Below are 144179 nucleotides of genomic sequence, written 5' to 3' on the forward strand. Positions count from 1 at the left end.
GTAAGGTTAAGAAAAAGATCTATATTGAAAAGGCTACTTGGACCCACCAGAGAGGAGCAGTGGTATCATAAGGCCAGTGTCCCAGTCTCGTTAGGGGGGATGAGACAGCATAGCCTGATCGAAAGTGGGGATATGGGAGTTAGACAGTGACATCATAGGCTGTGAGCTGCTTCTCTGGAGACTGCTGTCTGCTTGCAATGGGCTCGTGCTGTTGCTGAGTTGTGCCTTGTATGACTGAACATTATAAATAGTGAGAAGGGTGTCAGCTCCATTCAAGGGAGTTGTGCATGAAGAGTCGGGGTGCTCCAGTGAGAGGAGGAATGTTTTTCAGCAATGGCTTGGGTGTGTGGGAGAGGAAGTAGTCCCCACCTTTCTGTGAGTTACATATACTTGATTACAAGTAAAAGTGTTCTACTGAAAGTTTGATTCATTAGTAAAAAGTATAGGCAGCCCATTCTTCTTAATAAGACAAAGGACTCACTATGCTGAAATGCCATTTACCACTTGAAATCAATTCAACTCAATTTTATTTTATTAAGTATTGCATTAGTTCATTTCTGTCAGGACCACTTTAGTCAAAACTGGATTTTTCTTTTCCATCTGTGGTAATTTCTGTCTGCTGCTGGACCACCTGGGGAGCTGGGGGTGGGGCTTGGGATCAATGACAACCGACATCACATTGATTCAGTTAGAAATGGTATGAAATGAAGGAGCTGGGGTGGAGGTGGGTTTCCAAAGTGGCTTACAGAAGCATGATTATAATTAAAATGCTTATCTAATTAACTTGCTATTGAAGACTATTATATATTTATTAAACATTTACTCAAACACTCACACTGGATGGATGCATCCTTGGTGGGGGGAGACTCGGGGGTTCAGTATCATGTCAAAAGATCCTTTGACATGCAGACTGAAGTAGGCAGGGAATCGATCCGCAACCTTGTATCGCTCATGTTTAAAGGGCTCATATCACGCTTTTCCATATTTTCTGTCACTGTGTTGTTACAGTTGTTCACACTCATATTAAACAAAGATGACATAATATGTGCCAAAAACTGTTCAGAGCTTCAGACGCTCTAAACACCCAGCTGATTTCTCAGACACTCGGCACTGTCTTCTAGCACAGAAGCCCCTCCCACAAATGGGATATCTAGCTTGCTAGACGAAACCTAAAACCCCAGATAGCAGGTATCACAATGGTGGTTTCTCTGGCGACTCAGAGTTTCTGCTTAAAGATCTTTGCACGCTCACATAATGGCACCGCCTACTCCAGACAGAGAGCAAAAAAATGGGTAATAAAGATTAAACATAAAATGTAACAGTAAAACGAGATGCTGTTACTGCAAATAAACTACAAATGTAACAGATGAATTTTCTGATCTGTGCATTGTTAGCTGCAATTGGAGCAGTGCAAAAGAGACTTAACAGCATTTGAAGCAAGCATAAAAACATTTACACACTTTATGAATCACCAGATTAATGCATGCAAATTTCAGTACCAGTGCAGCTCACATAATATGAACTGCTGTAAGTTTACAGCTGGGCTTCACTCGGTTGTTTTAGTAAGGCGCTGCTTCAGAAGTTCCACAAAAAAAGTACGAAAAGCATAAATGGTATTTCTTCAAGAGAGAATCTTTATCACGCTCATGAGACGCTGTAAACAGAAAGAATCAGTGAAATGATGATGCTTCTGGAGTTTAAACCAAACCATGAGTTACTGCAGAACACTTTACACTCAACATAACTCGCTAACCCATTAATCTCACTTTGTAGTTCACCCTTCCTGCGTTCAGACCTTCTGTTTGCCGGTGGTAGCCTGTCCAGAAGAAATGTGGATCCATCAAAATGACTTATTTTAGACCATGGCTTCACCAAGGCTCGGTAAAAGATAAATAAGGGTCATATGTAAATCTGAATTCTGCAAAACTGCTCTAGTAGAGTCCAAGAATAAAAATATAGAGATGGAAATGAGCTAACAGCACGCTGTGATACAGTTATGCACTGGTTTATCGACTGAAGATTGCATCTGCCAATATTTGTCTTGTTGACCGCGCACTCATGCATCCGCACCTCCAGCCAATTTAGAATCACCAGTTAACCTCGCAAGCACGTCTTTGGGCCGCTTGCGAGGTTAATTGGTGCTAATGCCTCAAAGAAAGATCCAAGCCGACCAGGAGCGTTATTGCTAACCGCTACACCACTGTGTTGGCCTTATCAGCAATACATTTTCATACATTTGCACGACTTAATTTGTCCTCATATAAAGAACATGTGATGGAGGCGGTGGCGTCCAGTAAAGTGGATTTCATTTAAATATGAAAAGAATTCATGAAAAATTGACACTGTCAATAAGAAATAAAAAAAGCGTGTTCAATAATTTATTAATTCACGACGTGAGGAGAACGATTCATGGTGGCGTGAATGATGCAGCGCTGCTCAGGTTGTCTGACCAAACTAGCTCTCAGGGCTCTCTCCTTTTATTACAACCTTCATCGCAAAGTTAAAAAACTTTATTGCAGATTTGTCTGACGACACCGAGGGAATCAATAACGACAACAACAAAACAAAGAAAAAAATACACCGGCATCGGTTGTTGTTTCATATATTCTTAGTTAAACGCGGCGCCAGCATCGCAATTTCACAATTAGTGGTCCCCCTCTCTGATTGGATCTACGCCTTCATGTGTCTGTGTGTGCACATTAGCGACATTATGTCAATATGCGCCTTTGCGTGTGAGCCGACGGGCGTGTTTACATTGTGGCGCGCTGGTGTGTGCACGTTTTTGTGTGTGTGTGTGTGTCACGGGGTACGAGACGAGGCGAGTGGTGCGGTCGTGTGATAGTGTTTGTCACCCCGAGCGAGCAGCCACGTCAAACTCTGTCAGGGTAGTTTTCCCCGGCCGTGGATGTAACACATCCCTCTGATTACTCTCTCTGTCTTTCTGTTGCCGTGTGTGTGAGTGTGCGTCTCATTCAGATAGTGTGCGTTTTCTTCATGACCAGCTTTTTCTTTTGCCCCCCCCCACGTTTCAAATGCTTATCGGACAAACTGACAGTGAGAGCAAAGAGAGAGAATGGAGGGGTGATGGGTTTTTTATTTTTGATATTCATCTTTGAGAAAAATACCTAGGAGGGAGAGAGAGCGTGTAGAGGAGTGGGTGTTGGGAAGGAGGAGGGAGGGTGAGGAGAGAGTAGGAGGGTGCAGAGAGGGACGGAGAGAGAGCTAGCTGATTAGATTGGAGAAAGCCAAGGAGGTACGGGTATACTATTGAGCAAGGGGAGAGGCAGAGGGGAGGGTGACTAAGTGAATGCAGTTTGCCGTCGCGTGTCGCCGTATCACAGCGAAGTCCACTGGCAGGCAGACGGATCGGACCCGAATCAACAAATGGAGACAGAAAAACTGGATGTATACTGCATGTGAGGAGAAACCAAGGGAGGATATAGAGTCTGCCTTCATATCCTTTTATCTTTGCATCTAATACTACTGTGAGGAACCCACAGGGAGGGAAAGAAAAACAGCGGACAACTCATTTTTCCTCTAACACGTCTGTGAAGCAGAGGAGCTGTGAATAGAGTGAGCTGTGGGACTCGCTGGGATTTCTGAATATAAGCTCAGTAAGTATTTGTATAGGCTGTGTAAAGGCACTGTATGAGTGTGTGTATATGTGTGTGTGTGGACTGATGCCTCAGCTTTGTGCGCTGCCTCTGATGTTTTTTCCTCATAAGAAAAAGGCGAATATAAGGAGCGCTGGGAGGGAATTTAAATCCAGTTGTGCCGCTGCAGTGTTTCCCTTTATTGTCACATGTTGTTGGCGTCACTGAACTGCTTTTCTTTTCTAATTTAAACAACTACCCCAGACTTGACTCTGTGTGCTGTTTGTGCCTTTTCCTCCTCAGTTGCCGGTGTGTGAGTGTGTGTGTGTGAGAGAGAGCTGATAATAGCAGCTCCATTGGTATTCAGCGGAGGGAGCTCCAGGATCTCGCTGCGCCTTTCCCCAGGATGGGATCACAGAGCAGGGATTGTGCTTGCCTGTGGAGAGCCCGCTGAAATGGGTGAGTGTCCATCCCCCTCCTCTTTTCATTCTCTTTCACCTCTTAGTTGATTGTTTCCTAAATATATATAAATATGTATATATGTGTATGGCTTTAGTCTGCAGTTATATACAGAGCATTTTCATTCCTGATGGGCCCCCCTTCATTTCCTTGTGTCTCACCCACTCACCCTGTCCAGCCCCACCTGTTTCCCTCCATCACTCCTTCCATCCTCCTTTTCTTTTACCTCCCCCCAAACGCCTCAGGGCATAAGCCATCCTATCCAGTTTTAATGGATATAGACAAAATCTGAATGGCTCAATCCATTTTGCTGCCTGTCTCCCCCCTCTCTTTGCCTCCTTTTCCATCTTCCCCTCTTTGGCTGTGTCACCCATCCTCCCCCCCCCTTCTTACTTCCATCCCTCTCTCGGTCTCTTCGGGCTCCTCACTACATTCTGTTTGATTTTAGACACACTGAGGACGCTCTGAGACTCTTTCCTGACAAAGGAAATGAATAAAGATGCTGTGGATGTGTTTATGTGTGTGTGGAAGGGCTGCTATTTCTGTGTCCGTGTCAATCTTTTTTTTTTTTCCCACTCAGAGGGAGCAGAGGTTTGTGCTCAGCCTCAGTGTGAAGGACTGGAGGAACAGAAGGTTATGAAGTAGATCGGTGTATATAATAGCTTCTGGCATGACAGCTGTGACACATATGTACATGCACAGACACACAATGTCACTCTTTTTACACGCACCTCCGTCTTTGCACTCCTCGCTGACATACCTTCTGCACACCAATTCGCACCCACCTACGTCTTTTCACACCTGCGACACCTTAGCATGCTTAAGGTGCCAACAAAGGCTGGACCTACACACACATACACACACAATAGAAGACACTGAGCACTAACCTCACTGTGCTTAGTCTCATCTTAAATGGTCCTTGGAGAATATCGGTGTCACGGGAGGGTCGTATATATTCAACAGAAGTATTGATTGGAGCTGATAAGCTGAATGGCCTCGAATGTTTCACTGTAAATCGGCCATCACCCACCTCACTGGAGTCACTAAACTTATTTAACGATTTTACTCTGTTAAAGGAGATGATATTACTGCAGGGCTCTGAAATGACCTTTTTTCCTTTTTCCTCTGTACTTTTCTGACTTAAGAAGAGATCCATCACTCGACTCAGAGCGGCAAGCTTTTTTTGATTAGGATTCAGAAAGGACTTTATCATATTCAACAGGTGCAAACTGTTGCATAGTAACAGAGTCGAGACTACCTGTTGGGTAAGATTTGACATTGCGCCTCTATTTTTAGAATTGGGTCATCTGTTTGACAAAAGTTAGTGTGATTTATTAGGAAATGAAAAATAGAAACTCAGCAGGCATCCAAGTCTGTCTAAGCTCGGGCCATCTGTCATCTGCATGCATACCTGTCTACCTGGAGCGGGGTTAATTTAGAGGGATTTATGAATGCGTTTTGCCACAACATGAACTGATACATAGATAATATGTGTCGCTATTTGGAAACTGTACCAAAGTATGACTCACAAAAGGTTCATTGTTTTGTTTGCATTACATTAAATGCAAGAGAGCACAATGAAATGCAAATAGCGTGACCTGTCAGAAGGTCTAAAGAGACAGTACCGAATACGACGCAGCTCTCTGCATGACATTTCAATCCAAATCTCAGTATGTTATAGACGAGAACAAAATATTTTTACATTTATCTTTAACTGAAGAGGTTCTCCTCATTTCTTTTGCACCAAAACACAACTGAAAAGTGTTAATGTTGTTTCAACTGCAGAGGAATAAACTGTTTTATGCGTCTTTAACACTGTAACGTCAAGAGTTTCACACTCGATACGTCAGTTTTTGTGATGTTTCAAGACTTTTTTCCCCCCTGGGAAAAAAAACCTTAAATAAATTGAATGATACATTTTTAAGCTCAAACTGCAAAAAATGACAGATTTAGCAAATATGATACATATTAAAACTCATATGCAAATTAATATATATTTATTTCGTCAGAAGGTTCAATAACTACTCTATTTTCAAAAAAATTGAATTTTCTGGCAATTATTTAATGGTTCAGGTTTTAAAAGGTTAAATAAAAATGAGCACAAAGTTATTTTTAAAATATCTAAGATATTTGTCTCTACTCTGTCTTGTTCATTTGAATGCGTCTTATTTTAATATTTGAATCAATTTTGTGTAAATATCACCTCAAGGTATTGTTTTCATCCATTGTGTCAAACAGATAATCCATCTTATCATTACATCTCACATGATTTTGTGTTATAATTTAGTGCAATAATAGAAGAAAAGTTAAAAAAACAACACTTTTTATTAAAATGTGACATCTAGTCTGGACCAACTAGTTATGTCTTGTGGCTTTGTTGCACCTGATGCAGCCTGTGGAGCCTGTGGTGAACAGACACTTTGGATTCTGAAGAGAAAGAGTAAAAATGATTGCATGAAAGAAGTTAGAGGTGAAGATTTGAAATTGGATAGAGGGAATAAAAGTGAGATGGGGATGACGAGAGCGTTTGAAGATGAGCTTGTTGGAGAGAGTGAAAGCCTCAAATCATAGAGTGGAGAGGAGAGGAGGTCGGCACAAACAAGCAGCAAAGTCGTGGAAGAGTGACAAGGACGGAATAGACAGCAGGACGACAGGCAGGGTGGAGAGTGGCGAGGAGGAGAATGACATACGCGATAAGGAAGAGTGACACAAATGTCACCATGCTAACCTTTCATGCACTCTCCCTCTCTCCTCTCTTCTGCTTTTTCCTCCTTTCTTTCTCTCCTTCTAGATCTGAAGCCTTGCAGAGATGGGCACCAAATGGACAGCATGGAAGCCAACATCCACCCTCCAGCGACCAGCTTTCCACAGCTAACTGCCTCCACCATCTCCTGCCATCAGCTCGAACCATCCGAGCGAGGGCTGAGTCTGCAGAGTTGAGCCTGGACCAGCCGTCTACCGAAAGCAGAGATAAGCAGAGGGCGACAGGCCTCGGAGGAGTCAACGCGCAACAAGCCAGTCGGCGTGTTGAGCGCACAATTGAGCTTCTTGGACTTCATCTAAAATGAAATAGGCTGCAGTGATGCTTGAGCAATGGTACAGAGCTTTTGGATATGTCCGGATTTATCAACCGGATATATTTTTGAGATTACGACACTTTGGTGCACACCTCAGAGCTCAGCCACTTTTTCCAGATTGGCTTGTGGGCAAAAGCGAGTAATTGAAAATCCCCCCTCGAGAGGCGCTCTGTTTTGATTTGTTGCGGGGGAGGAGGGCCTATCATTATTGTTTTTTTTTCTTCTTCTTTTTTTTTTTTTGAGGAACAATTTCCAAAACACCCGGCTTTTATCCCACAAATTTCCCCCAGTTTCTCTCACATTGTGGAGAAGTACATTATGAAGCAGTACCATTCTTCTTCATCCTCCCTCAGTGACGGAGAGAGAGGAGGGACAGACTGTCCAGAATAGATAACGAGCAAGGAGACTGGCACCGAGGAGAGGAGAAGGAGAACAAAAAAAAAGGAAGAAGGAGAAGAAGCAGAAAACGGGGAAACAGGTGGAAAAAGAAAGAGAAGGAAGCCGACAGAGGGGGGAGAAAAAAAGGCAGGGACAGCGAGAAAATAAAGGACAGAATTAACTAGGATTGCACAGAATCTTTTTGGAGACTCTTTGTAATTCGTGCTGAGGCTAGTTAGCGCAATGGATAGGGGAGGGGTTCAGGATTTACACTGGGGAGGGGGGGGGGACTTGAGCAGGAGACTAGAATGATGTCCCGCCTGCACCTGCCTGGTCTGTATCTCAGTGTTTGGGAGGAAGACAGGCTGAAAGATGGCCTGGTAAACAGACAGCTGTATTGAATGACAGACAAGCTCTGAGTCTGGTGAGATAGACAGACAGACAGGAAGACGGGTACACAGCCCAAGTGTCAGGCAGAGAGCCAGGCAGACATCCAGTGCCGGCACAGTAGACGGCGCGCAAATCATTGTCATTCTGTGCAGAGCGTGAGAGGAAGGCAGAGAGCAGGAAAGAAAGCAGAAGAGCATCCTGGTGGTTGTAGCTTCTGGAGAATCTCAGTCAGTGCTGTGGCAAGCTCATGCACTAAAAAAACCCCAAACAAGCAGTGAGGGAGGGAGGGAGGGGGGGCTGTTACTAGAAGGGAAATACAGGTTGGGGAGAGGGAGAGCGAGAGGGACGGAGGTAAAGAAACAGAGGGAGAGAGCAGGTGTCGGAAATCCTCCCCTTCATCTGGTTGTCATTTATTCCTTTATGCTCTCTCGTCGTCTGCCGAGGTGATTGGTTTTCTGTTACCGCCGTTCCTCTGCTTACGGGCCCACTGCAATCCCGAGGAAAACGAGAGGTGGGCAGACAGAGGAAACCAGAATAAGACAGCAAAAAAAAAGGAAAAGGTGGAGCCTTTTCTGATTGACTCATTTTCACCCGTTCCTTTTGTTATTTGTCGAGGTGGGCTCTTGTTATTTTTGTGTTTGCTTTTTTTAAAAGTCAGAGATAGAAAGAAGAAAAACACACCTGCCCAATCGATCCCCCGTACATCCTCTTTGTACACAAGAACCAAACTTCTTTTTCCACCAATTGTTGATTTCTTGCCTTGCCTATCGGGATTATTTTCTCTTCTCAGTGTAAACACGGGATTGCTCCAGATTCCTCCTGAATGTCCTCACACCCACTGACACAGTGTGAACTCCTTTGACTCCCCCCACGCCCCCCCCCACCCTTCACCCCCTTGGCTGAAGCGCTAAAACTCTGTGGTCTCAGATCTCAGTGCCTGTGTTGACTCACTACTACAGTGATAATATGGCACGGCGCTTCTGATACCGTCTGATTCATTCTGTAAGTAGGACCCTCTCTTTCTACGCGTGTACGTCTCCACATGTGTGGCGCATGTCATTAGCATGTTTTTTAGCATATGCATGCAGAAGCGCAGAAGTGGCGTGTCTCTCTGCAGTGTTGGTTTTATGGTGTCTTCACAGCGGATTTGCTTTCCTGTGCTTCCTCTGCCCCAGGCGGTTTGTGTGTGTGTGTATGTGTGTGTTTGTGTGTGTCTGCCAAAGAAAGAGATTTTGATCTTACAGCCAAGCTTACAACAGCATCAGAGTGGTGTCAGAATGAGGCGAACAGGGTGTCTTTCCCTGTGCGTGTGTGTATGTGTGTGTGTATATTCCTACATTTTAGTCCTGAGGTTAATTTGAACTAATTAATGGTGAGTTTTTTTGGGGTTTTTTTGCTTCTTGGAGCACTTTTTGGTTCTATGTCAGTGTACTTATATTCATTAGGGTGAGATGGAAAAGGGATGGGGGGCTAAAACCGAAGAGGGTGAACCAGCTAATGAGAATGACTCTGATTCCCTGACTAGTTTTTTGTTGCCTCCATTTCACGTCTAATGCCCTGAGCGTTGCACTCCGGCTGCATATCATTTCAGCCTCCTTTTATCTCCCTATGTGTTGCTTGGATGAAACCCCATACCGAAACCCAGACTCTGCAATGTCCTGCATATTACTAAGCCCATCTATCTCCACGGACACATCCACATCTTTATACACTCCCACAGTCACCAGGCCTCGCACCGGGAGACGCTCAATCAAGATAGTCCCTTCAAACAGACCAATGAACTGTGAATAACGCCATTACACAAACTCCCAGCTCAGAGCGTTACAGAGACAGAAAGATTGGGAGGGTGAAAAAAACAGAGAGAGACAGAGAGGGAGACAGAGAATAAAAAAGCTTTCTGGAAATAGAAGAGCAAGAGCAGAAGGAAAATGAGGAGGGAGACAGAGAGTGTGAGACAAAAAGCAACAGAGAGGAGGACACGGGGAAGGGAGGGTGAGAAACAGGGAGGGATGAGGGAGCGTGTGGGTCTGGAGGGGCCGCAGAGCAGGAAAAGACCTCTGCTCCATGGGAGCGCTCTGATGGGCTTAGCAAGGCCCTCGCTTTGTTCACAGTGTTGGTCAGCCTCTCAGAATTAAGATTACTAAATAATACGATTACTGCAGCTGCACACTGATAACACGCCGCTGCCGATCCCCTTTGTCACTGTCAGAAAACCCAGAGAAGAGGGGAGGAGTGGCATGTGATGGCATCAAAGGCATGAAAGTACTGACTACATTAGAGAGTCACAAGAGCTCCGGCTTCTCAATATGGCTCGCCGCTGAGGCAAATTGGGAAGAGTTGGTGTGACTTTTATGCGGCATGTGGTCGTACAGAGGGGAAAAAACTAACCTCAGTCCAGGTGTTTTCTCTTTAAATATATGGATGCTGCCATTACATCTTTTCCTTATCTCTCCTCTGTTTGTTAATGATGCTCTTTTGGATTCAAATGTATTAAAAAAACAAAACAAAACACGAACGGGGAAACCTCTTTGTTTACAACCTCCTGGCAAATGTGTACATAGAAGCCAAGAATCTCACGGTGAGACATGTGCCCCTTATCTTGGTGTTTTACGCCGCATCCTCTGCGTGGGCTATTTGTTTTATGTTTCTGTGCTTGACAGCTTTGACACAGATCCCTGCCAAGTTGACCTTGCACTTTGAAGTGTAATAAACGCTGAATTCCGGGGCATCGATACATGTTCTTCTAGTAGCTGATAAATGGCCTGCTACCCCATGGGAAAGGGGGGAGGGAGGGAAACAAGCAGGCAGCAGAAACCTCTGTCCACTCCTGCTCAGCGGAAGTAAAGTACAACTGTCTGAAACCCACAGCTCCCAGAGTGGTGAGCTAATATCAGGGCTGGGCTGGACGCGACCCCCCTCCTATGAGATATGAAGTATTTCCACTGTCCTCTCAGCGGGGGCAACCATTTGCCTGCAGAGCTGAAGATTAGCTCGGAGCAGGAAAAAGAAAAGACACATTTAGCATGTGATAGTGTATCACAGGAGTAACAAATAACAAACCAGAGCTGAAGGCACAAAACGAGATCAATGAAATATGACACACAGCACAAACACGCGGCTCAAAAACGTCCCTAAACCAACTTGGCAAGCGCTCAGTTCAGTTTCTGTTCTTGCGTGGCACGTTTGTCATCTAGCTGAGGTTTCATGTGCGTGTCTTGTGTTTTTGCTTCACTGACATTAGATGAACTCTGACCCCAGGCCCTCCGCAGCTCTGCTCCATGGTCACAAAGTAACTGGGTGACTCACACTGTAGAACCAGTCAAAGAGCATCCGTGCTGGATTATGTGCACTCTGCTCGTCGAGTCCAGACTTGCAGAAACTGAAAAGCAATATGGAGATGATGTGCCAAATTATTAGCTACGTGTTTGTGACATTTAATCTTTTTAAGTGCTTCTCACAGCAGCAGCGTTCGGTGTTGCTGCGGCGCTCCCCAATCATTTCACTCGGCTTGGTCTAAATTGTGGCAGAAGTGTGCATGGTTCACAAGACAGCCTTTTACAGCAAATTTCCCGTTGCCCTGCTTTGTACCAGTCGGGCCCTTTCAGATCACTGATCCAATCATCCCTCTGGGTTACATTTTTCTAATTGCTGGCGCACTTTTTTATTTTGTGATTCCACTTTCGATAGCGTTTGAGAATATCTTGGCTGTTCAGGCCAAAACATATTTTCACATTGTTCGCATCATCATTCATTTTTCAGTTCTTCAGTGGAAACAGCTGTTCTCTCTTTAGCTTAGCTGGATTGTAGCAGGGAATGAGATTCATTTCTTGTGGTGGAGCAAGAACAGATCATTATCAGACTGTTATCATTGCTGAATCAATATTTTGGGACTGTTGCTGTCTCTTGGATGGCCGTTCACTCCTAAAGGGCCTCACGCAGCTGCCGCTCTAAGGTGAACTGGGTTAATTTGGGATATGAGATCTCTTCAAATACTGAGGAGCCCTCCAGTTTCTTCTGCAGTGCAGTGTTTACCTAGCAGTTTGTCCAGGCCTGCTTGCTTCAGGCTAGCTGGCCTCGAGGGATGAATTGAGGAAGTGAATGAATGTGTATGTGCGAAGAGGGTGACAAGAAATGGACATCGGGACACGCATGCCTTTTCCATAATGTGCTCCCGGCTGGGCTGTTTGGCTGGCCATAAAGTGAATGCTGCTAATGGCCTTTCAGTTAATGGAGTCATTAAGATGGGATTGCGAGAAGATAAAAGCAATGTGTGTAATGTGCTTGAACTGGGATAGAAGTGTGATCATTTGTATATGTGTGCTGCTACTGTAAGCGTTTTGTGCATTTCTGGTTATTTGGTGCTTTAGTACCTGCGTGCACAATGACAGTAAGATGGCACTTACTCTCTCCTGCATTAGCATTAGTAGAAAAGGTCAGTATTCTATCAGCGTAATTGTAATACGGTCTGAGGGGCTCAGGTGATCAGTCTTGACCCGACCTGTCCTAATCAGCAGGCTGGTGGAGGCTCAGTGAGTCACAACTGTGATGTTTTACTGGCGATTGCTGCTGCCTTGCGTGAGCGTCTGAGTGACAAAAGGGGGATAAATCTAATTTAAAGTCGTTCAAGGAGAATGTGCAACGATGGAGAAAGGCATTTTGGGTAGAGTTGCGTGCAGTTTTCATGGTGGCGCGGCTGCTCATTATGTCAGTTTCTTGATTTTAACCAGAGGGAAAGCTTGTGTCACCGTGCCCGTCATTTTTTTAGGTTTCAGCTGTAGATGTTCCAGCTTGCCTCGTGCACTGTTTGCATTCAATTAAATGAAGGCTGGGAATGTTTCACCATAAGGTCACCGTAAGTGTCGGTATAAATGAATTAAAGTGAAGCTGAAAACTTTATCTAATAGAGCATGCATGAGTAGCTTCACTCGATAAATTTCAGAAAGACATCCTGTTTTTGTTTTTTGTTTTTTTTTAAGCTAAAATTCAGGTGTATGTTTCACTGCACAGCTTATAAATATCCAACACTAACAAGTTGTTGCCAGCCTCGGGGGAATTACCCATATTTATCTGTCTGATGGTGTCAGTCTATCTATCAGGAGATCAGAAAATAAATTTCAGGGTGAAGGAGCTCACCTTTTAATCTAATCAGCTGGTAAGCAGGCAAAGCCCGCAGCTGGAAAATGGAGTCTCAGCAGAGAATATCATCCTGCAATCACCGATCAAACCTGTCTGAATACCCCTAAGGAGGCCTGAGGGGGTCATGCTTCAGAATGCATAAAGCTGATTTAATTTTATTTAGGGATCGGCTTATAAGGGCATACTTTAGCAATTATCATTCGGATGACAGACAAAAGTACAAACAGGTGGACTGATACGTGTATCTGTTTTTGTTTGTCAGTGTGACTACAGAAGAGCAGTGTCTTTTAATCCAGTATGAGCTGAACCCTCTAAAAGCATTCTTGAATTCTTCCGTTCATCTGCTCTGACACATTTCCACATAACTGCTTTTGAGTGTAAGATTGTTGAAAAGTCATTCAGGTAATAGCGGTGTCATCCTCGGTCTGGTAAGTCTGTCTTACATTTTAATGTTTCACTGCTGCTGCTGCTGTTGAGAAGACGCTCGCCTGACGCTGCATTAATGGCACTGATCATCAACGTCATATCTACACGTGTAGTATAGCTCGCTTAGATCTTATAATATTGAAACTTGCTTGAACAGAAAAGATAACATTGGTGTTTTTGAAGAGAGAATATGTAGTATTTTCAAGTTTGATACATTTACTACACTCCATGGGTACACCTCAACTATGCTGGGTAGGACCGCCCTTTAGTGGCATCAATTTAACGAGATGCTGCAAACTTTCCTCAGAGATTTTGGCCTGTATGAACTTGATAGCATCACACAGTTGCTGCTGATTTGCTGGCTGCACATCCATGATGTGAGTCTCTCGTTCCAGCGTTTCCTAAAAGTGCTCTGTAGGATTGAGATGTGGTGACTGTGGAGGCCATTTGAGCACAGTGAACTCATTGTCATGTTCAAGAAACCAGTTTGAGATGATTTGAGCTTTGTGACATGGTGTGTTATCCTGCTGGAAGCAGCAGGAGGTGGGTACACTGCGGTCATAAATGATCAGCAGCAGTATTCAGATAGGCTGTGTCGTGTAAACGATGCTCAGCTGGTACTCGGAGCTCAAAATTTGCCAAGAAAAATAATCCCCCATGTCATTACACCACCATCCCCAGCCTGAGCTGTTGATATAAGACGGGATGAATCCACGCTTTCATGTCGTTTACACCCAATTCTGACCCCACCAGCTAAATGTTGCAGCAGAAATTGAGACTCATTAGAGCATGCAGTGTTTTTCTTATCTTCTGTTGCCCAAAGTTGGTGAACTCGTGTGAATTCTAGCCTCAGCTTCCTGCTCATAGCTGACAGAAAAAGCAGCACCTGGAGTGCTCTTCTGCTGCTGCAGCCCTTCTTCTGCAAGACTCAATGTGTTGTCCATTCAGAGATGCTGTTCTGCATACCTTGGTTTTAACGAGTGGTTATTTGACTCCTTAGCCAGAGAACTGGATATTTTCTCTATTTTCTCTCTTGTTCTCTCTCTGTCATCAACTACCACGTCACATTCTTAGTTATTAAAATCACTTTTTCCCCCCCATTCTAATGCTTTGTTTGAACTTCAGCAGGTCGTCTTGATCATGTCTACATGCCTAAATGCATTGTTGTGCTGTCCTGTGATTGGCTGATTTGTATTATTTTTGTATTAACAATCAGCCAAACAGATGTACCTGTGGCCCATGAGTGTATATCTGTCCTTTTTATAAACATTATCACAACTGTCAGTCATATCTTGGGCGTTTCCCCATTCAGATAGACTCATACTATAATCATATGGGACATTTGCAGATACTCTACTTTTATCTCCTCTGCTAGACCACCTTAACTTTCCCAAGCCCCCTGATTTCCCCACCATTTACATGTTGTGAAACACACATTAGAAAGACAAGAAGTCGACTCTTCTTCTCATTCCTGAAATGTAGGGAAAGGCCAAATTTCATCACTACTTCTATATTTGCTTTGTGTCGTTTTTTCCCCTCAACACTGGTATTTTGGGATTGTGAGTCAAGAGCCTGTAATCAGCTCCACCAATCAGGAGTATTAACATGCCAGTCAGTTCCAGCTGCCTCTGTCCAAATGGTGATGCAGCAGTTGATTGTGGGCTATTGCCTGAATTTAAACTGCTGCAGATTTAATTGTCCCGGCGAAACGTAAATACTCCAAATGGGCTCATATCATGTAATCATAACGGAATTTAAAAACATACAGCATATGTGGCCATTTAAGTCGTGGTTTTTTTATGGACTTTAGTTTTCTGCAAACGTGCGGTGGGTCTGGAAAATTTTGGCACTCACTTTTCTGCTGAGTCAAATAATTGGCTGTGATGACAACCCGGAGCTGTTGGCCCCTGCTGCAACCAAATACAGCAAAGTGTCATTAAACAGTACAATATTATCTGCATCATCGCCTTTTTGAGGCATAACTTTCAGATGAGCTTGGATGTAAAGTGGTAGCCTGTGAATAGTGTAATTTCATACACCCAGGGAAGGAAGTGTTGACTATAATTAAGCTCATATGGAGGTGTGCGTGACGAGCAGTGAAGATGCTTTGCTATAGAAAAGAAACTCTTTAAACAATTTGACACCTTCCTCGAAGCAGCAGTTTTCTACTTCGCTTAAGCTAAACAATCGCGGCACATTATCCGAGAGGCTCGGTAAAAAAGCGAAAAACAAATTGTGTCTCTCTGGTTCAGTGGTACTTGATGTAATCTGCTGTGGTGTTTGACCAGTTCTCTTCCAAATGATCATTCGCGCAGGAATCAGAGATTGAAGCTCCAGTAATTTGTCATTTTCTCACTGCTGGAGTGACTTTTAACCCAAGCCAGGAAAAGTTATAGTCAGCGTATAGTATTTCTCATTATACATGAACATTTGCCCGCTCGAGTGCGAGTACAGCTTGTGTATACATACCGTGTTTGTACTGTACGTGCGGCGTGAATGTTGTGTAGGTGTTTTCTCCGTCTGTGTCGAGATGAGAGCCGCGTTGTGCTACCCATGCGTGTTTACGATGTTCTTGATGTTGGATTGAAAACACGATGAAAGCCGGGGGACGGGAGGGGCGCGTGTGTTTTATGCATTCTGCCAGTGTCATGGTTCGCGTTGCTGTGTGGTGGATGCCAGAATCAATGTATTTCACGCAAGCAGAGATGTGGTCATGCTGAGAAGCACAAAGAGCTTCAGACTGCTCATGAGACAGTCTTTGATCCAAAGTAAAACAGGCTGAGAGAGCACATACTGTACCCTGCTGATCCGCACAGGCGATACCAGCATATTAGCACCTGCAGTCAGCCTCAGTTCTGCTGCTGGCGGGTCCGTCGTGGAAAGTCAGCAAGAAAGCTTAGAATACAAAATGTTGTGTGTTTTACTTTAAACATTTCCAGGTTCAAACTGCTGAACAGTAGGTATTAATGAGAAAATTAGGGATTAGGAATAGACTGTAGGAATTAAATGCCAGATGCTCACTGACTTTTTTATTTAGTGATATCTTATTTTCCAGTTACTGATTGTTGAGACTCAGGAGCAACAGAAACAAGCTTGAAACACACACGAGAAAGCAGCTGAATATGTGAAACCCTGGCGTACATCATGAAAGCCACAATCGCAGATGATCACTCAGATTACATTGAAGGAGTTTAAAGTTCTGGTTCAATCATTACACTTCACCTTAGTCTATGCACAAGTGTTTTATGCGAGTAAGTTTTAATATTGTTTATTTAATCTGTTGTTTGTTTCTGTGTGTCTGTGTTGCTGCCCTCTTGGCTACGTCTCCCTTGTAAAAGAGAGATTTGATCTCAGTGGTACTAACCTGATTAGATAAAGGTTAAATAGAAAATAAAAAAATGAAAACAATCATATTAAGCAGTGATATATTTTTCAGTTGGTCTGTAAATCTGGTATTCACTCTTTTTTCACTCATGTTTTTGGCCTTCACAAACTCCTGAGGGAGCTGTGTGGCTCTTTAGCTGCCAAATGATCCGTTATGCTCACTAGCTAGTCACTAACAATGTGCCATCAGTTTCTTGGTGCTGAGCAGGTAGCATCCAGGTTTGTGCTGTAAACAGCTGCCCGCTGTGTCTGGAAGTAATGCTGATGAAAACGGTGATGGTAAACGAAAGTGATGAAGCTGAAGCAATGAACTGAAAGATGCTTAAATGCTCCTTAGGGCTGAAGTGACCAGCAGAGTCACGGGATAATTGTCTGAATCTGCATGTGGAGCTGTCTTTCTAAAACTCACTGCTTATTAAGTACACTTTGCTCGTACCGAGTGGACCTAAATCCTAATAATTGGACCTAATTCTTTACGCTACTCAATTGAGAGCTGGTGACTGTGGAGGCCGTTTTAGTACAGTGAACTAATTATCAGGTTCATAAAAAACATGAATTCTGTTTGCTATTTGACTAATCGACAATGATAGATTCGTAAAATATTTCTGTTTCCCTGTTTTTCCACATTTCGCCGTGGCGACAGTGGGTTAATGCTCACATTGTTAGCAGGAATGTGCAGAGTAATGTTCTGTAAAGAAGAAGAGCTTCGAGGTAAATTTAAATGAGTCTTTCTGTTCTGAAATGGCTAATCACCCCCCCTTAAAAGCTCCAACATAATGATCAATGGTGTCATTTAATTATCAGTAATTGCAGCATGTTTAAGTTATAGTTACAGTACTCATGCTTGCCTAAAGTCATAAAATGTTTAAAACATTATTACACTGCCATAACAACCTGGTAATTCATGAAAACATTTAATAGGCACTGTAATCAATTAACTTTAGTCAAGTAGTGCATATGAACTGACAACTAAAGCTAAGTAGTTTACAGTATTATATATTCAGTTCAGTTCAGTTTTATTTACATAGTTGGTGACAGTGGGAAGGAAAAACTCTTTTTAACAGGAAGAAACATCTTTTAAAAGCAGCTCAGGGAGGGGCATCCATCTGCTGTGACCGGTTGAGGATGAGGGGAGGAGGTCAAAAGACACACATACAGAATAAAATAACTCATGTGTATATACTGTATATATTTGTTTATAGCGCTACATCTGTGTACTAGGTAGCTAACGCAATTATTTTATGCCTGCTGAGGGATCCTGATACTGTCGGATCTTTGCCCTCTGAAAAATATGGAGAAGACACGCATCCTTCATTTGTACTGCCTGTAGAACTGCGTAAGCTCACCTCCTGATATCACCATTTTCCAATTTTGCCACCTAGACTCGATGGGACATAATCAGTTTGCTAGCAGTTGGCCAGTGGCACTTGCCAGTGATATTCTGTCTCTGATAATAATAGCGGTGTCTCATAAGGGGGATAACCTGCCTTATTGCTCATTGGATTTACATACAGCAGGTAATCGTTGTGACTGCAGGCTATGTGTGACTGATGGTGTGTGTCAGGACTGTACATGCAGCCTTTGTTTTCATTTGGCAATCAGGCCTGTCGGGCAATGCTGCTGCAGAGATCAATGTAGCATTTGGATGATTGTAATATGTGTGTGTGTGTGTGTGTGTGTGTGTGTGTGTGTGTGTGTGTGTATAAAATTCATCTAAATGCATACCTGTGGGCCATCATCTTTGCTGCCTCTGTGTATCCGTCTCACTTAGTGTATTGCCTTGAAAACAGAGGAAACAGGGGCTCTTTTTAAGGAGGACCACGCCATTACAATAGCAACCTGATTTACTCTTCCTCAGTGGCTTTGATATCAAAACACTGGTGTACAATAATCTATGCTAAAAGGAAACCCCAAATTCAAAAATATGTTAATATAGGGAAGTGTGTGTGTATAACCATGCGCTCCGAGGCTCATTCAGTGATGGGATTGTTGGAGAGGAGGGAAGGAGTTGTGGGGGAGAGGCGATAGGAAGTGATAGCTCAGCAAAAAGGTGTAAAGCCCTCTGGTGGCTAACTAATCTGCCAGGCTTAGGTCTGCTGCTTTTCTCCATGCCCTCATGGAGTTAAAGCAGAAGCTCTATTGGGGTTCACCTTTCAAGCCATTTGGGACAAAGCCAAGAAGGAAACCCAAACACATCGATTAGCCGTCACAAAGGGGGTTTGAGTGGGGCGTGGGTGGGAGGGTTGGGGGTCTCTTCACTCTCTGCCTGTCCTCTCCTCTGCCTCCTTTGACCTCCTCCTCCAGCTCGGGCCACTGCTTTCTCACGGGTACGGCGGAGAGAAGATTGAGGATGGACAGGGGAGGCGGTTACAGTAAGAATGAAATGGAATGAAAAGGAGGGAGGTGTGTCGAGCGAGAACAATCGACAAAAAGAAAGATGGGAATCAAACAAACAGGCGAGCCAAGAACAGCCATGTTTTGTTTTGCTCTGATCGCGAGCCAAAATCTGGGAGTATGCTCGTGGTGCAAGTGCTTGCGCGCGTGGGCGCTTTCGGTGTGAGCGTGCGCGCACGGCTCGGAGACAGGTGCGGCGGGCCGGGCCAACGGAGAGCTACTGTAAGTCAGGAAGAGAGAGCGAAGAGGAAGAGAGCAGCTCTTTTGAAAGTGCCAACCGGACAGTCTTTTGAAGTGGCCCATATTGGCATAGCATGAATAATCATGAGCGATGTTTGCTGTCGAGCAAAAGCGAGGCTGAAGGTGTGAAGCTCATTAGAGACCAAGAGGCCATGTTGATAAAAAGAACTGTTGCCATGATCACTTACTGCATCGAAAAGCCCCGCAAGTTCATGCGGTAGTATTTATCACTTTAACCCTCGTGTTCTTCTAACCGTGCATGCACTGCCGAGAAAAACTGCAGACACTAATTAAAAAGAAGATGTAGATAATCTGCTGTATTATCTGTTCTTTGCTCAGGATTTCAAGATTACCCACCAATTATATTGTCAACTACCCGATGATACTGTTTTGCCTGCGCATTTATAACAAAATTATAATAATTTTGAGGGTTTTTTTGCTGTAACGCCTTTTTGCAGGGATAACTTTCACTTTTTTTCAGTAGCTGGAAACAAACTGATGATAGCGTCTATTACTCCTGATAACGTTAGCGCAAATTACATAACTCTCCCAGCACTTCCATTCCAAATCATTACTCATCTATAGGCACTTGGAATATTAACCCGGTGCTTCCCCAAGGCTGAAAATATGAACCAGCACCTTATAAGCCCGTGCAGCTCAGTGCAGCGGTGGTGTGATTAGAAACCCTGCCTGGTGAACTGCTAATACACTCACCAGAGTTTGATAGCCTGCAGTATGGCAGGCTGCTGGTTATGAATAACCCTGTGCATAACCGGCCCTCCCCCATATCACTGAGGGTGAAATGCACTGCCTTTTCCATCACTGTTTCAGGCTGTGCTCTTTAAGCTGCTTTTTTTCTTCTTCTTCTAGCCTGCTGAATACATGTCAAAGCATAGAGTTCATCTGAAAGCATTAGAGGAATCAGTAACAGCCCTTAAGTCTTTCTGAGGCGGATCGGGGTGGAGATTAAGCAACATTGGTTAAAGGGAGACGGGAGGGGAAATGTGTTTTGGTCTTATAAGCATCTGACAGCTCCTCCATAATAGTGAACTAATCCGTTTTATGCAGCGTGTGTTTGTCTGTCTTCCTTTACACAAACTGGCAACATCCTAACACACATAAAGATTTACAGCAAGCCTGCATGCGCATATAAACAATACAGAAACACAGATCCATTGGCATTCAGGCCTAAACCGATGAATGACATTTGAACTGTGATCATTTCCTGATTTGGCGTCTGTCAGAACTGCTCGAGCCTCTGCAGCTAATGACGGGGAAGCCTTATTCCAAGGCTGAGGTGCTATAGTAAGTCATATGGCCGTTCCTGTCACAACACTGTGAGCTAGTTAGACCCCAAATTAACTCACTGTAACTGCTAATGACAGGTGTCCCTTCACGTTTGGTTTATAGTATGAAAATACTTTTGAGATGCCTGCTATCGCAAGCGTCAGACAAAATATTCCGTTGGACGAGGCGCTTCGTCTATTGCTTGGGCGCTCGTTCAAGTCATTAAAAATTAATTCATATCTGACATTTGATATCCATTGTGGAATCACTTCAGTGACATTGATGTGACAGACTCGATTTAGCCAGTTAGGTGACGCGAGTGGAAGAAGTCATTTTTCTCCTTTCCCGTCATTATCTTCCTCGTTGCATCCTGTGATTGCACAGACCAATTAAAACGAATTAACCTCCCATCCAGTTCAGCCTTCTGCCGCCAAATTGTTGTGTCATTTATAAAGCATTACAGCTGCCCCGGCTCACTCTTTGTTTTTTTGTTCCACTCTCTCAGGGGCTGTCGAAGGTAATAATTGTGTTTCTTGCTGTGTGATAATGCGGCGCTCTGTGTTCCTTTCGGGTGTGTATTGAAATCTCGATCCTGTCCCTCTGTAGTGGCTATCTCCCTCTGTATCTGAAGAACTGATGCTATCTCCCTCCCCCTGTGAATTTCCTCCTCTCCAGCTGAATTATCTAGCCTCTCCCCCATTGCTCTCCTCCTCAGCTTTCAATATTTCCTCTCTCGCTTTCCTGCCCCCCCCCTCCAACTCCTTTATCTCTCCTTCACCACTACATTTCCACCATGTTGCTCCTTCTGTTTTTACTCTCCTCCCTTTCTCTTTTTTGGTCACTACTCTCCTTTGCCCCTTATCTGTCTTCCTCAATCACTCTCCTCTGTCTCTCTTCAGGCTAACTTGGTATCCTAAAGACACTTTGCATGTCTCTGGCCAGGAAGCATCGGTGTGTAACCTGCTAAATTGGAATGTTATGGTGAAGCAACACACACGCATGAGAAACTCTTGAGTTAATGGACAATTTACCTCACCTCATTGTTATAGCCTTTACATTCATTAAGCCCCCTCTGCTCTCTTTTTATCTTTCTCCCACTCACTCTTGTATTCCTTCATTCGCTCCTGTCTTTCTCTGCTCCCCTTGTCTTCATCCTGAGAGCCTGGTTACATCCTTCTGCGCGTTTCTCATGGGTCTAGTGTTCACCTTTTACTCACTGCAGCCGTCCTCCATCCTCCAGCTTTGATTGTCCAGTCTGGTTCCTTCAGCTTTTGGGAGTAAATGGCAATAAATAAATAAATAAATAAATAAATGGTAACAGCCAGCCATAAATCAAGCCAATTGAAAAACATCACCATTAGAGCCTCTTTCCCTCCCTCGTCTGCTGTTTTCTGTGCCCTTCACCTTTGTTCCAGGAGGAAACCAGGGAGGGAAAGTCGGTTATTACCAAGCACTGAGGGTGGGGGGTGGGTGCTTCCAGAGAAACTGAGGTGTAATGACAAACAGAAACGGCACGTGTTACAGCATATGTGTGCATATTTATCGATTACACGTATTGAGATCTATTCTTCAAGTTGCTATTGGTGCGTGCATCGCGTGTTCTCTGTCCTGACCTGAAGCTTAGAGGAGAAGGCTCATGCAGAAGAAAGAATATCCTTGTGTCAGCACATCCTCAATCCTTTGTGTGTGTATGGCCACACATGAATTACAGGCTTGTGGAGCAGAGAGAAAAACACGTCACAGTGACACAGTACAAAATGCCCCCAAATAGAAACCGAGATAGACAGAAGTAGGGTGCATGATGATAAAAACACATTCACAACCAGTGAGTGGAGCAGTGCATTAAATGTGCCGTGATGCACAGATGTAGGTGTCGCAGACAGACGAACTATATCCTAGTTGACAGAAAATGGGCACATCCATGCAGACACACATTTAGTTATAGCGGCTAACTGCAGGCAGTGCTGCATTGTTCAGGTTTTATTGCTCCCATAAAAGCCGGCATCAGACGGAGGCTTGTCTGGTTTTGGTTACTGTGGCGGTGCTTGTCAGAGTGCACGGCTGAGACCGTTAATGAAGGTCTCAGCGAATAAGAAATACAGTCAGTAAAATAAAATGTGCAGCAACTTACATGAGGATGAAATACATTTTTTCCCTGATTTTTGATGGTGGTGTCTAGCATATAGATCCACTCACTGGCCACTTTACTGGGTACATGTTGATAGTACTGGGTTGAACCACCTTGTGCCTTCATCATACAGCTGCTGCAGATGTGATGGATGCACACCCACGACGCACATCTCCCAATCCCAACAAATCCCAAAGTTGCTCTGTTGGACTGAGAAAAGGTGACTGTGGAAGCTATTTGAGTACTATGAATCAGAGGAGTACATTATGGTCATAAAGAGACGGACCTGGTCAATAGCAGTACTCTGGTAGGGTGAAGCTTTTAGATGATGCTCATTTGGCCCCAAAATGTGCAACAGAAATATCCTCCACATCATAAAACCACCACCAGCAGCAGCAGCAGCAGCAGCAGACTGAACTGTTGATATAAGGCAGGATGAATCCATGCTTTCCATGCGTTGTTTACTCCAAATTCTGACCCTACCATCTGAATGTTACAGCAGACACCGAGGCTCATCAAACCACACTTTTCCCCCCAATATTCTGTTGTCCAGTTTTGGTGAGTTGTAGCTTCAATTTCCTATTTGTGGCTGACAGGAGTGGCACCTGGTGTGGGTTTGTCTTTGTTCTCTGTACACCTTACAGATGGATGTGTGGGAAAACACCAGTAGACCAGCCTGTCTGGTGTCAACAGCAACAATGCCACATTCAGTGTCTTAAATCACCTTTCTTCCCCATTCGGCAGCTCATATTGACCATGTGTTAATGCCTAAATGCACTGAGTTACTGCCATGTGATTGCTTGGTTAAAGATAGGTGCAGTAATGAGCAGTTGAACAGGTGTACATAATAAAGTGGCCGTCAAATGCGTGTTTTAAAATGTCCATGTCTAAAATTGTATCTGCACAGGACTACACCAGGGAACCACATTTGCAGGGATAAACAGAGTCTGTGTTTACTGACATTATCCTCAGATATGATGATAAAAATAGATTAGAACGTGTGTAATCACTAGTTCTGAGCCTTTTTTCCACCTACTGTTAATAGACTGTCACATAAAAACTGCAGAGCCTGTTGAAAGACAGCAAACTGTTCCTTAAAGCATGTACCTCATTATCCTTTGACACATTTGATCTAGCTCTTTGTGTAAATGGGTCTCCATGCTGTGTAGCAACATGAGCCGCTGCTGTCCAAAGTTTCATTTGTAATTGCAAATATAGTCTTCATATTTCCTGAGCAGGAGTGGGACAGAAGAAAAAACAACAACAACAGGCCAAATCACTAAGAGGCTGATTTGCTTGAGATTAAAATTAAAGAGCGCTTTGAGGTATTGAGAAGTATTAAAGGCTAATTCCTACTTTACAAATAATGGACACTGCAGATTTACATGGGATTAAACTCACAGATGATCTTTGCTGTTAGAAATTACCTTAGCTGCTTAGGTAATACTAGCCCCGTGTGAATAGCACTGAAGCTAGTGAAGGAGCTGGATTTTGAATTTTGTGAAATATTACATTTAAATATGAAGTTGTAAACTGTCAGAAATAATGTTCCAATTATTTTTGACTGCTCCCATCCAAAAACAGAGAAATGTACTTATTACACTAGCTTATTTCTAGCTGTATCTATGAGACTGAACATTGCATGGTGGTAAACAGCTGTAGCTTAAGATTGAGTTGAGCTGTCACTGAAATCTGAAATCTGAACTTCTGCAAGTAAAAAAAACAAATTAACAATCGGCACAAGCGCATATGAAAAGTATCGATGCATATACTGTATACTTGCACTCGCATCTTCCGCACACTTGGCTGAACCACACATGCCGTGACACATCTTGACAGATACACACCCGTCTACTCATCCTTACAGACTCACAGTGCAAAGGCCATGCTGCACAGAGGTGCTGACGGCTGTCATGTTAATATGCCAGAGAGGCTGGAGGATTGGGTTGTTACCAGCAGGATGAGTTAGAGGAGTAGAGCAGAGGGAGGAGGAAGACTTTCATCCCTAAATCATTTATCCACGTTTTTCTTTTTCTTTCTTTCTTGACAAAAGTGACATCTTCTCCTGAGCAATGATCTGATGCCTTATAAGTATGTCAGTCGAGCACAAGCATTGTACACTCACTGAAAACAGGGTTGTTTTGCACAATGCACTACCTTCCCACAGCACTGATGCTAAAACAGTATTATTTCCAAGGCCACGGACTGTGTTACATTACATCTATTGTGTAGCGCGCCACAGTACTCTACTATGCGACAGTATTGAGGTTTAAAGTAACATTAGCAGGAGTGCGCTCCTGCTTTTCTTTGTCTTTTTTTCTTTCTTTCTTTTTAAATTTGATTTTGGAAAGTGTGCACTCCAGCAACCTCAGCCAACCATAATACCCAAGATAGCATTACGCTTGCCAAACTCACGGGTTCGTCTTCATCCTCAAAGTCTGTTTTCTTGTTAAAGTGGAGATTTAAACAGTACATGATAAAACCAAGCATGTGTTTCTTTTGTTTCTGTTTCCAAACAGCGATTAGGCTAGAATAAAGAAATGGACTCGTCTTACTAACTGGACTCAGTGTTCGTTTGTCCTTTGTTGTGGTCAGTTAACATCTTTTATCCGTGAATGAGGCTCTAACTTAAAAGAAATACTAAATGTAACCCAATCTTCCCTGAGAAGGGTTTTGTTTGTGTGCAGAGGATTTTATTATTCACTATAACAAACAAAATCACAATTCGTATCGTAACCTTTATCGATATCTTGGAAATATTCTTACTGGAATCGTGACATTGATTTCAGCACTATTTCCCAGCACTTCTCCTCCACAGTGAGCTTCGGGTCATGATTTATTCCCACAGAATGAATAAACAGAGTAGTTGATGAGAAGAAGAGGGGGAGCTACGGCGTAAGGGGGAGGCAGAAGGATGAGGAGTACGCAAGGCTGAGGGGATAGCTGATGCTCGGATGAAGAGGGCAGCGGGAAGGATGAGGAAGAGGACAAAGAGGTTGTTTGAAGGAAGAATTGGAGGTGGGATTTGTCCTCTGCAGAGTAGGAGTGTGGGCCTCAGTGGCCCCTGCGGCACTATCATCCCAATCTCCATCTCTTAATCACGAAGAACAAAGATCTGCGTGTTATTAAAAATCAGGCCTGTCAAAGGGAGCAAGAGAGCAGGGGGAGAGAAATAAATAAATAATGGCATAGAAGAGTATAAATATAGTGATAACCTCTAGGCATGTGCTATCTATCGCTCGTTTCTCTGTGGCCGTGAAGGAATGCCTCTCCGTCTTGCGCCCCTCTCTTTTAAATAAAATTGAAGCACTGTTGATTTCCATTGTCTGCCTCCGCCACGTCTCTGCGTCCCATCTCTATTTTAGCACAGACTGCCCATCTCTTTTCTCTCGCTCATTTCTATGCTTCTGTTTTGCGACTGTCTGTATCTCACCATCTTATTAGCTTTGTTCTCATTCCCTGCCTCTTACCTGTTCTTCATTTTCTCTTATGCTCTCCCGCCCCCTCTTCCATCACGCTCTTATTTATTTATTTCTTTTTTGCGACGTCAAGCTAATCACTCTTCCACTGTCTCCCTCTCTCTCTGTAGCTGTTTGGTGTGAAAGTGATTATGGTGGATGGGGCATTAGGTGGTTTGTGGTGCTTTATGTGTGTGGGTGGGGTGATGATGGCATGTTGAGAGACAGGTGAAAGGTGAGGAAAGGGGCCTGGCTGCAGACGGAGGCGTCAGTGTGTCAGCGCCTATCAGCAGTATTTAGTAGCGGATGCGTTAACTCACTGTGATTTGTGGCTCAATATGAAAGTGTACAATATTTACAGCCTGGGATAATTACAGGGCTGCAGTCAGCTATCACGGTGTCACCGAGGACATGGGAAATATTAATTACATGTCACGTATTTGGATGCTGTCGGACTTTAAGAAGGATTTATGTGCATAAAGCTGTGTCGAATTTCCATATAACGCGTCGTTTCAAAGACTTGGAGAATGAAGAATACTCAAAGTAATCCAAATGCAGACTGTACACTTGGTGTTTGTGCTCTTGATGAATCACTATTCCCACAATGCAGTTCACAAAGAAAAGGCGGAGTTGCTCACACATTGCATCACATCATATATCAGTACAAATAGATTTTTTTTATATTTCAGCTGCACAAACTATTTTAATGAGAATACATTTGTATGTGTGGAGCTGCCATGTAATTTGCTTGAACCCATGCATTGTGTGACTGGTTCACTTGAGTGACGTGCTAATGCTACTGTAACAGCTTTTTTTTTTTAGGAAAGATTTCTGCTGAAGTACAAAGTGAACCCCCGTCGCACTCATTCACTAAATTTCCAAATTGAAACAAATCACTGCAGTTTTTATTCTGCCCACATTTGAATGCTTATTAGAATTTCTAATATAAACGTTTTTGTTATTTAATGTGGAATTATAATGCTCCGAAAGAGGTGTTAGATTTTTATACAAATTACTTTGTGATCAGTGGCTTCCTCTTTGGGGTGGGGGTGTGGTTTAAAGCCACCGACTGGCTGGTTGACTTTCTGTGGTGAGTTTGCATGTTCTTCCTGCTTGTGCATGTGACAGTGACACAGATGCGAGGTTAATTGACTGTAGGTGTGGATGGTTGTCTTTCTCGCTCTGTCTGATGGACCGGGAACTTGTCTGATTTCCTTCTGGCCCAGTGAGGATAGGCTTCAGTCCCTCCTTGACCCTTTTTAGATAAGCAGCTTGGAAAATTACTGGATGGATGATTATTGCGACACATCAAATCTGCACATCTCTGCATAGCTAAATTATCTGCCTAAGCCTCAACTACTGTTATCAACTATATATGACTCAGCTGACACTTGTCTATGAGTTTGCAAATAAGAACCATGCTGCTGCTTTTGTAAGCTGCTTTGCAACCTACTTTCAGTCAGACTCCTACTTTTTCATGCTTTGTCTGCATGTGAACCCAGTCACACTAGAGACCAGTCGGCGACATCCTGGCAACCACCTGTTGCTAGGGAAAAATATTCCCTGACCAGTTGACAAGAGGCTCCTAGGAGTTGCTGGCAGTCTCTTGGTGATATTTGTCATAAATATCTATACACTGTTACTCTAAAAACCTCCCTGTGTTTGCTTTTGTCACTCACAGGTTTCAATAGTTGCCATTTAGTTTCCATGGAAGACACCGACTTATCTGCAACCACTCGCCAGCTGCTTGCTGAGCAGTACTGGCTCTGTAGAAAATGTGATGTAAACCAGAAAAAAGAAGACCTTTCGCTTTCAAAGTAAGAACTGAACTTTTTGAATCGAATTGGTTGCAGATAAAGCTCAACGTTTCCTTTCAAGGCCAACAAGCTGTCGTTTTTTTAGGTTTCACTGCTACTCGGCAAGAAGTGTATGCAGACATCTTCTGTGCAAACTAAAGGCCTACGATGATAAAATGATCTGTCTCTAGGCCTGTGTGACGGAGGTCTTAGTAAGTGTTATTTGTAGTTGTTGTGTGTTTGCACACAGAAGGGGATGGAGGTCCTGAGACAGAGCCATAGCCCCTTAAAATAATCTTCTTTAAACAAAGTGTGTGTTTGTTTGTCTGCAGCTGGTGTAGCACTATGTTAGACTGTATTTCCCCATATATTATTGCATTGACCCAGTTGTTTGTCATAATATAAGTTTAAGTCAGTCATATACCGACACTTCACCTCGCCTCTCTTTTGCTATAAAAATGTATTAACAGAGAGCACTCTGACCACTTTGACCTTCTCCTTTCTGCTGTTATCGGTTATGACTTTAAAGTCATCCTGAATCAGTATTTATATTTATCAGTATTTATACTCTGTAAGCACATAAACGGTGCATTCCCTATTTCCCTGTTAGGTCTTATTCTCTCCTCACACACACACACACAGACACACACAAGCAGACAAAATTGCACCTGCATGACACAAACCATTTATTCCAATATTTAAACAATCAGCCAAATGCAATGCAATTTCTCAGCTGCATTCATGATCCTTCTGCGCGATATGGAACACCAGTAGGACATGAAATAAGCATATTGTAGGAAAACAAGTCAGATTTTCAGCATTACTCCAATTTTTTATCAGTGAGAGGCCCAGGTGCACAACATGATTGGTTTTCTAATAGGTAAGTTGGCTTGAGACACATCGAGGTTATGGGACCACCTGGGTGTCTGTGCGCACACGTGTTTCATGGCTTGTTTGACAGCAGTGTGTGTACGTGAGAGAGTGTGTTGTTGCACTCACCCTTGGCTGTGCTCATTAGGCCATTATGAGGATGGTATGTGCTCATTACGTACTGACGCTTCACAAAAGATGCCATACTTTCCAACATAGAGTCACAGTAGAAAGCAAGATAAAAGAAAGAATCAAAATACATGTCGAGATCAAACGGCCTTACATCAAGCTGCAACTGACTGTGAGGCCAGTGCAGAAATGGCCGCTGCATACTGGTTCCTGGGCAACATAATGTGGGTACAGAGCCAAACATCACACTGTTCCTTTAAAGGTTAGCAGCTTGACAGATTGCGGCTGGTTGAGCAGTGTGCTAATGGGCTTGTCAATGCACGATTGTAACAATGGCATCGTAGAGGCATAAAAAGAGGCAAAGATGAAGATATGGAAACGTGATGAAGGAACATGCTAGGATGATGGATTTATAAAGCAGAAAAAGTGTTGTGTGGCTTTCTGTTTGTGTCAAGTAAATCATAAGACTTTATCATGGAAAGTTCAAATCCTAATAGCGCTGTAACAGATTCTCATTTATCGGAGCGTATGCACAGAAAACACAAAGACCGTGGTTCACTTATTCAGAAAGATGGATTAATGAAAATGTCACTGGGAAGTTGTACTTATTTACTGAAGCTAAAACCCAAACATCAGGACCTCTCATGGCGCTTATTAACATGCTTCTTGTGTGATCTGATTATAAGTGGACACCTCTAAATTTAGCTGTTTTCGCAAATTAACTCTGGGAAATCTTTGGAGAATTAGACTCAGGCTTTACAAGAAGCCAGCAGGCTTTTTTTTTTTTTTTAAGAGTAATGGCTGCAGGTAGCTGACCAGGTGCTGAACACCAAATGCGCTATTGTTTTTCCCCACCTGGATCCACATCAGTTGAGTAGGCACCCCAGATCACCTTTGTTAGGTTTTGTATCAACCTTCAGATGTGATTAGTAATTGGATCACAGTGCATCTTAGCTGTGTTCACACCCGTGCCACCGCCGCGCATGCTGATGCCAGACTCAACGCACTTTTATCTTCTATTTAGGAGCTGCCTCTTCCCAAGTTCGGTCACTTAAATTTGTAAGTATAATTACGCATTAATTGTGCTTACAAATTATTAAATTAATGAAATATTACAGCAGGACTCTCAAGCTACTAAACTCTATTCAAATGTGCGATTTTTGCCTTTGGTGTCTGATGACAGGCAGCATTAATCCGACTACAGGGTTTAAACTGCCATCTTACACCTTTTTATGATGTTAAAGATGCTAATCCCCCCCTAGTTTTCTACAGTGAATTAATGCGTTCAGCCAATCAATACCTTTTTTCTCTCGCTTTAGCAGTAGCTGCTTGGCTTGCAGTGAATGTGTCGTCCTTGCAGACATGACTACTGTATGGCGCACACAATGCATCTGTCAGTCAAAGCGAGCTAGACGTGCGTGGGTGAGCGTGTTCTCTCATTTACCCTTTTGTGCACGCTTAATTATTGCATCTGCTAAATATATGCTAGCTTGGATTATGACATATGATAAAGGATTGAATGCATAAACCTTAGAATGCACACATAAACATGACATGCACATCCGATTTCTCTCTTTGCTCTACACCTGATGAGCGTGTTTATGTAGCAGTGCTGAGATTCCTGTGGTTTGCTGATGTTCCATCATACCGTTCCCTCGCAGTGAGCTGGCACTGCGCCACAGGGACGGTCACGCTAGTATAGACCCTTTGAACTGAACCGAATTTACTTGAAACATGCAAGAAAAGGAGGTGGAGAAGAAGAAAAACAGAAAAAAGAAAAGGAATTAGGAACAAAGACTCAAAGAAAGAAAAAGCTAATGAAAGGTTTTGCCCTCCAGATGAAGACCAGCCAAGTTAGAAGTTTCTGAAATTTGCCATTTTTTTTTCTGTCATCTGTGCTAGCATTAATGATTAAAGGCTCGGATTGGGTCCCGAGATAAGGGCGCGTGACGTCCGCAGATAATGCTCGTTTCAACCTTCTTTTTGATTTTGAAGGTCGTACTTGAGGGGCGCTTGACATCTTGACACGCTGACATTTAAAAAGAGTGGGTGTTAGACTTCTCTTTGGCATTTTATATTATTTTTTAGGGGAGGGTAGTATTACATTAAAGCTAGAATGTGACGAGGGAAAAATATGACTCTGGGCCTGATTTTGAACCCAGTCCTGCCTCTCGTGTCAGCGCTGGAGTAGTGCCAGACTTCATAATGCAATGCCGTCCTCTCCAGTCACACTGCACCTCTATCTTTTCCTCCAGTGACAACAGAAGTCAGTCCTGGTGTTGTGTTCCTCTCGCTGTTATCTGTTTGAAACCCAACCCGAGACTTCCCGCACAATCCAGCTCATCAGCAAGTGCTGATAAACTGATTCTCAGCGATTAGATGTTGATTAGTTATTTGCAGCTAGTTCCAGATTAGCAAAAGGGACATCAAAAGAACTAGATGAATGCCAATGAAACAGTCAATTATGGCGCAACAAGACGTCCATGAGCATGATGGAACCTGCAGGCTGTGTGCATTAGTTACTGTACCACTGATGAAGCAATGTGACATCTTGTGTGTGGGCCCGTGGCAGCTTCAGGCCTGCAGAGGCTGTCTAGTTCAACTAATGAGGATGGAGAGAGAGGTCAGAGATGATAGCCAATCTAAATAAGGACCTTGATATGACTTTAACACTGTGTCATAGTTTGTTACTGTGTATGTGTGTGTGTGCTTGGAGGTGATGTCCTCCCACCTTCCTGCTGTTATGTTATGACTAGCATCCTCGCCCCAAGCCCACTGTCAACAGGAGGTGTCATCCACGCAGCTCAGCCATCAACACACTGCTGGCTGGATTTGGAACACTGACAAAGATGGACACACCTTCACAAATACACACATACATATATATATATATATATATATATATATATATATATATATATATATATACAATATGTATGCAACTGCATATCAAATGTTCTCTTTATTAGACATATTCTGCAAGCACAGACAAATAGAGGACATGTGCATGCTCCCACGTGCATACACATGCTTCCTGCTCTGTCGCTTCTCCCACTGGCTGTTAGTGAGTGTCCATGTTATGCAAACTCATAACAAAACACTGTCAAAAACTGTGAGTGTATGTCAGCTCACCTGACAGGAACAGCGGGCCATCTTCCATCCCATTTTCACTCTGTCCAGCTGCATCCATCCCGAGACACGCTCTTTACCATGGCTCTTAAATTCAACTCAAGGTGACATACACCCACTTAAGAGGGCTGCCGACTCAAATTTTATTTGGGTTGTGCTAGAGCACCTAAAAAATGTTTCTTTATCTGCACCCAGAAATTTCAACCCTGCTTTCTGGCACTGCATTGTTATTCCGCATTGTGTTGTCATGAAGAGGATGCTGTGGTAACACTGTGATCTCTGAGCTGATCTCTGTTTGACGATAACAAATGATAAAGGAAAAACACTCTCTAATAAGCTGCCCACTCCGGCTTCTCTACCACAGGAGGATAGTACAAAAGAGCTGCGAATGTGCATGGACAATGGGTGCGGAGCTAGCAGCAGGCACTAGTTGTTGGTTTATTACCTGTCAATGGTGTGTTCATATTTACTTGGGGGTTGTTGTCATATCGCTTACAAATGAAACAACCTTATGACCCTGCTCAGAACTGATTTCACACCCCTCAGACTTTAGAGTCTATGTGTGTGTATATATATATATATATTTGTCATCGTTAGCAAAACCAGACCAAACAAGACTTCTCTTTTGATCTACGACCTCAGTAGACGCTTCCAAGATTAGTTTATGGTCTCAGTTTTACCATATGTTCATTTTGTAAACTTGTAAAATAAGGTAAATGCTAAACCAGGATATACTTAAGGTAATGCCGACCTTGTGATTGACAAGTCACTAACATGTGTGCATGCACTGCTCTTGGTTTCTTGGTCAATTCAATCAGTCTTCTAAACCCACTCCATACTGTAAACACCCTTAAATATTAGTAGGTAGGGAGGAAGAAACCCCTTTTAATAGGAAGAGACCTCTGGCACGTGTCAGAACCAGGTCCATAAATTTAAAAAGAAAAGACAGCAAAAAGGAGCCTATAAAGAAACTATGAAGAACAAAAACATGTCTAGTTTCAAAACATCAAGATGACAACTGCTAAAACGCTTCAAAATGCTTGAGGCTTCAAAACCTGACTTGACAAACCAATGTCACTATGGCTCCGTCCAGTCTTTGTGAACATGGTATCGGAACAACACATGACATGTTAAAGGTGCTGGGGTTGTACTGTATGTACAGCAGGAAAAAGCCAGGAAAGTACAGCTAAACCGACATGAACAAATGTCACTGATGCATGCAGTACTGCACTTGTACATGAAGTATGAAGCTAAAATAGAAACCAAAGTAAAGTGAGTCAATCTTAGAGGCCAATCACAAACTATAGAAACACCTGTGAGTCAAAGCCCAGAGGTTGGTGAAGCAGAGCAGAGAGGAACGAAGGACTCAACCACACCAACTCTCAGAGCAGGCAATCTGTGAGAAAACATAACTATCCATACATTTAGGCCGACCTGTTTAATATTCTGTTTAATAAGCGAGCCTGTCCGACCGATGAAAACATTTAGTTGCTGTTGACACATCTTATTTCATAGCAGTCTCGAGCCTTGATTAATATGGACACTTTTTCTTGTTTCTGCTTTGTTTCCTTGTTTTCTCCTGACCTGTCGTGATTTTTATTTGGCCTCATGTTTTTTTAATTCTTAAACAATTACACGGATACACCGCCTATCCCGGCAGATATGGAGCGAGAGGCAGAGTACACTCTGGACAGGCTGTCAGAGGGTTAACGCAGAGAAACAAACAACAACACGCTCTCACGTCCACACACGGCCAGTTTCAAATCGCAGAATAACCAAACATGCGTGTCTTTAAACTGTGGGAGGAAGTTGGAGTACAATGGGAGAAATGTTGGCTTCCTGTCTATACTTTAATAAGTTTTCTCTGGGGTTTCTTTACTGCGCAGCTCTCATTGATTGGGAGAGCCAGCCTCAATTCCTATCTATACTTTAACGCTGGGCTTAGCAGCCACAGTGGAGTTGTTAAGCACTATTTTGCCTGATTGTTAACCAATACCGCCGAGCCAACAGTCCTCACTGTGAGTGCGCTGTCAGGAACAGGACCTCAGCCCCTGTTTCAAATGCACACCAGACGATGGGCTGATAGAAAAGAACGCAAGTGGCATTCAAACAATTCCCAAAGCTGTTTTTCTTGTTGAAAATATTTTCTGGGCAGAAGGAAAGGATCTGAAAATGTTCTGTTGCTACATCTTTAGTTTGATGATAATGGGTACATTTATGTGTAGGCAGTCACAAATGTACTGTATTCAGCATCTCTTTGGTGAGCCAGTGTTTACAGTACGTTTGCAAACACACTGTGGGGGTACGTGTCAGTTTCCACATGAAATGTATGTTCGCTCCTCTGAATCGTAATAACGAAGTCCCGATTCGGTACATCCATATGCTGCCTTCCTGGCTTCCCCTGTGCCTATAGTCTGTCAGCTGTTGTTATTTAAGCCTGCAGGCTCCTGTGATAGGATCATTTAAGACTTACTCGCATCAGTGATAGCGAGAGTGACACCTCCCATTATGTGTCCATGTATGAAGCTGTGTAAAGCTTTGTCACATTTATAGCCATCTCACCTTGCAGCCCCCGTCTTGAAGGCATGCACCGCCACATAAAAAGGCTTTACAGTACAGTGTAGGAGTTAAGATTGTTTCCAAAAGTACAAGAATGTGATTTTTTCTTCTTCTTCTGATACTGAAAGAGAGCACTGACTTTTTCTTTTAGACGCTGCTCCTGGTATAATAGCCTAATTGAGGCAGGAATGGAATTTTCTGTGCGTACGGTTGTGAGACCTGCTGGTCAATCATAGCAACTCACATAGCAACAAGACCTGCGTAGGGCAACTGAAATAGATGAGATGAATCAGTAGCAGTGCTTTACTGTTGGCATGCTGTATCCTGGCCATAGCAGCGCCTTTGTGATCAGTGCTTGTCAGTTTTTCCCCTCATTCTGGGATGGACCACATTGCCAAGAAAAATAACAGTATGAACAAAAGAACCCAATTACATGTTGGAATAATCCAAAAGCGAAAACAGTGTTTACAACATAGATATGGTGCTGCATTTAACTGAGAGCACTGCCTTCACGTCTAAAGCTGGATACGAGCTAGAACGGACACAAACAACAACAGAAGGAGGGCCACTAGCAGCTTTGCCCCTGGTCAGTCTGTATTTGTACATTCCTGATTGCCGGCCATGTGTACAGATGTTCCAGCTGAAGGTTGTTGACCTGGCCACATGGTGTGCTCATGGCCCGCACCTCGGCTCTTTTACACCGCAGCCTGAAATTAAAACCTGAGGGCATTCTTCACAGATTGATGAGAGTTCGCAGAGTGTGGTTGAGCCTGGGGGTGAGGGTGGCACAGATGCATACAGCAAACGGGCACGCTTATGCGATCGGGGAAGGGGACGCATTCTTACACAAACACAGATGGACAGGTACAATATGATCGCAACCTGTTCAGTCACCCTCACACAGCCCAGAAGCATCCCTCATCGCTCTTTTCTAGATGGGGTCAGCGTGTCAACTAGCTCACCCTGAAAAAAAGGGGGAAATTAGGGACATTGTGAGTGTGTGTAGTTACATTTTTTGTTAGCATGCTCTAGGCCTTGTTTGTATATTAGGCCCGAGTCCTGCATCACTCATTTCAGCACAACACATCAAAGAGACGGGAGCCAATGCCGCTGTACACTGACCATATATGGTTCTTCCTTCATCATCCAGGCACTGGTTTAGCCCATTAGAGAAAGTAGGACAGAGCAGGGTCCTGATGACCATATTTGGCCGGGTGCTCTGTCCCCTGCAGCCATCTTGCCTGCCTCCACCGCATTGTGCCAGGGCACTGCTGCTCAGTTCCTTCCTTATCGTTGCAGATCCCATTTTCTTCTCTTTTCCTCTCCGTCTTATTTTCCACCGCCAGAACACAACCCTCTTCGTCCCCCTTTCTCTTTCTTCTCCCTCTTATCACTCCTTTCCCCCTCCTCTCTCCGACTCATCCTGTTACTGCTCTGGTTTGTCTTTTCTCCCCAAACCAGCTTCTTCCGCTCATCCACCTTCTCCCCGCTTCACCCCTCTTTACTGCTTCCTTTGTTCTTTCCCTTTTCATTGCTTCCTGTGTTCCCCCTTTTCTCTCTTATCCTTTCCCAGCAGGAAGCAGTGGCATCCAGGTTTACTCCGCCGGCTGTGCACAGAGAGCTGGGTCTGCTGGCCCCTGGCCTGTTCTGGCTCTATCCCTGTGTTCCTAATCAGCCCCGCTGCGTGAGGCACACGTGTTTGCAGATTCATTAACGTGCACACATTCTCACACGTAAGCACGGACACTTTGGTGATGGATGAGTTTCTGAGGGTGTTAAGCCTACATCTGCACACACCCACATCCATGTGTTTGTTAATGCATGCGCACTTTCACACACTCCCGATTTGTGTGGGCACGTTAGCACACACACACACACACTCCACCTCCTGGCAGCGGGTTTGATCGCCTGGAAAATGAATACTAAATGCAGGGCAAAATGGCTGGCAGGGATCACCTTGGCTGTGTGCAGCTCACCTCCTGCTCTATACAGGCATGAAACTGGAGCACCTCCATACCTGTCTCTCCACTCAGGATATTCTTGGACCTCACAGCTTGGTAAGGAGACACAAAGAGATTTTTGCTTTTGTTAGTAATTTTCCAGTAAGTAGAGAGGATAAAGGCTCATCATATGCCCTGGCTGTGGTATTCCCTTTGAGCTGTCAGCTTTTCCTTTTAGTGCCTCAGACGGGAAGGAAACACATCAGGCTTTGCTGTGCAGAATTTTTAAAAACACACTGTACACACGCACAAACACCCGCATACAATTTAGTGTCCCGTGCGTGTAAGCAAGCACACGACCACACACACACACATATGCAGAACTGTTTAATTTCCCCAGTCACAGGAGTCAAAGGCAGTAGCTAGCAGAGGAGTGGGCCAACTGGGAGCAGGTTTTCCTGAAGCTGATGGAGATCCAGACACATATTCACTCATGTGCATATTGCTTGGCTCTGGAGTGTAGTATTTCCCTCAATTTGTTTTCAGGAGTATGCCAGTCACATTTTAATATGATTGAGTTTTACCTTTCTTCTGTTCTTATAATTGTAAAACCCAATTTCAACTTTGCAATATCACTTTAGTCATGATTTTCAGTACAGCGTATTTACCAGTTTGAATACGTGTGCTCGTCTCTTCTCTTTTGTACCATTTTCACTTCCTCTTCACTAAATGCTCCACCTGATCAATGGGTGAAATCTGGATGTACGGAGGTCCAACACACAGCCTTTGATCAGCTTCGCAGACCGTCGCCTACGTGTTGTAGCAGTTTAATGTCACCAGGGGCCAGTGACACAAACAAGCGGTCTGTGGGCTAATCTTGATGTTCGGTATCTTTTCGTGGTTCTGCTGCTCGTGTGGAACTCCGCTGTTGCTCCTTTTCCCGCTCCAACCCACTTTTCGACCAGTCAGTATTCGACCTACGCATAGCGTCATCTACATCGAGTTACGTGCTGCTGGATCCTTGGAGGACTGCACTCTGGCATGTTTGCATTCCTTGTATACCCCTTAGAGGAGGCAAACACCTACTCAAACATACACAAACACAGCACCTTAACACAATCATAACTCTGCTTTGAACTGATTTGATCATAGAGTCCTGCATGTTTGAGTAACACATTTTGTTCTGTTTCCTCCACGCTTACACTAAAAATACCTTTCCACACAACTTGAAAATCACAAAAAAATGAGGCAGTTGTAGCTTATCAACTTTTTCTTAGGTCTGGACTACATTAGCAGACTAACTTTAAGTCTTAATATCCACCAAGCAACCAGCATCCCGTGTAGGGTAAGGATTGTTTTTTATTTTAGCCATGTGCCGAATATACAGATTACTAAATTCGCAGATGTTACATTTCAAATACAAGTACAAAGCCGTTATATTTAAAAAACAGATGAATGTTAGTCAATCCTGTTAAAGCCTGGCTCATGAGGCAGAGTAAACAGAAAACTTTTACATTTCTTAACATAAGGGAGGAAACAGCATCACTGACTTCATGAGGTGTGTTATTTACAGTGTTATTGGTGTGTCAGTAGATGGTGTTTGAATGTTAGGTGTGTGGTGTTAATCAGGCTAAAGCTACCCAGAAAAATAACAAGGCGCTGGGCGAATGGATAGAGCGAGGTGAAACATCCACCCCTTAAGTTCTCCAAGGAGACTGGGTTAAGGGTAGACTACCTCTACCTTGAGCCCTGGATGGTCTGCCAGTGTGTTGGTGGATTTTAGGAGGTTAATTATCTTTGGAGAGAGCATCTGTCCTTTGGGTCCTTTGGCTCAGGCTTGTTCTGGTGCATCCAGCAGATGCTCAGTTGAATTCTGATCTTGAAAGTTTGGAAGCGAAGCCGACGTACTGGGCTCTTTGAGACTGCTGCCATTGGGGATATGTAGGTGGTCTTCAACAAGTTGTAGTGGTACGAGTCAAAATAGTCCCAGCGAAATGAAAGACCCAAGGTTTCCTCAGAGGAAAATGTTTTCATTTTTGTGTTTTACCCAAATTAATTCTTTAAAAACAGGTGAATATTAATGAAACATGTTATGACTCATGGGGCATGGTAAATAATGGAAGAGACACAGCTTTAACTAAATCTTTCTAATTTACCAAATGAAGGAAAAAAACATAATTGACTTCATGAGGTGTGTAAGTCACAGAGTGTCAGTCATTAGAGTGTTTGGATGTTTGGTGTGTGGCGGTCTGTAAAATCAAAAATAACCAGGCCGAAGCTAACGAAACAAATAACAAGTGGCTGGGCGAGTGGAGAGAGCAAGTGGCTGGAACACTCTTACATGTGAGTACTCCAAGGACATTGGTTTGAGGGTAGGCTACCTCTGCCCTTAACCCTAGGTGGGATGCCACTGTTGGTGGATTTTGATGCTCAGTTGAATTATGATCTTGAGATTTTGGAAATGGGACTGATATCTTTGACTTTTTGAGGCTGCTGCCATTGGGGAGCGCCATAGTCACTGACATGCGCAATAAGGTGTAGTCCTATGAGTCTGAGTAACGTCTGCATACATTCAAAGACCCGAAGCTTCCTAAGGGAACAGTAGATTGTCTCAAGAAAAGCGACACTGTTATCTCCACCTGTCAGTGGGTTTAATATTGCAGCTGATTGTTGTCAACTAAACAAAACTAGCACACTTTGTGAAAATATCCCACAAGTATTCCTCCAAGCCTTTTTTTTTTTTCTTTCTTATTTCTGCATGTGTGGCAGGAGAGTAGCATGGCTACTTGGATGGGGTGTTTACAATGCAGCCATGTCTGTGTGTTTATATGCGATTATGAATCTTTTTATGTATATGAGATGTGCTCGTAGCACGGTGGGAATGTGTTTGTGCCCGAGTGTTTGTGTTTGTGAGCGCGTAGTGTTATCAATCCAGACCAGACGACAGAAGCCCTTTAGTGGAGAGTTAGTTCAGTTTAGCATGAAGATGAGGTTTGGAGGCTCGTGTGTGCCAGTGTTACTTTTCCCGTGTGTATGTGTGTCACTGACTGTGTGTGTGCATATTTAGGTTATTTGTGTGTGTGTGTGGTCTTTGATGTCAGCTGGTGGCTGCTGCTGTTTGCAGTGTTAGGTAATCACAAAACACAATCATTCTGATCTATTCCTGAACCTCTGCCATTATATATAGCATTCTCCTTATCCACCCACAAACCCTCTACATTTTTCTCTCTCTCTCTCATACACACACTCATTTTGTCTTTTTTTCCCTCTATTTTCCATCTCTCCTCTGCTCTGCCACTCCTCATCTCTGTCCTCCATCTCCTACTCCCACACTCTCTCTATCTCTGTGTTTTGTTATGTTTTGCTGCTCTGTGTTGTGTGTCTCCGGGCTCAGGACATTTTTCTTGTCATCTCTCTTTTCCTCCCGTTCCCTGAACCGCTGCCCCTGAGCCCCACGCACACCCCACTGCTAACGCCCCTCCCACTACCCACCCTTTCTGCCCCGTTTCTCCCTAGTCACCTTCCAACATCTCCTCTCTACCCTTCCTGTCCTCCTCTTCCCCTCCTTTTTTGCCTTCCATCACATATGTGCACGCTGTCAGAGGGGGAGTATATTGATTGCACGCTTGGCTGACAGTCACACTAATGGACAACTTAGTGTGTGTGTGTGCGTGTGTGTGTGTGTGTGTGTAGTTTAGAGGGGGTGTTTAAACAGCAGTCTTGGCAATAACTCACCTGACCAAGCGAATGGCCATCGGGCAGGCAGGTGGACTGAGCGGTGCCGCAGCACACGGTGTGGCTTGACAGGCTGCATTTGAAAGCAAGTGAGCCAAATGTAGGGCAACTTTCAAATCACACCCTAGTTCTTCTTCTTCGGGGGGAATTTGTTTTTGACCAGACGCGCCAACGTGAAAACACTGGCAATAAAACAGACGAGTAAATTCAGGAACTGCAGCAACCCGTCTTCCCTGGTGTCATTTTATATTGTTTTACATTTATCTCAGACATGCAGGATATCAAAAGTGCCGTTTTCAAAAGCACAGTGCAGTTTGTTTTTGCCAGATTCTGAGCCATGCTCCGCTATAATCACCACTGCAGCATGGACAGCAACAAAGTGTAAGACGTACAATGCAGTTAAAATGCTAATATGGGCAATTCAATTAAAAGTATCTCTTTTCCATCGCCTATAACAGTGTTCGGTGGTGTTTTGTGTCCACTCTTTTATGGATTATTATGGAAACAGAGAGTGGGTTTATTTTCTCTCTGGCAGTTTTTGGACATGGCCATGATGATTGCAGAGCCTAATGCAGCAGCAGCTGCTTTGACAGTAGAAAAGCTTTTGATATATGGTGCTGATCTAATAGAGAGAGAGACTGTGACATTTGTGTTCTGCACAGACACGAATACTGCACATGCATAACTCTAACTGTGCTATGAGCCCTGCATGCAAGCAGCGTATTTATATGATTTCTTTACATACTAGCAAAATGCATGCATCATTACTAACAAACCGCATGTACGTGTTATCATAATTGCCGCTGGCATAGCGTGGAGCACGTACGATGCATAAATACTGTCAATTAAATTATATTGTGGGACTGTGCGTTAGAGCACATATTACATCACTTTCATCCTCATACCTCATGCTTTTAATTCATGTCATTTAATTTGTATTCAAACGTGGGAAGATACAGCTGTTAGGCGTGACAGCGGTGATAGTACACCACGAGTAGTAATTCAGATAAATAAGCAATTGAGTAAACACGTTTCTCATGCATAATTAAGTTTAACCTGACCTAGATCAAGTAACATGAATGAGTGATTCTAATTTGAGTTGCCAGTTGTAAACTTTATAAACAATGAATGTGGACATTCATAATTCTGTAGTAAGCTGTGGAACTTCTAAGGCTAATGTACCATGGGCTAACTTAATGTATTATGCATCCACTCACCAGTGCCTGGTACTGATTTACTGAACAATGGAGCAAACAAATGCTAATCCCGCATTAAATATGGTGCTCTTGCATAAATATCCTAACCGACATTGCTTTTAGCATATGCTATGATCTATTAGCATAGAGGGATAACCAACAATTTAGCATGAGAAAGCTGAGCAGAATGTAGTGCAGCACTGTTTGACCACTGAATGACAAAATGAATCACTTAATTAACCTTGTGAAGGTTACACTCTGGTCATGGAGACACTTGCACAAACACACAGTCTGAATGTGACCTGCATTTCTGCTGCAGATAAGCACAGAGGCGCTTTCTTTTCTTTGTGTATTCTCTGGCTGGATTCAGAGGCAGCCACTCTACTGTGGAGATGGTTTGAAGAGCAAATTCGTCCCGCTGGTGAGGCACATTAAATATTAACTTAAAGACAGAACCAAGGTCCAAATATTGAGAAATTATTCATCATTTGTAAGATATAATGTTTTTGATCATATGAGCTGTTGTTCTGCGTCAGACCTCTGGCCTCTTGTGCTTTCCATCTGACCTTGATTAGAATCCCATTATACCCATGTTTAGATGAAATATGCATTGAAGTTAGCAGTTTGCTTCTCCAAAACACATTCTCAGCAGCCAAAAACATCGATAACACATTCATCTGGCATTCTATCTGACCACGAGGCACATAAATAAAAAAAGTCTTTTTACAGCAGTGTTATGTTTTTGATTTCTAAATAGAATTTTTTTTCTGCTGTTGATCATAGACTTCACTTTTTCCGGTGAAGAGGTTATGTGATTGGTGCTGTTTGTCTGTTTGTTGACAGGATTACTTAAAGGTACAGTCGTTTGTTTTGTGATGTTATTTGAGAGAATAAAAGAATAATGTATTCATAAACAGACATGGACTAGCGTGCAATGACATCTACCAACAAATTGATGCATTCTATCAACTTAGAATGAATCCATTAATCCATAAAAAAATCTCCATAATTGGGGACTGTGAAATTGTGAAAGCTGACACGTTGCCATATTGCGGCGCCACCTTGAATACAGTGGCTGAGATGGATATCGACATCTCGCCTAATCGTGTTTTACGTATGTGGCTAGAGACCAGCCATATACATAGTACACCAAAGCTGCAGCAGACGTCCAGAGATAAGAGAACTCATAGGTGTTAGTGTGCTCTGGAGGGACATTAAAATTCATGCCTGCATCTTCAGACCTAAGATATGAATGATCATACCTATATTTTATTTTCAGAAAAGGGACCGCCATTACCAATGAGGTGAAAACACGAAGGAAAGAGACAACGCTACTGACATCGTATTAAAATGTCATCCTCTTCCACCTCACCTCAAGCCTCTCCTGACTTGACATCAGGGCTCTAACACATGAAAATGAGCATAAACACTATTTATGCACACTAATTTCCAATGTTGTTACTTATTGACAACAGATTAGACATGACCCTCCCCTCAGTTGTTGCTGTTTAGCTGGTTGAACAACAGTAATGCCTGGTTATAAGCTAACATTATGCCAGCTGATGTTAGTCTTAAGTGTCCATTTCCTAAAAATGACACTTAAGACAATAAAACAAATGGCAGCCAGAGTTGTTTGTCCTATAGCAGCCACCAGTATATAGGATTGAACTCTTGAATTAAGGGTTTGTCTATGTGGGTTCTGGCTTACCCCGATAGTCCAAAGAAATCCCTGTTAGTTTAAATGGTGACTGTAAATTAGTTGTAGTTGTGAATACAAGTGTGATTGGTCTGTCTTAGCTCCGGTGTACCTCCCTGTGGACAGTGTCAGGTGGGAGTTGCTGGTTCAGAGAATATTACAAGATAAAATAGGAAACAGAATGAGACATTTTGCATCCTATCTTTGCAAATTACATTAAGAAGAAGAAAAACTGGGAACCATGGCCCTGATGCTCTCAAGAAAACATCACAAGCTAATTCAGCTCTACGTACTGTTTCCTTACAGATCTAGAGACTCAATTTGTGCATGCTGTGGAGGCATTTTTAGCCTTGGTGGAAATTACTTTTTCCTACTGCTAATATTTATTTAATCATATAATTAATATATAGAACATATTATATTTGTTTAACTAAAAACCTTGCATTGCCTCAAATACTTTGCACATTTATTATGTAACACTGCTGAAACCTGATGCCTAAAAAGCTGTTTCCAATGCACCGTAGCACACAACATAAGTGGATGAATCCTCAAAATATCTTCACTTTTGCTCTGAGTGTGGCGTCCTTTTTTGTTTCCCAGCTGGGTCTGAGAGGTACTGAAAATGCCTCCTGCTTGGGGCATCTGAAAACAAAGTGCAGAATGCTGCAGTCGGTAATGCATTTGGCACAGATGGATACACAAATAAAGAGCTGTTTATGCAAAACGGATGCACACCAATGTTTTGAAAGTGTCCAGTCACTCCATATTTCAGTATTTTGCTGAATCTCGCCGCCTCCCCCCTCTCCCCCCCCCTCCCCCTCCCCAGTCAGTTCCTGTCAGACCTAATAGTGTGATGTCTCGTCTTGAATGGAGATGACCAATTTTAGACTCAGTCATGGGTGTTAGAATCGTACAACATGTTCAGGAGACTCACAATACATTCAGGCAAAAAGATTATTATTAGGAGAATCAAATTTTTATAAATATCGACCATTAGCCCCCGGTTAGACCACAAATTTGAAAACGTAATTACATGCCTAATTCAATGCGATTATTATGTATTGCAGATGATTAACCAGCTCAGCAATATCAATCCGAGCAATTCACATAATACCAAGTTTCAATTCATATTGAACAATTAGAATCTGGAGCAAGTAGTCATAGTACATACACAGCCTCAGGATTAGCATAATAAAATATGGTCAGATGAAAGCAGTTTTTATGGTCAGTAAGTACACATATTAATGTATTTATGGGCTGTTAGGCTTGTAGAATAAAATAACAAAAAAAGGGTAAAATCACTTGATTAAAAGGATAATTTATGGCGCAAACTGAATACTGAAAAGTCATTATTTTTTGTGTTGCCTCCTCCAGCTACGTAGCATTTTCCATGCCACAATCTGACAAAGGACATTATTATTAAAAATTATTTTCCTGGCATTTCCACTGTTCTGGCTGCAGAAAGAAAGACAACATGGGAGAGAAGGAATAACATCACCCAAGGTCAGGAGCTCTATCCATACCCATGTGTTTTCCAGCAGGAGACACGATGGAAAAAAAGTCCCTCGGGGCTTCATTGTGTCATCCAATCGCTTCTGTGACCTTTTTAAAATGGATGGTGCAGTTTTTTTTCTTTTAAATGAAATTGCTCATAAAGAACTTGATCAATTATGTAATCCAATACAGCCACCAGCTTTTTTTCAGTTATCTAAGCACATTTGGGGATAAAAAGTTGAGTCATTTCATTTTTGCCTTTATTTCGGAGGTGGTATTTTTAGACGCAGGTTTTGGCGACAGCGAGATTTTTCCCACTTTGGTAACACTAAGGCCACAGTCAGTATTATCTTTTAAGGCGCAGACTTCAGATTGTCGCTGAGTCAACACAGATTGGCGATGTCTCGAGTCGCATGGCATTATTCACGGCTTATATTCACCATCTGGCGCTAATGCAAAGTTCTCAGCTATTTTAGCAGCAGCTTCAAAAGTAAAAAATGTATTTTTCATTCACTTATCCTCGGGCACAAAATCTCAACGCAACTCGAAAACAATGTCGGACAGAAAAAAAAAATCATGAAGATAAGACGACAGATAATTACTGCATTTGTCTTTGTTAAATCTGATTATTTTTTATTCATAGCGCAGTGCCTGCTTCTAAGTATATTAAAATAATGAGCTAAACAAGTAAACATGTGGCGAAACAATAAAAGCTTTGATTCTACAAGGATGTGGAGCTGGTTGGGAAGTACTAGGACAAATGGAAGTTTCTGATTAATTGCCGTTCTTGCGCTCTTGCTAAATTTAAAGTCTCCCCCTTCTGTGATCGTTTAAACGATCAAGTTAAAGGCTGTAAAATGTTAAATGTCACAGGAAGACATTTCATGGAAACCGAAGATGTTTTTACATTGCCTTACAGGCTGTTTGAAAGTCTTTCATAATACCAGCAGTGATTAAAAAAATGCCCTTCATCTAACTTTGAGATGATTCAAGTCTTGTTCATTTATTACAAGTCCAGGCACATGCTTCTTTTTTCCTGGGCAAAGAAATAAAATTCTCACAGATTTCTTTGTAAAATGCTTTAAATGAAAGAGGTGGCTGAAAAAGCATGATGTAAGAGTTTGCTTTCTTACAGGATTTTAACCCTGGCGTTCCACATCGATACTTGGACCTTGTAAGAGAGCACGATCATTCCTGTCCTGAATGGGAACACTGGCTTGCCCTACATATGTGGGTATTTGCATAGTTACTTTGCATAGATGCAAGTGAATCCTTTTCAGATCCTGAACCGAGTCTGCGAAGTGCAGTCAGAGAGAATTTGTCTCTTGCCCGGGGCAGCTGAAAAACAAACCAAATTTGAGCATGCTGCTTTCTGCAGAGCAAATTAGTACAGACGAAAACACAAACCAGAAGCCCCACATGTAAACTTGAATCACAAGAGCACTTTTGCAGCACTTGGTTTCCCCTTTGACTTTCCCTTTTTTCCCCTCTTCTTTTTCTGTTTTAGCTTTCTCCTCCTCTCCTGGTTGCTTTCTGTCGGCGATGAGAGTACGACGGCTTTTCCTGATCTCACACGACCAATTTTAGATTTAGCTGTGTGAGACAAAATTACACAAGCATCTGAGTGGACATGCAGTAAGTCCCGGTCATATATATACTACACACACCTGAGTCGAACAGAATGTGCACTCTTGTTCCTGGTCACGTACTAGAAACACATTCTTTCTGTTTCTGCCTCTCACTACTAGAGCGTAATTACTCTCTTTCTCTCTCTCACACACACGCGCACACACACAACCACACACACACACTGCAGCAGCAAAGCCCCGCTTCACACGACCAGTGGTCTCTGACTCCCCGATCTCTCATTTACCTGTTCCATCACTTTTCCTCGCTTCTCTCTTTTCCTCTCCTTCGCACTCCCCCCCTCCTCCTCCTTTCATCCTCGACTCTGTTGCCACGGTAGCAAAACCTGACAATGAGAGAGCGAGAAACGGAGAGAGAGAGAGACAGAGACTGAATGCCATCTGAGTCATTTTATCCTCAACCTGTGTTGGATGTGTGTGTGTGTGTGTGCGTGAAGGTGAATGTGTTGGATGTGTTTTTGTAAATCTTGTGTGTTGTGTGTGTTTGTGCATGAGTTAGCGAGAGAGTGAGCGCGGTGCGTGGGTGTCTAAGTGGGAGAGCTGCGTGGAGTCGGTTCAGCGGTTCATCGCAGAGCTGTGGCAGTGCGATGGGCAAACGCACCACCTTTGTCTGTCTCACCGCACGTAGCCGGGCCATTTCCGATTTCTATTTCATGTTCGCCGCACGTTGTAATTTTAAAGTAATATCCTCTCAGTCAGACACACAAAATTTATAACTCTGATATGCTTTTGTGATGCAACACACTTTCGCTGGCTGTACATAATGTTACATGCATCAACATCTCCGTGTTAATACGACGTCTTCGCGACACTGCATCAGCGCAACTTATGCTAAATCAGCTTTATTTGTATTAAACTGTCATGACATACAAATATCTCAATGGGTTTACATGCTGACTGTGGTGCTCGCACAGCTCTCTAAGAAAAAAATACTACTGACACACACACACACACGCATATAGAGGGAAAAAAATCCTTTAGCACATGAGCAAAAAGAACAATGAAAAGAATCCTCAGGAGAAGCAATCCAAAAAAGACATCCCTCCTCCGTGGATGGCCGGCTGTGCAGTAAGGAGCAGCAGTTGTGGAAAAGGCAACTACTATGGTATAAAAATAGCACAAAATTATAACAGTTAATAAAAATTCAACGCTCAAGACATTTCTACCTCAATGATGGGGACACACTTACATAAATTCCTATAACTAAACACGTAAAATCAGTTTATGATGAAAGCGAAAAGATTTTATATCCTCTCTGACGTCCACCTAATAGCCTCCACTGATTTAAACTGACAGCGCTCTATTCTTACTCAGACATTGTTCTCTTCGCAGTGCCCTGCGCAATAATATCACTCTTATGCATTCCAAGGCTTTGCTCTGAACGCAAATTTTAGCTCTCCAAACAAGCCAGGGGGCGAGTGAGTTCAAGGAGAGCTCCCTAATTGTGATTAAAGTGCCGTGCTTACATAAGCCACAGTTGCAACAAGTGTGAACTGCACCGACAGCTGGATACAGTGAGCCGCGCATCTTTTTGCATCGTTTGTGGTGAAAGCAGTGAACTGAATGTCACACACACACACACAAACTCACGCGTGCACACATGCCTCGGCTCTGATCTGAACAGCAGGTGGTACATATGCATGCAGGAGGGCTGAAATGTAAACTTGCTGCTGGCGCATGCAAACAAATAAAACGAAGACGCGCATCGGAACTCGGACAAAGAAAAAACAAATCAAATGACGCACTTACGCGTGAGCAAGCAAACACACACACACACACACACACACACACACACACACACACACACACAGAGTTTTGTTTGAGAGTTTGGGCATGTGCGTGCAGCTTTCGGGTGCCTGTGTGTACGTTTGTGCGTGACATACTCGGATGTGACAGTGTCACAGGAGCACGGTGGTTCCCCAAGCAGGCGGTGTCACCGACTGAGGGCCTCTTTGTCAAGGAGAACACTGGGAAGAATTTATCCATGTTCAATGAACAGAGAGGGAGAGAGAGGGGGGAGATGGGTGAGGGGGAGGCTGTAACAGAGAAAGTGCACTGTCGAGATTGAAGAGACCGCTGAGAGCTAAGATGGGGAACGAGAAGAGAGGGGTCAGTAAAGAGACAGGGGTATAGAGTGTTCCTGAAGATGAGACAAAACAGATCGAGGCTGAGGGAGAGGAGATACAGGGATGGGGGAGAAAGCAGAGAGAGAGAGAGGAGAAGGTGAAAATGAGAGCTCAAAGTGTCTGCAGCACTGCTGAAAGAGGACAAGGTGGAGACATATGAAATATATGGAAGTATCTGAGTGACTTGCGTTGGCCACAATAGTGGAAATACCTGATGCAGTCAAGACACACATGCAGTAAATCCTGCTAGTGGAATAGTGATGATGATGATGATGAGGGCTTGTTTTGCTTCCTTTTTGCCAATCTGCTTGATTATTTGTTGCCTTCACATTTAACAGAAGCTGGGGTAACATCTTCAACTTTTTTGTTTTTTCTGATCGACAGCCCAAAATCCATTTACAGTCAAAGGAAATTGCGAAAAATCAACACTCGATTTGCTGGATCCTGCAGTGGTTTGGCATTTATTCTCAGAAGGGATTATCAAGATTGATTAAAGATCTGCAGAAAATGAAGTTGCCTTTCTCAGAGACTGTCAGCACAGAATTGCCTGTCACAAATTTGGACAGTCATGTGTTAACGGTGCAGGATGAACCGTGCCCTTTCAATTGCAGCATCATGAATGGCTTTCTTACAGGAAGCTGCAGGAGTTCAGAGATTTCATCAATGCAATGACGAAATAAGTGTTTGCTTTTTAAAACCTGTAATCCCGGTCGATCCTTCGCCTCAGACTGTGGGGTTTCAGTTGCCTCGCAAAAAAAGGATTTTAAAGATGTTAGCAGAAGTTGATGTTTTTGCAGAAGCTCTAATGATAGGGTTGATTTACCACATTTTTTTTTCAGATTGCAGTTTGCAATGTTGATCTCGAATGAGAGAAACTCTTAGCATAAAACAAATATTTAGCACCGTCACTTTTATTTCTGCACTATTTCAAATTTGAATGATTTACTATAGCTGTTCATGTTATTGTGCCCACATGCCTTTGTAAGGTTTACTTTGCATTTGGAGTAGTTTTAAAATATGAGTGGAAGGCTCACTCTTTGTTATTCTGTGTGGCCAAGCTAACATAACCTTTTACCCACCATTCTCCAGTCAAGTAAACATTTTCAAAAATCAAACTTCAGATAGACGGCTCACTGGTAGGCAGCGTCACATGAATAAATCATGGTTTCTCAAAATGTTCAACTTCACCTTGAAATCTTCAGCCTAAGTTTGAAAGGAATGGCAACGTTGATGTTAAAATCCTTAGAAAGAAAAGTGCATTTCTGAAAAGAGGAAGAGAGAGAGAAGGACAAAGCTAAGATAAAGAGACAGTCAGAAATGGGGAGATTAGAGAGGTGCATCCAAGGTAAAGTGAAGGGGTCCAAAGCCAAAGTGCTGAGTCAATGCGACCAAGAACATGTGCTTCTGCTTTGATATTAGATGCGACACAAAGAGCTCAAGACATAATTCTGCCAAGAGGGCCAAAGTGAAGGGTCCCTAGTACTTTTCCACCCCCACTGTACACAAACTATTCACACACACATGCACACAAACACACACACATTAACTAGACCGACCACTCGGCTCGTTTTTGCTGTCTGGGGGTTAACGAATGCTCTGAAATGGCCTGACCGCGCTCATTCAGGCACGCTAGCCCAGCTGTCTGCAAACCGGCCGGCTCTAGTCAGCAGTGACTGTTAATTGTGAGAAAAATGAGCAAAATAGCACTTGTGTCCCATAATGGCTGGCGGTACAGTCTCCTTAAATCCACAGTCACTGAAGCCGTTCCACTTGCAAATTCAATTATAGGAATGATTCATCCTTCCATTATGATAACTGTCAGATTTTCTTGTGTCATACAAAGAGGCAGAAGGGGAAAAACAAATCATTCGCCAGCCCACCCCCTGCTGAAACCCTTCTCCTTCTCCTCTCCCCCCCTCAAGCTGTATTTCTCCGTCTGATTTCTTTTTCTCTTTCTTTGCATTCCTCTGTTTTTCCCCCCCCCAACTCCTCCCCTGCTATCGCTCATCCCGCTTTCTTTGCCTTAGTCTCTGTTCATCCTCTCTTCATCTGCCTGGGGGTGCGAGGCGAGATAGCATTCCCTCGTTTTCTGATTCTCTCCATACACCCCCCACCCGTCCCACCCACCCCTTCTCCCTCGTGCTCTCTCTAGATAATTAAGATCTCTGATTTTACGGTTTTCTCTTTCATAATAGGCTCTGCAGACACTATAAGCGAGCCGCCAAGTCTGCAGCATTTACACACAAACAAAAAGAAGCACACACAAATATGCATATGTTTTCAGACAGACACACACACACAGTAAGATGAATGCATGCACCAAACAACTAAATCTCCAACTGGAATGAATGTGCTCCACTCAAACTCTCCATTTTCCCTCTCTCTCTCTTTTATACACTGTCCTGCACACATGCACAAACACACACATACACACAGAAAGTCAGGATATTTATATATTTTAGCTTTTGTGTATTTGTCAGCGGTGCCAGCATGTGGGGTGACTTACAGCAGGGTGCAGAATGAAAGCGAGCTAGAGGAGCTTGAAGCAGTGTTTTCTCTACAGCTCAGACTAGTCTGGCTCTGCTCGGCCCTCTTGCTGCTTCAGCTCCCTGCAGACTGACACCCGACTACTACAGGGACTCATCCATGTACTACTGTAGCAGTGGAGCTGGTACGGCCGCCAGAAACACAGCCCTCGCAAATTAAACACGGCAATAGTCTCTCAACATTTGCTCTCTATTTCTTTCTGACTGTGTGTCTCACCAAATTCCCCTCATCCTATTCTGCTGCGTTGCAGCCGCTTATTTTCTTTCGTTCACCTGCAGTGATGGAAGAGGTGCTCATACCCAGAATTTCATGCCACAGTTATTGCGGCAAAAACCATCATAGGTAAAATGTATTGTTGCAATGATAATCAGAGTTTCCTAGAAAACCATGAGTGCTAAAATACAGGTTTATACAGTTTTCTCTGGATTTCTATCACCCGGCAGTGAATTGTATGTTGCACCTAACATTACTAACATAAAATGCACTTGAAACAATAGAAACAAAAAGAGGGATTTAAAACATGAATTTATGTGTTTGAATTAGGTGTTTGTAAGTTTAAATGTATTGAATTGTTTGTATAAATGTTACTGCTGCACACCTATAAAATAGCCCTGTATAAGTTACATCCACAGTAACTAGAACTGGTGACCTTAGTTTTGATCACTGTTTTTCTCCTCTGGATTATTAAACGTAAAGCTGTTTATAATTTCAGACAGTAATCAGACTTGTTGGTAATGTGACAGTGTTTCACTGCTGATTACTGACTATTGTAATATCACTCATATATTGTCAGTAAAAAAACAAAATTCTCATATGGAAAAGAAATGTAAGAAAACCTTTGGCATTTTTAACATTTAATATACAATCATGTAAGTTTTCACTGGACTCTGTGCAGGTCTTTGAAAATCTAAGTACATCCTTCTGTAGCTCTTAGAATCACTTATAGCAGCAATAGCTTGAATTCATTGTAACTATTTTTACATTAATTCAGGTCTGTGTGATTTGAGGGTATCTGTTCGTGTGAGCCAAGATTTAAATTCGGCTGAGTTTTAGCTGTTACGGTCGCTCATATGACTTTAGAACATTTTGGCATTCAGAGGAGTTCGTGGTTGAATCAATTACTGTAAGGTACAGAGGTCCCGTGGCTGCAAAACAAGCCAAAATCATCAGCCCTACACAACTGTGCCTGCTAATTGGTATGAAGTGTTTTTGTTAAGGTGCTGTGTTTTGTTTCTGCCGACGGTGGTGGTGCTGTGGATTACGGTTAAACATCTTCCACTTTGGTCTTGGCTGTCCAATTACATTGTTCCAGAAATTTTGTGGTTTGTTCAGATCCAACTTTGCAAATCTGTGCCGTGCTGCCATGTCCTTTTCAGAAAGAAGAAGCTTTCTCAGGTAACCCTTCCAAACAACCACACTTGTTCAGTCTTGGTCTTATTGTACTGTCAGCTCTAACTGTTAACATGCTCACTGAGGCCTGTAGAGTCTGAGCTGTAGCTTTTGGGCTTTTTTGCTGTTTCTCTGAAGATTGCACATTATAACCTTGGAGTGAATTTTCTGTGATGTCCACTCTCTTTAAGATTGTGGCACTGTGTTAACACTCACCCGAATGCTTTGATCGGTGACAAAGGGCTGCTGCTTACTATCCTAATTCCTGTAGACTCAATAAGAGTGTACTTAGTTTGCTACAGAACTGCAGCTATGAAAATTTTTATTTTTCACGACTGGCCTCTTCTTCTTCTTCTTTATCTTTCAGTTACTCCTTTTAGAGGTCCCCACAGTAGGGTGCCTTCATCTCACCCTATCACTAGCATGCTCTTCTGTCACATCAACCCTCTGAATGTCCTTCTTCATTACATCCATGAATCTTCTTGGTGGTTTAGCATTACCATCCAGTAAATCTTTTCTTGTTATCTTTCTGTCTTTTTTACACAACTGTAATTCTAAAAACAAACATTTTGCTGTATAAAAAACTAGCAAAAAGAGGCTGCATTAGTGGTACATGAGACATATGACTCTTTGTCGTTTTTTTCTACTTTTTTTGTCTTTGGGAAATAGTAACCATATGCAAAAATGACCTTTTATGTATGATAGAATATATTTTATTATATGCACCACATTAGAGACTAGTTTTTGACATACAGTGTGAGTAGAATTTTAATGGTGCGGTTAGGTGAGATAATTAAAAATACCCACTTTAATGTTGGGAGCTTATTCTACAGCAATGAGTCATATTTGTTTTACAGTGTGTTACACATTTTGTTTGGTAATTATATTCCAAAAAACAAACTATTTGATGTCAAACACATGTAGTGAAAGGAAAAGCACACATTTCCCTTTAAATATAGTGCAAGTATGAAGTAACTTAGATTAAAAAATACTTGAGAAAATTGGAAGTACTTCAGATTGATACCTGAGTACAGTCCTTGAGGAAATATACTTTTTCACCGCTGCCTTTCTGTCTCTATACTCCTCTGTGTCTCCTCCTGCAGAGACACTTTCCAATCTCTTCTCTCTGTATTCAATTTTGCTCTTTTATTCCCTCATCGTCACAAGCCTATTCCCTCGGTTTGATTTTTTTCTCTTATTCTCCTCTTATTCTACTTCTATCGCAGATTTCCATCTTCTTCCTCACTCCCACTATTCCTCTCCTTGGAGTACAGAAACTATAATCTTCTCTGTCCAATGCTGTCAATAGCTCTCAATAACAATGAAATAGCACCAGTTCCTCCCCATCACTGATGAAGGCATAGCCTCAGTTCGGATCTTATTCGTCATCAGAGCAATCTGCTTCTTGGTAATAGCCAATCAAATGGCTCCTGTGAAATGCAGCGCTCCCATGATAGGTTCCCCATTGTTTTGATTGACTGCACCTGAGGGCCCGCCACTTTGGCTGGCCTCGATCAATACCCCATCACGCACACGAGGAAAGCGCACGCTCATACATGCACTGGAATAAACACAGGGACACGCACACGTGCGCACACACAATTTGGTGAAGAGTAAATTGAGAAGGAAACCACTGGTACGGCAAGCAAACAGAATACAATAGTAAAAGCCAGCAAAATGGAGTACTTGCAGCACCACGCACAGTTGCGTTACAGCAGTGTGCCACGCTGAGCTCGTTGTGCACTCAACTTTGAATTCGTGCACACAAACATGATGACAAGGAGGAACTTTAAACTGTTGGTGAACTACTTACTAGTTTTCATCTTTGCCGTGACACACTGTGTTGAACAGGAATGATTTATGGAAAACAATGAGATGGAAAATTGCTCCCATATTGTGCCTCTTATTCTATGTTGTGTCACACATACAGATGGCCTCGCATAAGCTCTGCCTCTGTTCACTTTGAACTACAGCGACCATAATGAGAGCGGCACAGCCATCTGCACGGTATGGTGTATGTTATTAGTATTACAAACATGTTGACGCGCACATTTGCCCACCCTTCGATTGCGAGACATGTAAAGTCAGGCAGGATGAATGGGAGGTCGGTTATTGCATAAAGAGCAAAGAAAAAGCAGAGGAAAAGGGGAAGTGTGGCTGGTTCAGAAGACTGTGAAGATGGATTCAAAGCAGAGGGTTGCAGATTTTTTTGATGTGCTTTAAACATCAAAGTCAAACGAGTGTTGGAAAGGTGAGTGAGGTAAAAAAAACAAAGATAACATGGACATCTCAAAGTGAATATGGCTATTTAAAAAAAGGACAGAGGGTGGAGGCGTTTTTATTCAACAAAGACAATCCTCGTGATCCGTGTCTTTGATGCAGACACAGTGTATGCTCCAATAATACCAGCTCACCCCTGCATGCATTCGTCAGGGTCTCAGGTCAGCCCCCTATGAATCCATCAGCCCCCCGTTCTCAGCTGCAAGGGTCAATTCAAGGTCCTGAACCTGAGTGTCCCCGCTGTCTGTCAAGACCTCAGACCAGTGAACGAGATGCTTGAAACAATCCCAAGTCAACACCCTCTACCACCATAACCTCCTCACCAACACCCCCCTCCCCCCCCCCCCCCCTAGCCTGGCTGTCACACAGCACTCCTTCCCCTCTCCTCTGTCTTCATCCCTCCCTTCATCTCTCCATTCTTTCACACCGCCTTGTCATGTTGTCAGTCAGAGCAAGGATGTGTCACTCCTGGAGAGAGCTGCTTAGCACCACTGGAGCTCAGCTGAGCTCCGTTTCTTTCTTTGTGTTTGTGTGTCTGTTTGAAGGTTGTGATGGAGGTTAGGTTACAAAAAACCACGTAAATGCGTATCTTGTGTAGTGGGGGTGTAAGGAATATACATACACTGTTCAAGGCAGTTGTCTTTGTCATGAACTCTGTGTTTCTAGCATATTGACATATCTGTGTGTTTGCATTTGTTTGCGCTTGTGTATATATGTGTGTATGTACAATAAGGATGTGCATGACTGACTGCGTGACATCTTGCGTGTCAGCTGTGATGTTTTCTTTGAACTGCCTCTGGAGATCCCTTCAAGGATGCATCCTGTCACTTCTAAACGGCAGCCTTTCCACAGGAGACGTGAATAGAGCTGTGTGTACTGTATTTTATGATTAGACAGGCTGTATGCATAGGACTGGGCTGCCTTGTGAAGTGACAGTGAACATCTTCATAGCTGATTTTTTATTGTATGTGCTGTCGAATTACAGGTGCTTCCACTCCGTGGGAATCTGACAGTGCAAATTGAAGATGAGCTAAATCATGACAATTTGAAGAGAGACCTCTTTAAAGCCAGGACAGTGATTTTTTTTTTTTGTGAAGTAACATGTTGTGCATTCCTCCGCTCCTGCAGGTGGCGGTACAGGCAGCCAGCAGACCATTCTCCATGAGGAGCAGTAGAAGATGCCGGCTCTGCCAGCACTGCTGCTGTCAATACACTTCCTCTCCTTCCTGCTAGTCACCATGCCGCCACGCTCCCTCAGTCAGGCCCCTCTGCTCTCCTCTGTCCGCATGGGTGAGTGGCCACCTGTCCTGCCATATCCACATAAAGGGGTCAAACAACTCTCATCAAAGACACACTACTTCTTCTTCTTCTTTTCTTTGTTGTTCTATATTGTTGTTCTCTATATGTGGAAATTACACAAATTCTATTGTTTTCTCAGTATTTCTGAGCTATTCGAAGGATGCTGTCAATCGGCACCACACCACAACTCATCCGTGCCCAAAATTAATATCATGGCAAAAGGAAACTTCTTGAAGAGTGTTCCATCCATCTATGCATCCATGTATCCATCCATCCGGTTCAGTTCAGTTGACTTCCATTCAGTTCAATTCATGAAGTGCCAAATCGCAACAGCAGTCACTTCAAGCCATTTTTTATATTGTAATGTAAAGACCCCACAATAATACAGGGGAAAAAAAAGACAATCAAAAAACACCCCTTTAAGCAAACACTTGGCAACAGTGGAAAGGAAAACCTAACAGGAAGAGACATCCGCTAGAACCAGGCACAGGCAGGGCAGCCATCTGTGTAGAGTTGAGGGACGAGAGAAGGGACAAAAAAACCACACCATGGAAGGGAGCCAGTGATTAATAATACTAATGATTAAATGCAGAATGGTGTGTAAACACATAACAAGAGATCCATCCAATCATCCATCCATCCATCTTCTTTAGTACCTACCTCCATAATGCAAGAGGAGGTATACAGCCTAGAGAAGTTCCCAGTCTATCACTGGGGCTAAAGGTGTGCCAGCATATGGTAAATGTGTAAAGTAATGTTATCATCTATGTACAAATGTGTGCCGAGGCCTTGATCCAGGTTCATAGTTAGTAAAGGTACACTTGGTTGCTTCCTTATTTCCCACAGCAGATGGATCCACATGGGCTTGGGACCAGCATTAGGAGTCCACTAACCTGTGACCGTCTGAGGCTGTGTCTCCCTCCAGTCTCAAACCAGGCACCACCTTGAGCCACTTAGATTTATCGTTAATCAAAGCAGCATCATATTCAGTGAAAAAACCCAAATGATGATAATATGTGTCCTCTCATGCAGCGCTCAGAAGCAAATCAAATAAGCACATTTCCCAAAATGTTTGATTTATGATGTTGTTTGCATCTGGCACACATACTAATCTGAACGAGGACGAGTACCTCATTCCTTTGGCAGTCGGTGGCTGTGATCCCTTTATCAGCCCCACTTGTCCACCCACTACACATTCCCACATCTACATGAGGATGGATAATATTGTTAACTCGTCTTCCAGCTTTACGCCTTGTTATGTTTTTAGCTTTCTCCTCACCTCCTCACCACTCTCCCACTCTCCACTGCCCTCCATCTTCATCCATCCATCCATCCTCTCCTCTGCTTCACCTATCTCTCCTTCCCTTTCTCCCTCTCTAGCTGCAATCCTGGATGACCAGTCTGTGTGTGGGCGTGGGGAGCGGCTGGCGCTGGCCCTGGCCAGGGAGAACATCAACAGCGTGATGGAGGGTCCAGCTCGAGCCCGCGTGGAGGTGGACATATATGAGCTGCAAAAAGACTCCCAGTACGACACTACAGACACCAGTGAGTGGTGTGAGAATGACCACTGTGGCAGAATCACATTACAGCAAACACTATTGTCCACTGGGACATAATGCCCCACAGAGAGTGAAAACTGGGGATACAAGAAGGTTTTATTGGTAGTCTTTAATATTAACAGTAATAGTGGCAAATAGAGAGAAGAACCAGGAGCAGCGATATTGCAGTACTTTAATTCTAAAACACTTCAGAAATGTGCTGTTATAGAGTTATAAATACATAAGATTGCATTTTCTCAAAAGCTGCCTCTTTAAAAACAAAAACCTCAAATGATACATAGGGTGATAAAACACCAGCACTTTCATGCGATTAGGAGCCAGTAAGGGATTTTGCTGATTAGTTTACATGTCATTGGAGACCAGTAATGGGCCACTAAGACTGTCTCATTAAAAACAGTGGACCTGTGCCCTCCAGTAACAGCTGGCGCTGTGTGCTGTGCAGACCATGATGAAAACAAATCATCAAATACTAATACAGATCAGCAGTACAGGCAAACAGAACGCAGCAGAGAGGCTGCTTCATGAAAATTGTATTGATATAGAGAGTGTGCAAAGACAGAAGGAAGCACTGCTGAATCCAACCACTGAAGAGATAGAAACCCTGCTCCTATTCTAATCGGTCAGCGACCCTGCCACAAGCTACTGGCAAAATGTCTGTGTGTGCTTGAGAAGGGTTGTGTACATATGTGCATGCTTGAGTTGCAGGGGTGTGTGTATGTGTGTGTCCTTGACCAATGGGCAGGAGACTCTGACAGGCTTGTTTGCTCAAAGCATTTTTTGGTCTCTGGATCAGAGAGCTCGTCATCTTACGGCTACAACTGAGGCGCGCATGCACACACTCAACCCACACAGGCCTTTACACATGCATGCACACACAAACCCTCTCTGCAGACGCTTATGCACATTCACACACAGACACAATATGAGCATATACTGTAAGCTCGCACATTGGAATCAATTAATACAACAAGCTAATACACAGTAAAGGAAAATAATCACAGTTTAGTCATCAGGCATTTTTGATGTGTCTGTGAATAATTTTTAGATGGATTCACAAAAACATTGTCAATAAAAAAAGAGCTTAGCAGGGATTAAGAGAGAGAGTACAAAAATCTGTCAGTAGGTATTTTTTAGCCTCTCAGTGGATAGCATTCCCAGTGTTGCTTACACAATATGGACACAAGCATTGGGCTAAACCTGTTAATCTTTGAATTTAGGTGTGTTTTTTTGCCACAGGTGTATAAAATCAAGCCCTAACCATGTATTCTGCCTTTACAAACATTTGTGAAAGAATGCGTTGTTCTAAATGTGGTATTGTAAAGATGCTACCTTTGCAAATAGTCAATTTAGGAAATTTCTTCCCACTAAATATTCCAGGATCAGCTGTTGCAAAGTGGAAATGTTTAGGAACCACAGCAACTGAGCCACAAAGCAGCACACCACGTAAAGTTACAGGGCGGGATCGTTGAGGGCATAAAAGTCAAAAAGCTTTGCTGACTTAATAACTGCAGAGCTCCAAATGTCCTGTGGCGTTAACCATTGTCTGTCATGGTCACTGCTCAGCACAAAGTTTTGATTATAAAGGGAATGTTTAGGAAATAAGTCTAAATCTCGGCTTTGTTTCCCATATATTGAGCTATATGTTCAAAATGACATTTAAACCTCGAACAGATTAGCGAACCCTGCATTTATGTGCTCCCAGGAAATTATATATATTACACAACCATTCTCAAGCTGTTCTTTGACTTCATGTGCTTTTAACTCAGCATGTGAAAACCAAATAGAAGCTAAAATAAGATGTAGTCATTTTTATAAAAACAATTTTTTAAATAGGTGATTCCAAGAAAATAACTACCTTGGCTGAGGTGTTGCCAAGGTTACGGCTAATAAATAACTCTTCCAACTAACCATGGTAACTTTGTATGGATGCAAAGTAAATGTTACAAGTGTATACCACACTAGAAATTAAATGTTAGCGAGAAAGTTGATATTTATTAAATCAGTTTCTTTTTTCTTTAGTGTCCACAACATATTTACTCTCTTCTGCCATGTTTTTATTTATGGCTGTGACAACTGTTCTTGTGGGTCACTCGCCACTTTAATGTTTTATGGGGTTTATGTGCAGGCATGAAATAGCAACTTTTTTTTACACTTTTGCTTTGATATCTGGGCTCATTCTTGGAACTCATCAGCTAGTCTGCCTATGTAGTCTCAGGGAATGATTGCCATTCCCGCTGGGAGGATAGCGGATAGTTTGAGACTTCCTTTTTATATGTGGTGGTCATTTTTTTCCTAATGCTGTATCCCATAGTGTAGTGGTTTACGGTGACCTAATAAGTGAAAGGTCCATGGTTTCATCTTGGGAGGAGAGAAAAATCCCTTGGGAGTTGTATCAGGAGAGTCATCTGGTGTAAAAATCTGCCAAATCAAGGATGCGCAGCTACCTGCTGTGATGACCCCATGTGAATAAGGAAGCAGCAGAAAGTGGCTTTTAATGGAACGTTAAAGAACGTTAAAGAATCCCCAAATGATAGTTGATGGCTTTAAGATTGCTTTGCGGCAATCTTTTGTCCTCTACGCTTACTCAGACATGATTGGTAAACAATAAAAGCCAGAACGCTTCAGATTGTGTATGTTCATATTCTTTATCGAAACGATTGTGTGAGCTGTAGAGAATCTAGAGTGGAAATTTTCCTTACATTTCAACAGATTTTAAACCAGTTCAGTTATTTTTGTCTTTGTTAGGTGGGAATTCAGATGATAATTATGATCAGTAATACTTCCAGGTCTGTCCATAAGTGAAACTGTTTTTTTTCTCCTTTATTTTTTATGTATATGAACCTAGTGTTGGTGTATTGTAGATAGAAAACTGTAACAGGAAACACACACACGATAGACAATATAAATGTAAACATGTATACTGAAATTCAATATGTCAAAGGAATGTGAATTATACACTAAATACACAGTTATAGTGAAGACATCTGTTGGGGTTTGAAGTAGTGAAACCAGCAGTATGCTTGATTGTACTGCAGAAATAGTGTTTGCTTGAGCCATTCCTGAGCATAGAACTCTTTGAGTTAATCGTCAGATAATTTCATGAATACTTAATGTAATAGACAAATGTGTAAAGCTGTTTCTCCCACACTAATGTCCTCCTCCAAACAGGATTAAAATGCAGACTGGCGTTTGTTCATCGAAGCCGACCACCAGTCTGTTAGTATTGTTCTGATTCCAGGGGTACACTACAGTTGTCTTGAAAATCATTAAAGCCGTTAAAAATGACTATCTAAACAAGTGAATAATAGCAGCAGGCATCCCGTGGGCTGCCCTGTTGTAGTCCTTGGAGGATTTCCCTCAAAAATAAATCAGATTATAATGAGGCAGATTGTGCTGCAACAATACAACGAGTGGTTAAACTGAAACGGTAATGTGTCCTCTGAGTTCTTGGTTGCATTTAAATTTCCACGCTTTTCCCCCTGACTGCAGCCCCTTCAGTATGCTAACGCAGCACTGCCTTCAAAACAAACCAGAAGAAAAGGTGTATGTCTGCTTATTCACTGTTTATCTCCTTTTTTGTTTTGTTCCCTTTCAGTGTGTCAGATTCTACCCAAAGGCGTTGTCTCTGTGATAGGTCCCGCCTCCAGCCCCGCCTCTGGCTCTACTGTCAGTCACATATGTGGGGAGAAGGAGGTGAGCGTGGAAGATAAACATGTCTCATAGCTTTTCCCGTCCTGTTTGCTACCATTGCTGCTCATGTAGGTCTGATGAATGTTGACTTGCTTGTTCTGTTTCTTCTGATATAATTAAGCTTCACCCACTACTTCGTGCTGCTTTCTTACTTCTTTTTATTAAATGCATTTTTTGGCGTAGGTCCCTCCGTTTTCTGCCCTTCCCACCTTTCTCATCTCCGTTCTCAGCCTCTAGCTACTCAAATGAATCATCCTTAATCACCACAGATCTGCGTTTTCTTGCCTTTCTTATTAGTTTCCTCTCCTCTCATCAGATTCCTCATGTAAAAATTGGACCCGAGGAAACTCCTCGCCTGCCGTACCTGCGCTTTGCTTCTGTTACTCTGTACCCTAGCAACGAGGACCTGAGCCTGGCCATTGGAGCCATCTTGCGCTCATTCAGCTACCCCTCAGCCAGCCTGGTCTGCGCCAAGGCTGAGTGTAAGTACATGCTGCGCGTTGTATAGTTAAACAGTTTATTATGTGTGACTGCGTGGCTGTGTTTGTATTTAGGTGGGTGTAAATGCATCGGCTGTGTCGCTGCGTGCCCGATTACCTCACGTACTGTATGTGTATGTTTGTGTGTATGTGCAAATTGCTCTGTGGGAGTGTTGGCAGATTCACTGTTACACTGTTTGGGCGGATATGACTGTTTGGCGCTGCTGGACATTCATTTTTGACAGTCTGGTCATGAAGTTCTGTCTGTTGTCAGAGTTCAGAACATGGCTCATGCTGCAGCCCTCCCAATTATTACTCATGCTCTTGCACACTGTCTCTTATCCACCTCAGAGGGTTGTTAGGCCAAACCAGTATAATAAATATTCTTGTTTAAAATGCTTTCCAGTATTGGAGGAACTTAGGGGACATTTGATTTAACTTTGCCCGGCACTCAGAGAGCTTTAACATCACAGGGGATTCAGGGCTTAGCCACTCGCCCTATTTATTTTCATTTTGAAAGAGTGTGTTATTGATTTATAATGCACTCCCCAAACCAGAGCCTAAGGAATTATAAGCGCTTGGCAGGATGATGACTAGTATTAATAATAGTATTGTAGTATTCAAACACTTTGTGATACAAACACTTTTTTTAAATAGTAGAGGTGTAATGGTTAAAAAAAATAACAAAAGAAACCCCCGCGGTCTCTTGCTTTTCTGTTTTCCCTTTTTTCTGATAACCTTCCCGTTGCTGTAGACATAAAAAGTTAAGTGCAGCAGCTCAGTGCAAGAATGTAAACGCAGACAAAACAGAAGGATTATGTGACAGAGACACCTCGGGAGGAATAAGTGACAGTTGTGGCAGAGAAGAGGAGGAATCGCTTCATCATTATAGTAAACTGAAGGGAGCGTATGGCATGTTAGCCAAGCTTTGTGTTGTTTTCTTGTTGGTATAAACACCATGTTTGTAAATATATGATGAGTAATAGTGGTTGAGAAAAGGCTCACGTGTCCTGTTCTTATGTTGTTTGTGCTAGTTAGCCGTGTGGAGGTTCTGTGGCAGTCTGGTAGAAGCCTAAATGTTTAAAGATCATAAGAACATAAACTCAGTCTAATACTCAGATTAGGTTTTGTTAATATATAACTCATACATACATGATAAAATGTCCTCCTCCTGGATATGAGCTGTATACTATAAACTTAGCAGGCACTTTATTAACTACACCTGTTAAACGATTGTTAATGTAATTATCTATTCAGCCAATCACATGGGAGCACCTCAGTGCATTTAGACATGTAAAGATGGTCAAGATGTCCTGCTGAAGATCAAACCGAGCATCAGAATCTACTTGAGTCTTCTTACACAGTCATCTCCAGCGTTTACAGAGAATGATCTGAAAAAAGAGAAAATATCCAGTGAACAGCAGTGCTGGGCGAAGATGCCTGTTGATGTCAGAGGTCACGGAGAGGAAGGTATGCAGAAGAGCATCTCTGAAAGACATGAAACATTGAAGCTCCAGCAGCAGAAGACCACATTGGATGTCACTCCTATCAGGTAAGAACAGGAAACTTTGCATGGGCTCACCAAAACTGGAAAACAGAAGAATGGACAAACTGGTTTCTTCAGCATGACTGCACTCAAATGGCCTCCACAGTCATCAGACTTCAGTCCGATAGAGCACCTACTGGCATGTAGTGGAACGGGAGATTCACATCATGGATGTGCAGCTGACAAATATGCAGGAAGTGTGTGATCATATGATGTTAATATGGATAAAAATCTCTGAGAAATGTTTCCAGCACCTTGTTGAATCTGTGCCATGAAGAATGAAGGCAGCTCTGAGGGCAAACGGGAGCCCAACTTGATACAATTCAATGAGCTCTTTCTCCAGTTTCTAATCTCATTTATTACAGCACAATGATCAGGTTATAAATTATGGTCTTCATTAGAGTCACAAAGGAGGGTGATTCAGAAAATGCTTTGGGGCGGGCTTACATTGTGAGTGACAAGTCACTACTGCACGAGAGATCCACGCCCTGCTTGTCGTGTCTGCTTCCAAAACAGGTGACAGCAGAAATACTCGAGACTTCACTAACGGGGTGGTTGTCATCACTGTGTCTCTGTCCTTCTTTTATATGCAGTCTATGGATGTGATGCAAAAATGTGGCTCAGAGATCAGTGTATAAATTGAATCATTCCACCCCTATTAAATACATGACAGAATACGCCTACGCTCTCTGCAAATCCTAATTTTTCCACCAAACTTTTTGTCCACTTCTCTGCAAAAACGAGTTGGTATAATTTGTTTTGCAGCTTTTGACTCCTCACACCAGCCACGCGAAACCGTCCAAGAACAGAAGGGCACTTACATAAAGAATTAGTGGGACCACTGAAGTCTGAACACATCCCTCGGCAGTGTTAAAAGGGTAGTTTTGACAAACAAAAAGCTCTGACATTATGAAAAATTGATTCAATCACTGAGATGCTTTCATTATCTTTCCAGCAGTTAGCCAGCGGTCCCCTGGTTTCCTGAAAGTAAGCTGAATTCCTTGTGGACTTGTCATTTCATTGAACCAAGAGAGCTTTGAAATGGCATTAGACACCTTTTTCAGTTTTGATCATCTGTTGAATGGGTAGATAAGAGCCTTGTCTTTTACCGGGCTTTTTCTCTCATAATAATTAGAGGCGGCAGATCGCCTGATAGTTACCGTGTGGGTCAAAATGCACGGCTTTTACTGGTGGAGGAACTGAGGAGTGCATTTTTGTGTAACATATTTGGCTTGAAGGTGATCTTTACAAGGTTATCGCACTCACAGACTCTGACCCACTTGGCTGCGCTATCTATCGCCGTGGAGCTGGTTGCCATGGCTGCCGAATAGGTGCTAACTGCCACTCAACAGGCTTGTTCCACACTCTGAACAACTGTGTGGGTGTGTATGTGACACTGTTTGTGTGTGTTTGATGTCATTTTTGTGAGTGTTTGGTTCACTTTGTCTGTACATGTGCGGCAGCGCAGGACTGTGTGTGTGTGTGTGTCTGCACACAGGCAGTGGGTTTTGGGTTACTTGTATGAATGTCAGCGTGTGCTTTTGTGTGCGGCGGCTCTGCTGTGGCGCTGCAGAGGTTAAACATCAGACAATGTTTACCGCTCAGCCCACTTGTTTTATTCATCATGTTTACACCAGTGTAAAGTGAATTCTGTCTTTTATTTTTTATTTATTTTTTTGGCAGCAAAGTAAGTAATGCGCAAAGTCACACATTTTGCTTACACCCACCATAGATGTAGATCCTAATTAAGGCGTGTATTTAGAATCGGGTCAGTTTTGCAACAGCGTCCTAATGGCTTTAATCTAATTTATCCGTCTTTTAGCCAGATATTCTGTTAAATGAGTCAGAGATTTTTGGGTCATTTCCGATGAATCCTTCTCTCGCTGTGCCTGGGTCAGTACTTGCTATCTGAGCCTAATTCCATTATGCAGTTTTCATGAGATGGATGAGGTTAAGGACAGCGAGAGGGAGAGACTGAGCACAAGGAGCAGAAGACGGTGGCAGTGTTGGAGCAAGATGGATAAAGACAGAGAGAAGTAACTAGAGCACAGGGCTAAGACAGGAGAGATAGAGAGGTTAGAGCTTCTCCGCGCGAGAGAATATGTGAACGAGGGAAAGTGAGAGAGGGGAGTAGAGGAAGCTGTAAAGTGCATTGATTTTTTTTTCTTCTTCCCCCTCCTTCCTCAAACTAATTAAAGTTTTGGCCTGGTTCAGTGATTACCCCACTGCTTACAGAGGCTTTCTCCTGCTGAAGGGCTCTGTGTGCTACCTCTTCCCTCCTCTGCTCCTTTCTCTTCCCTTCCCTTTGTCCCACAGATGCCTGCCCCACCATTTATTTACATAGCTAGGGGTTCTTTACTATGGAATTACAATTAGGAGGCATCGGAGCTGACTTTCTAGTAAAGGCTTATTCCACCCATGTTGTCAAGTGAGTCTTGACATTGGTTGGACTCATATTCAAGAGGAATTTGCTTGAAGTGTTTTAAGTACTTTATTCCAGTCTTTCAGCTTCTCTTTCTGCCCATCTTCTTTTATTTTTTTTGCCATAGGTTTTCATGATTATTGCATGTCCAGTTTTGCTATTGGAGTGTAAGATTTTCCATTTTTCGAGCACATGCTGTTGTACTCAAAGTGCATAGTGTACATTACGCAGAGATCCGAAAAGCATTAACTGAAGGATGAGACAACGCAGGCAAAGTGCATTACAAAGCACTCAAAGAGCACATAACTCTGCTGAGGCTGCACGACCTTCTGAATTTATTATTCTATTAATAAAATGTTCGGAAATTTGTCATGTTGATTGGTTGATGGCGTCCATCAATTTTGGAGGATACCTAAAACCTGTCTGGGAATATTAGGGCTTTGAACAGAAATAAATTTCTATTGAGGCAGACTCACAAGAACCAAGTTGTGTGTGTGTGTGTGTGTGTGTGTGTGTGTGTGTGTGTGTGTATGAGTTATGTTATGTCCTCCTGCTGCAGAAACATAGACTGCACAAACGGCTTTCGGTTTTGCATCCTTTCGATATAGATTTATATACAGATAACTGCATTTCTTTTCTGGTTGCAGTAGTATGATGCATTTAAATGCATCAATCCATTTATGGTCTTTATCAATATTTATCAGTTTTGTTAAAATATTATCGAGGAAAACATACAGTACTGTGCAGAAGTCTTGAGTCACCCCTCATTACTTAATGTTGCTAGGAAAATGGGAAATAGGTGCAGAGATTTGCTCAAACATATGTATTCATATGTTGCTCATATACATCCCGAGAACCAGCCTATTCATTTATGTCCTCTTTGGGTTGTATCTTTTGACCTTATTGAGCTACCCTACCCCTAAGTCACCTAAAGGTTCAATGGGAAGGTTTGTTTTCCCTCTGTTCTCAGGAGTATATGCATATGTATGTTGCACATATATCTTTGCAAGTACATGATAATGTAAAGTCTATGAGGCAAAATTGAGTTTGTGCAATTCTAGAGAGCTTAAAGTTAATATTTAGTGTGACCACTTTCAAGCTTATGATTTCTTTCAGTAGTCTTCAGGAATAATTCTCCAGGCTTCTTGGAGGACATGCAAAGTTCTTCTTTGGATGTTGGCTACCTTTTATTCTTCTCTCTTCCAAGCTGATCTCACACTGCTTCAGTAATGTTGAGGTGTGGGCTCTGGGGAGGCCAGTCCATGACTGATAGCGTGCCATTGTGTGTTTTTCTGTCTGGGTATGGGTAAAAATTCAAATTTGGATTAATCACTCCACAAGACCTGTTATCACTGATATTCAGTCCAGTTCTTGAGTAATTTGTTGTACCTCAGCCTTGTTTAACTTTCTTAAGTATGGCTTCTTGACAGCCACCCGTCCACTGAGGGCATTTCTGACGAGGCTTCAGTGAACAGTGGATGGATCAGCTTCATCTCTCAGGTCTTGGTTCAGATCTTTGATGGATTCTTTAAAAAAAAATTTCTTAACAATATGACTCTCTGGTACTGTTCATCAGCTTGAGATGTTTTTTTAGTCCTCCACTTCCTTTATCTTTCTTGAGGACACACTGCACACCATGCTGACATTAAGAATCAACTTGTTGGTACAAAAATACAATTTTATGCCTGTCAAACTATGTTATCTTTGCCATGTTTCATAGGTTTATCTGACAAATGGGAATGATTTTCTATGCTGTTGTGTCAGGCTGCCAACAAAGTGCCTAAAGATACAATTTAAGATTAGTTTTTGCTAATCCCAAAAAGTTGAGTCTGTTAATCTGGACATGAGTTAGAAGTCTTTTGAATGGTTTGAATGGTTCATAGGTGTGTGTTAAGTAACAAAAAACATTCATGTGAAAGCTCCCAGATACAAGGACTGGACTGAAAACGAGTGACAAAGCAGCCAATGTCCAAAGAAAAACTTCAAAGGACTTTCAGGAGAACTATTGAAGAAAACCATGTTAGCAGATTACAAGATAGTCTATCTCCTTGGAAGCAAAGCATAAAGAAACGAGGGCTGATTCAAGATTTTTTTTCACAACACCGTAAATATAAAATCTAACTACATGTAGTGAAGATAGAGGTGAAAAATAACACAAATCCCCATAACTTGTTAAAATGCATATCTGCATCTTTTATGCACGTCCGGATTGATGGAATAACCTCTGCATAACAATTGTCCCGAACATCCCTGGGTGTAAACAGACGTACCCTGAGCTGACAGATTCATCTGGAGTCATAGATTTATTGGAAAATAAATGCAACCTTTGAGTCACAGTTGAGGTGTCGCGAGAGCACGGTGGCACTTATCAGCATCGAAAACAAATCACTTGTTTTCAGCATAATTCTTCTCTATATTTCTGTAAAATGCCGTATGTCAAGTAGGTTGTTAACTAAGAGGGAAACAAACAAACAAGGCAGAGCTGATAAGAAAAATCTTTTTTGTCGGAATTACAATAGATAAAAAAATAAGTCCTAGTGAGAGATATGGTTAATGGGAACACGCGGCAGACTTCATATTAAATGATATTTCATTTCCTGGGGATTTAGACAACCCATCAATCATGCTTTGCAACGAGACACTAATATATGACCATTCCAGGATAAATCAGATTTTCAAATGTCCTGCATTGGTTACGTTTTGAAAAACACGAGTCGTATCTACTGATACAGACACTGATGCGCGCCTCGTCCCTGTTTTCGTTCTCCCTCAGGCCTGCTGAGATTGGAGGAACTGGTTCGCCGCTTTCTCATCTCCCGGGAGACCCTGTCAGTCAGGATGCTGGATGACAACCTGGACCCTACGCCGCTGCTGAAGGAGATCCGTGATGACAAAGTGGCCACCATCATCATTGACGCCAACGCCTCCATCTCGTATCACATCCTCAAGAAGGTGAGTTCTCAAACGTCAATACGTTCCCCAGAGCCACCTACACATTTTCAGGAGTCGAAGCTACTCTTGCATACAGTGCAAGCAGTATGTCTCAAGGGGGTTCGCGTATATCTCTCTTTTATGTACCCACATGAAGGGCATGCGGAGCTCACCATCTGTAAAATAATAAAACAACTCGCTCGGAGCTCCACAGGCTACACATTTGTTGTTGTTACTGAATTAACATCTATTTTTACCTTCTCTGCCCTCCAGAGCTGCATAGGGAACAATATTTATGCGTGTCTGCCAGCAACGATCACTTACATTCTTATGAAAGTATTTGACAAAAGAACATCTTTTGCTGGGATGTGGTGCAGATGTTACCCAAGCTTGTTCTGATTCATGGTACGGCTTGTAACGCCGATAGCCAGCACAGTGAGTCATGGCTTGAATGCGTATGGGATGTTTTTACTGGGTACATTTGAGCCGCTGTCCGCCCTCAGCGAAATGTCCTAGTGTTAGCCTGATGATGTAAAACTGTGATTAACGTATGCTCTCTCCACCCCCTCCCCACTTTTCTCCCTCACACCCTCTCCCCTTTTGTACCCCGACTGCTTCCTTTCCTCTCTGCCTGTCCAGTAGCTCTCCTCCTTTGCCCCCTCTTTGCCTTTATCAATCCGTCCATATCCTCCATTATTCTACCGTTTCCGCATTCTCCACTTGTTTGATCTTATTTCCTCTCCCTCTCTCTTTTTGTCTCGCAGGCGTCAGAGCTTGGGATGACATCAGCATTTTATAAGTACATCCTCACCACAATGGTAAGAGTACGCAAATTGTTCCCCTTCCCCTCTTCTGTCCTCTCTTCCTTCATTTTTCCTCCTTCCTCTCTCCTGCTTTTCCTCCTCTTTCTGTCCCTTTATGAGCCAGCAAAGGTGTTAACAGGAAGAAAGTACTCAATAGGTGGAAGTACAGAGAGGTGAGGGAAAAAAAAGAGAGAGGCGATAAAGATGGGAAGAAGAAAGAAGAGGGAGACATTTGAAAAACGAATTACTGTATGAAGATGTGGATGTGCAGAGGAGGATGGTGGGGAGGAAAAAAGAAAATAAAGTGGGGGTTTGGGGTGGAGGTGATGACAGATGTGATGTGCCCTTTTTCTTCTGCCACCCGCCACCTTCCCGAAGCTTGCGGTGTTTTCATCCTTCTCCTTGATATGCTCCCCTCCTTTTCAAGCGTTTGAATAAATGTACCATTTTATGTTGCGCGTCTGATTTTTATTTTTTCACTTTCCTCTCTCTGCCCTCTGTGCGGGATGTGGTCCTGTGCTTTTAGATGTACTTGTATGCATATTACTTTGAAAAAAAGAAAAGAAAACTCTGTTCCATTAACCTCTATTTTCCTTGTATCTCAGTCTCCGCCTTTCTTCTAGCTCTCCATCAGAGATTAGATGGCGTCACTCCCCGTAGCCTCTTTTTTTCTTTACCACCCTCTTCTATTGCACAGTATTTTTCTTCTGTGCTAAGATTTGATAGCCTGTCAACATCACCCTGTCACACACCTCAATTTTCTCTTTTTCCTGCAAACACCCTCCCCACTCCTCCTCCTCCTCTTCCTCTGTAGGACTTCCCCCTGCTGAGACTGGATGACATAGTCGATGAGCAGTCCAACATTGTCGGCTTCTCCATGTTTAACACCACCCATCCCTTCTATTTGGAGTTCATCAGGAGCCTCAATCTGTCTTGGAGGGAGGGCTGTGACCTAACGTACCCCGGCCCTGCGGTCAGTATCTCGAGCCCATGAGTACTCATGCGTGCACGCTATTAGAGCTAATTTTTAATGCTTTGTTTATATGCCACACAACATTAAGCTACTTTATTCCTCACACTGATTCATGGAGCACTTAAACGACTCCAGCTAGTCTTTTGCTTGTATTTAATGGGTATTGATGTATCCATCTTTGTTTCCTCCCCATTGGTTTACTCGAACCTCTACATCTTTTCCCTCCTCTTCTTATTTTCCTGCCTTCTCCCCCCCCATTCCTTGTTAATCTTTCAATCCTCTCTGCACCTCTAATTCCCGTTAACTCTTTTTTTCTCTTTCTCTCTTCTTGTTTCTATCCATCTCACTTTTCCCCCGCCTCCCCTCTCCACCTTCCGCAGCTTTCTTCAGCGTTGATGTTTGACGCTGTGCACGTGGTAGTTGGGGCAGTGAGGGAACTGAACCGCAGTCAGGAAATTGGAGTGAAGCCACTCAGCTGCACCTCACCTCAGATCTGGCAACACGGGACCAGTCTTATGAACTATCTGCGCATGGTAAATCTCCATATTTACTATATGTCCAAAGCAGGAAACAAGATGTAACATTTGATATCAGACATCAGTTTAATCTTCTTTTTACATTCAAGCTTTTCTTAACATCCTTGAGTAAACTGCGACTCCTATTTATTAACGCTAGTAAGATTAGTGTTGCTGCAATTAGCATTTATTTTTAGAGCAGGTTAAACTTGAGAAAACACAGAAAATACTGTTTTAAAATTGCTATTCTACAAAGCCTCAGGTGACATCTTCAATTAGAGCTTGAAACAGTTACAGCACTTGGAGTACTGAGTCGATGGAAATAAACCTGCCATAATTTTTATAGCCAGTTAATTATTGGAAAGACTAAATATGAGCTGTTTCCAGCCATAAAAAATTGAGGATTTTCCTTATGTGAAATTAAACTGACTCTTAATGCTTGGGAATGTTGGTTAGCAAAAACGAAATATCATTTTGTGACCATCTGCCGCTCCCATCAGCGCGTCAATGATCCACGCCACTCGCTGCTCACGATGTGGATTTTGATCTTAGACACACCTGTCACATTTTGTGCCTGTAACTAGGTTACAGTGTTGGACAAATTATTCAAAACCTCCTTTATGATGTTTTCTGCTAGAGCTGAGTTCTCCAGGACTACATTTGGAGAACACACACAGAGAAAAACAGACTCCCAGGGGAAAAACAACAACAAACAGTTAGTTTGATAAGTATTTGGACAATAACACAATTCTTGTGATTGTGTCTTTGTACACCGCCACAGTGGATTTTAATTCAAACAATTAAAATGTGATTGAAGTATAGACTTTAAGCTTTAATTCACAGGGCTTAACACAAATGTCACATTAATTGTTTAGGAATTACAGACACTGTCATACACAGTTCCCCTTGTTCAGAGGCTTAAAAATAATTGGATCAAATAACACAATTTCAAATTTGAGAATTGCTTTTAATACATGGCTGAAAATCCTTTGACTCCCAGATATCTGGAACCCATGGACATCACCAGATGCTGTGTTTCCTCTCCCGGGATGCTCTGCCATGGTTTATCTGGAGCCACCTACACTTGCTGCTTGTTTGTGGGGCTCCCTGCACTTGGTTTTACCTTCAGTGACTGATCACACTGCTCTGATGACCTGTGATCACAAGATTTGGAGACTTGGCTACTCACAAATATCCCATTTCTTTGCCTTGGAAACTCTTGGGATGCTTTTGCAGTTTGCTTCGGGTCATTATCCATTTGCGCAGTGAAGGACCGTTCAATCAGTTTTGCAGCATTAGGCTGAATCTGAGCAGAGAGCGTAGCCCCGTACACCACAGAATTCATCCTGCTACTTCTATCTGCAGTAACATTATCGATAAACACCAATAATGTGGTTCCCATGGCAGCCATGCATGCTCCTGTCGTATGCTTCAGATGATGAGCTGTTTCTCTCTTCAATACTGATGAAACAAGTTCTTCATGTTTCATCAGTCTGTAGAATGGTTTTCAAACCAAACTCTTTCAGATGTTTTCTCTCCAATCTTGCCTTGTTGTTCTTGAGTGTAACCAGTAGTTTGCAGCTTGTTGTAAACCCTCACAAAGGTCTCTCTTGATTCTGTCTTTGATAATGACACGGCTATTTCCTCAAGAGTGGTCTTGATTGGTTTGATGTTGTGAAGTTGCTTTTCTTAACCAAGGAAAAAATATGCTCATCTACTTTATCTGTCTTTCAGGCCTATTATTAATAATGATAATCGTAATAAAAACAATAATGACAATAATAGCTATTTTATAGCACTTTTTACCGTTGCAAAGTGTTTCACGGTTCGAATAAAAACCATGAATTAAAGATAAATATGAATGTTGTAGCATACAGACACAGTCAAACACTCGGTCTTACAAACACACTTCCATACACAAATTAGATGTAAATTATGGCCAAAGAAAGATGCTTTTTCAGATCACCTCTCTGACTTGCATTGGCATCTCGTTGGACCTCATACTGAGAGTTCAAGAAAACGGATAAAAACTACAATCAACCTCCACTTTTATCTGCTTAACTTGTCAAAGGAACACGGCTCATCTGGCAATGCAAACTGCTCGTCAAGCATCCAGTTACCTTCGGACCTCTGAAAATGTCAAATAAAGGCTGTAAGGCTTTCTAAACAGTTAATGTAATACTTATTTAAACTCCTTGAATTAAAGCTGAAAGTCTGCACTTTAGTCACGTATTGAATGTTTGATTTAAAAGCCACTGTGTTTGTGTAAAGACCCACAATTACAAAATTCTCCAAAAACTCACTACAAAAACTTGGTACTTTGTAGCATATAAAAAAACGGAATGAAAAATCAAATAAATAGACTTATTCAATCTCCAAACATAGGTGTAGTATAAAGACACGCCACAGTAGTTTCTACACCGTCAAGATCACATTTTACCATAAAGACACACAAAAGAAACAGACAGATAAAAATGATGGCTTCTCCTCTTCATAGTGATTAAAAGCAGAGAAAAGCAAAGATGCTACCACTTGAGAAAGGATTGCATTAGCAGCATGTGTTCAGAAAAGACTCATAATTATTCATGACTCGTCATTTTGTTTAGTTTTCTTTTAACTGAAATATTGATAAATGAGAAGAGTACAGCTGAAATGTGTATCATCCTCATCTCATGTTGCATGTAACCTCTGTGTTTTGTTGTTCTTTGTCATCTCCCATCTCTGGTCGTCTGTTTCTCTCATCGACGACCTGTTGTCAAGGCAGCTCGAGTCTCATCTCTCACTGCCCCCGCCCCACCGGCCCGACATCTGTCTTTGTTAGTCAACATCATGGTGTGCTCCATCTTCAGCGCTGCGCCATTCATCATAGTTCTCGCTTACTGTGCCAGCACCTGGCTTTTGAAGAGAGGGAGCTGAGCTGTGAGCTGCAGGTCTGAGTCTTATTAGAGAGCTCTTGACCCTCTCTGCTGCTCTGCCTGAGCCTCTCGTCAGTCAGTTTCTCCTAGTTGATCCAAAACTGATCATCCTTGTCTAGTCCAGCCTCAGATGCTTTCTCTGCCTGTCTTAGTCTTTTTCCCTCTCTTTCCTCCTGATCACTGGTGATACTTTCTGTCTAACCATGACCGCTAGTGAGAAGAAGTATGTTTGCTTTATGCAGAATGCTGGCTTAGTTTATTTCTCCACATCTTTTCATGCTTTCTGTGTTCTCCACTCTCTGTTTTTCTTACCTTTCCTTCTCTCCTTCATGCTTCTGTCATACTTCCTCACCTCACTCTCTGTCTACCTGCCAGGTGGAGTACGATGGTTTGACAGGGCGAGTGGAGTTTAACAGCAAAGGTCAGAGGACCAACTACACCCTGCGGATCCTGGAGAAACACAGAGGAGGCCACAAAGAGGTCAGAAGTCACCTGCTATCATGCAGCAGCCAGGTCACATTGCCCTCAGGTTCTGGGTTAGTTACAGGTCACTTGTCTCATTTCAGAAAGCCTGCAGCGGCGTTTAACACCGAGGTCAGCTTCATCACAAACTCCACTGATAGCAACCATATCTTTACTCTGTGATATACGTTTTATCTGACAGCATTTTACTTTTTACCTGCTGTCAGATGCGGCTCATGTTTGAACAGTGGTTTCAGTTTGAATTAAATCTACATTTCACTGATTACAAATGTGGAGTGTTAAAGCACGGGAGCTATTTTCCTAAAGATTTGCTCCATTATTTGTTTTCTGATCTAAAAATATAAAACCTCTGTGTCATAAACGACACATTTATTTTCTTTTTACGGTTACAAACAATAGCTTGACATTGGTTTGCAAAAATCAGTGTTTGATATTTGCCTTAAGCTCAGTGCACAGCAGACAGGTGTGCAGCTCTGCTCTGGTGTTTGTTTTTGTGTCGTATAGAACTGGATTTGCTTTAGGCTTAGTTTTAATCTGTATTTGATTTGGACTCTGTCCTTAATTGAACTCTGAGCTGGATTGTAGCTTGCACTAAGCTACACTAATGTGATCAATGATGGTTCCTTGAAAATCTTGTGCTCATCTTTTTCACAGAAATGGATCAGAGGTGTAGGTGTAGTCTAACAATCAGTTAGGTTTGAGTACATTAAAGGCTGGGCCATGAATCAATATCATCTCCCATTCCCTTTCAACAGAAATGTACCTTCACAGTACGGCCATGTTGGACAGGAGTAGAACCGAAGTTAGCAATTTTAATGAGCAAAGTTTTCACAGTGAAATGCAAATAAAGCACAGCTCATGTGGAGAACTCGGGGGACACTCAATTAAAACAATTAAAACAAAAAGCACACTCTTAACAGAAGTGTCAAAACCTACCTAACTTGTCTTGTTAAAATGAAGAAAAAATGAATTCTGTGCTCCCTTTCCTACTCTAAACAAACCAAGAGTACAGAATAGTTTTTCTAAACAAAGTGTAGCCTTAACTGTGGTAGAAGGAATATCAATGAGCAGAGAAAACAGGTTCACCATTGGCACGGTCTCCAGGGTGCAGCAACAGATTACAAAACTTCAAAGAGACTAGAATTCACTGACAAGCAGCGTGCACCAAACTACAACCGTCCTCTCGAACAGAGACACGCTCGAAGGGGCGGCACGGTGGCTCTAAATCACAGGAACAAGTGAAGGCACCATTTAGCAGCACACTCTAATCAGCATTTAAAGCCAGAATATGGGAACAAACTAATTAACGCTAAAAGTGAAAACATATATTTAATGTACCCCTGCTTTAACTTTTTTTGACTGGCAGTGTGTAGATATAGTTATTGGAAAGCAAGCACTGAGTATTGTGGATGATACACAGCAATGTGTAGCAGGAAAAACACTGTGTTTACTTGACAATGAATATAATTGAGCAATAGTGTTTTTTTTTTTTAATTGCTGAATTTGTAATAATAATAAAAATAACTTTTTAAAGTCTCATGCTTCCAGTTTGATCTCTTGAACTAGTCAAGCACAGGCCACAGCAGATTAGTTTAGGCTAGTTGGATAATGTGCGCTACCAAACTGTTGGCAGGCCCAGCAGCAAATGAGGTGTTCAGGAGCATTTTGGTACATTATTGTGACAATGCAGTCCACATGAGTAAGCTAGAAGGAAAGGTGAGGGCAGGTGGAAATCTAAGTGCATTCCACCTGCATTCACTAAATGAAGTATACACACCACTGCAGCCTCCGACTGAGGGGGAATTACGCTGCAGTTCATTGGCTGGAGGAAACACTTCTTTTTCACCTCCTCTTAATGTCTTCCTGGGCTCTGCACTTGGCCAGCTGTTTTCCATGTTAACACAAAATTCCACCTGCTACATATACTTAGAGGTAGACTTTTACTTAGTTGAGTGTTAACTCGAGGTAATGAACATTTTAACTCTGCTCCTCCCCCCTCTCTGCACAGCGGCACCCACACTCCAGGCAGGCAGCGGTGGATCACAGATAAAAAAACTCCTCTTAAATGTCAGGGCAGGATAAAGAGTGTCACAGGAAAGCTGTGATTCTGTCTGTGGAGTCATTACCTCTTCTTTGACCTATTGAAAGATGTACAGTAATATCTCCTGAAGAAATACCTCTGCGAGCTGCTTTTCCACCCAGCGCATTGGTTAGGTCATAATCACACACTTATGTACCTAAGTGACTTTACAGTCTCCATAAAATGGAAATATGGGAACAGTATTTATGCAATTTAAAAAAGGTGTGCGTAAGGGAAAAAAAAATTACAGTGGAACTTCTGATCATGAATGCCTTTCATTACCGCCTTTGCCATCTTGTCCCAGCTCATTGCTCTGCTTATAAACAGGAGCTTTTTTTCCCACAGTGGTGCATAGTACTGCGAGTACATATACGGCTCCGTGGGGAACAATTAACTCGCTATGCATATGCAGAATCTAACAGTGCGGAGCCCAAGTCCCAAAACATGAAACGTGCAAAAGGTGTTTTTAACAATAAAACAGCTGCTTTATATTATTTATCTAACAATAACAGCTTATTTTTTGTCACGCTTCTTCTTCATGTTAGATCGGTATCTGGTACTCAAACAACACCCTGGCAATGAACTCCACCAGTCTGGATATTAATGTCTCAGAGACCCTGGCAAACAAGACACTCATTGTCACCACCATACTGGTAAGGTCACGGCTGCTCTCTGACGCTCCACATTAGTGAGATCAGAGTTGTTTTTTTGTTGCTTCGCAGGCTGTGCCGGAGCTCGTGCTGTGTTGTGGTCTGTTTCTGATAATTTTGCTGTCGCCGCTGTAACTGTCATAGAAACTGACAGATCACTGAGGGAGATGTGTAACTAAAAACCAGACTGCTACAGTCCTGGTCTACTGATTATGTCCAAACCCAATAAGCTGTCTCCTTGTAGGGTTTGGACATATGATTGATATCTACAGGTTGGTGTAGAGATGTGAAAGAAACACCCAGAAAGATAGATTCAAATTCACTGAATCCTAAAATACTGTTAACATCCTGTGATAGCACACTGTTTTAGCTAATTAGCCTTTTCTAAATCAGTCTGTTGATTGTTGATGATGCGTAACTGTTGAAGCCAAATTTCATAACAGTGAACATTACGCCGTTTATGGGGGAAATTAAAAATAAACATGGAAAACATCTGAAGCAGCTCGAGCTTTAGGACAAAACAAGAAAGAACAAAAAAAGGAAAGGAAAGGGAAAGAAAACATCTTGTTTCTGTTTCTTGGGTTGTGTCAGATATGAAGATGTTTAGCAGTAAAGAAAAAGCCATTTTGCTGTATTCTCCCAAGATGTAGACAAATTCACTGTTGTTTGTGTGTTAGAGGGTTTGGGCTGGTTTAGACACATGATGCAAGCTTTATGAAACAATTGTTGTTGTTTTTTTTTTTTATGTCAATACATTTGGCGCACTGCTCAGATCTGCAAGAACACCGCCTGCCTTCCCTTGATACCCTGGTTTTTCTGCGTCGATCCATTTCATGGCTAGACAGTGGTTACTGAATGGTTTTTTCTACCCTTACCTATGTCTGTAGCTATCTTCCACAATCCAATTTATGTCTTTTAAACCAATTTAGTATTGGACTTCCATAACTGTAGGGGACTCACAAGAGGGAGATAAAAATGGTCTAAATTGATTCTGCTCAAGCTGAGATATCTTGACTTTTAGCACTGGGCAAGCTCCAAGAACAACAACTCTAAAATTCCCAAGATGCATCTGTGTATTGTTCTTTTGTGCCATGTCTCTAAAAAAAGCTTTCTAGCCTTTTCAGTTAGGAAAAACTAACTAATGCACCTTTTGATAAGTAAAATGATTACGATGTTAAATGTCTTCTCTTTTAAGTGTCTTTCATTTGAAATGACTGCCAGAGTTATCTTTGAAGACACAAATTCAAGCTTTTACAAAATTGCCTGTGATTCCCTAATAGAAAAGTGCTGGCATTCCCATATCGCTGGAAAAATGGTTATTTGGCTTGTTGCGAAGAACACAATACCATACGTGACTGTGGAGTAAATATAAAGCCAGTTAGCGCAGAATAGCATAGCGCAAACACTGCAAAGTATTGAGGTTTCTCACATGACATCATGGACACATTATGCCACCATACTGGATGTGAGAAAACTACTGGTTGCTAGGGAAACCTGTATTAACAGACTGGTTGCCTGTACTGTAGTTCCTGTAGGTTTCTGGCTTTTGCTGGATGAAATTGGTTGCAAAGAAGATGGTGCGCCAAAAACTTTCTAGCGATTACTTTGTTTCTTAACAGGTTGCCATGGATGCCTGTAGCTTTTCACATACTTGCTAGTACTGTACTCACCAAGTGGTAGTACAGCTTGATAAAGCGTGACACAAACCAGAAATAGAGATGGCTTGCCTTCAAAGTAAAAAGTTTTGCCTCAGCACTGCAGTTAGCGTGTTTCAAAGGGCACAACTTTTACTCCATTTCCAGCTTCCACTTTTCAGTTTCACTACAGCTTGGAGAGTAGCTGTACTGTGTTTGTAGGACGTCCGTCACTTCCATGCGAACTACAACTGCAGCAGAATGCAAGTTGTTTTTTCCCCCAGAGCTGGGTTTGGTGATTTGGCAACTTCTAGCAACCACTTGAAAATGAGATGAGATGAGATGATGAGATAGCCTTTATTTGTCAGTTGCAGTTGCCCACAACCGAGATGACAGACCTTGCCGACCGTACATACAATACACAAACATCACATTGGGGAAACAGGTCAGGCTAGGTAGCAAGGGAAAAAAAACCTCGAAATGTGTAACACAAAAGGATAATACAGGAATCCACAGGTATCAACACACCATAACACAATGAAACACAGACAAGCAACATGGGAGAGTATTCCAGTGTGTACAGCTGATCTGGGACCGCTGCAATCTTCTATTGCGCCTCCAGCTGATCCGGTGTCCACATCGGATGGGAGGTAAGCATGGGAGGAGGCGTTGGATTCGGGGGAGGGAGGGTGATAGTGAGGGTGTATCAGTATCAGTGTACATGTTTTGTCTGTGTTCAGCTGAGAGGAAGTGTCACCACGTCCGGTTAAGCGAAGGTCAACAGTGTCCAGTGGACCCAGGTGGCCTTGAAGGAGGTACAAAGAGTTCTGACAACAATCCTTTTATCATGGGAAGAATTTGTTGTTCCAGTCAGCTTCAACCTTGGCAGGCCTTCAGCTGGCGCCAGGGGGGCTGCATGAGTGGAGATGGTGAATGTTTGGGTTTAGTGCAAACAACTGCATCCAATTTTTACAGTTGGTCTAATGTCCATTACTGGTCACCAATTATGTCAATTCCCGTTGTTCTTCTCCAAGATCTTATCCATATTGTGTTCAAAACACAGTCTGAGTACTCACACCCCTGCCAATCGTCTATCATGTCGGCCAGCCTTATGGGATTTTGAACAGATGTAGCCGCTTCCTGTTCTTTGATAAGCAAGACCAAGCAGGTCCAAGCCAGCTTCAATCAGCCCGAACTCTGTTATTGTAGTTCCAATTTGGTAGATGTCGTTCATTGTCCTCCATCGAGAGTGTCGCCAGACACACGACGCAACCGACCATCGAGTATCTGGCAGCAAACGTCTCCGCAGGACAATCGGGCTCTCCCAAGCCCAGCAGGGTGTCAATTCCGTTACGGGACCAGTTGATCAAATCCATAATTCTTTAGGTTTTAGAGAACAAGACTGAGAAACTCTCTGAGGGTTAGAGTTAGATGAGACTAGACAAACGCATAGAAGCAGCAGCAGGGAAGATAAGAGAGGGAGAGGGGGAAAGATGCGTCTGCCTCCTCCGAGAGCCAAAGAGAGTCAGGGAATACTCATTTTCCCTCATCTGGTGGTTGCCATATGGTCTAGGCCCAAGTGACTGTGGGCTTACTCGCTTGATCCTTCATTGTCACCATGATTGTCACACCAAAATAGCAGATAAGTTAACATTATGTTGTCAGTGGTCATCTTTCTGCATAAATCTCAATATAAGTGAACTTTGAATGAGTTGTAGGTGAAACTCATTACGAGTTTCATCGTGTTTCCGGCCTTTTGCTTAGCTGTCTTTTATTTTAGTGAACTCAGCTCTGATCCAGGCAGATCAGCTGATCTCAGTGCTGGCCCTCTTTGGCTCTACTGTTCACCTGACACCCTCCTACACATCCAATTGGCTATTTCATTCAGGGCACGCCATTGAAGCTACTATAGCCTGCAGACCAATCCTCAGCAAATCCTCTCTTTCTTTCATGCTATATCTGACATAATCAGCGCTGTATCTTTCTTCTTTGATGCCTGCTTTGTTTTGTGCTGAGGTTCTTGCTGCTGCTCTGCGGGCCTCTGACGTTCCACATATGTGTATGAAGGATGGCGATATCCCACAACAGAGCTATGTCATCAAACATAAAATCCTGCAGATAGAAATATAAATCTCCCTTTGGCTGTAGTGATCCTGACTTAACACTCTAACTTTTTTCCTTTTTTGTGTGTCTTCATGCCAGAAAGCAAATAAGCATATTCCCCCAAACTTTCAATCCATTGCTTTAATCTAGCAAATAATCTCTGATCAAGCAGATATTTATAGTTTTGGACTGAGACCTCGTCCTGTGTCCCTCATGTTCAGGAGAACCCATATGTGATGCGTAAAGACAACTACCAAGACTTCCAGGGAAATGACCAGTATGAGGGCTTCTGTGTTGACATGCTGAGGGAACTGGCAGACATCTTGAAATTCTCCTTCAAGATCAAGCTGGTGGATGATGGCCTGTATGGGGCCCCAGAGCCCAACGGCTCTTGGACTGGCATGGTTGGAGAGCTAATCAACAGGGTGAGTACTCTCACTCCCTCTCCAAGTGTTACACACACACAAACACAGAAACATGCACTAATATTCTAAGCAGTTTCCCTACAAAAGGAGGCGTATAATGAACACACCACTATGTATGCACACACTGCCACACCAGACACACACACTCACACTTGCTCTGTAGCCCCAAACCACAACTCTGCTGTAACTTCCCATGTTTCAAATTGCCCTCAGAGGGGAGTAAGACTCTTATCTAGGACAAAAGCTGACTTGATAATTCCCCAAAAGAGAGTGGTAACATTGCCTAAAAATTGTCTGCACCATCTTTCCTCTCTGTAACACCCCCCCCCCCCCCCCCCTTTCTTTCTGTCCAGGCCTAGTGTGCCTCTGATAGACACTCTGGTTGAGGCAGGCTAATGAGAGCCCCTCTCTGCTTAATTACCATACGGTATACTTCAATTACCAGGCTGTGGTCCCCATGTGGGGCATGCCACACTGGTGCTCCCCCAGCTCTCCACGCTTCCTCTCTCCCTGCCCTCCCCACTGCCTGATCACTCAGCTCTAATTAGCGGTCCATGTTCATCAATTAGCTTTTAATGGAAGAGATGGAGAGGAGGCAGCGCAACCAGAGACCTGCAAGGTTTTATACAGGTGGAAAGACCAGTCACCCAGTGCTTACTCGCAATTAGCCTCATTTTTATGGTGGGTAATGGGTGTGAGGCAGAGTGCACTTCTGTATGTTTCTGCAAATGTATTTTCAAGTGCATAGTCAAACTTTTAATTTTTCATCATTCAAATAAACATTTTGAACAAGAAGAGTGCTACATTAGTCCGTCTGTTTTGCACTCCTACCTGACCATTTGTTGTTGTTTTTTTCTTGCCTCTCATTCACTTTCTCTCTCTCTCGCTCTCTTTCCACAAATCTATCTTCACAAATCTTCCAGAAAGCAGACCTGGCCGTGGCAGGTTTCACCATCACATCAGAAAGAGAGAAAGTTATCGACTTTTCTAAGCCGTTCATGACCCTGGGGATCAGCATCTTGTACAGAGTTCAACTGGTGAGGGTGTTATCTAGGCCTGTGCACACACTGGCTGATACTCGCTACAGATCTTGTGCTGGATTTTATTTCTTTTACCTTCACTGCTTTATTGCCAACTGGGTCATACAGAGAACGACAACTTGCACTTGTTAAAATGAGGCTTAAGGAATCTTATCTTCGAAGCTGATGATTGTATGTCTGCAGTATCCTGCAGGCTGCATCCACTAAGTCCACACTGAAATTTATAGGTATAATTCATATTGCTCAATAAGTCAGTGTGCTGTAACTGGGCAACAGCTTTACATTGCTAATGAGGCTTTGGATCTAAGCCAAGTATGCTTCAGCACCAGGCATTGTGAAACAGAGTGTTTATGGATTGTAGCATTAGTGTATCAAAGCACTGCAGACTTTAGTATCAAAGTGCAGTGAAGGACACTGCCCTCCTGTGGTGCAAAGGGGACTCTCCCTGACAACTGAGACATTGAGACCTTGTTTTCTAACAGATTGTAGCTTCCTGTATGTCCATTAGTCACCATCTGTCTCTGCTTCTACAGCTTTCTACTTCTCTTTCTTCTCTTCTATGCACCAGGGTCGGAAGCCCGGTTATTTCTCCTTCCTCGATCCCTTCTCTCCAGCCGTCTGGCTCTTCATGTTGCTCGCCTACCTGGCTGTCAGCTGTGTGCTGTTCCTGGCTGCAAGGTCAGTGCATTACATCACACACTGTACTGATTGTCTGCAGTTCACATCAGAGCTCCATCATTTTTTATCTTGTTGAACACAAGTCACCTGTCACATATTGAAATTTCTTACCTTATGCAACCTACCGCAGACAGTTTTGACAAAGGTCGAGTGACTGATTGGAGATGACTTGAGTGATGTGACAGAGGTACATTACTGTGTTGCAGCTTGTCCTCGAGGTCACCTTACTTTACCTTTATTTTTCGCATCAGGTTAAGCCCCTACGAGTGGTACAATCCTCACCCATGTCTTCGAGAGCGCAGAGACATGCTGGAAAACCAGTACACTCTGGGAAACAGCTTGTGGTTCCCTGTTGGAGGCTTCATGCAGCAGGGATCAGAAATAATGCCAAGAGCCTTATCCACCAGATGTGTTAGTGGAGTGTGGTAAGTTATAGTATGATTACAATGCATTTGTTTGTGTTTGTCAACCAGTATAAAGTCCACGCCTACTCAGAAATATGTCTTGCATTCATTGTCTCTTCACTCGTAAGTTTGTCCTTCACTGTTTAGAAAGGTGTTTATACTGAGTTGACATTAGCAGGCTGATTACGGATTCCTCCGCTGAAGGGAAAAGTTTCTACAATATAAATTTAAGACGCGGCTGGATGTGGAAGTGAGTGAGGAAGAAGGAGTCAGTTACTTTATTGATTTTCTCTTTTTATAACACAGGCACAGATTATTATTCAAAGCAGCATTCAAAGAGTATTTTTCTTGAGGGGATTTTTGCCTTTTTTATCAGACTTTTGAGAAATTGTGTAAAAGGTACTGTATGATGTTCTAATACATTTTACATGTTGCCAAATGCATGCTATCAATTATATTTGAACAGGATTTGGTTGCGCATAGGTCAGTAGTTTGTGTGGAGAACAAAACAGGATTTACCTTTCCCATCATTCGATCTAGAAACCATTAGCAATCATAGCTATGATGATGATTTAGCTTTTTAAAACGTATCTGATTTATAAAACACTGATAAGCACCAAAACCTAGAACACTGGCTGCACCCGAAGGCTGCATAAAAATGGGTTGTTACCCACAGAGTCTAAGCGAGCAGAATAGCTGATGCTTGCATGGGTTTTTGCTAAACACAAACCCCCACCACAAAACAGTAACTACTGAATAGTAGAAGCAGTGAAGATAATAGGAAAATAATACAATATTAGTAAAGTTCAATATTTAAATCATTTAAAGTTAATTTGTATATCACCAAATCACTACATCAGACATCTCAAGGGGTTTTATACTGTAAGTTAAAATCCATACAGTATTTTGGAGAAGATCATAGTAATCAAATGACTCCCTGTGAGCATGAACTTTGTGATACTGGGAAGGGAACCTTTAGCAGAGTTGGGCTCAGGAAGGCTGCCGCAATGGCTCGGGGTTGAGGGGAAAGAGAACACAGGGAGACAGGAAAAAACACAGACTAGGAGAGATTGCAAACCAAATTTGAATTGCTGAATACACACGGGAAGTGAAAATAAATGGAAAATGGAGAAGAAATACTCAGTGCATCACAGAAAGTCCTGCAGCAGTCTGACCCTATTGCACCATAACCAAGGGATGGATCAGGGCGCCCTGATCCAGCCTTAACTATAACCTTTAGCCAAAAGGCAAATTTTAAGTCTAATCTTCAAAGTAGAGAGGGTGTCTGTCTCCTGAATCCAAACTGGGAACTGGTCCCAAAGAGGAGAGGCCTGAAAGCTGAAGGGTTTGCCTCCCATTCTACTTTTAAAAACCAGGAACCACAAGAAAGCCAGCTGTCTGAGAGCGAAGTGCTCTGTTACAATATGAAATTATGTGGTCTTTAAGATATAATGGGGGCCTTTTATGATGGGAGATTTTAAATTAAATTCTGCATTAAATAGGGAGCCAGTGAACAGAAGGTGGTATTGGAGAATTATAAACTTTTTTCGGATCCCTCTTAGTGCTCATACTGAAGGGGTTTGCATTAACTGGGGATTTTTAGAGAACTTCTTGAGAAACATGACAATGATGAATTTATAAGTACATGAATAATTCTTCAGCATCACTTAGCCAGGATATTTTAATTTTAGAGATGAACAGATAAGACCTACATGTTTGTTTAATATGTGCCCTGAAGGAAAGAAATGGTCAAAAATGAGTGTTACTGGAAGCCAAGATGATGCCATCCTGAGTATCTGGTTAGACATGTTTCTAATATTTTTTGGGCTAAGTGCAATTTAGATGCAGGAATTAGGAGATCATTCACGCCTTTGTGTCTTTAAGACACGCCTATAGTTCAACTACTTGATTTGTATTATCTGACTTAATCTAAATAGCAATGCAAATGTATGCTATATCTTCTAATAGCAATGTCTAAGAGTATATAATAGCAAAGGTGGGCTCAGATCTCTGTAATAAAAGTTTGTGGTCAACAGTATAAAATGCTGCACTGACGAGCACAGAGATGAGTCCACTGTTATAAGAATATCATTTGTAACTTTCACTAATGCTGTTTCTGTGCTGTGATGAATTCTGAATCTTGACTGAAACTCAAATAAAAAAATTCAAATAAACCATTCCTCTGCAGATGATCAGTTAACTGTTTTACAACTATTCTTTCAAGGATTTTGAAAAGAGGAACGTTGAAGATTGGTCTATAATTATCTAAGACAGGTGGATCAAGTGGTGGCTTTTAAGTAGAGGTTTAATTACTATTACTGTAGTACGTAGCCTATTGATAGAGCTAAATTAATCATATTTAGAATTGTAGCTTTAATTAATGGTAAGACCTCTTTGAAAGTCTTGTAAGAATGGAGACTGACAGAGATGTTGATGGTTTAAAGGACGAAATGACTGAAGTTATTTTAGAAAGATTGTTACAAGAGAAAAAGTCTAAATAAATATCCATAGTATTGGCTACAGTGCTTAAAAGAAGGGTTGGATTTTTCCTGTTTTACTCAATCTGTGACAAATAGCTTTACAGAGGGCTTTTTATAGAGCAACAAACTGTGTTTCCATGCAAAGTGAAGATTTTCTAGATTAGTGAGCTCTTTAGCTGAGTTATCTGTTTTAAAGCGTATGTTTGTGGGTTATAGCAGGGAGTCAAGCATCTCTGATTTGTTGGTTTCTTTACAGAGGAGCCACAGTAATCAGGGCCATACACAGTGAGGATATTAACAAGATAATTAAGCTCTGGGAGTAAATTTTGGGTAGCTGTTCTGCATTGTGTTGTTACAAAGCATTAAAGAAGATAACAAAGAAGAAAGCACTTCTTTATATTTTGTTACAGCACTTTCCAAAAGACATGCAGTGCACTGAATTTGTTTTCCAGTGCTCTGTAGTCCATTATTATTTAACGCACTAAGTGTTATTAAGTGTTATTAAAACAAAAGGAGGGTTTTCAGGGGATACTGCTCAACGTTCAGTTTCTGTGCTATAAGTCAGGACAAAAGCCAGAGTGTGATTAAAACAGTGAGTGAGCTCATTTACATTTTGAGAGAAGAAAATTGAATCTAATAATAAATTAAATTAAATGTTGAGGCTGTCATTTTCAGCATCCACATGAATGATCACCCATTATAATTATTTTAACAGAAATGAGAACTGAATGCTATAAAGAGGGCCAAGTGGACGATGGATGACTACAAATAAAACAGTTTTCTTGTATTTTCCAATTAAGGTGTGCAAGGTTAAGAGTAAAGCTTTTGAATTAATTTTTAGTTGATTGATAACCTAGAGTGACAGATTGCTGCCACTCCTCCTCCTCAGCCTGTGCTTCAAGGAGTCTGATGCTTGATGTGACTTTGGGGTGTTGAGTCGTTTAAACTAATAAATTATGCCTTAGTAAGGTTCCTGTGAGGCAAAATAAATCAGTATTTTATCCATTACTAACCATTTTTATAAAGTAAAAACACATGTTAATACTTTATAATCACTAGATAATCAGGTTCCAAACAATACATGATTTTCCTTGTTAACTATTTTGAGTATACGGTATATTTAAAAAAAAAAAAAAAAAAGGTAAATACAATTTTAAGGCCCATGTCTGCAAGAGAATAGTTCATTTTTTAATGTCATTTAAAACATTTTACTGGATGTGTCAATAAAAAACTGTTTGAGTCCCGTAGTGCCAGCGTTTTATGGAAACAATTGACAAAAGCTCACTAAGCTCACAGAAATACTAGCCTGACAGCACTCCAATAGTGAGAGTGAATGTGAGAAGAGGCACAAGAGAACGAAATAATAACCACTAAGAGCTGAGGAGATAAAGGAAGACAGGAACAGCTAGATTACAGGGAGGTGAGCAAGATGTCAAGCATAGTCAGTACATGATGTTCTCTTTGAATAAAGTTTGTAGACATGCAAGAAGTCCCATTTTCAATGTTATTAGTGTGGAGTATCTAAAGTGATGGGAAAATAGATGTGAAGCTACAATCATTGCACTGAAGTGTATTATCATTTGAAAATGATTAAGTGGGGCTATTTTACTGTGACACTTTTTAAGATGTTCAATTTGATAAACGTCCTGATTTGTCAGGTGTTTCCTTTGCTGGGTTAACTCAACCCCAGCAAAGTGTCTCTACTGATATTCGCCAAAATAACTGGTGTATTATGTATGAATTTTGCAGCTTATCAATACCATGATGGATCACTGTTGCCACTCCAGTGGTGCTTTATCTCTCCCTTCATCTCTCTTTTTCCTCGCCTTTTTTCCACCTTGCAGGTGGGCTTTCACCCTGATCATCATTTCCTCCTACACGGCCAACTTGGCGGCCTTCCTGACCGTCCAGCGGATGGAGGTTCCCATTGAGTCTCCAGACGATTTGGCCGACCAGACGAACATCGAGTATGGCACGATCCACGGCGGGAGCACCATGACCTTCTTTATGGTGAGGCTCCGGTTGTGCTTGGGTTTGGAATTTGGGAATAATTATATGTGTGCTTTTATCCGTGTTAAATATTTGTTTGTGTAGCTGTTTGGATTGACTAACTCCCTAAATCGCTCTGATAGCAATTCAGGAAATAGTTGTTCATAAAGTTTTCTATGCATTTGTGTGTTACATGTAATGGACCGCAGTGCTTCTCTCTTCATTGCTGAGAACGGAGTGAACGATTATCCTCATATTTGCCACTCTGTCTCTGAGTTTCTCTCTTGTTTTCTTTATGGCTGTTTGTGTTTGTGTTAAGTGGCTGACTGCCTGTGTTTGCTTATGAGAACGCTACCGGCATCTGTGTTGACATCTGTGTTTGTCATAGTGTGGGTGTGCGCATGTGTGTGTGTGTGTGTGTGTGTGGGTCTTGTATTTGTGTGTGGGTGTGTTAGTATAGAGGAGTGTGTGTAGGTGAGTGTTTAAAAAATGTATTTGTTTATATGTTGGTAAATGGCAAAATGCCAGTTAGAGTTTATTTTTCAGTCACTAGTGTTCGTCCAAATGGCGGATATAAGAAAGAATGGTGTGTGTTTGCCTACATAAGCCAGTTTCATTGCCACAGTACATTACCCCACTCAATACCTAATCCACACACGCATACACAATCTCATTGTTGTACACAGATGCTACCATCTATACCCTTTTCCTTTCTTCTCCCATACAAAGAGATACTACATGTAATTGTACATTTAATCCTGTTTTGGACCTTGCCATTTTTTGTTAAGTGCTGAACCACCTCCTGTGTGCCGATTTACTTCCATCTGTATGAAAGATGATGCATCAGCTACGCTGTGAGCAAATAATCTGTTGCTTTGCTTCACTTTCCTTTTTTCTCCCTCCACTCTCCGCGCTGCTTTTTCCCTCTGTTTGCTATTGATATTTTTACTCTGCTTGCCATTGTTCACACCTGATTTTCTCTCCTGTGTGTACTTCCCTTCCCGTTTATCTTTAATGCATCTCTTTCATATTCCTTCTTGTCGGGGAAACTTGTATATTCACCTGTAATTACTGCTGAATTGCCGTTGTTGTGTTCCTGTTTCCTCTGCAGAACTCAAGGTACCAGACCTACCAGCGGATGTGGAACTATATGAACTCCAAGCAGCCTAGCGTATTTGTGAAAAGCACGGAGGAAGGCATCGCCCGTGTGGTCAACTCCAAGTATGCTTTCCTGATGGAGAGCACTATGAACGAATATCACCGTGGCCTGAACTGTAATCTCACACAGATCGGAGGCCTGCTGGACACCAAGGGTTACGGCATTGGCATGCCACTAGGTAAAAATACTGCATCACAAAAAGTTCATGCAGCACCTGATAATGTATTACCTACTTTAAATATTTCTGTACGCAGAGAAATGTCTTAAAAATGTATCTCATAACTTTTTTAATTGCTCCAAGACTCCAAATATATCTATAAAGTTATGAAAAAGCAACTGGGAAGCTAGTAGAGATGTAACACTGTTCCCTTTTTGATAATTACAGACATTGCTGATGCATTTTAAAAGTGCTGTTTCACAGCTTGTGAACTAAAAGAATAACATGATGTAGTATTTAAAAAAATTATGCATGCAGATTTTTAGTTTTAATTATTCTGAGTGGTTCAAGTTAAAATATAACTGATAAAATGCAACAGGTTAACATTTCAAATCCCCTTTAATGTACCTGACTTGTGACTTGAGTTGCATCCATGTCATCAGCTAATTCGATGTTTGCATTAATGAGCAGTTGAACAGGTGTACCACATAAAGCGAAATACTGTGACTGAGCATCTACAACAGAGACCAGGCTGCTTAATCATAAGTGACAAGGAGCTATCTCGTTTCTAAAATTATACAATTATTTGACAAAAAGAAAAAAAAAAACCTCATTAAATGACAGCGTGAGAAGCATGAGATCAATTATGCTAAATAGACACATGTAGTTGTCTGTGATTTGTGAGATTAGACCTGAAAATTGTCTTGTACATGGTCGGTTTATTTTTTATCTGTGGGATTAGCAGCTATTTCAAATGGAAGTAACGTGCACACAGTTAATTGCTTTTCCACTCACGCCCAGCGCTCGTGAAGCCACTTTTTAGCACTTAGATGAGATTGTCACTGAATCACAGTAATCTGTTCCTATGAAGAGGTCAGCCATATCTCACTGTCTATTATTGACCAAGGCTGTGGAGGAATGGAGAGAAAAAGCAGACACAGAATAAAGAAGGAAAGACCACAGATGTGAAATAAGCCTTTGTAAGGGACATAAGAGGAAAAAAACCAAACATATTATCCCACTCACCTCCAGGTAAGAGGCTGTTTAAATTTAAAGAAATAGGCAGATATTTTTACACTTGAATAATTTCTTGCTGGGAATTAGATGACAGATCTGCTTAAGGATATGCTATTAAAATCTCATTAGGGTGTCTACAGTTGCTGTTCATCAGCAAGCTGCTTGGCAACCCACCATAACCTCTGTTCTACCTTTTCGTGTCCTGTGCGTTATAACTTGTACCTGCTTTACTGGGTTGTCTTGCTGCATCTCTCCCAGCCTCCAGCTTTCTGTGTATCCACATAGAAGCATGGGAAAGTGGTGGGAGGTGATGCCAAATTTATATTGCTGCAGTCATTAGTTGTCCTGATTGAAATCGTTTTTTTTTCTGGCGGGAGGTTGGTGTTCTCCAGCAGTGACTTAGCGAAGGAGGCATGATAATCACTGAACAACTGTCAACACTTTCTATAGAGACTGTTTATGTGCAGAAGGCCTGTCTAATAAAAGCTGCCTGTTGATTATCTTCACAGCTAAATACCATTATGCTAAAGAAAACATATTTGTCATTTGCACAGACGGAACCTTTAAACCCTCTAAATCTGGTCCAGCATATCTGGTTTGCTGCATACTTTGTATGCTATTCAACCAGCTGCTGAACCACTGTGTCCGTCTAGTTGTTATCTTGCTGTCTATCTCTCACTAATCCTCTCTTTATTCTCACCATAAGATCACTTCTAGCCATCTCCAAGCTGCAGCGGCAATTCTCTTTTTCTGCTTAGTCTCTTTAACACTTAATCATTTCATGTTTTTCCCCTTTTTCTGAAAAAAAAAACCTCTCCCCTGTCAGGTCTCTTATGCTGCACCTTGCCCACCACTTGCTCTTATCCTGCCTTCTTGTTTTTTTCCAGGATCTCCATTCAGAGATGAGATCACACTGGCCATCCTCCAGCTGCAGGAGAATAACAGGCTGGAGATACTAAAGAGGAGGTGGTGGGAGGGAGGCCAATGTCCCAAAGAGGAGGACCACCGTGCCAAGGGTGAGTCGACCGCAGCTGTCTGCCTCCGTTGCCTCCTTCTCTCTAATGTCCCCAGTAATAGTCTCCTCACTCTCTGCTACCGTCCAGCTAATGGCTAATGCCTAACCTAATGTCCTTGCGAAGGGTACTTAGCACAATCTACTTTCCCAGATGTCTTCTGTTTGTCTCAGGTGGTGCATAATGTGAATTTTATTGGAGACAGTGTATCTGTTTACATGTGTGTATTAAGAGTGTGTATATGTGTGGGCAAAGCTTCTGCATGAATGACAGAGATGATGAAAACATCTCTGCGTTTATGCCACTGATGTCAGATGAAAATCTCTTTTAAAAATGATTTTGCTAACAAAATGCTTCAGTTCAGGCATTTCAGTATTGTTACACTTTATCAGTGCAGTTTATCTCAAACCCTTCAGGGCCCTATAATTCTGTTTGTCACTCAAGCACTTCATTCCAGGCAATTTAAATTTGAAACTCAGATGAAAGAGTACTGAGCAGTGATTTAGGATTACACTCACATTAAGTTTTTGGTTATTACTGTGGGTCAAGCTGTAGAAGATGGAAAGTTTAGTACTTTCCACAACGCAGCATGGTAGCATCTTTGTTAGACCACTTACTTCCAGCAGATTATCAATTAGAAAATATGAATCATGCAAAACTTACATTATGAATATTATGACAATTAAGGTGTTTTCTGATACTTAATCAACAGCTGAAATAGAAATCTGTACAAGAACAGTAGCATCAAGCTAGAGTCTGGTTAGCTTAGCTTAGCTTAGCATAGCGCAAAAAAATAGAAGATAAAAATAAGCAGCCTGCGACTATCAGCAGGTTTAAAGTGCACACCATTAGTTCTCCCATCACATAGTTAGGTCGATTTGTGTTATTTAACCTCTGTACACCACCACAGTGGATTTTAAATAAAACTGTCAAGATGTGATTGAAGTGCGTACTTTTAACTTCAATTCATGTGGTTTAACAAGACATTTAATGAGTATTACATTATTTGTTTAGAGATTACAGCAACATTTTATATAAAGTCACTCATTTTCAGAGCCTCAAAATTAATTGGACTAACATAATTTGAAATACAGGGACCGTTTTGATACTTGGATGAAAATCCTTCAAGCCATTGACTGTCAGAAATCCATGGATGTCATCAAATTCTGCATTTCCTCCTTTAAAGGGCTCTCCCAGGCCTCTGCGGCAGTCACTTTCACTTGCTGCTTATCTGTGGGTGTTTTATATTTAATAAAAGAATGCTCTGTTTGGTTTAGATTAGGTGACCGACTTGACCAGTGAAGAATAAACCCATTTCTTTGCCTTGAGAAATTCTTGGTTTGTATTTTTAGTATTAACTTGTGAAGCACTGCCCGATCAATTTTGCAGCATTTGTCAGAATCTTTCTTTCTTTCTTTCTTTTTGCTCTACATTTTTCTTCCCCTCACTCTGGCACAGGTGAATCTAAGTTTTCCCGTTTAAACGATTTTTTCCAGATATCTGCAGACTCTTTATTTGTTCTGTGGAAAATACTAATCTGGCCTTCTTGTTCTTGAGTGTAACTACTGGTTTGTAGCTTATTGTAAATGCTCTGTATTTGCATTCATGAAGGCGCCTCGTAATTGCAGACTTTGACAAAGATGCACTTGCGTCCTCGCGAGTATTCTTGGCTTTGTTAGATGTTATGAAGATGTTTTTCTTAACCATGAAAAAAAATCTGTCATTATCCAGCTTATTTGTCTTCTGTGGGTCTTCAGGCCCTCTGGTGTTGCAGAGCTGACCACTCCAACACCAAAAGACAGACTTAATTCTTCTTAAGAATGTATCAGATTTTTGATTCAGCCACGCCTAAACTTTTTGCTCTTTATCAAGGTTTATTTTTCTTTTTTCAGCCCAGTGATGGCCTCCATCACTTGCACTGACAGCTCTTCAGGCTCTATTTAAAAGGACATTGAAAAGCTATAAAATGCGAATTCAACACTTTGAGCCAAAGTCAGATATTATGTTGGCTTCTTTTAACATGAAATAATGAGGGAAATAATAATGCGGTGGTGTACAAGTGCAAAGGTAGAAAAATTGTGTCTTTGCCCATTATTGTCCTCAGTGTTTGTACTTGAACCTTGCCGTACACTGTTCTCTTCTCTACATTCAACTTAAATTGCACGTCTTTTTGTTATTTTGTTCCTGTTTTCTTTAGTTATTTTTCATCATTATCTAAAGTGAGAGCCTAATGATAGTTGTAATAGTTGGTGCTGTATGTGGTACAGATGGCAAAGCCTCTTGAGGCAAATGAACAATTAGTGCATTGATAGCAAAACAAGGCAATTTTGGCCTCATTTTTTTTAGGTTAATGATTTTAAAAGTCAAGCTTTTTCACCGTGTTTTATTATAAATTAACTTAATTGTTTTCAGTTAATGAGTTATGTTTTACTAACCTCATGTTATTAAGTTAACCTAAAAAACAATTATAGAATAGAATAGCCCTTTATTGGCGATGTACATGTACATTACCATTATGGATAAGTAACCTAACCTTGATATGTTTTAGTCCCTTTTGCGCAAAGGCCCACGGCATCAGGATCTGCAAAATTGTAATTTTTTAAATTCAAAGTTTAATTCACAGCATTGTACTTTTAAACTGAGCCAAACTTCATTCTCACCAACACGGCAGGTCATCAACCCTGCAGTTCACTTCCCTTAGAGTATCACAGCTGTAACAATCTAACATGAAAGTAAATGAAACACACAACAAACCTCGATGCTTTAACAGTAACAGTAACAAACATCAAAAACAATGTCGTATTACATAACATGCTTAATATTTCAGCTCTCTTTGCTGACACACTCACTCATGTCTGGGCTTATTAAAGCACAGACTACAGCTGACAAACAGGTGTCGGTTTATCTTCCTTCCTAGTCTCGTTTTTTGATCGTATGTACAATCGTTTCTATTTATCATGCACAATTTTGAGCAGCTGCACATTAATACTTTCCTATGATCCTTCATCACGTGCACTAACTGAATATCAGAATGCACACATTCAGAATAGTCGAATATAATCATAAATCTATTCAATCATTTATAAATAAAATTATATAAGTTAAGTAAGAGACAATGAATCATAATTGCCAGAAGTGCTCCTTCAACTATGTCTTTTTTCACTGTGCTTGTAAACCTCCTTTGACAATAAACAGTTGCCCATTATGATGCATTTGCGCACGTATGTGCTAATCTTTGTCTCCTGTGGCCTGTTGTCAAGGTCTGGGCATGGAGAACATTGGGGGCATCTTCGTTGTGCTGATCTGTGGCCTCATTATCGCTGTGTTTGTGGCCATTATGGAGTTTGTGTGGTCGACACGCCGCTCGGCAGAGACTGATGAGGTATGCCCCCATACCTGCCCTCGCCGACCCCACAGACACACCCCAGTAGGTTCCCATGGCATCCAGCCATCCCTTTTGATTATGTTATTTGGTGTGTGTCCCTGTGTTGTGTTCGTGTGTGTGTGAGAAAGAGAATGGATGGGTTACTTTTTCAGCTTTTGCCTCCATTTGTATGTGTTTGTTTGTGCCGTAACATTCAAGGTTCACTGTGTTTTGTGCATGTGAGATGAGAGGAATGTTTAAGTACGTGGCTCTGACCTGCTGTAGCGTTCGAATTTTACGACAGCTAGAGAATCTAATTGCATGTTCTGCCTGTTTTGATTTCACTGTGCCCTTTTAGTGTTCGGTGTTTAACAGTATGGCAGCAAGTGTTTGTGAGCTAAACATGATAGTTGGATAAGCAATATTGAGAAATGCCAATATTTGCTTGCATAAAGAAGTAGTGTGAACTTTTTTCCCTGGCATTAAATGTCATGATGTATCTTCTTTTACATGCCTCACATGTACGCTGGTATTCTTCGTTTCCATTGTTGTGTGTATTGCTTCTCACTCATGTCATTGTGCGTCTCCCTCTGTCTCTCTCTCTCTCAAACGCACACACACACACACACACACACCCATGCACACACACACACTCTCCTCCTGTCATTCGGCCATCAGTGTGTGTTCTCCAATAACGAGTACTGTTTCTGTTTATGTGAGCACATGACTTTTTATAAATCATGCTTTCATTGAGAATGTGGTTGGCCTGTAGTGGACACGTTGATGCATTTTGTTAGTCATGTGTGCGTATCGCAGTAGTCATGCAGCTGGAATGATGATGAGTATTGGTGGATGTGAAAGTTTGGTTTAGAATGTGTTTATGTGTGTGTTTGTGTGTGTGTGTGTGTGTGTGTGTGTGTGTGTGTGTTTGAGGCTGTGCACAGTTGCTGTACGAGTGAATGCTTCTGTATTTGTGCGCCTGAGTGTGCCGGCCTGCCTGTCCGTTCATGGTGCCATAATGAAGTGCCCATAAACTAAACATTTTGCTGTTCCGTGTGTTTGGATTGTAATAACTCTCTCTGCTTCTTGGATATTCTCCCATCTCTATCCATCCACACATCCTTCCTATGACCTCTCCATTTATTTTCAAACCATCTTTCCATTTGTTGGTCTCTGCGCCCTCGCTTCTCCTGCTCCTTTTTGTTTACCATGCCCACTGTGTCTGTTCTGCCTTGTTGCCGGCTTGTTCTTTTTGTTTTGCTTTTCCTTTCAATTTTCTTGTTCTCCCTCCGCTCTCCTATTTATGTACTGCCTTACCACTTGTCTTGTTCTGCTGCCTGCCTACTTTGTGTCTATGGCACCTCCTCCCCTGCCTTTGCCTCCTTTCCTCTTCCTTCCCTTCCGTCTTTCTTCTTTCCTCCCTCCTTCCGTACGTCCTTTAGGTGTCTGTCTGTCAGGAGATGATCACAGAGTTCCGAAACGCCGTCTCCTGTAAAAAGAGCTCTCGAATGCGCCGCAGACGGCCCCTGAGCAGCTCAGCAGCCTTGCGTCACCCTACCCGTATTGCTCTGGGGGCCCCTCGGCCCCTGCGCCTGGTCCGGGAGATGCGGCTCAGCAACGGCAAGCTGTACAGCGGAGCTGGCCCCCTGACAGGTGGAGCTGGAGGGGGAGCCGGAGGAACGGGGCAACCAGATCTGGGCCCTGGGCCCCAAAGGATCCTAGATGATCCGCTTGGAGCCAACACCACCCCACCTCCACCTGCCCCCACCCCTGTGATGCTGCCTGCGCGCAGCTGCACCCACGTGAGGATCTGCCAGGAGTGCCGAAGGATCCAGAGCCTGAGATCAGGTAGCAGTATAGGATCAGCGTCAACAAGAATACCCCCTTCATCCGCCCCCCTGCCCCGGATACCTCCACCCCCACCCCCATCCTCGTCCAATACAGACAGTGAGGGTGGAGGCGTGCCCAGCCCAAGGCGACTACATCACAGCCCCCCAGCTCATACCCCTCGACCCATTCCACCTCCGCAGAGCAGCAACACCTCAGACCTTCTTGGGGACCAGGACTGAGGAATGAAGCAGGTGAGGTAGAGGGGTGAGATAAATGGGTGAGGGACATTTGTGCTGCTTAGAAAAAACACTGTTTCCACTGATCAGATTCATCCGAGAACTGAAATGTTTGAGATGAGGGAACAAAGGAGTAAAAAAAAAGAAAAAAAAAGAAAAAGGAGTTGAACTCATGATAAGGCCAGCCAACACGGAGCGAGAACGAGAAGAAACATGGGGGACCAAGACTTCATCCACTTCAGAACTGAAGACACAGAGAGGTGGTCATCGGTTAAGTGTTTGCATTTGGCTAAGAAGAACAGTTCAGTTTGGATAAAAGAGAGAGGAGATGCACATGACCACGCGTCAGTGCCCGCTGGCCTCCTTTTGTCTCCTTACTCCCCTCTCGTGTCACTTCTCATTTGAGGGTCCTGGTTTTCTTTCACGGACACTTCACTGGAAGCTAACCAGCCCTTTACTGAAATGAAGCCTTGCTGGTGGACATACTGTATCTGTATGTGGTTTTAAAACAGCAACTGACTTCCAGAGAATTTATTCCTGATGTTTTTTTTCTGTTGTCTTTTTGTTACCATTGTTCTAAGTGGGAATTTCAGAGTTAAATAACAGACTACGTGTGACAATATGGTGGATTATAACATACCAAGACACTTGACAACAGCTAATTGTGTTCGAGAGTTTTGTGCCCCTCCCTGTGCCCCATAGCTGCTTTTTGGATGGGATCGGGGAAGCTGGATGAAACGACTTCAAGGCAACGTAATGCAAACGGTAGCAGAGAAAACTGTTGGTCTGCCTTTCTTTACACTGTGTGTGCGTGTGTGTGTAAAATTTGTGCTTCCTGTAAGTCTGTCCGTAACTGCTCAAAACGAGGAGAACCGTGTACCCAGCAACAGCTTCTTTCTACCAATGTTAGATATTCAGACAGACACAAAAAGGGAGAGAGAGGGAGCGAATGAGCGAGCGAGCAAGAGGCTTTGAAATGTGAAATTAATGTCCCTCGTTATCCTGGGTAACGCTTGCCAAGCCCTTACTTCTTTTTCACCTCTGTTCACACCATGTAGACAAGATAGAGAGACTGGGCGAGTCAGAGACAGAGAGGCAAGATAGAGACGAGCAGGAAAAGAGGAGGTGGAAAGAGCCAGAGAGTTAAAAAAGGACACTACTGAATTTGAATAAGAATTCCCTCACTGAACTACTTCCATTATTAGATCTGTCCTGATCTGTTAATTCTGGGCATCTTTTAAGGGGCTTGTTAATGCGCCAGCAGACTATAAATGCGGCTTCCTCCCATCTCTCTGTTCGACAGGCTATCTTGGCCGTCCACAGCAGCGGCTCCTGCCAGTATGATAGACTCAACACAGCCTTGTCAATATCGTCTCAAGCTTTTGATCACCTAATTACTCCCCTCAGTGGCTGGGGACAATTCAGGAGGGGGTCGAATGCAGGGAAACGCGCTGATAAATAGATGTAGAAGAAATGTTTTTTCTCTCTGGCTGGGAAGCGAATCTGTTTTAATTATGTTGTTAATGTTATAGCCTTACAGTTTTGTGAAACTCCAATGAAAACAGACTCTAGTGTACAAGCAAAGTGTGCTTAAAGGGAGAAATACTGGTGGGTTTGCATGTTTTTGCCCTTTTGCTTTAAAACTTGTTCAGTTTTTGCTCAACATACAAGACTTTTTTAGACCAGCTTCAACAACTGTGGCACAAAATACATTACATACAACAGTTATCAGTCTGGATTTTTTAATTGTCAACAAATTGCAGTTCAACTAGGGGACATGTTCCTTTGTATCGACCCTGTTAAATACTGACTGCAACAACCAGTGCCTGAAAATAGTCCCCCAGTAAATATAGCCTTTACTATTCTTTCTCCAACATCTGCTAAAAACTGCAGTTCCCAGCTGTGTTGCCTTTTTAAAATGGGACTGCACTCCGTGTTTCAGCGGGAATATAGACATTGTTTACTAATCCTCCATCTTCCTCTGTTTGTGGGCACTGCCGCCGTCGTATTCACTCAGATGCAGTGTAGTGCTCGGTCTGTTGTGGTCTAATGGAAAAAAAAAAATCAGACCAGCTTTATGTCAGCAGTAAATCCAATTATTTACATGAATGCGAGAGAGGCAGCAGGCGTGTTGTTCTCCTTAGATCAAATATAAGCGTAATTAATTTTACACGCTGCCGCGGTATAGCGTATGTATACCTCTGCCGAACAGTTCATGTTATGTTTGCATGATTAATGCAGACATATTACTCAGAATGTTAATGTTCCATTATTATCATGTGCAGCATTTGCATTTTCTACAGGTCACTGACTCGATGTGCATTGAACCTGTTGCCCAGTCAGTTTCCAAATTAATCCCTGCTGAATGATTCTCTACTTAGTGGACTGGGGGCGTTCGATACACCCACTTAGTTGTGGTTAGTGTACTTACAGTGACAGTTGTAATAAAGTCTTTCTGGAACACCAACATTCAAGATGTAAGAGTTAGCAAATGCAACGGTTATAGTATAAGACAGCGTCTGTGTTTTGTTATTGGGTTTCTTCACAGATTGATTTCCTGACAGAGTTTATGAATGTAATGCTTTAGAAGCTGATTCCTAATTATTGGGAAAACACAGTGTCCCCGCTCCCTGCCCGCATCAGTATCTTTCTTTTTTGTCTCCTTCTTGCCCGTAGTTTGGAATTGCCGTTCTCCAACGTAAAGATGTGTCCCCTATTATCTTCCAAATCCCAACTGCAGCATCCCATAACCAGCAGTAATGCTAAGTGTGTAAGATAATGTGCAAAGCCACCAGTTCACCCTTTACAAATCCCTCAGAAAAATGAAGGCATTGTTGTCTAGACTAACACTGCATTGCTATATAATGTTATGCATTTTGCGGGGAAGCAGGTTTGTTGACACTGTTGTGCTCCAGATAACGAATGATAACATTGTTTGCACACATTATGCCGTTTCTTGTTGAATGATTGCTGTCAGCAGAAGCAGGCTTGATTTGATGCCTCTCTCTCTCTCTCTCTCTGTTTACTTCTGCCTTTGTGTCCAGAATGCTGACAGGAGCGAACCTTTTTCACAAATCTTTACAGCACACACAAACAAAAACACACTCATCCGCTACGCCTTCGTCTCCGATTCCTTTGTTGTCTAAAGGCTGTAAACCCACCGGTTGTTTGTTGTTTTCAAAGTTGTCTTCTGAGTTTCTTTAATGACTTCCATGGTTCATACAAGCTCCGGAAACCTGATGTGTGACAGTACCACACAGCCATCAAGTGGCCACAAACAGCTTTAAACCATCAGCTGAAAGCATTTACAAGCTGCGGTGCATTATTGTGGAGAAGCGAGAGGAAGGTACAAGCCCTAAAAAAATACATAAAAAAAAAAAAGCCAAAATATTGCTAGTATTAATCTAAATGGGAAGGGAGGGTCACAAAACAGATCCAATGGGATGTCTGAACATTCACTCCACGAAACAAACATTTGTTTACTTTTATGTTGTTTTCTTTGGTATTTTTTCATATTTCTATACTAGTGCTAAATGGATTATTAAAACTAATGACTATTATGATGAAATTGTTATTATTACTATTGAAGACGAGAGGCTCTGTGGTGTGCGTGTGGGTGAAGGGTGGAGGATGGGAGGTGTTGGGATGAAGGTGAAATGATGTTCTTCAGAGCCCGCCCTGTTGTTCAAACCTATAGACACACAGACTTCTTTTGGAATAAAAATATTCAAACAGTCCCACAGTGGTACGTGTCTTTGCTTTTTTTTAATAGAAAGCTCACTGATGTCATGTTTTTATTCTAATAGAGGGATGAAGTGATTTAGTTAAGGGCCAGATTTAAGAAACAAACAACTCTTTCAGTCATTTAGGCCCTCAACATCAATAAATACACAGTAACGTGAAAAAAGAGAGTTTTGATAGGATGATATCCTGTAAAAAGTACAAAAAGTACAACCAGTCATTCAGTAGTTTGCAGAACTACTTTCAGCAGCAATAACCTCAAGTAATTGTTTTCTCTTTGAAGTTATTCTTTACAGCATTACTTCTGTTCATTGAGGTTTGCAGACATTGGTCCCTGCACAGCTTAAGATCAGTCATGTTGAGGTCTGGACTCTGACCGGGCCATTGCAACACCTTGATTCTTTTCTTTTTTTAGCACTTCTGTTGTAGATTTGCTGCTGTGCTTGGGATTATGTCCTGTTCTTTCTCCTGGCAACCCTTCAAAACAAGCCATATTTCTTCAGCTTTTTTCTAATTGTACTGTCATGAACTTTAACATTTAAAATGCCCACTAAGGCCTATAGAGTCTGAGAGGTAGCTCTTGGGTTTTTGGTTTTATGTAATATCTCTGAGCATTGCAGAGTGTGATCTTGTGGTGAATTTGCTGTGACGTCCACTCCCAAAGAGATTGTAGCACTGTGTTAACACACACCTGAATGCTCCAGACCAGCAAACTGCTAAAACTTCTGCTTTTGTAGAGGTGCTCACACTTGCTGATGATCACTTAATCAAGCTGATTTGATTAGCACCTCCTGGCTGCTACCTACCCTGTTAATTCTCATGTAAACACTAAGGGTGTAGTTAGTTTTTCATAGCGCTGCATAGAGGCCAGTGAAAACTTTCTTTTTCACATGCCTGTGTGACACAACACCTTCTGATGCTGGTTTTATTAAATATTTTGACCAAACTGAAGACCTTATATGTACTTTATATTTTCATTTTTTTTTTTTTTTACAAAATGTAATTTAATTACTACATAAAAGATTTTTATTTCAGGTTTTCCACACTTAAACTTTACATATTACTTTTAGGTGGTAACCTTAACCTAGCTCAGTGATAAGCTGATATCAAAGTGCTTTGATACTTTACAAATACAAATAATAGTACTGGTACAACAATGTTATTGAGAAAAACTACCCAAAGGATCATAGTAAAGGTAGTTGTTCTGCAGAGATACGCATATCAGACATGCATCACTTAATACACACACACATAGGATATATTCATACTGGCTCACTTGGACACATATGGACTTTATACACTTTTATTTGATAGTTAAGTAGTTTAAAATGTATGGAATGCATGTATTTCACAAGGCTTCTGGTTTAAATCGTATTGATGCATCCTTAGGCTTTTTAGCATAAGATTTGAATCTTCTGTACACCGACCTTATTTAAAAATTTTTACCGCCAACAGTAACTGTCAGACAGATATAGTGCAGTAGAGATACAAACTTACATTTCAAGTACTAGCACAAGTGCAAAATGTAAATAGTGCATACACTTAAATGAATGTACTCTTTGCAGTTTCTGTCCAGCACTGAATAATGCACTCCCTCCACTCTTTCTCACGGACAAGACAAAACTCTAGAGTTCAAGAAGAGAATAAATCACCACCTGTCAGATCTGTCAAAACTTTTTTTTCTTTTTTAGCAACAAAGTTCAGTTATAGAGCCAATCTAGAGACCGTTACACAGAGAAAAAAAACAACAAAAAAAGAAACAACAGCTTTGTGTTCACAGCACAGATTGTTAAGATAATCAGATTTCTCAAGAACTGACTTTCAGTATTAAAAACACACACAACAGATTCAAATGAGCTGTCAAACTAGTCTACAACAAGAAAAAATGATTTTGTTCATACAAGCTCTGACAACACCGGGTGAGCAGACACTTTCACATCACACCCACAGACTCACACTGTGGGGAAATGCTGTTTGAAAACCAGAAGGTGACAGTTCGTAAGGTATAGAACAGTATGGTATGTTTGCAAACCATATTTTCACCCTTTTTTTTCTCCCCTGTTAAAATTAAAAAAAACAAAATACTGCAACACCTGCAGACAGGACTGTGACATGATCATTACACAAATGTTCAACAGAAATGACTGGGAGAGATACAGGAGGACTGTTGTTATTACTACAGCCTGCCTACACACTTACAGAAAATAGTGCTGGGTTTTTGAACATGTTGTATGATATGGAGATAAGCAGGCACCTAATTCATAAGAACAAAACCTCGAGTAACAGTCCAGTCAAGTTTACGGTTTCACAATCAGGCTGCTGTCATGCAGGAACACTCCAGCCTTCCTCTCTACTCACAAAACCTCTAACACTGTACAAGTCTCAAAACCCGGCAGCAGAACAGGAAACAGGAGTACATGCTTTAGTTGTGGCACATCGTGACTTCCAGTTCAGTTGAAAAACAAACAAACTAAAAACAGCTTAACAAGGTTTTTCAATTCAAGCTTGTTCTCTGTGAACGAGCAGTTCTGTTCTCAGTCTCTGCTACTGTCAAATAAAGTTACCAAAATAAATAATACATCCTGGTTGTGTTATTTTTTTTAATTACTTTTTATTTTTGGTCTGATTGGTTTGGAGGAAGAGAAGCGAGCAAACACTTTTTCTTTTTGTGTGTCCCGTCTCATGCTGCCAAACGTCACGTTTTCATCTTTTATTTAAACAGAATTGTACTAAAAACACCTTCTTGTGCAAATTTTGAACAAAACCAAGAACAAGTTGTGAGTTGTAAGGAATTTTCTTTTCTTTTTTTGTGTCCATTTCCCGTTGTGGACAGCGAAAATTTACAACAGATCATCCTACCTACCACTGATTTACATTGCATTACTTCCACGTAAGACTTGTGGTTATAAAGTTTTAAAAACTGGATTAGAGCAGATTTATGCAGTTTAAATTGGCTTGAAATAATGGAAATCAAACAACCACAGCTCAGCTCAGGATACAACATTCAATGTAGAAAACAAACATTCAATGCATGTGATTTGTCTAGAGTAAATGTTAAATAAATAATAAAATTAACAAAAATGCAGTGTATGCCATCTTGTCATTTCTTTTTTTTGGCAGTTCTGGACACACAGCAACTCTAAGTCCTGCCTGAAGTTAATGCATCCACCGAGAACAATGTCACCCTGCTCTGCCAATCTATCCAAGAACCAAACAATACAAAAATTACTCAGGTTCAGTGGTCTCTCCTGCAACCAGAGGGGACAGAAGGAAATATGGTCCTCGTCATTATTTTTAACAGCCAGTTTGTGGTAAATATTCCCAATTCTCCACTGAGCGAGAGGGTGAAGTTGGCAGGACAATCGATAATTTGCAGACTGTGGAAATTGCAGATGCTGGGTCGTCCAGCTGCAGCATTGTCATCTTTCCCAGTGGTGAATTTGAAGGAACCACTAAACTGGTTGTTAAAGCTAAGTGAAGTATCATATGCAACCTGCCTGAGTAGTGCCTTGTCAAAATTAATTGTACTCAATGGCAGACAATCTATACAAGCGTGGCCAGACCGAAACAATTACTGACACCAGAGTGGAACACACTTTTATTTATGTTCTGTTACATTTTTCCTTCCTGGCTAAATTCTTTTTGCCGAATAGTTACTTCATAGTTACGTTAAAAAAATTTAATATGTAGGTTTTTTTCTCCTAGTAGGAGTAGGACTACACCATGATGGCCCATATATAATATGTCTGTTATTATGTAATACTGAGTTGATACATACACTTAAAGCAATTCATCTGCCTCACATCCACGGCCAATTTACAATCACCAAGTTACCTAACATGAATGTTTTTGGACAATAGAAGGAAGTTCAGTTTGGGGTTCTGAATCTTGCCCAAGAGCACTTCTGCATGTACACTGGGAAAGCTGGGGATTGGACGACTGTCTGCTTGGTGCTTGGTGGACAACTTGCTCTATCTCCTGTCCCAGAAAAAAATGTCTGTATAAGGACAAAGGCTCCATAGAAATGGTTTTGCAAAAAGATTTGCTTGAATAACAGTAGTTACTGGGCTTCAACCACTGGTTGGAGCAGCCAGAGTTGGATTTGTGACCAGTGGATCCACCACTGGTTTTAATTCCAGAGGCAAGACTCACATAAGTTTAATTTGTCATTAAATAGCAATAAAACACTTTGAGTTAGTATTTAAATTTATCATGAAATGACTGAAGTTTAAGTCTTACTGTCACGTGTCCTCCCCCAGAACAGCCAAAAGAGATGGTGATATTACCAAAGATGATCGATGCTGGACTGTTTGAGCTGATAATAGTGATCACAGTAACCACAATACATGTCACTGTTATCAGAATAAGGTGAATACAAGTGTGTGTGCAAGTCTGAAAGCATATAATTTGTCTGGCACCAGGATTTTATGATGATATATTAGTAACATGACAGGATTTTTATACATTAAACACATTTAGCTGAACTCAGATAGTCAAGCTGTAACTAACTCTATTTTTTTTTTAATCACTCAGACATCAGACATCTTTGGTCAGACCATACTGGTGAGTTCCTCTTTTCCCAGTATAGCAAGTTCAGTTCCTTTTATTAAATCCATTCTGTCTCTCAGATACAGTGGATGCAGTGATGTGTGACTGAAAGAGGTGAGCTCACAGTTGATTTGACAGGTTTAAGTTTTCTTGTTCAAATTTTGATTGTTCAGATGATTCATCTGCTTGAACAATAAAATAAATTTCAAGCCAACTTTGATGAGAACAAAGAAAACAAAACTAAGCTCTGAATTATTACACATGCAGGTGTAAGATCCTTTCTATGGTGATGCAGATTGAGACTGAGGGTGTCGCACTTCAAAGAGAGATACAATCCAGCAATTATATATATGTTCTTTTTCTTGGCGATGGGAAAAGGCCCTACAGCTTCATTATCTTTTTATTTACTATCATATCATCATAGCCATTAATAATTAAGTAAACCTTAGGCTTAAATCAGCCTCAAAAAAACCCATCAAACTCTGTCTGAACGCACGTCTGTCAGAACAGTAACAGATGTGTGCTTTGTTCTGTGGTTTAAAGCAAGCATTAATAAAACATTAGGTTTAACATTACAGTAAAACTCATCGTTTTGCAATTTTACAATGAGCCAAAAAAGAAGAGTTATTGGAACTGTTGTGATATCACTCAGAGCTGAAGGGACAGCACTTAAGGGGTTTTTGTGGGCAGTGGTGGTGCACTGTATGTGGAAGTGGGGGTGTGAGTTGTCATCTCAATAAATAAGGCTTTTTTTGGATGAACACATTTGGTGCATTGTGAAATGAAAAATACAACAAAGAAGGCCGAGGAGCTAGAAAATAAATATATGTGACAAAAATGGGACAACATTCCTCTCCCATGAGCCCAGCAGCTGGTTTCCTCGGTTCCCAAATGTTTATGGACTGATGTTAAGAGGGGATGCTACACAGTGTAAAATCCAGCATTTTCAGGCGCTTGCATTCTGTTTGTGATATTTACATTTTACACACTGTCTTAACTTTTGTCAGAATTCAAATCATGAGCGATTGAGACTTTTTTTTTTTTTAAAAAGTGCTGTTGGTAAACGAAGCGATCAAACAATAAGAGTCCAGTTCTGAAAGTGGGTGCTTTCAAGACCAGCTGTCAACATAAATGATGGCTGTGAGTTTCCTCTTCTTTAGGCCAGTAATGCAGCAACACCCCAATACAACAGGGACCCCGTGTGGTGAAATGATGAACAACACTTCATCTTGGTCTTGGTCACTGAATGCCTTTTAAATTGCTGTTAATATGCTGCATTAATCCCTACAAATAGGAAGAATCAGTATTGTGATCATTAAAAAGAGTTGTGCATTACTAAATGAATAACAATAGAGTAATATATCAAATCATATTGGGAGCAAAATATCAATTAACATCTGGCTTTTTTGTATATCATTGCAGATCTGCAATAGTGTTCAAATACTCAGTTTGATGTATTCTAATTTATTATGCTTTCCAAATACAGACCACACAGCTACTAGTCATGATGGAACTTTCAGAGAGCTAAATTAATTAATGAAATTAAATTTTAAAAAGTCTGCCAAAATGTTGTGAGAATTTTTGTAACTTTTAAGCAGAAATGCCCAAAGTCTCTGGTTCCTGTGTGACTTTCTTAGAGTTATTGTAAATCTATTTCAAAATCATTCCCTTCAAGCCACCAGTCTTATCTTTGCCATCTATTTCCTGCCAAAACAGAACTCGTCATACCAGAAAAGAGAAACCGCAGAATTGGTAAGGTCTGTGAAAATGGAAAAATTTACGCATCAGTAGCATCAGCAACAACAACAAATAAGTATGTACAAAAGTATAGCGGTAGCAGATCTATGCACTCTCTATGGGACTAAATGACAGATAAAGCGCTGCATTGAAGTTTCTTGAATTTGTCAAAAAAACCAAAACAACAACCAAAAAAACCAAAACATTAAATAGTAAATAAAGAAACTTTGATTTAAGAGCTTAATATTGTAAACAGCAAATAAATATATAAAGAAATAAAAGTTTACTGCAGACAATATTTCATACCCTCAGTGAAATCACACAGCAAATGCTAGAAAACTGCCAGCGATAATGATGGTGTTCTGTACACGGCTGCACCATTACAGAAACTTTGCAAACTATATTTCAACAAAAATTACACTCACAACGCAACACCTGAGGACAGGATTGTGACTTTTATACTGAGCAATGTTCTTCACAACAGACTGCAGCTTTACAAAACTTACAAACCATACACTCCATCTTTTCATTTCATTTCTTGTATTTGATTTAAAGCTGCAGAAGTAAAGTTTCATATCATAAATAATCAAGTTAACTTTCCATTGTATTTGCCACGTAAACATTGGCATGACATACTGGTTTCTTCATTGCCCTGTGTCTTCTCTATTGATTGTGTAATTTTCTATTTTAATCTTCAACTTCTTCTTTGATGGTTTTCAAAGGAAAAATAACTTTCTGTATTCTGTGGCATTAATGGCAGCACTCATCTGCAGGATAAAAGGAGTTGGCTGTGTTACTTAAATCTCCTGCAGAAATACATACAATATAAACACTGCAGAATTAAAATCAGGTGCAGTTTGTTTTTGCAGTAGTGGTGGAGATTACCATAGAAGCTTTTCACTGCATCATGGTAAAAGAAGAAGTTATTTGCATTGATAAAATGTTGGAGGCTTGCAGAAAGTAGCTCACTGTGGCTGTTTGTTCTTTTTTTGTCCCTGCAATACAAAAAACAAAACAAAACACCAATTCCAAATAAATTGGGACAATATGTAAATGTAAATTTATCCAAAAATATATAATATAGAAAATGTATGAAATGCTTATATTGAGAAAATGTACTTTTATTTCATTTTAACAACGTGCCTAAAAAAGGTTGGGACAGGGCCATTTTTACCGCTCAGTAGCGCCCCCTCTTCTTTGAACAGCAGTCAGTAAACAACTGGCAACTGAGGAGACCAGCTGCTGGACTTCTATGAGAGGGATGTTGTCCCATTCATGCCTGAAAAAGGATTCTTGGGTCTTTTTTTGTGGTAGTTTTCTTTCCACGATGTACAAAACGTTTTCAGCTGCCTAAAGGATGCAGGCAGACGAGATAAACTCTCAGACTCTTCTACTACAGTTTTTGTTTTAATAGTTGCAGTATGCAGTTTAGCATTGTCTTGCTGAAATCTGCAAGGCCTTCTCAGCGTTACTTTCAGAAAACTTTACATTTCTATTCGTCTGATCACAGAACAGTTCCACTTCCCCTCAGTCCATTATAAATGAGTACTGGCCCAGAGAAGATGATGATGTTTTTGGGTCATGCTCACATATGGCTTTCTTATTTGCAATGATAACCTACATTTCTACAGACAACAACTTCTAGAAATGTTGTGTGAGAATCATCCTTGTTTTTAATGCAGTGCTGCCTGAGAGTCTGAAGATCATAGACATGGGTCAATCCTGACCATCAGCTTTGTTGTTTTGTACAGAGTTTTCTTCAGATTGTCTGAATCTTTTGATATTATATAGACCACATAATGCAAAGTCTTCATAATTCAACATTGAGGAAGAATTTTCTGTAATTGCTCCAAAATTCATTAAACAATTTGTTGCAGACTGGAGAAACAGCACATGTCTGCTTTTGGGTCGTAAATAATGCCAAACATGATATTCTTTTGTAATTTTGAGATTTGAGTCTGTGTGGAGGGTGGTGTGTTTTATGCACTGTTTCTAAAAACATTTGTTTTATATAATAATCTAATAGTTATGAATCCATGGGTTGTTTGCTAAAATATCTGGAGGTTATTCAATTCAGTTCAATTCAATTTTATTTATATAGCGCCAAATCACAACAGCAGTCACCTCAAGGCACTTTATATTGTAAGGTAGATCGTACGATAATACATACAGAGAAAAAACAACAATCGTATGACCCCCTATGACCGAGCACTATGGTGACAGTGGGAAGGAAAAACTCCCTTTTAACTCCTTTTAATTTCTTTTATTTAAAAGAATAAAATAAATATTTAGTCAAAAGTCTTTGTTGGTTTAACTTTTATCAGTGGGTGTTTTTTAGTCATTGCTGGACTAAAACTAGTTAAGAAAAATATAGTAAAGTAATGATAGGATGTATACAACTTAACTGCAAATTCCATTAATGTACATTTTCCAACACTGAGTAATGCACAGCCCCCATGCTACCTCATTCACAGGGAAAAACTCAAAAAATCACAACCTGTCAGATCTGTCCAAACTTTAGCAACAGAGTTTTTTTCTGCCAATCTAGAGACAGCTACATAGAAAACACAACTCTGTTCTCACAACACAGGTTATAAAGATAATCAAATTTCTTAAGAACTGACTTTCAGTATGAAAAAGCACACAACAAATTCAGCTCAAATGAGCCTTCGAAATTACTTTGCAACAAGAAAAACTGATTTTGTTCACACATGCTCTGATGGCACTGAGCGAGCAGACACTTTCACACCCACAGACTGACACTGTGAGGAAATGCTGTCTGAAAACCAGCAGGTGACAGTTTGTCAGGTACAGACCACCGTGGTATGTTTGCAAACCACATTTTCACCCTTTTTTTCATACAGTAAAAAACACTACAACACCTGCAGGCGGGATTTTCACATAATCTTTAAGTAATGTTCTGAATTAAAATACTGTGGGAGATAAAAGAGTACAGCTTTTGTTACGACTACAGCCTGCGCCATGTCATGGAAAACTACCTGCAACCAAAAACACTCCTTGATCGAACATATCTAACAGTATAGAAGCAAGAAACAATCAAGTCAAAGAGAAAACCTTTAAACAGAATAAACGTCCAGCAAACTTCACTTTCACAACCACAATCTAGTCCTGTATTACATGTTTTGTGTGTGTTTAAGGCTGTTGTTAAGTTTGAGGATTTAGAAAAGAAGAAAGAAAAAAATGAGCACCAACCAAACAGTCTACTTGCAATTACTATTCAAGTCTCAAAACTTTGCAACCAAAATGAAACTGGCTGTCATGACTGGAGAAGAAAATGAAGGACCCACCGACATAGACAGGAATAAGACTCAAGAGTAACAGAGCTAACAGATTAAATAACAGAATCTGTCTTAAAACATGATCACTTTCCCAGGTGAAGGAGTCGGGGGGCGGGGTGCTGTCTCAAAATCTCAAAAGATTAGAAGAGCTCATTTTGAATTTAAGTGAATTTCTGCGCAAACAGTATAAATACAACATGTGTCTTGGTTTAGTTCAGAACACACCACAACAGTAATGGGAAAATTGTCCAGAAGACGGTCATCAAGACCCTCCACAAAGGTGGTAAGGTCATAGCTAAAGAGGCTGTTTGCAGAGCGCTGTACCAAAATATACTGACTGTCTTTTAGGTACATTTGAAGTATTTTAATTAGTTCTTGGAAAGGTGACAGTGATGTCTGTTGTTTGAAACAATTGTCAAGAAAAGTTGAGTGAAGAACTTGCGAGAGGTTCACAAAGATTGAATTGAGGCTGGTGTTAGTGCATCGAGAGTCACCACACACAGACATCTTCAGGAAAGTCATGTTAACCAGTAATGCTGAGCAAGGGACAATGTGACAAGCCTCACCTGGGCTGAGGAGAAGAACTGAACTGCTCCTCAGTGATCCAGTCTTCTTTTCAGATGAAAAGAAATTTTGCATTTAATTTGGAAATCAAATTTTAGAGTCTGAATGAAGAGCAGAGAGTCACAGAATCCAAGTGTTTGAAGTCCAGTGTGAAGTTTCCACAGTCTGTGATGATTTTGGGTGCCATGTGATCTGCTGATGTGTCTAAAGTGAATACACAGTCAACACAGCCAACTACCAGGACACTTACTTCATGGCTTTACCTGCTTTATGAAGATGCTGATTTCCTTTCTCCAGCAGGACGTAGCATCCAACATACATGAACTGAACCCCACAGAGAAGCTGCAACATATTATCAAGAGGAAGATGAGAAACACCCGACTCCGAATTACAGTTGAGCTGAAGGCCTCTATCAGAACACCCAGTGCCTCATGCTGATCACCTTCATGCTATGGCACACTGATGAAGTAGTGGTGAGCATATAAATAAATAAACTTTTCACAAGTTGGACATTTCTGTATTGTAAACAAGTTTTGGTGGAACTTGTTCTAAAGATTTGAGACACTGTTTCCTGATTTTAACGAAGCCATAATCATCAAAAAGGGGTTTAATTATTCCACTTTGGATCTAATGCATATAGAATATATGCATCTAAAGTTTGGCTTTTTTAATTAAATTGTGGAAAAATTAAGTTTTATATATAAAACTTGATAATTACAAACAGAACTATTACACATCACAATCTGTTGAACACTTATTTTCTTATTTCCTTCCATCCCATCAAATAAAAAACACAAATAAAAAACAAAATCTCCAATTAAAGATTTATTTATTCTTTTACTTCTAAATTCTCTTTTGGTTGTGTTGTTTTAATTTTATTTTAATTTTGCTTTGTTCTTCTCTTTGGTTTGGACAAAGAGGAACTCTGTGTGCTTACTCACACTTTGTAATTGTGGTTCTCTTTGCCAACACTTTTTCTCGGTGTTTGCCACATGTTGTATCAGTTTGAGTCTCCTGCTGCCAGACTTTGTGTTAACATCAAAGTGGACCAAATCAGGAACACTGTGATTCCTAAGACGTTTTCTTTTTTCCCCGCTGCCTGTTGTGCACAATGAAAATTTGCAACAGAATATCCTTCCTCCTGTTCACGCTTATTTACATTTCATTACACACAGGTAAGACTCTAATGTTTGTACTTCTTTTCTGCACAGTATATTCTAGAATAAATGTTATTAGAATTAACGTTATTACTAAAATAATAGTGGAAAAAAGCAGCTTTTTTAGCCCTAACTTTTTGCCACCATGTCACAATTTAATTTTGGCAGTTCTGGGTGCAAAACAACTCAAAGCCTCGGCTGAAGTGTCTGCATTTATTGGAAATGATGTCACCATGCCCTGCCAATTAAACCAGCAGCCAGAGAATACAAATATTACTCAGGTTCAGTGGACTCTCCTGCAACCAGAACAAGAGGGAGTCCCCCTTATTGTTTATAACAGTCAGCTTGGGTTGAATATTCCCAATTCTCCACTGAGCCAGAGGGTGAAGTTGGCAGGACAATCGCTGATTATTAAGGCTGTGGAAATGGCAGACGCGGGGTTGTACACCTGCAGCATTTCCGCCTTTCCCAGTGGTAAATTTGAAAGAATCACCAAACTTGTTGTTGAAGGTAAGTAAAGTTATCTGATCTGTTTGATTCAGAAACACTAAATTAATATTTTTAAAGAACCCTCAACATTTGCTAAAGTTATACTTTTGACTTTTGCTAATTCCCATGCATTTGGAAAGGATGCATTTGGGGATTGCTATGGGATTGTAATCTTACTGTGAGGCGACTGTGCTAACCTCGTCACATCCGTGCAAATATTTAGGAACAAAGGCTGCATGGAAATAGTTCAACAACATGATTTGTTTGAAAAACAGTTACTCTCATAGGTTTGAATTATTAAATAGCAACATCAGAACTATTACCTTACATCATGTGTCTGAGGTTATAATCTTATTGTTGTGTTTCTCCCATAACGATACCAAGGTGAGATGGCGAGATTACCAAAACTGATCGCTTTTGGAGTATTCTTGCTGATAAATGGTGCCATGATAGCCACGACTTATTTCATAATTAGAAGAAGAAGGTTTGTACAAGTGTGTGTGTGTGTCTGTCTGTCTGTGTCTGTGAGCTGTTAGAAAGCATATTTCTTCCAGGACCAAAAATGTGTCATTATTAAATATTACTGCGCAACGTTTGTCAGCAAGTCAATATTTATAGCTGAGAAAATTCACCGCTGAAATCAGGTGTTTATACTGTAACCAATCACAAAACTCCAGGATGAGGATTTTATCATGACATATTAGTATCACAACAGCATTTTTTAAATGTATTTACTAAACATTTACAGTTGAAATCAGATACTGAAACCATAGCCAATCACAAATCTCTATTTTTATCACTCAGACGTAACGTTGTCTTTGAGCATCGGGTCTACACAGGTGAGTTCTACTTCTCTGAATTTCTAATACAGAGCAGCAATTTATTTTATGGCTTTAGTCTCGTTTCATTTCCTTTTAATAAAACGATTCTGTCTTTCAGATACAGTTGAAACAGTGATGTTAGACTGAAAGAGGTGAGCTCACAGCTGGTTTAATTTAAGATTTCTAGCTCATTTTTTTTTTCAAATTTAGTTACTTTGACAAAAACAAATTTGAAATCAACCTGATGAAAACAAAGAGAATAAAAGCAAGTACTGAACTGTTACACGTGCAGGTACAAGATCTTTTCTGCAGTGATGTCGAGTTCAAACCATCCTGAAATGTACCTCATCCTCCGCTGACAAGCATAAAGAGACTCAGGATGTTACGCTTCAAATGAAGATACTCTTTTACATTACTCATTACAACAGTTACATCTTCATAGCAATGGATACATAAAGTAAAGCCTACAAGATGCTACTGGTCTATATTTCCCTTAAAGCTTTTTTTTTCTTGTCTCAATGCATGCCTGCCGAAAGGGTAGTAAATGCATGCTTGGTTCTGTGGTTTAAAGCAAACATTGGCCAATCTTTGCATTACAGCAAAGTTTTTCAATTTACAATTTCACAATTTGCCTAAAGAGAGGAAGTCACAGGAAGTACTCCTGCATTGCACATTCCCAGAAGGGACACCACTTAAAGGTGTTTTGGGGCAGCAGTGGCCCAAAATGTGGAAGGTTTAATGGGTGTTAGAGTTGTCACTGCAATATATGATTGGCCACCACGGCGCTCCATATATTTGCCTGGTTTGTTTCTCCTGATGGTGTACCTCTGTGAAAGGTATTGAGGGCTATTTGCAATCAAAAGTTTTAGTTGGGTCTTTTGGCTGTTGGTTCCAAAATCAATTGTTGGCTGTGAATATTTCTTCCATGAGCCAGTAGCAGAACAAGCTTCAGCGCAATGGGGACCTCATGTGCTCAATTGATGTAATGCAATTAGCCTTTAAATTTGGAAGTGTTCAAATCAAACTTGATGACCTCCCTATCTTCATATATGTATGTGTGTGTGTGTATATATATATATATATATATATATATATATATATATATATATATATATATATATATATATATATATATACATACACACACACGCACACATATATGGTCGTTAGACATTTCCATATAATGAGTATGCTTGTGTATAAATGAATGTCTTGTAATCTTTTTTTTACCTCATTTATTATAATTTCTCTTTTTATTTTGACTACTTTGGCCGACATTTGATGTCTTTTAAACGTGCTATACAAATAAAAACTTAACTTGACTTGACTGTTAAATTGCTGCACAACATCATTTGTATCATTTGTGTCATTTTCAAAACAGTTGAGGTATTTTCATGACAGAATCATCTCTGCAAAAGACACACACACAAAAAAAATTGAAACCTTTTTCATACATGTCAAAGCAAAGTCAGTCAATCCCTTCAACTCTGCAACCAATCAGTACAAACCGTGTCACCACTAGTTTAAAGACAGACACAAAATCAAACTTTATGGCGTCTGGAAAATTGCCTGCAAAATATGTGTGCCTAGTGTAAAGTAAATAGCATTCAGACATGACAATAAAGTGTGTTTACACAATATCACTGATGAAACTGTACATGGGAAACTATCTTCTTTTTCTTTCAGCTGCTTCATTTCAGGGGTATACACAGCTGATCATCTTACTCCATCTGACTCTATTCCCAGCATCCTCCTCTGTCTCACCAACCCTCTGCATGTCCTTCTTCACATCTTCTATGTGGTCTTCTTCTTTTCTTCCTGCCTGGCAGCTCCATCTTTGGCATACTCTGTCCAGTACATCCACTATCCCTCCTCTGCACACACCCAAACCATCTCAGTCTTGCCTCTCTAACTTTACCTCTAAAACTGTCAACCTGAACTGTCCCTCTGATATATTCATTTGTAATCTTGTTCATCCTTCTCACTCCCAATGAAAATGTCAGCATGTCCAGCTCTGCCTCCTGTCTTTTTGTCAATGCAGTCTTCAAACCATAAATCATAAATCACACTTCACTCTTGTTGCTGTCCTCCTGTCACAAATCCCCCGGACTCTCATCTCCAACCACTCAACCCTTCCTCCAATCTCTTCTTCACGTATCTTGTGCACTATTCTTACATTTTTATCATTTCAGTTCCCTCACTTTCATTCACATACATGTATTCTCTTCATGTCTCCTGCTCTCTTTCATCTGCTCCTGCTCTAGCTCTAGCTGGCAACACTTCCATACCATTCAGAGCCTGTTTAGACTCCTCCCCAAACTCTGTGCAACGTTTAACCAACAATTTTATCCTATAATTACTCTCGTCCTCTTCTTGGTTTCCACAGTGATCCTACACACACTACCATTCGATGCTGTCTAGCGTCATTCTCCCCTGACACCACTTTGCTATCGCTTTTAGATTGCACCTTGTTCCACTTTTATGTTCCTCCCTTTTCTTCACCACATCCATTTCCTTTCTTTATGCAAAATACACCACCATCTGTCCATCCCAATTCCTCCTCCTTAAAATAATGCCTGTCCAACACTTTCTCATCACCTCTGTTCAGTTCACTGACATGTCCACTGAAGTCTGTCCCAGTCACCACTCTCTCCCCTCTGGGAATACTCTGCACCACTTCATTCATCTTACTCCAGACTTCCCCTCTCTCATCTAACTTACATCCAGCTTGTGGGGCATATACACAGACAAGATTCCACATCTCATGTTTGATTTCCAGCTTCAAAATTTTAATAACTCAGCAAGGTGACACCCAGCGAGCATGTTGGTCATGAAGGATGTCACAGATGATGCTTTGTTCTCTCTTGTTCCCCAAGAGTTTTCAGATATCTTGTGTTTATCAGGGTGGTGCTTCCTGAACTCATAATTATGGGAGTGCATTTCCTTGAACAATTACAGAAACAATCCGGTTGAAGTGGAAATGTTTCAAGGCAAAACGTACATCAGGAGCATTTAGACAGATGTCATATAAGCTTGCAGTTAATGCAAACAGAAGAACAGAAAAATCATTGGTGAAATTTTCTGTATAAATCAAATCCTGAAGTTACTGATGCTACTGCAATTTAATCCTATAACAGCACCAGCCAGAACCAATTATAAGAGGCGCAATAGATCCATGCTTTCTTCTTATGCCAACTTCTGACCCACCATCTCAATGCCACAGCAGAACTCAAGACTCATCGTTTCCTCACTTGTTCAACTTTGGTGAATATATAAACTGTAGCTTTAGTTTCTGTTCTCAGCTGACGGGAGTGGCACCCGGTGTGGTCTTGTGTTGTGTGTTTAAGTGTACCTTGGTTGTAATGAGTGTTTATTAGTGTTACTTTTGCCTTCAGCTGAAGCAGTGTTGCTAATCTCATCTAAGCTTACTTGTAGTTTCTTGCATTGCAATGCACTGACTAAATCATGCAAAACACATCTATAATTTTCTTCAAAGCTACACTAGAAGTTGACTTATCTGTCCATCCTTTTGGAGAAAAATAATCTCATTAATATCATCTAACTTGCAATTATATTTACCATAGACAATTGTGGCATTTAAATGTATGAAACTTTGTCAGAAATAGTGAAATATCTCGGCAACTACTGGAAGATTTAAGGTCACTGTTAACACATTATTGTTAATTCTCAGTTTCCCCCTGTTTCTAATCTAGCTTTGCTCGTTTCATCTTTATTAGTTTCAGTGCTCATTTTTATTTTTATTGTAGTGTGTGGGGGGGATGGTATGTTACGTAAACTTTACAAACTTACACTTGCTGGATATATTGGTCAAACTAACCCATGTGCTGCTTTCTGAAATATCTTATAAAAATTAAACTAGTGTGGTGGAAAAACACACTGCCTTTTTAAAATAAATTGTGTGAAATTGGTTTGATATATAATCATATATACTTTTAATGATCTAACAGTATACAATCAAATAACTAACAAGAATAATTGTCAGAGAAATATAATGGAAAATCTTATGTAACAGTATATTTCAATAAAAGTACTACTTTGAGTTTCTGTCCAGCATTGAAGAGCTTACTGCACCAATGCTTTCACAAAGACATGACAAAACTCTACAGTTCAAGGAAATTCAGTTATTATTAATAGCAATAGTAATAAAAACCAAACAGAAACATCTCGCACACTTTCACAGCACAGATTGCAAAGGTAATAAAGTACTGACTTTCATTATGACATATGAAGAAAAGAAAATGCTCTGACAGCAGCGAGTGAGCAGACACTTTCACAACCACAGACTGACACTTTGAAAAAATGTTTGAAAACTGACAGGTGAGTGAGACAGTTCATCAGGCTTAGAGCAGTATGGTAAGTTTGTAACCACGTTTGGTTTTTGTACAGTAAAAAATGCTGCAACACGCACAAACAGGACTGTGATAGTGTCGCTACCCAATGTTCTACACAAGAGAGTCAAAGGTGACAAAATACTGAGAGAGATAAAAGACTACAATTGTTTTTTTTACTACAGCCTGTGCAAAGTCACGGAAAACTACCTACAACTCTAAGAAAACAATCAGGTAATCAGATGATCCCAGGTAAGTGAATAAATGCCAGAAGAGTTGTTGGCTGGGAGAGATTTTCCTTACAGATGGAGTGATGGAGAGCAGGCAGGATGAATCTGTTCAGAGGAAACCTGAGCACTGAATGGCCCCCGGGTCACATCTGGCCCATTGCTGTGTCTGAACAGCTTTTTGAAAGTCAATGGCATGTTAGAATTCAAAACAAACAACATATATCATGCAGTTTGTCCCATTTTAACCACCAAATACTTTTTGATGGCTTATGTTTCTATGGAAAGACCAGCTTCCTTATTTCCCGTAAAATGGCAACAAACAGTAAAATATTTCTGCTTTCTCAGGTTTATAATTGCTCATTACATAAATTTGGATTACATACTCCATTACTGGATATGAGCTGTGTGTTAAGAAATTCAGTAAAATATTTAGATGGAATGATTTTTTTTAAATAATATAGGTTGAAACATTAGGAATATTGCTATTTTGTCACATGAAAACAGCTGGTAATAATCCCTGATTAGTGTGTGAAGCTTCTTTCCAGACATCTAAACTAAGACTTTAAGGAGGACACACAGTCGAGACTATAACCGACACAGGAACATAAGCTGTCAAAGTAAAGCAGGAAATAGAAATTGCTGACTTGACACTGACAGAAAAGTAAACAAATACAGTGACGGAGACCAGACAGAGAAACAAACATGGAGACAAAAGATCAAGACAGACTTGATACAAAAGGGAACTAACCAGATGAAGGAACAAAGAACTAAACATAAATAACTAAAGTAGGAAGCAGAGGGGAAAAATACCAAAAACCAAAGGACTAAGCAATAAAGAACTAAAATATAATCATATAATAGAACGAATAAAAGGAATGAATAAAAAACCTACATAAACTCAAGACACTGGGTCCAAACCCAAGGAGCCTAACACAGCAAAGTAAAAATTACTACATCAGTAATGGAAAGAGAATTTTAAAGATACGTGTGGATTTTCCACACCATCGTTCCTTACACACAATCCTAGGGCTTCTACATTAGGGACTGTAAGACTGTAAACCATCTTTACCCTGAGATATGAACACAAAGAAACTTGCAAAATAAGTATTTGAGAAACAGTCACAATGTAGCCTGACCCAAAACCTGATTATGAACTTTTCATCATAGTCACAAAGATGTGCTTTTGGCTTTTAATTTTTAGGGTATTTAAAACTTCGGACAGCAAATGTTTACTGTAAACTGGTTTGTCATTGCTCACTTCTGATAGTCTGGCAATTTTTGCATAATGTAAATGTTTCCAATTTACTTTCACTGTGACTGACTTCCTGTATGAGAAACATGTGACAACTGTGACAGTAACTTTAAGCTAGCAGCACAAAGATGGGTTCATATCTTTGCGAATGAATTTGTTACACAGTGTTAACGTTATATTTGAAGTGGTTATTCCAGATCTGGAGTATTACTGTGTGTGATCATCCATTTGAATGAATGATAACAAATCTCATGACAATCTAATAGGCATTGAGGGCCCATTCTAACCCCCATCTTTGAGGCTAATTACTGAATGATTCTACCATCTATGATCTGATAAAGCTCAAACTGGGTGATGAGGAAGTAGAACTTCTCTTTGACTCTTTCTCTTTGCAAATACTTCTTCCTTTTCTTGGTTTGCCACATATTCCCATAATGTGAGATCTGTCTCTTTCTGACAGACTCTATGTTTACTTGAAAGTGGACAAAATCAGCAACACTATGCTATTTGCAAGTCATCTTCTTTTTGTCATAGTTTGTTTAATCCTTATTATTTATTTATGTATTTATTTCTTTTTTACTTTTAAGTTATTACAATCAGAACAGACTGGACTGGATAGGAAAGGGAAAGACAAAGACGAGAAGTTGAGAAGAGGCTCATTTAGAAAAGAAAATAGTGCACAGTGTGTGTCTAGACTGAATATTTAATGTAAATATTTCATGTGTGTCTTTTCCATCTGGCACATATATATATGTGTGTGTATATAAACATATATATATATACTGTATATATATATATTAGGGGTGCAACGATACACAAAATTCACGGTTCGGTTCGGTTCGATACTTTGGTGTCACGGTTCGATATTTTTTCGATACAAAAAAAATGTTCATGCCTTTTTAATTTGTCATTTATTAAAATTATAAATATATATTTTAACTCAAAAGTACAGTTTTTAAATTTAACCCTAACCCTTGTGCGTGTTTTTTATTTTGACAGCGAATGCGCACCTGCGGACCACTTATGTGCAGCCCTGGTTATTTAGCTCATCATATTGCAGCCACAGAAATTCTTTTGTCCATGAAACCATAAAGCTGCACTTTCTTTTTGCCTTATAGTCCGATTTGTCATAACTTCTCCATTTTGTGGTAAGCTTTTCTTTGGCTGTCACTTCTTCACCCTGACCTGTCTTATTTGGCTCAGCAGAACTAAAATATAAATCCTGCTGCTTTTACACACACACTCACATAAGCTCAGCGATTCTCTGCGCGATCAACCTCTCACATGTTTAAGCTTGCTGCGGGAGATTTCACTTGTCATGTTTGCATAGTAAGCTAATGATTAATAAGACGATGTCAGAGGAATTGGTGCACAAATTATCATCACTCACAGATCAGTGCTGTCGCTCTCTATACACAGTTCGCACGATTGCAAAGGGAAAGCAAAAAAACAAGCGCAAATTCAAACGCGACTTCAATATGTCACATATTGACAGTGGCTCACCGATGCCAATGACATAATTACCCAGCTACATTTCTGAAAGAATGCAAAAGCATTGACATATTTTTCCTTCCTACAGTAGCCCGACGGGCAGGGAAGAGAGAGATTTTGGTAGCCCGACTGAAAAAATCGCTAGCCCCAGGACGTCGGGCTAGCGATATTGCGAGCCCTGTATCTGATTGAGGAATCACTCATCTTTGGAAAAGAGAGTTTATTACAGAGAAATGTCTCTTTCCAAAATAAAAGCTATACTATCCGCTTCTTCTGGGCTATATTCTCAGCAGCATAAGGAGAATCATGTGCTAACAGCTGTCTAAATGACTCGGCTAAAGTTAGTAGCATGCTTGTTGTTTTTGTCTTTGCACTAGGATGATGTCGGCGTAAATGTGCAGTCATATTCGTTGTGTTCCCACTAGTGCTTTCAGGTTAATCTCGTTGAAATGACCTTAACGCCACAACACGGCAAATCTCCGTTAACGAGCTACCGCCGATCGCCCCGTGCATGGGGCTAGACGGCAAACACGTTAACGAGCTAACTGCACTAACACACTAGTTCCCACCCATGTAATTGAGCATTGCATGGCACATCCAACATACTGTTTTACTTCAGTCCATGACTCGCTTACCTTCAGGGTCATACGTCACATGAAAACCAAAATAATTCCAAACGCCAGATCTGAATGAGGGTGGGGGAGGTCCATGTTGCAAGGAGAGCTTAACTTCTGTCTTGCTAGCTTGCCCTGCGCTCTTCCTTCTGACTATGCTGTCTGTGTTGAGCGCTCAGTGGATCTGCGCTCGACAGTGCAGCCTAGGCGGAGTAGTCGAACGCAGATTCACTGAGCGCTCAACACAGACAGCATCGTCAGAAGGAAAGTTGATAAAATAAATTACAAATGTTGTATTGTTCGATACATATGCGTACCGAACCAAAAGCACTGTATCGAACGGTTCAATATCGATACGAATATCGTTGCACCCCTAATATATATATATATATATATATATATATATATATATATATATATATATATGTATGGTGTGTGTGTGTGCATTGAATGTCTTGTTGTTTACTTCTTGTAACTTTTATTTTATAAACCTGCTTTTGCAGTGCTGATGGTTATATAGAAATACACCATAATGAACCATGTAAACCATAATAAACTTGTGATACTAAGTAAAAATCTGATTGTTGCTTTTTTTTAACTACTGTGGTGTTGCAGACATAACCACATGATGTTAACTTGTCACTTCAACATTTTGGACAGGTGACGATCATGGTGACAGTGTAGGATCAAGGGATCAAAAATGAGCTTGAATCATAGTAGTTACTACGTGCAACTCCACTTGTGTTAGTATATAAAGGCTTCAAAGAAACATTTCCACAAACAGATTTGCTAGAAAAATAGTGGTTACAGATCATAAATCCAGTTCTCTGAGGATGCATGTAACCCCCAGTGGGCTTCAACAACTGGTTTGAGTGCGCAGAGTGAGGGACATCCCATCCACCCTTTAGCTCCGCACCTGATTGTACATCCAGTAAGAGAGTCTTTTAAATTTTTTATTAAGTGATCAACACTGTGAGCTTATATTCAAATTTATATTCAAATTTGTCTTATTGTTGTTCTTCTTCCCCCCTAACAAGGTGAACATTCAATATAAGACTTACCAAGGCAAGCTAGTGAGCTCAGCATGGGTGATTACCAGAGATGGGCAGTAACGCGTTACTTGTAACGCGTACTTGCAACACGTTACCTGTAATGCGTTACTGTAATCTGATTACTTTTTTCAAGTAACAAGTAAAGTAAGGGATTACTATTGCAAAAACGGTAATTAGATTGCCGTTACATTCCCGTAGGAACGCTGCGTTACTGCGTTACTAAAACCGTGATTTTTTTTGCGAGAATGTCTCATGACAGTGACATAAGCGAGTGCGACGTTCGTGACAACAGCTGTGCACAGATCAACAATGGATAATATATCGAGTGTGGGAGAGAGGTGCAGCGTTTAAAGCGTGGAAGTACTGACCTTACTTTGACTTTGATTCCATAAAAAGTGACAAAAACATTAGCGTCCGTTGTGCGTGGGAAGAAAACGTCTTTTTACAGCGAAAAAACACCCCCTAAACTTCCAAGCAAGCACCGAGTGCGATACGACGTAATGGGAAATTCACAGAGAAACTCGCGGATTCTTCAACTGACCGCTGCGGCACACCTGCACCAGGGTAAACCTCCGCCTACGCCACTCCTGCTTTCGCCACAGGTGAAAATAGAGCAACAGGACCGCTGAGTCTTTCATGTTATTTATTTTCTGCTGTGTTTTACTTGCATCTATTTGAAAGACTGAGTGTAAACACAAAAACTATTTTATTTTATGTGCTGGAATGTGCAGAAAATAGGTTTAAATGTTAAACAAATTTCAAGTCGGAGAATGTTGCAGATAATTTCATTTTTGCTTGATGCAAAAAGTTAAAAGATTAAAACTGATAAAACAAGTTATAAAAAGGGACTTTTCCATTTGATTACATTTTGTATGATGGATTATGTAGAAAAAGTAGAATTGGGCTGAAAGATCTATCGCTTTATCACCTATTCAGGTTGTAAATCGTGTTTTTAAAAAGTAACTAAGTAACTAAGTAATTAATTACTTTTGAAAATAAGTAATCAGTAAAGTAACTGGATTACTTTTTTGGGGAAATAATCAGTAATTAGTTACTGATTACTTTTTTCAAGTAACTTGACCAACACTGGTGATTACTGCTGAACTACTCGGGCTGATAGTTGGTACCTCAGTAGCCACAATGCTTGTCATTATCATCAGAAAAAGGCACGACAAGGATCTTATCATGATACCTTATTAATAACTATGCCACATTTAAGTTACTTAAAGTCAGCTCATCTTCACCTTGTCTACATGCCTAAATACACTGATTTGGTGTCACATGATGGGCTGATTAGATATTTGTATTAACAGATATAAACAGTTCCACCTAACAAAATGCACTTTCCCCACCACATAACCAGACTCAAACGTTTTTTGTGATAAGTTGGATTACAGTAAAGGGCCAGACTGTAAGCTGTATATAAAAAATTTAATTAACATTTCTTTTAAACTTAAGAAACATGAAACATTTAAAATGAGAGAGGAAGACAAGTACAGAAGAGACGAAAATGACTAAGAAAACCCTAATTCCTTCTGTAACACCCATGTTTGCTTGTTGTTCGTCCTCCTTGTTTCTTATTACACATCACAACATAGCTCATGAATGTGTGTCCCTGTGACGCATTCTCAGTAGTACATTCATCATGTGTCTTCACTTCTAGTGGGAAAATATTGCTGGGTTTACTTATTCACGTCTTGGTAATCTGATATGGAATGACTTTCATAACGCACTCCTTAAACTGCCTTGTCTTATCTTTGACATCAGTTTCCTGTCAAGACAGAGCTCATCATAGCAGAAAAGGAAAACCACAGAATTAGTTTGGTGAAAATGGAAAGGTTTAAACTGCAACTGTATCAAGATCAACAACCACAAATAACCATGTGCAGAATTAACAGAAGTCTACTGGAGAACATTATCTCTAAAGCATTACATCGATGCAATCGAATTTCACAACTTTCAAATATCACACAATGAAAATAAATATAAACATTTGATATAAGATTTTATGGAAAAAAAAGTTTACACTTGTTTTGACAGCACAGAGTGAATCTGGAGACGTCACATGTGTACACATCTTGTGTTCAACATTTTCACACCCACAACCAAATAACGCTGACAGGAAATGCTAGAAAGTAGCATTCGATAGTCAAGGTGTTAAGCTCAGTTTTCCACCACGACAGACACTTTTGCAAACCAGTTTTTGTCACAAACTATGCTCACGACGCAACACCTGCGTACGGGGTTGTGACAGTAATATTGAGCAATATTTTTCACAGACCCAAGCAGACAGGACACTGGGCAGAGTACAGCACCTCAACTTTAACTATAAGTTATGAAGCTGGATAACATACAGTGCTGATCTTTACAATTATTGATTTTGGTTTATGCCTGCTGTAATAAACTTTGATAATATGAATAAATTCAATAAAGGCAACAGGCAGTGAAGTTGATTTTACTGGAGAACTTTGTTGAACCTTTCTGTTTCTGGTTTCTGCATTGCCCAGTTACTTCTGCATTTATTGTGTAACTTTTTTTTATGTTTATCTTCCATTTCTTTTCATCTTCCTCCTTTCATGTTTTGCTGAAGTGTAATAGGAACTCTCACTGAATGTTGTCAGTGCTGTTGTCAGGAACAGAACTTCTCTGCAGGGTAATTTTACTTTTATGGCCACGTAACACTGGAAATGTCAGGTTAGCAAGCAAGAACGGACTGCTTCATGTAACTGAACCGTTCTGCAGAAATGCAGCGATAGACTGCAGAGTTAACATCAGGTGCAGTCTTTTTGCTGTAGTGGTGGAGATCACCATGCAGGTGTTTCATTTAATTCCAGTAAAGTTGTTTACATTAAAAACACTTAAGAGGTTTGCAAAAAGCAGCTCATTGTGAATGCTTGCATCTATTCCCTGAAAAAACAGCTGAATAAAGTCGTGGGTGGCAAACATAAGGCCCAGGGGCCCGAATCGAACCAGCGAACACTTGAATTTGGCCCACAGGACAGTTTCGGAAAATATCAAAAAGTGCATAGATTTTGAATTTCAACTTTGATACGATTTACAGCTTTTCCTATTGATAAAGACTGGCCACACCCATACTATACCAATGTAATTGCCAAAGAGGTAAACGATTAAACTATTATTAATGAGCCCACATTAAATGAACATATTTAGAATTTATAACATATTTTATAATTACAGGACAGCCTCAGTGAACTATCATAACTTTTCCTGTAATTTTAAACATTTATCATGTTGTTTTACTGGTCCAGCCATTTAAAGTGGATTCAGAGCTGGGTGAAATATACCAGCAATGACTGGCTGGATATTAAAGATCTCTGGTCGACACAACTTTGCATTTCTTTGTTGCAATTAGATGATTTTTTTTCTTATGCAGTGATAGAGCAGCATCTGCTCTATCACTGCATAAGTGATAGACTAGATCAAACACTGATAAGTCCTCTGACTTGCAGCCTGTGGGTGCTTTTCTAGCACATGCACACATGAAACCATGAGGCCAAAATATTCCTTTGGTTACGACTAAACACCTAAACAAGTGTTCATATTATCATCAGGCAATTTTTTTATCACAATAACAAACTAAACCAACACAAAAACACAACAGAAAATGATAAAAATGCTAAACGTAAACACACTCTGTGTCTGATTTGGGTTGACGAGAAACTATGACCTCGGAGTACGTGACGTCGTCAACATACACGCTCTCTCTGAGTTTGTAATTGGTTAAAGGAGAGGCATCTCTGGACGGTTTCACTTTGATGTCAGAGTACACCACATCCTGTGAACACATGTAAGAAAACATGATAATTGCTCTCTTGTAATTAAAAAAACTATGGCAGGACAACAGCATAAATATAAATTAAATGTATCTGACCAAAACGTATTCATTCAAGTTCAAAAATGGACCCTCAAACCATGGAGCTCACCTGGTCTCTCTCAGTTGCAGATGATTGTGACTCTCTCTCTGGACCAGTCGTATCTGAAAGACATACATGTTTCAGATTATGAAAAATGAAAATAATTTAAGTATTTACAAAACCAATTAGTGGAAATTGTTGTGCATGTTCTTACCAATGACGAAACGAAACCCAGCGGAAGAATGGCGTCTGAGAAAACAAGACAAAAGTGATTTTGGTGATTTAGAAGAGAAGTTTGGTTTTTAGCTACAATTATAAGTTTTGATCAATCTGATGATTATAGTTTAATTGCTGTTTGGTCCGTGAAATAGCAATTAAACAGAAACAGCAAACAGCTTCCCAGAGTCTAAAGTTTCTTAAGGCTTAAAGTCTTGACCATAAAATGGATTTCCTTCCTTTATGGTGAATTTTAGCCACAAAGACGATGGATCCCTCAAATATGATTCAGTCAACAGTAGTCTCTATAATATAAATAACACACGAGAACATACACTCACCTTCTAATGCGGATGAAATAAAGCATGGCCACCATGATCGCTAACAGCAACAAGACAGCAGTCACTATAGCAAGAACTATTCCTGCTGACAATGGTTTCGTTTCTGGCGGAATAAAGTATGATTATAGTCCACAACTCATTAACATCAAACTAACATTAAACCAGCCTACTAACAAAAACTAGCTTTCATGTTTTACAGCATAAACATTTTAACTAAACATGGAAACTTTAATCATGAGTAATATTAGATGTTGGTCAAAATTTCTGATGTTAAAATGAATACGACACAAAAGCAGAAAAAAGTTATTCAAACTGAATGTTTGGTTTGTGTCAGTCAAATTTTGAAGATTGAATTGAATAAATATTACCTCATATATAACATTAAATGTTGTTTTATATCAGTGTATAAAAGCAGTTACAGTCTTACCTCGAACAACAAGTTTGGTGGTTCCTTCAAATGTACCACTGGGAAAGGTGGAAATGCTGCAGGTATAGGATCCTGCATCTTTCATTTCTAGAGCCTTAATTATCAACGAATGTTTATCAAACGCCACTCTCTCCTTCAGTGGACTCTCAGAAATATTCACTCCAAACATACTGTTGAAAACAATGAGAGTGACTTTTCCTGTTCCTTCTTCATCCTGGAGAGCCCACTGAACCTGAGTAACATTGGTATTTGTTTGTCCTTGGATTAACTGACAGCTCAGGGTGACATCATTTCCAATGTATCCAGTCACTTCAGGTGAGACTTCGACTCTTTGTGCCACAAAAACTGCTAAAAGGTAAATGACGACAGAAAGATGAGGGGGAAGAGAGACGAAAATAGAAAAGAGATCAGGTTTCAAACTGGTATTTATTCATGATGTTTTCAAGCATTTCTAGCATAGCATGAGTGTTTTAGAAAATCTGGTAAAAACATAAAACTGGGTCTCACCTGGGAAAAATGTAATGTAAATTAGCTGAATCAGCAGGTGAGATCGTCCGTTGCACATTTTCATTGTACACAACAACAGGAACTAACAACACAGAAAAAGAAAACTTACAAATCATACAGGATCTCTGATTAGGTATGTCAGCTTTCAAGATAAACTCAAAGAAACTTACACAAGTTACAAACAGAGGGATCCGTAACCTTTTAGTTCAGTCCAAGGCTAAAACCTGGGGACTAGACTGAAATATTCGACCACTGAAAAAAAGAGTTTGCAAAGAGGAACATAGGCTGATTTAAGTTCTTAAATGCAGCAGTAAACAGAACGAGACATTTCCCATAAAACCACAGGCTCAAAATAACTCTGTTGACTAAGACGCAATGAAACTTGGGGTGGGTTGAAACTTTCCTTTTTTTTTAAATAAATGTATCTGCCTACAGCTATCCACCAGAAAAATGTACATTCAAATAAAAAAAACTTACCCGTTAAGGGGAGAAAGAACGGCACAGCCACGTCAGAAACCAATTTGTGATCCATCAGAACTCTTACTGGAAATGTATTGTGTACCCGAACCATTACACAGTGATCTTTAACTTTGTGATTTTCAGCTCCTGTGTAGTGAGCATGATGTCAGGTTACTCCTCTCTGCCTCCTTTCATGTTCTGCTCAACGGGGACCTCGTGTGGTCAAATCAGGGTGATCTCGGTTAGATACTGAGCTATGCTGACTTTGTTTTATTGCCACATGAGAAAAATGCTGATAAAATGCTTGAACACATCTGCATTTAGCCAAATCCCAGTTTGAGCCTGTGGGAGCATTTTGAGGATGTAGGGCTCGAACTATTCCATTTTCTATTACATAAATGAAACATTTGCAGGTGTAGAAATGTCTGCGCTTTCGTTCCACTTTATTTGAAGGAAGTTAACATCACTTTAACAATAAATATTAACTGCTGGACGTGGTAACATTGGTTGTTTTTTAGGGCACATACAAATATGGATTTGCATGTGACAAAATTGGGGGGTATTATACACTTCTGTTTTTTCAGCACACAGAATAGATCTGTGTATTTAACCTTCATGTGGATTGTCCTAACTTTAAAGTTTAAAGGTTGACTTTGCATTGAAAAATGTGTCCATGGGCATATGAACATATTGCATAAAACTACCTTGAGGACTATATTTTACTACAGAGACTGAAAACAGCAAAAGCCTGACTGTTACTGCTGGTGACAAGGTTTTCAAAACTGTGGTTGAAGTGGTTGACATGTCTGCTGTTTGTTTGTGGTTTGATGGTTAGTACATGTCTGTGACTTCAACATCCTCACTTCTGACTGTCAACCTGCTTGCTTGACAAGGTTTAATTAATGATCAGAGAAAGAAAGATTAAAGAAAACACACACGCAACATCAATTCCTGTGGTGACTCATGGACTCAGTGAGTCTATAAATGAGTTTCATGTGTGAGTTCAGACTTACTTTATTTATCTAACTCAGTTATTTACACGGCATTACCATCCGCATGTTGTTCTTCTCGATTCCGCCTGACTATCTGCTCAGCTCTAGTGTGGGCAGGGACATATTAAACTGAGCTCTAGGCTCAGACTGGTTTCTTTTTACTGCCACTTGTGATTACGGAAGTTATAAAGATCAGCTGAAATACTACCTCATTTTTGTGTGGCTGCAGCATACTGACTGGCCCAACAACGCAAGCCTAGTTCCCACCGTGGCTTTTAGCTTCTTTAAAACTTTAAATAAGATCCCGAATGATAACAGTAAAAAACAAAAAATTTAGCGCCTCATATCAGTGAGCTCTCATTGGGCCTCCTTAAGAAAGCATCAGCTGAGAGAGGCGCATATCGTTATCTCCACCAGAGTCGAAGGCTACATTAGTCTCAGATGAACAACTGGGTAATCAGGTCATGGATGCAAAGCTTTGTGAGTTTCAAGTTGTTTGAACTCAGCTTGCTTTGCACATGTGAATTAGAAATGTGCACAGCAAGGTGGAAATAACTGATGCAGGCACAGCTCTGCATCCTCAGCTGTACTCAAGTCAAAGCACACACAATTGTTTCTTATCACAGACGGTGGTCACTGAAAACTCAGTGCTTTGATTTAGTTCAAATATGGACCCAAATGCAAAAAGCTGTATTATAAAAGCTGATATTAAACAAAAGAGAATAATTCAAAAATGCTAGTTACAGGAATACAATTAAATTAAAGTAAATTACATAAAAAAAAATCTTTAGAGGGCTGACTAGGGAAGTGGAGACTGTTGGAAGAATGCACAGGTGCACTCAAGATAATCTCAGGGGGAAGCAAAACTTAAAATGAACCACAAGAGTCAACCAGCTGCTGAAGTAAAATGGGAAATAACTTATTAGACACCTACTAAACACAGAAAGAAGAAACTCACAGTAAAACGTGGCACAGAGATGATGGATTTGGCAGATGCAAAGCCAAAGGGGAATTCTGCCACAGACAGGAACTGAACCTGCAACTTTCTACTTGTTGAGCAATTTTTTAACCACTAAAGCTCTCCACAAGACTGAGAATAAATGGAGAAACCAGAGACTCAATGATTTTAATAACGGATCCAACTTATAACGTATAAGATGCAAGAATAAAAAAAATGGGGAATAAACCTAAAGCGAACCTATACTCAACTAAAAACCAGTGGGTCCCTAATTACTGTAAACATAGTGGTGACGTATTCAAGAAAAAATGAAATCCACATCAGCACTGGTAATATTTGTGCTGCTGATCAGTTTCTCCCAAAATATTCTCGCAGGTCTTGAGTGAAGCCATGAAATACTGCGACCTGTGGTTTTCCACAGTGGACAGTCAGTGTTGGTTACAATAAAAAAGCATTTATGACCTTATAATTCATTAAAACAGTCAAAACTTTTATTGCATCCAATAGATCACACAACAAGTGTGAGATACAAATCAACATAAGTTAATGATCACTGATCTGCTTAAGTAATCCTATCGAGGAGTGATGAGTGGTAGCATCAAAGTATGCTTCTGCGAAATAATGATTTATACAAAGTGGTTGATTTTTTAATTAAGCATCCAGAGTCACTTATCGGGGAAAAGAACCTGAAAGGAAAAACAAAACAGGCTAAATTAATTAAATTATAAAAACAGATAAAGCAATGATACAAAAATACTTTGTGCCTTAACAATAAGGCAAACAAATAGAAATAATTTATCTCACTGGTCATATCTCACATGCTCTTTGTCTTATATTAGCCCTTTCAGAGTGAGTGCATAAATGACCAACCCTGAGGATGACCCACAGGGTCTTTAGAGAGAAAAGAGAACAACTGCCATCACTACATTGTAAAATATATGAAATGATGACAAAATAAAGGCTGTACTATTATTGAATTAGTGCATTCTTTGGTTTCTTACCTCTCAGATCCAGAACTGTGGAGCTTTCCATCATGGTCACTGCGTTTTTGGCAGTGCAGGTGTAATTTCCAGTGTTTTCTGCCCCTAACCTCTCTATGATATACAACGAGTTATTAACATGCGTCTCATTGCCATTAAACATCCAGCTGAAGTGTGCTGGTGAGACCGAGTCTGCGGTGCACTGCAGCGTTATACTGTGACCTTGAGGAGCAGCTGAGGGTCCGCTGATCAACACGTTGTATGGTCCAACTGCACAATTAAAATACAGTGTTAGGGACATTCAGACTATTACTGCTAATATAGCTGTCTTTAAAAAAAGTTAAAGTAAATTAAGTTTAACTTGATTTATTCATGTTTTCTTTAATAGAAACACTGTGAATGCACGGTGAATACTCACAGCTGACAGTGAGATTATGGGTCGCAGTCATGGTGCTGACCGGGTTGCTGACTCTACACTGATAGGTGCCGCGGTCAGAAATGTGAACAGGCTGTATGGATGCTGTCTTGTTGTCCAAGGAAAAGCTGACACCGCCACTGGGATTAAGAGGCTGGCCATCTTTTATCCACTCTCTGGAGCTGATGGAGCCAGAGGCCTCACAGGTGAGGTTGGTGGAGCTTTCATCTTCTTATCAGGATGGCTGTGGGGCTGCGGATGGTGGCTCCAGACGATAAAAAGTGTCAACTTTGGGTGAAATGATGGAAAAAGAAGCAACACAGTTTGTGTGAAACATATATGTGTCACTTTAAGTAACATTTTGTGTGACAGTAACTTTAAAATGACATAAATCTATCAAACAGCTTCACCTTCATGATTTCATTGGGTCATAATTCATTAATTATGTTCCAATTTCAGATAGATTTTTAACTGTCTAACATTTAAAATGGTAGATATTTATTTTTCTGTTTGAATTTCTATTATTTTTTATTATTAAAGTGTACAAGTATGAATATCGTGGTGGTAGAGTGTAATTGAACTGCATCCTGTAAATCCAGCGCAATCTAACAACAACCCAAACTTTAATTTATATGTTAGTCCTTTGGGACCCTGTTTCACACACTTTCCCTCTCAGTATAAGCACACACTCTGTTTTCCTTGTCATGTTTGTTTTATGAATGTGTTATCAAAAGGAAATTCAAAAGGAGTTTTGCATGTTTGACTATCATTAGGCATCTACTCGTTTAGGGCACACAAGGTTTGGTGCCCTATATAAATGTATAAAGACTAACCCACCATACACAGTAAGATTGGTCCTCCCCTGTTTTGGCAGCCCTGCATCTGGTGTGATGGTGACAGTGTACTCCCCGCTGTCCTCCAGTGCCAGGTTTTTGAGCTCCAGGGACCCTGTGGCTCAGTCTAATGAGATCCTGCCGGCATATCCAGGATCAGGGATGTTGATGCTGGTGGAACTGATGATGTTCACCCCATTGAACCTCCAGCTTACTGAGAGGAATGGTTTCTCTGGAGGTCTGAGAGTGGTGGTGAACTTCACTGTGCCTGCTACAGCTCCACTCAGGGGTCCAGTGGGTAATATACCCTCACCTACACACATACCTGATTAACACAAAAAAAATTACAGAAGACTGAAAAAAAAATCCCCATTCCTTTATTTCTGTCTACACATCAGGTGAATTTAGCCTACCTGATAAAAGAAGCATAACTGCAGTCGATGGGATGGTCTTGTCCAATACTGACTTTTCTGACATGGTCTCTCTGCCTTCTGAAATCAAAAACAGAAAGAGTCTCAGGAGCTCTTGCTCTTTTATTGACCCACATCACAGGACCCTCTACAGCCCCCCACTCAGTAAGGAAAACCACTAAGATCCTTTGTGACACTGTTGTGTTGTGTGTACATACATACAGAAATGGAATTTGGAAAAAAAACAGGATTTAATCTGAACAGGAAAAAAAAACAAAACATGATCAAGCTTTTGACAGACCATATAAAATGCACCTTATTCAAGTATAGATGGATAAACTAATTTTTCACAAGTTTTCTCCAAATGTTTTAGCCTTAGACAACAAAATAAATAAAAAAAATGGTAGGGGGCATAGCCTGCCGGTATGTTCAGGATCAGCTTCTGTACTAAAATAAAACAACTTTAAAATGTAATGACTGCATTCCCCTCCTAGTTCTTTTATTTCTTCTAAAGCAAAGTATTTGTGAATTATTTTTTAAACATATATAAACATCTGAAGAAGGTTTATGAGTCATGATGCTGGTGGTGCCTTTTATGTTAACGGAGAGTTTTATGTGCTCCCCGCTAAGTGGGTTTGGGTCTCTTTTTGATGCAACTGCAGTGATCCATAGCTTTCCTTGCAGAGGAGGATCAAAGAGGAGACACTCAGACTCCTTCAGACAGCCTTACAAACAAATCATTTCCTTTAGTGCTTCCAGAATGAATGATTTATTAAAAGAAATAAAGATCTTATGTAATGTGTAAATATGTTCCTTTGTAATCATTCATGCACAATGAAGTATTGTTCGACTTGTATGACTGCCCTAATGCTGTGAGGCACCCATCAGATCAGCTGAAGAGATAAATTATTGACAGTGTGTCACAGTATAGTTCCTGAAAACAGAATTATAATGTGTTTTTGTGAGTGGGCATTGCATTGTAAATATGATATTATACGGTAAACTGGGTGTGTTAGGGATTTAAATAACTGTAGCAACATTTCTATTGTGACCTGCAGTAAAAACTATATTTTGTTACACAGGTAAATTCATTTTCTTATAGATGCACTGGTGTCATAATGTATTAGAGCACAATTATTTTTACATTTTGTCAAAAAAAATTTAAAATTACAAAAATTAGTCAATCAAAATAACAGAAGAGAAATGATTTGTCCCACATTTTGTTAGTTTAAATCCCTGTAAATCTGTTATTTTGTTCATATAATTTTATAATAATATATTTGCTCACATAATTTCAAATGTAAGAATAATTGTATTCCATTTTAAGCGTTTTTCATATATCGAGTAATTTTCTTATGTTTTTTATGATTCCTGCATATTTTGTGTGGCTTGATATGCCACAATAATATCTATCAGACAAAACCTACAGCTTAACAAATCAAGCAAACCTTATGATATAGTAACAGTGAATGAATCTTAAGTCTGTTCCATAAAACAAATGCAAATTTGAGACTTTTACCTAAAATGACGCTCTGTGATGTATTTATCCAATTATTTTATTCTGGCTTCAGAGAAATGCTTCTGTATACTGTATGATAAATTAAATTCAGGTGACTCGATGTATTTGAATATAACATATTTAGTTGTTTGGATCACTTTGAGTTTTAAATTAGTCCTCGCCTCTACAACACACGTGCAATTTTTAAGAAGAGGGAAAATAAATAACTCTAATAATAGATATATAAATACCTTCAAAATATGGTGAAAACGTTAAACTATAGAAATGTTTTCATTATGAAATTTGTTAAAGAACAATTATAATATAAGAAAACTGAGATTAGTGACTGTATCAACAACAATGATAACAATAAAAACATTTGTTAAATAATAAGTATTTAGAAGAAAATCTGGATTGAGAGCTTGAAATATTTGCCATCAAAGCACTTCTATCACAAGCTGATGCTGATTCAATGAGAATAACATTAATGTAACATATATTAATATGCCACAACTCTCAGATAAATCAGATTAATCCATTTTCATAATGTTGGTTTGCCATGTTTAAACTATGAAGGTTCCCTTCAGTGAGTTACCCTCTTATTATCAAAGATCATTTTCTGTTGTTTCATGTGCATTATCAATATATTTGAAAAGTCTAGTAAACGGGATGGTGATTTTCCATCTGGATCTACAAAAAGTACTGGGAACCAGCAATCCTTTCAGCAGCAGGAGGGAGAGAGCTACAGACTGCAAAAAATAACTGTCACTACATTTGCATTGTTTTTCTCCAACACAGTTAGCATTAATTTAGTCAGTATATGCAAGAAACAATGGCAATTTATTTTAAGAATCAACAGGGCAAACAGTTTGGGAACTTCCTGCATAATCTGGAATTTCTTTGACACTTATAAGATAATAATATAAAGATAAAAGCTAGAATCACTTAATACTTTCAAATTACATCAACTGACTAAAGCTCATTAAATAAAAAGTGAATTTAAGATATGGCACATGAAAAGAGTAAAAGAGATAAGCAGTTTAAGAATATTGTCATTGCTGTATGAGCTTTAAAGATAAGATTAGCTGAGTAACATTCAAAGAAATGCAGAACAACTTGACCTTATGTATGTGGTCATCACCATCTGATGAAGAAGTGACCAATATTGTGAGCATTAATTTAGCTGAAAAGCATTACAATCAGCTTATCACCTTTATCGTTACAGTATCTAACATCAACACTCACAGCTTGTAAAACTAGATAAGGTGATGCTTAAAGAACTTTGAGGGGAAACAAAAACTCCACAAAGGAGGTCACAAATTGTCTTCTTTGTGTACAATCAACCCCCTCTGTGACTGCATTCACAGAGTCACTCAATTTCCTTTCAAACCAACAGTCAGCCATAAAATGCCGGCTCACTGGGAGGAAATTTCGTCAACAGTGCCTCATCAGTCCTGCAATCAGCCCACTCCACCTCCTCCAGTGTGATCACTGTCAGTGTGACCAGTATCAGTGTGAGTGTGAATGCAAAGTGAAGCCAACACTTCCTCAAGTCGTTTGATCATTGTAGTGTTTCTGAGTCTATAAGATTAATCCATTTAGATTAAACATTTCGACAGCTATGGGATGAATTTCATCTGTGTGGAGTTTGTGCACTGATGTTTGGTCCCCCCTATGCCTGTGTGGATTCTTTCTGGCTTCCTCCCACAATCCAGACACATGCATGTTAAGATTAAATGGTGGTTTTTAATGGCGATTCACAGCCATAGCTGTAAATGTGAATGGTTGTCTGTCTCTGTATCTTGTAAGCTGTGACAAATTAGTGACATTTCCAGGGTGTACCTCCCCTCTTGCCTCATGATAGCTGGGATATTCTACAGGCAACTGACCCTCAACTGGATACGCAGAAGAAAACTGATAGATGAATGGATCCAACTGCAGGGAAATGTGGTACACAAATTGCTGGTTTGCATCTGCAGATTACAAATATTCTCCCAATAAGCTAAGGCTGCATTAACATGGTCTTTTGTTTTGTTGGCTTTTAGCCTGTTGGATAGTGATGTTAAAGATGGATAGGAAAATAGGGAGAGAGAAAGATGGGAAAGACACACAGCAAAGGGATGTGGATTGAGCTTGAACCCAGGACACTGCTCTTCAGCCTCCAGCAGCATGCGGCCTCATGTGGCACCACTGACCTGAAATGGTGCTCAATTTGGTGGCCTTAATACAGGCTGGAAAAAACGTCATACTTGTATTGCTTTTTTTTGTTTTTTGTTTTTGTGAAGTTAGGTGTATTTATCCCTCTGTAGTAAGCTGTGACAGAAGCAATAATACAAAAGGCACTCTTTTTAAAAGCTTTATTGGGAATGCATTTATATACAGATACATGCTGTGTCTTATAATAAAGACAAGGTATAAAAATGAAACTCACGTTCTTTAAACACCTTATAATTATTTTAATTACTTGGACCTTTTTGCACACTTAACACATGTATTAATTTATTTATTAATTATTTTCTAAAATGTAGTTACTGAGAACTCGAGTCCTCTTTTCTGTTCTTCATTGTTTTCATTCTGAGGAGGAGAAGTTAAGAAGTCATTAAAAGGATGATTCAGTATTTATGTTGAAAACTACGTCTGTAGAAACATTCAGACTCACCTTTGTGGGAAATGAATACAAATCGTTCTGTACTGATTTCTTGTACAGCTCTGAATGGATCTGCTTCACACTCATTTTTGCCAAGGAGTCAGAACAGAGCTATGTTAGAGCTAATGATTCACTTATGATTGGCTATTAAGTCTTTTCATTGCAATGAAATAAGACAAGAATTTGAATGAGCTGAAGAGAAACCTTTTCAAATGTTGGATTTTTGTTGTTTACTCTGAAAAAAAAAAATCCTATTGCTAAAATATGGTGAGCCTGCTTTGACTAAAAAGTCAATCAACTATTTAGATAAACCTTTGAAGTTACAATGTAAAACAAAATTATATTAACTTTTTTACTTTCATTATTCATTTTCTCATGCTGTCAAACTCACTACTGACATCATTACTCTGATCAAGTCATTTTGTTGGTTGTCTTCTACGAGACAATCAACCTCCGTGAGAGTCTAAGTGCTCTTCTTTCTTTCTGACTTTCATCCATGCGACCCGCCTCCTCCCCATCTCAGTCTCATCCTGGTCCCTCAGAGCCACATCAAAGCCTCCATCTTCATCTTCACCAAAACCAGCATCTATACCCTATTAAATGTTTCTGCTATGATAAATCACTGGAGTCTAATCTACAAATAACTTAATTACCTTCTGTGTTCAGTTTTTCCAAACCATGTCTGATTATTGAAATAGAGATGGTTAAAAAAAGAAAAAAAGCCCCAAAGACTCACAAACACACAGATGTGAGTGGGCTCAGGGTGCGACACTCGCTCTGTTTCATTCTTTAATCTAACAGGATGTGATTACAGTAAGTTGTTTGTTTCCCGTTGCAATGCAATGAATACTTTGCTTTACTTTGCATACTTTGTATCTTCTGTTTTGTTGAATAAGATAAAAATAACAGGCTGTCTTTAATCTGTTTCAATACTGTTCTGAGTTTCACACAATAGAATAATTTTCCTCTTTATGTAAGACCAGGCTGATATACTCAGAAAGTGAATAATGACCATTCAGTGCTTTAAAACTGCTAGGATGTCTGATCATTTATTAAACCCTGAGCCATTTAATACTGCGGAGTCTGGATCTCTTGCACCACTGGAGCCTACAGGTCATGTTATTTACAGTCTATGAGGCTTATGGGCTCAGATTTTAGGATGAGCTTCAATATAACCTTTAGAGCCATAGTTTCTGCTGAAACAGGTGGAATTTGTACAGAGTCTGATAATAACTGGCAGGTGTGCTGTACTGTTGCCATAAACTCACACTGGATGAAAAGATTCACCGGCCGGCTGATTTCATAACTGACACATTGCACCTGAATGGCCCCTGATCATAACAGGTCACATTGATGATAGTGAGAGTGGAGCCTCCATCAGTGAGCTGAACTCTGGCACCTTCTGTAACCTCAGAGCTGTCATTCAGTCAGAGGGAAGAGAGGGAGGATCCAGAGGAGGAGCAGGACAGAGTGACAGAACTGCTGAACTCCAGCAAAACTTTGTGGTTTGAAATCACCGACACATCTGCGACTGCAGCCGAGAGTGGAAAAAGGAATAAAAATGGGATGTAGGACGAATATTGTAACAATTTATCTTACTAAAAACTTACTCTGAACTGATATAACAGAAGCTTGAGATGGTTGATATCACTGACTTTCATCATTCAAGGCCTGACTGATGTAACATGCATGAGTCTGAGCTGTGGTCCAGTATGGGTGAGCTTAACACCATTCAAAAACCAGTAAAACAGGGCAGAAGGTCTGGAGATGGCCCAGCATGTCAGCCTGATGTTCAATCCTTCCTCGTAGTATTCTGCTGATGGAGATGTCCTCAGAATTATATTTTCTGGCGACCTGGTAAAAAGCGGTGAGCAGTACAGAATGATCAACTTTTACGTGAAGAACTGCATAAATGAACTAAATACAGTTATTTATTTATTCACTATGAACCACATGATGCAAAAAATTAAACAGTAGTTCACACAAAAAAAGCAAGAAAGATAATTTTTTGTAGTAATTATAATTCAAGCTGAAGAAATTTAAAAAGCTATATATTAGACACGATAACTCACAGCTGATGGAGAGCTTCACCAGATTGCTGATGTCATTACTGAAATTATTAAACACATAACACATGAATGGCCCCAGGTCATAGCGGGTGATGTTGATTATAGTGAGAGTGGTGTCTTCATCAGTGAACTGAACTCTTGCATTGGCTGTGACCTCAGAGCTGCTGTTCAGCCAGAAGAAGGAGGGGGAGGAGCAGGAGCAGGACAGCCTGATGCAGCTGTTGAACTCTGACAGATCTGTGGTGTTAGCAGTCAGCACCACACTGGAGATTTCAGCTATAAGAAAAGAAAATGAAACGATGTTAGGTGCTACTGATTATTTATCAAACAAAACCATTTGTGTTAATAATATTTTATTAAATATGTCAGTACAGTTATAGTTTCAGCTTGAGATGTGTGATTCCTCTGACTTCTGCTGTTTAAGGCCTGACAGATGTAGTTTCCTCTGTGACTCTTCTGAACGTTCACCAGCCTGAGCTTTGATCCAGCATCAGAGAGCAGGCCTCTATTCAGAAACAACTTAATTTCAGGAACAGGACCTGAGTCAACTGAACAGATGAGGTTCATGTCAGATCCTTCGTCGTAATATTCTTGGTATGGACACTGGGTCAGATGAATGTTTTCTGGTCCATCTGCAGCGAGAAACATAAAAAAGATATTGTCATTAATAAAATATGAGGCAAAAACTGAAAATAATAACAAGATTAATAAAATTACAGGCTTCAATCAATCAATCAATCAATCAATCAATCAATCAATCTTTATTTATAAAGCACTTTTCATACAAAAAAAAATGTAGCACAAAGTGCTTTACATGGTTAAAAGCAGCCCACCCCACCCTCCAACTCACTCCCCACACTCTCATTAACATAAACAATGTGAATACACACATATCCCCCCCCACACACACATTTAAAGAGTAAAATTGGGCTGGGTACGCATGTGCCAAGTGAGGAAACACCAGCCTCCGGGCTGGGCACACAGCAGGAGGGAGGCAAAGAAGCCCCCCAACCAGGCTGAGAGGACCCCCAGAGCCCCAGCAGCCACGGTCGATCACAGCCCCGGTGCAGAGAGCAGCCTCCGAGGAAACACTGGAGATATGACACAATAGGATACAGTATGTACAGGGTAAAACGATAAAATAAATAAGAACGGGATACAATATAAATATAAATAGAGTAAGAAGATTAAAAAATGAATAAGAATAAAATCAATAAATATTAGGTAAATCCTAAATTAATAATAGAATAACAGGATAGAATAAATAAGCATAAAATAAATAAACGCTAAGTAAAAGCTAAATTAAAAAGGTGGGTCTTGAGCCTGTTCTTAAAAACATGTACGTTCTCTGCGGCCCTGAGCTCCTCCGGCAGGCTGTTCCACAGACGAGGACCATACCACTGAAAAGCTGCCTCTCCGTGAGTATGTGTCCTGACTTTAGGGACAATCAAAAGGCCAGCACCAGAGGACCTCAGGGTCCGCGAGGGTTCATATGGTAAAAGCAGATCTGAGAGAAAAGAAGGCCCAAGACCATTAAGACATTTAAAAACCAATAAAAGAACTTTAAAATCGATCCTGAAACACACGGGGAGCCAGTGCAGCGATTCTAAAACCGGTGTAATGTGGGCCCGCCCTCTGGTCTTCGTCAGCACACGAGCTGCTGAGTTTTGTAAAAGTTGTAAAGTTGAAATATTCTTTTTAGGAAGACCAGAGAGCAGGGCATTACAGTAATCAATGCGACTGGTAGTAAAAGCATGCATCAGCATCTCCGTGTTGGCCCGAGAGAGAATAGGGCGGACTCTGGCTATATTTTTTAGATGATAAAATCCAATTTTGGTTACATGTTTAATATGTGGGATAAAACAAAGCTCAGAGTCAAAAATAACACCCAGGTTTTTCACTTGTAGCGAAAGACAAGAATTTCTCTCTCTGAGCCTCAGGACTGACGATTAAAACTTCAGTTTTGTCCTGGTTAAGCTGTAAAAAGTTTTCTGACATCCAAGATCTTATATCTAAAATACAGTTAAAAAGGGCATCCATTGGTCTGGTGTCATCAGGAGACACGGAGATGTACAGCTGAGTGTCATCAGCGTAACTGTGAAAGTTCACTCCATGCCTCCTGATGACACCGCCAAGAGGGAGCATATACAATTAAAAAGTACAGGGCCTAGAACCGACCCTTGAGGCAACATCCAATTCAGATTTTTTTTTGTGACGGCACTTTCACTAAGCGGTTTACAGTTTGAAGAAACTACTGTAGAACCTCAGGGGCAATTAAATATTATGATCAGTAAAATACAGCTTTACCGCTTTCCCCAATGTCTTTACTCATCATCCTGCCCTCAAAACCACAGAAAATCCACATGTGGGTATGCAGCATATAAAACAAAAAGTGTAAGTTTCCGGTTTTATAAGGTCTCAATGATTAAATAAAAGGTATTAAATATTAAAGGTATTAAATAAAGGTTATATGGGTACAGCCATTCCCAAAGAACTGCTGCCCACTTAAACCAGAAAATCCTGTGGGGCCCATCTTCACTCTAATTAAAGTACAAACGAAAGAGTGATGTATTTCATTGACTTTTTTAATCAAAACACATAAACAATACAGGCTTATGGCTAAAAATTGCTAATGCTACTGATTTACATGCAAAGCAACAGCGACACAAAGAGGAGTAATTTTAGGTCAGAGTAATGAGTAAAACTAACAAACTCCTGTTATCAGTTTTAATTGAAGCTTTTATAAATTTCTGCTTTAAATAAATTTAAATAGATATGCACCTGTAAGCACTATAATTTCAAACTAGATTTTCTGTTATCACTGCAGAACACCTGCAGTCCTGACAAGATGCCTCGGTCCACACGTTGGACATCACTTTGTATTCAGATTTTAACATTAACGTGCAAATTCATGTAATTATAGTACCACATTTGGTAACTGATACGCAATAAGTTTATATAAAAACAAGAGACACAACTGTGATGTGTTGGTTGTTTTAAATATATTTAAAATAAAGTAGCAAATATTAGAAGATTTATTACAGAGAAAGTATTAATATTTATTTTACATGGAGAGCAATAATCTATTAGTTAAAACATCTTAACATAGCTTGTTTAACATTATATGATATCAAAACAACATAAATTATAACGTTAATTCTCTGCAGCAGGTGAAGACTTCTGAAAATCTACAGAAATGGGAAAATATTCTTGTTAATTATCAAAATTGTTCCTTCTTAAATAACAGTGATAATAAATGTTAAACTTACCTTGAAAAGGGAAGGTCATCACTGAGTTTATATTTTATATTTTCTTGTCATATATGGAAATGTTCTCATACATATTTTCATCTTGTTCTACGAAAGCAAAGATTTGTAACAGTGGATGTAGATATCTATTAAAACAATAATTTTGATTCTCTAATTTCCTTATTTTGCTATAGCAGACATGTAAGATGACTTTAGATTTCAAAAAGAAAAAAAAATACCATACCTGTGTTTTGTTTCTGAGGATTTTTGTTGAATCTAAATATTTGAAATGAAGCATTATTAAAATGTGATCATGCAATTAAATGCAACACAAAACAGCAACACTAAGGTTTATTTGAATTTAACAAGGAATCCACAAATTTATTATGAGAAGTGTTTATTCCGCATAATTAATATAAACAAGAACTGTAAAGAATTAATTCTTCTTTGTGATTACTCTGAGACCAGCAGAAGATGAACGTTAGCAAGTGACTGTTTGCAGAATATGAACCATTTGTTGAATCGTACCACTGAATTCTAGACATATTTCAAAGATTACAATAATTATGTATATTCAAAAAGGAAAAATGTTTTCCTGGTTATTTTTCAAATACATTCTCAACTTACTTTTTCTTATAAATGTAGTACCCTCCACCAACAGCTGCAGCGACGATGACACAACATGCGATTACTATTCCAGCGATGCAACCAGCAGCACATCCTGATGATTTCTCTGGAAAAATATTGGTAAAGATAATGAATACTTTTTTATACAAAATTGTCTTATCATCCCAAAACCATCCAATAGCTTCTTTCTTTATTTGATTTTTATAATTTTAGAACTATCAGAGGACTTTTGATTGGTGCTCTTGTTGCATCGAAAGTACTTGTGTTTGGAAAAGTGGTGGATGCACTATGTGGTTTCAGTTAACAATTTGCTGACAATTGATTAATGTCTTGCTAAAGGGTAGTTTGGCGTTAGAAGCAACTGTTATGTTATCTGAAGATAAACCTCCAAAATTTATTGATAGATACGATGGCCCCTAGACACAAAGCATGTACAAACTTCAAAAAACACGTACAAACTGAAAAGTGCAAACTCCAAAACACATGCAGACTCCAAAACACAACGGATGTGCTCCAGGACGCTAGGGGGAGTGTTGAGGTTGATTTGCAAAATAAACGGCAAGTTTGTTGCAAACACATGGAGTTGGATACAACCACACTCATGTATTCAAATAGTTTTTACATTTTAAATTGACCTGTTACTGCAATACACCTAATCCGGTCATTGGTACTTCCTGGCTTTTTTAGCCACTAGGTAACAAAAGCTCAACACCGCCCGTAGCGTCCTGGAGCACTTCCGTTGTGTTTGTATGTGCTTTGGAGTTTGTATGTGCTTTGTCTCTAGGGGCCACCGTAGATAGAAAACTAGAGCAAATGTACCACCTGTTAAACTTTCAATAGTACCATCAAAGAGTATGTACACACACAGATACCTGTTACAGTCAGTCCATGCACCACTGATGATGATGTTCTCTCAGTTATATTATTCCATGCTTGACAGGTGTAGTTGCCACTGTCAGAAAGTTCAACCTCTTCTTTAATGTACTCAGCTGAAATGGTGAGTATCTCTGTCCCATTAAAGAACCAGGTGAATCTGGCAGTTGGTGTGGATTCAGCAGAGCAGGTCAATTTTAAGGTGCCTTTGATATTTACCTTATTTGGACCTTTGATTTGAACATTTTCTGGTCCATCTGAAAAACAGGTAAAAATAATAAATGTGTTCATTACTTTTAAATTTCTGCATTACTAGACTACATATCATATTAGTTGTACCGTTCAAAGTTTGAAATTATTTTACTGTATGCATGAACAAGAAGTGTAGACTGACCAGGATGTTACTTACAATTAACAGTCATGATGTATTTAGCTCCATCACTGCTGACAGGGTTGCTGATATTACAAAAATATTCTCCTTCATCTTTCCTATTCACAGTGTCAAAGGTCAACACTCTGTTATTGTCAGAAAGGATCATGTTGTCAGTCAGGGTCAGTTCGGAGCCATCCTTCATCCAGTTTCTGGTAAAGACTGAGCCAGAAGCCTCACAGGTTAAACTGACAGAGGTTCCCTCAACTGGCAGGTTTGTTGATGGTTTGGCCGAAGCACCTGATATTTTCTCTGTTTGCCAAAAAATAATTGA

The 144179-nt window shown here is 40.8% G+C and overlaps 4 protein-coding genes and 1 long non-coding RNA gene across 12 annotated transcripts in view; 3 read left to right on the forward strand and 2 right to left on the reverse strand.

Annotated features, from left to right (window-relative positions):
- The first annotated feature begins 3247 nt into the window (after positions 1-3247).
- Positions 3248-7772, forward strand: LOC120732519. Its single transcript, XR_005695591.1, has 3 exons — positions 3248-3614; positions 3897-4052; positions 6844-7772. It is a non-coding gene; the product is annotated as an uncharacterized LOC120732519 (long non-coding RNA).
- A 4-nt stretch (positions 7773-7776) lies between these two features.
- grik5 (glutamate receptor, ionotropic, kainate 5) lies at positions 7777-100125 on the forward strand. 3 transcript variants are annotated; one of them, XM_040030193.1, is made up of 20 exons: positions 7777-8899; positions 56011-56172; positions 57562-57726; positions 61336-61433; positions 61747-61912; positions 68651-68829; positions 69573-69626; positions 70426-70584; positions 70965-71117; positions 74390-74494; positions 77123-77230; positions 81186-81389; positions 82313-82426; positions 82998-83107; positions 83359-83532; positions 87836-88001; positions 89092-89317; positions 91201-91329; positions 94587-94753; positions 96133-100125. In XM_040030193.1, exons 2-20 carry the CDS (start codon positions 56061-56063, stop codon positions 96757-96759), a joined length of 3216 nt encoding a protein of 1071 aa, XP_039886127.1. In that variant the 5' UTR covers positions 7777-8899; positions 56011-56060; the 3' UTR covers positions 96760-100125. The 3 variants fall into 3 exon arrangements, with proteins under 3 accessions (XP_039886127.1, XP_039886129.1, XP_039886128.1); XM_040030195.1 differs by having other exon boundaries at positions 94587-94708; XM_040030194.1 differs by lacking the exon at positions 7777-8899 and having other exon boundaries at positions 32065-56172.
- Positions 100126-111601: 11476 nt separating this feature from the next.
- Positions 111602-114178, forward strand: LOC120732520 (nectin-4-like). Of its 3 annotated transcripts, none has more exons than XM_040030204.1 (6): positions 111602-111820; positions 111971-112312; positions 112676-112775; positions 113096-113130; positions 113237-113264; positions 113405-114178. In XM_040030204.1, exons 1-5 carry the CDS (start codon positions 111757-111759, stop codon positions 113257-113259), a joined length of 564 nt encoding a protein of 187 aa, XP_039886138.1. In that variant the 5' UTR covers positions 111602-111756; the 3' UTR covers positions 113260-113264; positions 113405-114178. The 3 variants fall into 3 exon arrangements, with proteins under 3 accessions (XP_039886138.1, XP_039886137.1, XP_039886136.1); XM_040030202.1 differs by having other exon boundaries at positions 111604-111820; positions 113231-113264; XM_040030203.1 differs by having other exon boundaries at positions 113231-114178.
- Positions 114179-123192: 9014 nt separating this feature from the next.
- Positions 123193-128137, reverse strand: LOC120732521. Of its 4 annotated transcripts, none has more exons than XM_040030208.1 (8): positions 127944-128137; positions 127637-127718; positions 127467-127548; positions 126960-127304; positions 126533-126635; positions 126190-126224; positions 126045-126097; positions 123193-125896 (listed from the first exon to the last, which is right to left on the reverse strand). In XM_040030208.1, the coding sequence occupies exons 3-8, from the start codon at positions 127528-127530 to the stop codon at positions 125738-125740; spliced, it is 759 nt and encodes a 252-aa protein (XP_039886142.1). In that variant the 5' UTR covers positions 127531-127548; positions 127637-127718; positions 127944-128137; the 3' UTR covers positions 123193-125737. The 4 variants fall into 4 exon arrangements, with proteins under 4 accessions (XP_039886142.1, XP_039886140.1, XP_039886139.1 ...); XM_040030206.1 differs by having other exon boundaries at positions 126960-127307; positions 127639-127702; positions 127944-128136; XM_040030205.1 differs by having other exon boundaries at positions 126960-127307; positions 127944-128135.
- Positions 128138-141747: 13610 nt separating this feature from the next.
- The window catches only part of LOC120732522 (carcinoembryonic antigen-related cell adhesion molecule 5-like), a 48025-nt gene continuing 45593 nt past the window's right edge, over positions 141748-144179 (reverse strand). The window contains exons 6-9 of the mRNA XM_040030209.1: positions 143475-143732; positions 142603-142708; positions 142220-142251; positions 141748-142083 (exon numbers count right to left, since the gene is read on the reverse strand). Coding sequence (XP_039886143.1) covers positions 142031-142083; positions 142220-142251; positions 142603-142708; positions 143475-143732 — 449 coding nt within the window. The 3' untranslated portion in view covers positions 141748-142030. The remainder of the gene's footprint in view (positions 142084-142219; positions 142252-142602; positions 142709-143474; positions 143733-144179) is intronic.

This window comes from Simochromis diagramma, unplaced genomic scaffold, assembly GCF_900408965.1.
Source record: "Simochromis diagramma unplaced genomic scaffold, fSimDia1.1 OVJJ01000361.1, whole genome shotgun sequence".
NCBI classification, from domain to species: Eukaryota; Metazoa; Chordata; class Actinopteri; order Cichliformes; family Cichlidae; genus Simochromis; species Simochromis diagramma.

Coding starts and splice junctions, on each gene's coding strand:
- grik5 (XM_040030193.1), top strand. CDS start 56,061: ATGCCGGCTCTGCCAGCACTGCTGCTGTCAATACACTTCCTCTCCTTC. Junction 61,913..68,650: donor GGTCTGCGCCAAGGCTGAGT/GTAAGTACATGC, acceptor GTTCTCCCTCAG/GCCTGCTGAGATTGGAGGAA. Junction 83,533..87,835: donor AGATGTGTTAGTGGAGTGTG/GTAAGTTATAGT, acceptor TCCACCTTGCAG/GTGGGCTTTCACCCTGATCA.
- LOC120732520 (XM_040030203.1), top strand. CDS start 111,757: ATGAAAATTTGCAACAGAATATCCTTCCTCCTGTTCACGCTTATTTAC. Junction 111,821..111,970: donor TTACATTTCATTACACACAG/GTAAGACTCTAA, acceptor TAATTTTGGCAG/TTCTGGGTGCAAAACAACTC. Junction 113,131..113,230: donor TGAGCATCGGGTCTACACAG/GTGAGTTCTACT, acceptor TCTGTCTTTCAG/ATACAGTTGAAACAGTGATG.
- LOC120732521 (XM_040030207.1), bottom strand. CDS start 127,530: ATGAAAATGTGCAACGGACGATCTCACCTGCTGATTCAGCTAATTTAC. Junction 127,308..127,466: donor TTACATTACATTTTTCCCAG/GTGAGACCCAGT, acceptor TTTACCTTTTAG/CAGTTTTTGTGGCACAAAGA. Junction 125,897..126,044: donor CTGCAACTGAGAGAGACCAG/GTGAGCTCCATG, acceptor ATGTGTTCACAG/GATGTGGTGTACTCTGACAT.